At 38.2% G+C, this 116,927-nt stretch overlaps 2 protein-coding genes and 1 long non-coding RNA gene across 8 annotated transcripts; all 3 read right to left on the bottom strand.

Moving 5' to 3' along the window:
* Positions 1-6,385: 6,385 nt before the first annotated feature.
* LOC111560602 (transmembrane protein 230-like) lies at positions 6,386-8,204 on the bottom strand. Its single transcript, XM_045057938.1, has one exon. It carries the CDS (start codon positions 7,548-7,550, stop codon positions 6,942-6,944), a length of 609 nt encoding a protein of 202 aa, XP_044913873.1. The 5' UTR covers positions 7,551-8,204; the 3' UTR covers positions 6,386-6,941.
* Positions 8,205-19,124: 10,920 nt separating this feature from the next.
* LOC109499861 lies at positions 19,125-29,881 on the bottom strand. 2 transcript variants are annotated; one of them, XR_006598206.1, is made up of 3 exons: positions 29,638-29,881; positions 28,237-28,388; positions 19,125-19,471 (listed from the first exon to the last, which is right to left on the bottom strand). It is a non-coding gene; the product is annotated as an uncharacterized LOC109499861 (long non-coding RNA). The 2 variants fall into 2 exon arrangements; XR_002742423.2 differs by lacking the exon at positions 19,125-19,471 and adding an exon at positions 24,514-25,889.
* Positions 29,882-51,339: 21,458 nt separating this feature from the next.
* Positions 51,340-113,287, bottom strand: LOC101091370 (amine sulfotransferase-like). Of its 5 annotated transcripts, none has more exons than XM_019831118.3 (8): positions 113,137-113,287; positions 105,636-105,705; positions 75,085-75,240; positions 64,541-64,749; positions 63,532-63,655; positions 62,189-62,283; positions 60,007-60,190; positions 51,340-51,600 (listed from the first exon to the last, which is right to left on the bottom strand). In XM_019831118.3, the coding sequence occupies exons 3-8, from the start codon at positions 75,224-75,226 to the stop codon at positions 51,479-51,481; spliced, it is 876 nt and encodes a 291-aa protein (XP_019686677.1). In that variant the 5' UTR covers positions 75,227-75,240; positions 105,636-105,705; positions 113,137-113,287; the 3' UTR covers positions 51,340-51,478. The 5 variants fall into 5 exon arrangements, with proteins under 5 accessions (XP_019686677.1, XP_044913872.1, XP_011280944.1 ...); XM_045057937.1 differs by having other exon boundaries at positions 75,085-75,237; XM_011282642.4 differs by lacking the exon at positions 113,137-113,287 and adding an exon at positions 107,393-107,414 and having other exon boundaries at positions 75,085-75,237.
* Between the last annotated feature and the right edge of the window lie 3,640 nt (positions 113,288-116,927).

Below are 116,927 nucleotides of genomic sequence, written 5' to 3'. Positions count from 1 at the left end.
GTGGCGAGAATGAACTCTCTGTCGTGTTCCTGACCTTAGGGGGAAGCTCTCAATTTTTCACCTTTGAGGATGATATTAGTGGTGGGTCTTTCACATACGGCTTTTCTAATCTTAAGGTATGATCCTTCTATCCCTACTTTCCTAAGGGTTTTTATCAAGGAGGGATGCTATCTTTTGTCAAATGCTTTCTCTGCATCTATTTAGAGGATCATGTGGTTCTTGTCCTTTCTTTTATTAATATGATGTATCACATTGATTTGTATGTATTGAACCAGCCTTGCATCCCAGGTGTAAATCCCACTTGATCGTGGTAACTCTTTTAATGTATTGTTGGATTGGTTGGCTAATGTATGTTGAAAATTTTTGCATTCATATTCATCAGGGAAATTGGTCTATAATTCTCCTTTTTAGTGGGGGCTTTGTCTGGTTTTGGAATCAAGGTAATGCTGGCCTCATAGAATGAGTTTGGAAGTTTCCTTCCATTTCTACTTTTTGGAACAGATTCAAAAGAATAGGTGTTGACTCTTCCTTAAATGTTTGGTAGAATTCCCCTGTAAAGCCTTCTGGCCCTGGACCCTTGTTTTTTGGGAGATTTTTCATTAATAATTCAATTTATTTACTGGCTGTGGGTCTGTTCAAATTTTGTATTTCTTCCTGTTTTAGTTCTGGTAGTTTATATGTTTCTAGGAATTTGTCCATTTCTTCCAGGTTGCTGGATTTATTGCCATATAATTGCCTATAATATTCTCTTAATATTGTTTGTATTTCTGCAGTGTTGGTTGTGATCTCTCCTCTTTCATTCTTGATTTTATTTATTTGGATCCTTTCCTTTTTCTTCTTGATCAGACTAGCTAGAGGTTTATCAATTTTGTTAATTTTTTCAAAGAACCGGCTCCTGGTTTCATTGATCTGTTCTACTGTTTGTTTGTTTGTTTGTTTTTTATTTCAATAGCATTGATTTCTGCGCTAATCTTTATTATTTCCTGTGTTCTGCTGGTTTTGGGTTTTATTTGCTCTTCTTTTTCCAGCCCTTAAAGGTGTAAGGTTAGGTTGCGTGTCTGAGACCTTTCTTCCTTCTTTAGAAAGGCCTGGATTGCTTTATACTTCCCTCTTATGACCGCCTTTGCTGCATCCCAGAGGTTTTGGGGTGTGGTGTTATCATTTTCATTGCCTTCCATGTACTTTTTAATTTCCTCTTTAATTTCTTGGTTAACCCATTCATCTTTTTAATAAGATGTTCTTCAATCTCCAAGTGTTTGTTTTCTTTTCGAATTTTTTCTTGTGGTTGATTTCGAGTTTCATAGCATTGTGGTCTGAAAATATGCATAGTGTGATCTCCGTCTTTTTGTACTTGTTGAGGGCTGATTTGTGTCCCAGTATGTTATCTATTCTGGAGAATGTTCCCTGTGCACTCCTGAAAAATGTTTATGCTGCTGCTTTAGGATGAAATGTTCTGAATATATCTGTTAAGTCCATCCAGTCCTGTCTGTCATTCAAAGACATTGTTTCCTGGTTGATTTTCTGCTTAGATGATCTGTCCATTGTTGTAAGTGGGGTGTTGTAGTCCCCTATTATTATGGTATTATTGTCAATGAACTTCTTTATGTTTGTGATTAATTGCTTTATATATTTGGGTACTTCCACATCGTGGGCATAAATGTTTACAATTGTTAGGTGTTCTTGGTGGAAAGACCCTTTAAGTATGATATAATGCCCTTCTTCATCTCTTGTTACAGTCTTTATTTTAAAATCTAGATTGTCTGATATAAGTATGGCTACTCTTTTTTCTTTTGGCAACCATTAGCATGATAGATGACTCTACATCATCTTAGTTTCTAAAATACTTTTTAATGTTTATTTTTAAGAGAGAGAGAGAGAGCATGAGAAGGGGAGGGCATAGAGAGAGGGAGACACAGAATCTGAAGTAAGCTCCAGGCTCTGAGCTGTCAGCACAGAGCCTCACACAGGGCTTGAACTCACACACCATGAGATCATGACCTGAGCTCAAGTCTGAAGCTCAACCAGCTGAGCCACTCAGGTGCCCCAGCATCCCCTTACTTTTAATCTGAAGGTGACTTTAGGTCTAAAATGGGTCTCTTGATAAGACACTCTTAAAAACTGAGAACAAACGAAGGGTTGATGGGGGGGGTGGGAGGGAGGGGAGGGTGGTGATGGGTATTGAGGAGGGCACCTTTTGGGATGAGCACTGGGTGTTGTATGGAAACCAATTTGACAATAAATTTCATATATTGAAAAAAAAATAAAATAAAATGGGTCTCTTGTAAACAGAACATAGATAGATCTTGTTTTCTTATACATTCCGTTACCCCATGTCTTTTGATTGTTTAGTCCATTGATATTTAGAGTGAGTACTAAAAGATATGAACTTACTGCCATTGTGTTACCTGTAGGGTTGGAGTCTGGTGGTGTTCTCTGGTCCTTTCTTGTCTTTGTTGCTTTTGGTCTTTTTTGTTTGTTTCATCTTCTCTCCCCTCAACTAGTGCCAGACTTTACTGCACTCTGGTGTCTTTGTTTCAAAATCAGCAAACGTGGCTGTTCTCCAGGGTCTGCTGGGACCTTTGCCTGTGGGGAAGCCATAGGGCCTCTACCAAATGCCCTCCTAACAGGGGAACTGCTACTCTTTGCATGGCCTGTGGACCCCCTGGACTTTGCTGTCTGCTTCTGGGGATTCGCTCTTCCCACAAGAGCACTGCCAGGTATTGAGCTGAGAAATTTCCACCTGTGCTCTCCCCTATTTACAGCGTCCTAATGGTATTGAAACCCTCTTCTTACTCTCTTTCTTGTTCGGTTACTTGTGGGTGTCCCCACTCTTTCTCTTTGTCTCCATCCACTTTTGGGGGGAGTGCTTTTCCTACACTCTCCCCCCTCTCTCTGTCCTCTCTCCACAAAAACAGCTCCATACCCTCCGTGGCTTCTCCCTCCCCCTGTTCACCTCTGTGTGATGGGTACCTGCTTGAGTTCTGCGGCTAATGTTATGCAGATTGTTGTGTTAATCTTCAGATCAATTTTCTAGGTGTGCAAAATGATTTGGTGCTGTTCCAGCTGCATTTCAGAGATGAGAGAAGTAGAGAACTTCCATGCTGCTCTGCCATCTTGGCCCCTCACTTCTTAGTGCATACTTTTTAAAGTACTTTCCTAAGGCCTTTTCTTTAAAGTTTTATTTGTTTATTTATTTATTTATTTATTTATTTATTTATTTATTTATATACAGTGGGGGAGGGTCAGAATACACACACACACACACACACACACACATATATATATATATAGAGAGAGAGAGAGAGAGAGAGAGGGAAAGAGAGAGAGAGGATCCCAAGCAGATTTCATACTGTCAGTGCAGAACCCGAGGCAGGGTTCCATTTCATAAACCATGAGATCATGACCTGAGCTGAGAGAGTTGGACTCTCAGTCAACTAAGCCACCCAGGTGCCCTGCCTAAGGCCTTCTTAATTTAAAAAATTTTAGGTTATCAATGAGTGAAACTTGAAGTTTCAAAAATGCATGGGCTTAATTTATTCTTAGGGCTTCATACTTCCTTATATTTAAGTTAGGCAATAGTAGTTTCTCCATTTATTCTTTCGTCCAACAAACTTATCCAGTACTTACTACATTCTGGGTGCCATTCTTAGAACTGAGCAAAACAGACAAAAATCCCTATTTTCCTACAGCTAACCTACTAGGGGGGAAAGACAGACACCAAATAATAAATATAAAAAGTAAGGAAATTGTTTAGTATATTGGAAGGAGAGAAATGCTCTGGAAAATAAAACGGTAAATGTAGCAAACTGGTGATCCAAAGTGCAGGGAGGGGGCATTGGCAGGGTGCATTATTAAATAAGATAGGGTAGGCTCGTGAACATGTAGGGAGGTAGAAATGAATGAGATGTATAATAGAGTTTTTTTCTCGTATTTCTGCTGATTCCCTAACATTTTCCCCAGTTTAAACTATAATCAGGATCACTCATATATCTTTGACCTAGAGCTACCTATATCTTATTTGCACATCTAGTTACATTGACAATCCTTAGTCACACATCTTCCTCATGGGGCTCATGTGTGATCAACTTAAACCCATTTCAGGACCTCAGAATCACTGTGCTAAAAGTCAGAAGATTCTTGAAAAGCAGTTGACTCATGAGGATGTAGAATCCATAGTGAAACAGGCTACTTTCAAAAACATAAAAGAAGACCCCAGAACAAATTATGACACTGAGGCCCACTCTTGGAAGGGCAGAGTACAAGACCTTTTTCGAAAAGCTAGTAATAAAGCGATGTGCTTTGTTTCTAAATTAGGGACAATGTCCTGCTCTGACAATGCTCTCTGCAATACTTTTCTGTCTATAGATGGGTGTTGCTGAAGTCTTCTCTCTCCCAGCACCTCTTGTGCCTAATGACTTGGCTTGCTGACTCAGTTAACTGGGATTAGACAGCTGTCCATCACTGCTGGAAATCCAATCATTTCAAAAGAATGTCGTTCTAGAAAATTGGTCTAAACTTTGAACAACGAAAAGAAGAGCCAAACATGTATAATTTATACTTCAGCAAGAGTTGTTAGCTATGTGACCTGATTAACTACAATTTTAAAGTTCCAGCACACGCTATGCATACAATGTCTGGAATTAAAACAATGCTCAGATTTCTAATACCATCTTCTGCACTATGATTATACTCTAATGCTCCTCTTGTCCTTATTTGCCTGTTTCCTTTGTGATAAGGTCATCTGTGGGTTGAAGTTTACACTATCGACCTATGTGGATCTTTCGTTTCTAAATTGACATTCCTTGACTAACATTTCATAGATTAACTGTTCTCTATATTCAAAAGGTACTTTCTTCACATGACTGAGTCCCTTTTAATATTAATTATTCATACTGAAATTGTGGCGGACTTTTTACGAGTTACATTTCAATGGACTTTTCTGTGTATTCTGTGGCTTCTAATAAGAGGGAGGATTATGAAGATGCTATCAAAGCCCCCCAGAATTACAGCTCATATTTCCCTGTTTATTTAGGACAATCTCAAACTAATATTTAGAAATGTATCATTTCTTCCATTTGTTATGTGCCTGGGTACATAATATAGTACCAATGAAAGACTTCTAAACTCTTTTTTTTTTTAACTTGGGTATGTTTTGTGTATCCTGAAGTTAGCACTCTTGAGAGTATCTTTCTTCTCCTTTATGAAGTGCCAATATTCTTTGTCCAGAAAATACACTCTTTTATCTTCCGTAAATCTCAGTCTATACAGGCACACCTCACTTTATTGTGCTTTGCAGATATTGCTTGTTTTACACACTGAAGGTTTGTGGCAACCTTGCATCAAACAAGTCTATTGGCACCATTTCTTCACCAACATTTGCTCACTTCACACCTATTCTCACCATATTTCAAACTTTTTCATTATCATATCAGTGATTACGACTCACTGAAAGCTCAGGTGATGATTAGCATTTTTTAGCAACAAAGTATTTTTTAAGTGTTTACATTTTCTAGATGTGATGCTTTGCACACTTAATGGCCTACAGTATAGTTTAAACATAACTGTTATGTGCACTGGGAACCCCCAAAATTCATTTGACTCACTTTATTGCAGTATTTGCTTCATTGAGGTGGTCTGGGACAAAATGAACCCATGGTATCGCCAACGTATGCCTGTGTTCTTTATCTACAACACTTCAGAAAGTATTTCTTTTTATAGGATGATATCCTTTATTCTAAAACATACTACTGCTAACTCAGTTGTCTTTAATCTGGGACCGTCGCCTTAGCTGCAGACATATCCCCACGTTCAGTCCTTTTCTATAGGTCCTTTATTTACCTTCTCTATGAGTGCCAGGTTTACCATGAAGTTGATGATACTTAATATAGGCCCTTTGTTATGCCCTGCACTTAATTTCTAATTCATATTTTTGAATTCTCTTTTCTTAAGAGAGCCCTTCAAATTGCATAAGCCTTAGGTGACACAAATCCTTGATCTGCCCTATTCCTACATAGGACTCAAGAGGAAAAGGTTCATATAGAAAGCAACCCAGTGCCCTGATTTAAACCAAGATTACAGATTAGCAGTCTCATTCTCTTGGGTGGCCAACTTTCCTAGGTTAGCCTGAAGTGGATGGAAGCACTTCACCTATGGCTTTAGTTAATTTCATGTGCCGTCTTCTATAAAACCCTATTTGACAGTGAGGAATTAACACTTTGGGGAACACTTATGTGCCATGTTGATATAAATACTATATTTGGCCCATACGGACACCCAGAGCAGTAGGAATTATGGTCCCAAACTCTGAGTATTAAGATAATTTGTCCAAGGTCATACAGTTAAAAACGTTGGCATCTGGGATTTAAAACCACTTCTGACTCTAAAGTTGCACACAACACAACTGTATTGCTCTTTATTTTTCCTAAGTTGATACTTGGTTTTACCAAGGTATCCATAGGTTACAGAGGTGGAGATAAGCATGGGGGATAAAATACTCAGAAATTTTCCAAGTAAATTACTTAGTAATATGAAATCAGACATACTGCATTTTTCCATTTGCCACAAGATAAAATTACCAATGAGGACTGCTTAAAAGAAACGTTCGGCTCTAAATAGGGTGGTGGCAACATTTTGCCCTACAAAATAACTTTTCACTTCCCCATACAATTACCATTGCTGTTCTTCCACTATACATGTGGAAAAATTTGTCGGGAGTTTTAGCCAGGGCCAGGAACATAAAAATGGAGCATTTCCCAGCTTCCTACTTGGCTAATTGTAAACATTTTGGGGACGAATTGATAAAATCTGGCCATAGTTTTGCTAAGTATCTACAAAGCTTCAGAATTCCTTAATCCTTAGGCATAGAGTTCCACAGCCTTTGCCAAACGCCTTAAAGCTCCGCTCAGCCCCATCTGTGACTCTTCTCCTGGCTGTAGGGGGCGCTAGTCATCACAGTCCGGAAGGTCACTGTAGGAGCAGCCCTGGCAGCCTCGGTGCGCTCTGTAAGCGATGAGCAAGTGGTAAAACCCAGGCAGAAACACCAGGATGCCAACAATCAGAACGGCAACAGCCCGGTTGGCGCCCACTTTGCTGATGTAGCCTACCAGCAGGAGGCAACCCGTGACAACGAGAAAGGCGCCAATCAAAAACTGCGCGGTGGCACAGGCAATGGCCTTATAAGGAATCCTCGTAGAGTTTTTCTTAAACTTCACTAAGTGAGATCTCACTGGACATCTTTTCGACTTAAAGCTAGCTTCAGTAGGCGAAGTTTCCTTCTGACGGTTAATGTGCCCAGTGTCAGTGCTGGAGAGCTTTGAGTATTTCACTTTGCTGCTGGGGATCCCAGCAGCCACGTTGGTGCGAGTGGGAAGCATAACCGCAGGGGGCGTGCGGAGCTGTCCTGCTGCCACACAGTGAGCAGGGGCGTCAGGACCCACGCGCCCACCCAACGGCTGCCTGGACCCGCGTAGAGGCTCGCCTCGGCATCTCATACACCTAACTCCTGTTTCTACAAGACCGCTGCGTTTGTGATCGAATTCCTCTTTCATCATGCAAAGTTGCGATTACGTTGATAGTCTGATGTTATATGGGCTCTGTGATTTTCTTAGGGCAGTTCTAGTAAACTCCCAGATTCCTTTGACACTGCAACTGTTTAGATTGAGCAGATTAGTTTACATTCATTAGATTTCATTCAGTCACTTTCATAGAATTTCCATTTTCTCTAAGTGTTCGTAAGCACATCCCGCGTTTGCCTCTCTTGCGTCGGTCTAACATGCAGCATACTTGGTTAATCTGATCAGCCTCTGAGGGCCAATTAGGGGAGAGGAGAGATGTGAAAGTTGGAATCAAACCCGGCTGAAATCCTGGCTCTGCCTTTTATTAACTGTGTAAGCTTAGTCATAGTGCATATCCAAGGACCTAGTTCCTTCTGTAAAAGGGGAATTGTGACATGCAGTGCAGATTATTGTGAGTACTTACTGAATGAAGGATGCAGACTGCCTTCCTCCACAGAGGAAGTCCTATCTCCACAGAATTCAAGTCCTGACATGATCAAGGGCAAGGCGTGTCCAAAGACTTTAAGACATCTCACTCCTGAGTTTTGGCTGATTTTGTAGATGACAGCTTTCCTGCATCTCATGTTGCCTGATTGAATTGGCTGCCTTGTAGGAGGGTATGACCTCTGGAATGGTAGGACTTATTTAGAAGTGGTGTGGTCTTCTGATAGGCTGTTGCGGACGGGGTTCCTTCTCCGTGAGGGGTTGAATTGGAGACCTCTAAATTCTCTCTCAGCTTCTGGAATTTGTACCCGAGCTGCAGCCTCTGCTTAAACCTTTTTTTTTTTTAATCAAACAATTGTAGTATTTCTCCCACTTCTGTGTTCTATGCCTACCTTTACTAACCTATGCCTTCTTACTAGTTTATAATTCATCTTAAAATTTATCACCTACTACATCCATTATCCTATTTAATTCATTTTAACCCCACTCCTTGGAATGTGCATTTTAAATTCTACCAGTGAGTTTTATTTGTTTAAGCGGATTCTTTTACATTTGGGATTACCTCATTACCCAAACTAGAATATAAAACTTCCCTATGGAAGCAATGATATATCTTCAACATCCTCTCAACCATAGAGAGCTTAGCATTGAACATTTTGCTTTTTGTAAACCCAGTGTGTGTTGGTTAAATTTACTACAAATAGAATATACAGTAGCTAAGGTAGTTCTTCCTATAACTATTTAAATTATAATCTTACCTTTATTTACATGGCATTTTATAATGTACAATCTCTTCTCTCTAACGTGTCTCAGAAATACAAAGTTTGATTTGCATTTTTGACCCCCAGGTCACACAGCTAGTTAATATCAAAGAATGGATTATATGTAGACAATCACCTTACTAGAGGCAAGTCATTTATAATGGAGTTGAGATTTGACTTCATTCCAGCTTGTGTTATATATCTATGATCAAATTTCGTATGAACTAGATGACAGAAACATGTCTCAAACATGTCAGTTATGGGTTGTAGAGACCAGGCCTATGCATTATAAAAGAGAAGAGCAGTCGTGAGAGATCTGTTTGAGAAAAGAGACTTAGGCTGAGGCAGAAGAAAGCAGTCTTTTTCCAAATGGCCAATGTTAGGGATACTACCCGACTTCAGTGGGATTTTATTGGCGCAACGGAGACTTGTACCTGAGTTTGTGATTGTGCTCTTGGGAAACAAGAGGAAAAGATACTAACACAAGGCATAAAATGTAGAACAATACTGGCCTTCCAGAGTAGAGGAGGAGCTGATAATTCATTGCAGAAATGAATTTTAGTGGCTCAACATTAATATATTACTTTATTATATTTATCAACTGGCATGGTCCACATCGTGTTACTATTTGCTTAAATAATGCAGTTAGTTTATTTTATTTATATGTAAGTAATCAATTTTTAAGTTTAAAACTATAAGCAGAAGTAATCTCAGTACTCATTTAAAATAGCTTAGAGTCCAGGCTTTCCCTGAGATTATTTGACCATTTAGCCAATTGTTAGTTAGGATAATTGAAGGAAGAACTGACCTTTGTAGACTTAACCCAGGAACTACCTCACACTTCCCTAATTTCAAAGTGGCAGAGATATAGTAAAATTATTCAGATACCTGAAGGCTCTCAACAGAGTATACTTTATCTGAGCAAAACTCACTTGCTTTTCTCCCATCTGTACCCATCACTAAAACGTACAATTATTGGCAGCTAAAAGCAACAAAATCATGTTTTACTATAGTGTCCCCCCTCCCCTTAGCATATATAAAAGGTACATTAGAGGCAACTAAAATATTTTAAAAGAACTATGCTTTACCCTGTGTCAATAATGTGTGTGTGCATGTGTGTGTGTTACTCTAATTCACATGATAATACACTGATAAGTCCATTTGCCTTATCTCTTTCTAAGGACAATTGGAGATTGGAAAAATCATATGACTATCACAGAATTAGAGATTTGACAACTCTTTTTAAAAAGAAAAGATTAAAATCTTCCTATTAAATTTATCTGGGATATTAATAAAGGACTTTACATTCAGGGCAGCAGAAAATCACCTACAACATTTGGGCATTAGAGTTACACAAATATATAAAATGATATAGGTGCTTTTTTGGTTCTTTGATTTTTTGCCCTGCATCTGCTTCTTTTTTTCTTTCTTTAAATGTTTATTTATTTGGGAGAGAGAGAGAGAGAGAGAGAGAGAGAGAGAGAGAGAGAGAGACCAAGTGCGATAGGGGGAGGGGCACAGAGAGGGAGACACAGAATTGGAAGCAGGTTCCAGGCTCTGAGCTGTCAGCACAGAGCCTGACGTGGTGCCCGAACTCATGAACCATGAGATCATGACCTGAGCTGATTGGATACTTCACTGACTGAGCCACCCAGGCGCCCCACGTTTGCTTCCTTTAAACTTTGAATTAAATCTTAGGCATGTATTTCCCCTTGACTTGATGGTGTAAACTTGGGACTTAGCTATTTGGAGGTGACAGATTTCCTATTTCTTAACTTACAAACTATTTTTAAACTCCTGTGTCTCTATTTAACAAGATAGTAAAAACATACAAATATGGGACTAATAGAAAGACTGTTTCCATAGCATCATTTCATGAACATAGTCCCTCAAGTTATAGTTCCCTCTGTCCCTGTAGAATGTGTCACAATGGTTCTCTTTTTTCCTTTGAAAACCAAGTAACATATCTGTCAGCCATTTATGTTTACCATCATTCCAAAGGCCTTGAATACCAGCATCTGTCTTTGTTTCCTTATAACCTTTTTTTTTTTTGCTTCCCTTTTATTGTAATAGCTCCTTAATAGCTTACCATTACCATACAATAGCTACTTTGGTTATTTCTTACCCGTGGAAAAACTTAAATTAAATGACCATATTACTGAATCATCTGAATTGGATTTGTTTTGGTTATTCATCCATGTATAATTCTGTTAGATTAGTAGAATTAAGCTGTTGGCAATAGTTATCCTCCTTTGCCTCACTCAGCATACATCACACACACACACACACACACACACACACACACATTAGTGAACCTACTACAGGCTACAATACAAATTGTTCTGCAGAGAATGAGATCAGAAAGAGTTAACAGATTTTTCTTTGTCCAAGATTTTTCAGAAATTGTTTATTAAGATACTTGCCATTTAGGAATATTGTAATGATAAATGATTTTGTACATCTGTAATTATTTGGATTTAAAATATTTTAACACTACTCTTCATTCATATACACATATAGTCTTCATAGTTTGCTGTTCATTTGGAAATCCATTTATAATTTAAAAAATAATAGTGACAATATTAGTATTTTCTTCTCATTAAAAAAATTAGTTGTACTACCTGACAGGCTTATGTGTTTATTCAGTCCTGGTTTTATTAGAAGTTTATTCACTAGTGTTTGCTTCCTTTTACCCTAGAGTCCTTAGGTGATTTTCCTGGGACCTGTCCTCAAATCTACCTTTTCTCTTGGTTATCTATCCTTTACTGTGTGCATACTGATCTCTGGCCACAATGAACTCTTTGGTGATTCACAAAAGTAACAAGCTCTCCTCATCTTGTAAGCTTTTATAATTCCTACTTTTTCTCCCCGGAATAATGTCTCTCCCTTGTCTGCGTAGTTACTTTTATTTCTCCTTCAACCATTAGCTCATCAAATATTTGGTTCATGTCTACTATGTATCAGGCACTGTGGTATAATAGTCAATAGTCGAAATTCCTTTTCTCATAGACTGTTTAGTCTCGGCATGAATGTGGAGGGAGGAGAGTTGCCAAATAAAAAACACAAGTACATATAAAACTATGGACTGCACTAAATGTAATATAAAAAGGTAAATGAAACAATAACACTGTAACTGGGTGACTGTAATAAATCAGAGAAAATTTCTTGCAGAGAATACAGACCTGGGTGAAAGGCGTATTGGTCAGAAGGAGTGTGGTACCGTAGAAATTGACAGGAGACGAAGTGGCTGTAGAACAGAGAATGAAAAGGACCGCAGTGTAGAAGGAGCCTGCAGTCAGACCTGGGTCAGCCACACACATAAGCCAGACCAATGGTCAGTTATTTTAGGCCATAGCAGGTCCTGAGTTGAAGGAGATGTAGCACTGTGAATCCATTCCGTAACAAAGAGTGACTTTTAATGGATGCAAATTTAAAAATCGGCCATGATGTCAAAGGAATCTGAGATGGGATTGAGCTTGACAAATTAATCTATTAGAGATGTGTGACATAACACCACTGAGTGGGATGGGGAAAAAGGCTCTGATCTAAATAACTTTAGAAGCCAATATTTTGTCTAAGTACTGTAAGACTAAAGACAAAAAGAATGCCAAAAAAAAATTGTACTCCAGTTGGTAAATTTTTTCTCATAGATGTATGATATAATAATTCTTAAACTATTTTATGTGTATACTAGAATTGAACAAATAAGCAAGTGAATTATAGGTATGGGTTTCTTACTCTGAGAAAAAGAAGAAATATTGGAACTCTTTGTACTATCTTTGAAAAATTTCTGTAGGTGTCTTATTTAAAAACAAAAAGTTTACTGGGGCACCTGGATGGCTCAGTCGGTTAAGTGTCTGACTTTGGCTCAGGTCGTGATCTCACAATTCTTGAGTCTGAGCCCCGCGTTGGGCTCTGTGCTGACAGTTCAGCCTGGAGCCTGGAGGCTGCTTCAGATTCTGTGTCTCCCTCTCTCTCTGCCCCTCCTTCGTTCATTCTCTGTCTCTCTTTCTCTCAGAAATGAAATAAACATTAAAGTTTTTTTCAATAAAAAGTTTATTGACATCTGTGGATAACAGGCTATCTATAACAACATTGTAATCATCAACAACTGAACTTGGTCTGAACGATGGTAACTAAAGCTCATGTTCTTTAACTTGTAAGTTGTGCTACTGGACTAAATTTCCTTTCCTCTGACATCCAGAATGTGTATTTTCCAGGGGAAAGGGTATTCCTACACCTAACAACAACAGAAAGCAGGCCCTCTAAAGAGAAAAACAAAACCAAACAAAGCCAGAAATCCTAAGAGACATCACCTACTTTAAGCATAGAAACAATTTTCTTTAACATTAATTAAATGTTAAAGAATGAGGATGAAACAAACAAGAAAGCCCAATGAAGTAATTGGGAGCTTGAACTGAGGAAGAATCAAATGCCTATCACATCTTCCTAAACACAAGAATAGGATATATTTGCACAATTACCAGGTTTTTAAAGCTATAATGTAAATTAGTATTATAATCTCCCTAATATTTCTATAATTCCTCTCTATTCTTATTACCACTCTGTCATAATATCTGTCAGTTACTATATTACAGTTTATTCACGTAAGTATCTGAACTTGTTAGCATGATTCTGCTTTATTTAACAAAAGCTACAGGAATATGGCTGACTTAAAGAAAAATTATTACCTCAGGCTTGGCTACCATTACTGAGTTTTTTACTATATTTATACTCTTCTATTTTCTTTCAACCAAAGATTCTCAAACATTATATAACCCCTTATGCTTTAAAAAACATGATAAACAGAAAATAAATGTTACTTGACTATACAACCACATAGAAATAAAAATTCACTCAGACTGAAAAAAATTAAAATAAAAAGTTTATTTAAGAAACAAAGCAAGTGAACAAAGGAAAAAAGAGACAAATGATAAAACAGACTCTTACCTGTAGGAAACAAACTGATGGTTACCAGAGGGGAGGTTGGTGGGGAAAGGGGGAAAATAGGCGAAGAGAATTAAAGAGTACACTTATTTGAACACTGAGTAATGTGTAGAATTATTGAAACACTATATTGTACACCTGCAACTAATATAACACTATACATTAATTATACTGGAATTTAAAAGATAATTAATTTTAAAAATTCCCATAAAGAAAAACAGAGTGTGCTGATTATGATAAGCACTGAGTAATGTATAGAATTGTTTTGTTTTGCTTCTGGAATTATTATTTTTTAAAGTTTATTTATTTTGAGACAGAGAGAGAGAGAGAGGGAGTGTGTGTGTGTGTGTGTGTGTGTGTGTGTGTTTGTGTGTGCAGGAGGGGCAGAGAGAGGGAGAGAGACAGAATCCCAAGCAGGCTCTGCACTGTCAGCATGGAGCTCTATGCCAGGCTCGAACTCATGAACCCTGAGGCACACAAGGGGGGAGGGACAGAGAGAGAAGGAGAATCCCAAGCAGGGTCCATGCTGTCAGTGCAGAGCTTGACTTGGGGCTCGAACCCATGAAACTGGGAGATCATGACCTGAGCTGAAATCAAGAGTCAGACACTTAATCGACTGAGCCACCTAGGCACCCCTTGTTTTTGGAATTATTGCATCACTGTATTGTACGCCTGAATCTAACACTGTATGTTAAAATAAAAAAGTATTCACGATAAAAAATAACAAAATAAAAATAAGTAAAAATAAAAAGCTTAAAAATAGATCTTGATAACTAGCTAGGATGAATTCTCCAGCTTTGTTCTTCTTGTTGGCTATTCTATAATATTTATAATTTTTATTTGGAAATAGTTTAATACTCACAAAAAGGTGCAAAAAAAATACAAAGAATTCTGGTGCTCCCTGCAACAAGTTTCCCCAATGATGATGATATCTTACCTAACCATAGTACATAATCAAAAGAGGAAGTTGATATTAGTATAATACTATTAACTCAAATGCAGACATTATTTGAATTTTACCAGTTTTTACACATACTCATTTTGAGGAGAGTGAGGTGACTATAATTCTATGAAACTTTATCATATGTAGATTAATTTAACCATCAGCACAATCAAGATATAAAACTGTCCCATTGCCACAAAGTAACTTTTTTGTGTTGCCTCTTAGTATTCACATCCACCTCCCAACTTTTAACACCTGGATAAGACTGGTCTGTTCTTTATCATTATAATTTCATCATTTTAAGAAAGTCATAAAAATAGAATCCTAATGTGTGTAATCTTTTGAATTTGGCTTTCTTCACTTCGTATAATAACTTTGAAATCCATCCAAGTTATTGTGCTTTGTTCATGCTTTTTTATTCCTGAGTGGAATTCCATTGTATGGATATATTATGTTATTTTTTTAATCTATTCACCTGTTTAAGGACATTTGGGATACATCCAGTTTGGCTTTTCTTTCATCTCTCTCTCTTTTTAAATATATATTTATTTATTTTGAGAAAGAGAGACCCCACACGAGAGAGACAGGGGCAGAGAAAGGGAGAGAGAGAATCCCAAGCAAGCTCTGTGCTGTCGGCATGGAGCCCAATGCTGGGCTTGAAGCCATGAACTGTTAGATTGTGACCTGAGCTGAAATCAAGAGTCAGACACTCAACTAACTGAGCCACACAAGTGCCCCTCTTTTCATCTCTTAACAAGGTCTTTTGTAGTGCAAAAGCGTGTGTGTGTGTGTGTGTGTGTGTGTGTGTGTGTGTGTGTGTTTTAATTTTGCTAAGTTTAATTTAGCATACCTTTCTTTTATGGATCATGGCTTTGGTGTCATGTCTAAAAACTCTTTGCATACATTTAGGTAGTGAATATTTTTTCCTATGCTTTCTTCTAAAAGTATTATAGGTGTATGTTTTATATTTAGATCCACTATGCATTTTGGGTTTTTTTTTGGGGGGGGGAGGGAGGAGTGGATTGTTAGATTTAGGTGTCATTGTTTTTGTTCATGAATGCCCAATTATTACCATGCCATCTGTTGGAAAAATCTATCCTTCTTCCATGGAATTGCTTTTGTGCCTTTGTCAAAATTCAGCTGTGTACTTACGTAGCTCTCTCTATGGAATCTCTATTCTGTTCCACTTGTCTTTGTGTCTATTCTTTTGCCAATACCATGCTGTCCTGATTAGCTGTTGCTATACAGTAAGTTTGAAATGGAGACTTTGCTTTTGTTTGGCTACAAAGAATCCTATTTGGATTTTTGGTGGGAGAAACCTATAGTTTAATTTGGCGAGAACGGACATCATTGATGAGTCTTACTATCAATAAAAATGGTGTGTCGCCCATTTAATTTGGTTTTCTTTTGTTTCTGTCATTATAATTTTTGAGTCATCAGCATGTAGACCCTGTACACATTTTGTTAGACGTGCACCTAAATATTTTCTTCTTTGGGAGTAATTATATATGGCATTATGTTTTTAATTTGTTTTCAATTTTTCATTATCAGCCTATAAAAATATGATTGATTTTGCTGTCTTGGTAACTTTCGTTTTGCAACTTGGCTAAACTCCTTTATTAGTTCTGGTAGGTTTTTTTTTGGTTAATATTTTATGATTGGTTAATATCTTATGATTTTCTACACAAACCATCATGCCATTTGCAAATGAGTATGATTTTGTTTCTGAATTTCCTATGCCTTTTATTTCTTTTCCTCGCTTCATTGTACTTGGTAGGCTTTTCAGCACTATTTTGAGTGGGAGTGGTGAGAATGGACTTACATCTCCAGTTATTATTACAGTGATTGGTGACGTGTATTTGGATGTTTATCCCATGTGTCAGAGGTAATCAGCACGATGCCAACCTACTGACTTCTTTGGTTTGGTTTCAGAACCTGCCTGATGGCTGTGGTATAAAGTAGCAATGATTTATTTGAGTTATAGAGTGTTATACTAGATTCCTAGAGCTGCTGTCACAAAATACCAACATGCAGGTGGCTTAAAACAACTGAAATTTATTGCCTCACAGTTCTGGAGGCCTTAAGTACAAAATCAAGATTTTCCTCTGAAACCCATAGAAGAGAATACTTTCTTGCTTCTCCTGGGTTCTATTTTTTGCCAACAACCTTCGGCATTCTTTAGCTTATCGATACACCATTCCAAACCCTGCCTCTGTTATCACATGGTCGTCTTCACCCTGTGTTTCTCCTCTTTTTATAAGGCCACCAATTTTATTGGATTAAGGACTCATCCTATTCCAGTATCTGAATATAACTAATTACATCTACAATTTCCCTATTTCCAAATAATGTCACATTTTGAGGTAATGGAGATTAGGACTTCAACATATCTTTTTTTTTGGGAGGGGGACATAATTCAAGCCATAATGTGTGTGTGTGTGCATGTGTGCGTGTGTGTGTGTGTGTGTGTGTGTGTATTTTTCTATCTTATCTGCTGAAGGATGCTACAGAATTCTAGGTGCTATGTTTGTACTCTGTCAGTATTTTGCCTTGACCACAGGTTGACTCCTAAGGGAAGTTAAGTGACATACACCATTCAGTTTTTCTTCCTGAATTTTTAGTTTGAAGTCAACAACACTAACATATCTTTGTTGTTTGAACTGAGGTCATTTGAACATAGAGTATGACTGCTGTCACACTGAAGCAAAACCAATCTGCAGAGATGGAAGAAGAGAAAAATGTGTCCTTTAAATGAAGAATGCAGAGATGAGAGACCATGAAACTCTAAGGCAGAAAGAATTTTTTAAAAAGTTGGAAAGATATATGAATCCTTGACTGCTTCATGCTTCTTGGAAGTTTCTTCATGAAATTCAAGAAAACTCTTTTTCTGTATTCTATGAATCGTTGTAATGAATTACCCTATTTTCCATAAACTTGTTAGACGTAGATTATTCTTATTTGCAACAAAGTGCTTGACCAAAATGCCAAGAGAAAGAGTTTCAAAAAGGAGAGAAAACCTCAGTTATATGTTCACCACAAAGATGTAAATAGATATTCTTTCCAGGAAAAAAAGTCAATTGCATGAACGTGGAAAAATATGTTGGTTGAAAAAAGAAAAAAAAATGCAGTGAAGGTAAAATGTAAAGTATAGAAAATTGAGTTAATTGAATAGGAGTTCAGAAGTTTCCTAGAAATGAAATAAGAGGATCATCTGGTTTGACTAGTTTTAATACTTTCAATTCTGTTTTAAAATTGCTATAGAGAAGTTTTGAACTCATTTGTGTTTCCATGAAAATATATGAGAATGTCTATTCCACTCTGCTGTAACATTGAGCATTTGCTGATTTTTTTTTTAACGTTTATTTTTGAGACAGAGAGAGACAGAGCATGAACGGGGGAGGGTCAGAGAGAGGGAGACACAGAATCTGAAACAGGCTCCAGGCTCTGAGCTGTCAGCACAGAGCCTGACGCGGGGCTGGAACTCACGGACTTTGAGATCATGACCTGAGCCGAAGTTGGCCGCCCAACTGACTGAGCCACCCAGGCGCCCCAAGCATTTGCTGATTTTTAAATTTTTGCTAATCATGAATTAATATTTTCTGTTTTCAATCAATTGCAAGCTTTTTTTGATTGTATCTAACAGAAATGTCTAATATATGTGAATTGGTTCACAAATTTCACTAAAATATGACAGAAACACGGAAACGTTTATAAATTATACATTCACAGCCCAATGAATATTTACCCAATGACCACATCTAGGGAACCAGCACTAAGACCAGGACACAGGATATTCCCAACATCCAAAGTATTCTCTTATTTACCTGTCCAGCTAATATATCATCCCACATAGAAAACCACTCTTTAAAACCATAGATTAATTTTACCTGTTTTAAAATCTTACATAATCAATCATTCAATGAGTGTTTTTCCACTGAATATTATTATATTTCTGAGAGTCATATATATTTTTCATGTAGTTTAATTCATATATCCTTATTGAAGTATAGTATTTCTTTATATGAAGTGCCACAATTTACTTACATATTTTATTGTACATAGACAGTGGGTTGTTTCCCTTTGTTGATTGTTGTGGTGGTGCCTTGAAATGTTTATGAATGTAAATTTACTGAATTTTTATTTAAATTTCTTCCACTGCTTTTATGCTTCAAAAGTTTTTCTCCATTTAAGAATTATAAACAGGTTCACCTATATTTTTTTAGTAAAATGATTTTATCTTACATATTTAGTTTAGTGAGTGAGATGTTATGAATACAATTATTGTTTTATCCAAATAGTTAAATGATTGAACCATTTGATGATTAATCCACTTTTGATTCTTGGATCCTTAGTGCAAATTTTGTGATCTAATAAATTATTAAAATGATGCAAGCATTTATATGTGAGTTTGCTGACCCTAAATGTAACTGTAGATAAAGAAAAAATACACACTACAGGAAACTCAAGACACTTGCAATCCATGTTGCATGCATTCTGTTTTTTCCTTTTTTCCCAAGTCATTTTAATTTCTGAAATTTCAAAGTGTTCATCAAAATCACAGTAACCAATCTCAGCACAATTTACTCATATTTTTTTAGCAACAAAGTTTTATAATTAACATTTGCATGAGAAGCACAAATTAATGTGTCTTAAAATATCCTTCTAGTTAGTAGATTTTTATATGATTATTTTGCACTGATTCTACTCCTCAGTTATCTCCCAGATGCACTTCAAGGGAAAATCCTTCATTTTGCTTTGGAATATTCTGTAAGATTTTTCATTTTGTTCCACGGTCAAGTGGTATTTCCAGTCTCCAATGGTTCCTAGTGGGATAAGAACATGAACAGCACTTAGGTGAAGAAGTAACACTCTCAGGATCAAAATTTTCTCCAACCCACTTTAATTCCTTCTCCAAGGCAACTTAACTATCTGTTAGTTCTCTGGGGTGGAGGCAGGGGGTGGAGGGGTGGGGAGGGCTGACACTTCACTTTTCCTTATACAAGGTTGAGCTAAGAAACAAACTTGGGAATGTAATTATAGTTTTATATAGTCTACTTCCTTAACTGTTAAACTCCCACCAGTCACTATCATCAAATTATAACTGTTCTTTAGTTTTGGAAAACCAAAACTAAAATACATAAAAAGATTAGAATTTTTAAATATATTTTACTAAATGCCAGATGCCATCTTGGCGAAGTACATCCATCATGATATAATTCTTCATATAACCTTGCAAGGTTACTGGTTCTTCATTTTCAAAATTGAAAAAAATGAGATCCAAAGATTTTCGAATAATGAAGTCAAAACCACAGAGGGTTCTCAGAAAAACCATTGATACAGTTTTGGTTCATGAAAGTCTGAAATGGTCTGAAGCCAATTTTTAAATGAAGATTAATAATTTGACATCTTCAGCGTTCAGATTTTCTTTTGTAAACATTATTATTGACATTAGAGACAGCAAACTATTAAGAACATGAGAATTGCTTTATATCTGATCTAGTTGAGCAATGAGAAATTGCAGAAGATAATAAATGGTACAAATGAAGAAACAATATTTTAAAAGTAGTAAACTCTATAGAAATTTCAATAATATCTTTACATAATTAAGAATTAACTGGGGCTCCTGGGTGGCTCAGTTGGTTGAGCGTCCGACTTTGGCTCAGGTCATGATCTCACAGTCTGTGAGTTCGAGCCCCGCGTCGGGCTCTGTGCTGATGGCTCAGAGCCTGGAGCCTGCTTCCGATTCTGTGTCTCCCTCTCTCTCTGCCCCTCCCCTGCTCATGCTCTGTCTCTCTCTCTCTCTCAGAAATAAATAAATATTTAAAAAAATTTAAACAGATTATTAGAATTTAAATATGAAAGTAAAACTTTAACATCTAAAAAAATAAAGAATATATTTCTGGTCTTATAAAACAGAAAGATTTCCTAAATGGGAAAAAAATATATTTAAAATAAAAATTGATGAATTGGACTGCATTAAACTTAAGAATGCTGTTAAAATACACCATAAAGTGGCAAAAGCAACAAAATATGAGAGAAGCAACACATATAACCTATAATAGATTAGTGTCCAGAATATATATAAAACCAATCAATAAGGGGCGCCTGGGTGGCTCAATTGGTTAAGTGTCCAATTTCAACTCAGGTCATGATCTCATGGTTCATGAGTTCAAGCCCCAAGTCATGCTCTGTGCTGACAGCTCAGAGCCTGGAGCCAGCTTCAGATTCTGGGTTTTGTGTCTCCCTCTCTCTCTGCCCCTCCCCCACTCGCATTTTGTCTTTCTCTCAAAAAAATAAATATTAAAAAAAGTTTTAAACCAATCGACGAGAAAAAGATAAACAATGAATTACAAGCTGGGCAAATGTCACAACTGTTTCACAGAATAAGAAATTATAGTCAACAAACCTATCAAAAAGTGCTTAATCACATCACTGATTAGGGAAATGCAAATTAAGATCAGTTTGGGAAACCATTTTATAATTACCGTATTGATAAAAATCAAAGTCTGATAGAAAAGTTTCCTAGGAGGAAAATAAGAACTCACCAGTTACAATTACTAGCTTTGTCATAAGCTGGTATAACAGCTTTGTATTAAAAAAAAATAGCAGCATCTTATGAAGTTGAACATTTTTGAACTTTATGGGTTTGCAATTCTATTCTTGGGTGTATACTCTGGGAAAGCGTGTGCAGATTTGCACCAGGGAACATGATTAAGAATGTTCATAGCAGCATGTGCTAGAATAACAAAATATTTCAATAACCTAATTATAAAATGAAGAGAAGACATAGATCTAATAGAATTACTTACACAACTTGTAAAATTATATAGCTTTGAAATATAATATTGAAAATTAAGAACAAACAAAGGCACATGGGCAAAACTCCAGGGAAAAAGAACACAAGTGACAAGATAAAGTTAAGTAAAATTTAAAGCAAAATGATTTAACAGGACAACATATAACTTGTTTGCAATGAACGACAGAACAGAAATGTTTGTATAGAATAATGTTATGGAATAGAACAACTTAAATGGCACAGATTTAGCAACAATTATAGTGGGAGATTTATACACGCTTATCTTTGGACAAAAAGATAAAATGATTAACAAAATCAATTTACAAAATTATCTAACAAAATTTATTTTATACGTGTGTATGTTAGCGCCCCACCTGGAGAATACACACCATTTTCTCATATAGTCATGGGACATATTGAAAAATTGATCATATAATTCGCCATAAATTTCAAAAATTAGAAATCTTATGGTACCACCACCTATTAATAAAGCCATAATATTAACAATCAACAATGAAGAAGTTAAAAAAGAAAATTATATAAACACTTAGGGGAAAAAGTCTTCAAAACCACTTGGACCAATTAGAAAATTAAAATTAAAATGATAGACTATATATTAACAAGATTTTATTTCTAGCTATATTAAAAAGATATCCATCATTTTTAAATGCCAATATTTGAAAAAATAAACATTGGATATAGATAATGCTATTCATTTAAGTAAAGAAGAAAGAAAAATATGAATGAAATATGAGGAAATAATTAAAATGAAAGCAGAAATCAAAAAGTAGAAAACAGTAAGTTATATCTTAACAAAGAGCTAGTTCTTTGGAGGAAAACCACAATAAAATAGAAAATCACTGGTACCTTGAAAAATGTGAAAAAAGCAATATATAAATTTTTCCATCCTTACTAATGAATGAAAAAGATGTAATCACAGAATTGGAAAAAATTCATCAGATCATGGCAGAATATACTGTAATTTTTTTCCATGTTTTGAAATCTAGAAAACGGTGGATAATTTGCTTTGAAAACAAAATTATAATTCCGGTTTGGGGGAAGGCACCTAATTTAAATAAAATGATAACATGGGGCACCTGGGTGGCTCAGTTGGTTAAGTGTCCAGCTTCAGCTCAGGTCATGATCTCAGGGTTTGTGAGTTCAAGCCCTGCACTGGGCTCCGTACTGACAGCTCAGAGCCTGGAATCTGCTTCAGATTCTGTGTTTCCCTCTCTGCTCCTTCCCCACTTGCTCTCTCTCTCTCTCTCTCTCTCTCTCTGTCAAAAATAAATAAACATTAAAAAAATTAAATAAACTGATAAGAAAAAGGAAAATGTAGAACTATAAAGCTGACAAGATTGATATATTTATAATGGGCTTTACTCAAATCTTTTAAACATTCAGTTAATTTATATCTTTTAAACTATTTGATAACTTCCCAAAAATACAAAAACTTTCAAATATATTTTGCAAGACTAGAATTTCAGTGGTACTAAAATCAAATAAAGATAGAGCAAACATGGAAAGTTAAAGCCTTTTTTAAAAATAATTACAAATAAAAATTCCTGAGTAAAGATTAACAAAACTGTTCTAGCAGTATGTTTAAACAAGTATTATAATATAAGCAAGTAAGATTTATTCCAGAAACAAGACGTCATTAAATTACTCGTGGATTTTGGGGTGCCTGGGTGGCTCAGTCAGTTAAGTATCTGACTTTTGATTTCTGCTCAGGTCATGCTCTCACAATGGTCACGATTCTCTCCCACTCACGGTAGAATTCTCTCACTCTCCCCTTCTCTCTCTGCCTCTCTCCTTGCACACGTGCTTTCTCTCTCTCACAAAATAAATAAATAAACATTAAAAAAAGTATTGGTGGATTTCAATTCACTATAAACTAAAATGGAGGAGCATGAAATCTTCAGAATTTCCCAAAAAAGGCATTTTATGTGAAAAGAGCTTTTCTGCATAAAGCAAAAACAAAGATAAAACTCCCAAGTAAAGTAAGAATTAAAAAAAAATTCTCGGCATTATATGCCCCCTCAAATCAATGGCAAAACAAAACAAGACAAGATAATAAAAATGCTGAACAATTAAGGACAAGAGAAGATTTCTTATCACCTCTATTATTCTGGCTTGTACTGCAGATATTAACTATTGAAATAGAAAAAAAAGTGTAAATATTGGAAAATAGAAATAAAATGGATTATTATTTTAAAATGAATTATATTCAGAGTATAAAGGGAAAATTCATAAAACTAGTTACAGAGATTAAGGGAGCCAAATACAACAGAGTGGCAAAACCAAAGCCTCTTTCTTTATAATAGCAATAAACAAATAGAAAAGACACTAGTAAGAAAAACTTTCAGTTCATGATAGTTATAAAAAAGTAAACAAAAAACCCTGCTAATTCAGAGAAAAAAATGCCTAAGAAGCATACAAAGAACAACATAGCACATTTGGTGGATGGTAAACTTGGTAGGATTTGCTTTATCAGTTACAAGATTTAAAACAATGAAGAACTGTGACATTAAACAGATGTATCAATTTTTGGAATAAACAACACAGAATCAGAGAGAGAGACTATGGAATCTTAGTATATAAAAGTGTAGACTTCAAAACAGCAGGGAAAGAGTAAATGCTTAAACAAATTATGTTGGGTCAATTGGCAAATAACCATGCAATAGTTATATTTCAAATCACATTCAGTATTAGATATAATTTACAATTAAATGTAAAAAATAAAAGCATAAAATTAGAAAAACTTGGAGAGTATATATATAATCTTTGTGGTGGGGAAGTGTTCTTTTAAGCAAGACACAAGAGCCAGAGCTATGAAGGAACTATGAATAGATAACACAAAATTAAAAGCATTTAACAATTTTTAAAGGTAAACTATTAATTGCTAAAATATTTGTCCCCCCAAAATGCTTCTACAAAGCAGTAAATAAAAGACAAGCTAAAGACAAATGGATAGATGTCGACCTGATTGGGCTGTAGACCTGGGGAGGCCAAGGAACTGAGAGAAAGACGACAGTATAGCGAGGCACAGGGGACCCCTGAGCCAACAGCCCGAGTTACTGAGGTTTATTGAGCGTCTTCTTATATACGTTTTCAGGAAAAACAGATTAGCAATGGTTAACAACCGAAACTTAGCAAAACATGTCAACAATGTACATCTGATTCAGCTATCGTACATATCTTGCTACGAGAGCAGTCTTGCAGATACATATGTTTTGATAAGAATCTTTATGATAGAAGGAAAGACAAGGAAGAGAGTGAATGCACTGTGCTATATACAGCTGGCTTCCTTTAAGCAGAACATCCCTATCTGCCCACTAAAGAACAGACCACATTTCCCAAGGTAATTCACTCAAGTCCTTTCAGGTAATTAATTTTTAACTTCAGTATCTTGAGTTCTCTCAAAGATCTTGGAGCCTGAGCGAATATATGCACCTGCGGTCATTGTGGTGTTCTGTTCCCACAGGTAGGGAATATAAAGACTATTTCAAAGCCTAGAAATATTTAAAAGATGTTTCAGTTTATTAAAATCAAAAGGACTGCAAATTAGACAGGAATGAGGGGTTTTTTTGGTTTGTTTGTTTTGGGGGGTTTTGTTTTTGTCTTTTTTTTTTTAATCTAGCACATTAGCAAAGATCGGTAATTTCAATCACTGGTGAGCATGTGAAGAAAAATCATTCTTACATACTATTTGATGAAGTATAAATTGACAGATTATAGAAGGCAAGTAGATAATATCTAAATATTTGGTAATCACTTAAAATATTGAAACACTTTAATCTGAAAACTCCATTTTTAGGGAAACATTTTACCAGATCAAAAAAGTGCAAAAAAAAAAGATCTCCAAGAATGTTTATTTCAATGTAATACACATTTGCTGCAAACTACCTGTCCACCAATACACATTCAGGATTATATAGCTATAAAATAAAATCCTACTAGGCCACTAAAAAAGAATAGAATTTTATGTGCTGACATAAAACAATTTTGCTATACATTATATAGTTACACTGAAAACAATGTGTGTTGTGATCCAATTTATGTATATACCTATAATTCTATATATTTTTAATGTGCAAAAAAGATCGTAAAGTTTATAATAATCACATTTGAAAGGATATGAATGAGTGGGGCTGGACAACAACATTTGAAGAAATATTTAAACAATATTTGAAGAAAGTATTTGTGCAAAAGGTCCTTAACTATTTCTGTGACATATGTTGCCTTTTTGTTCTTGAGACCTTTTGGTGCTAAATAATATGGGATGTGGGAAATGAAGAGGCAAAGGGATGGTCTCTTGACAAAGTCATCTGGCTTCATTCTGTATTCAAAGAAGGGGACTCTCTCAATTGTGGACACAATTTCAGTTTTGTTACGATGTCCTTCAAAATAAATTAAGCTTAATATTTGCTGAGTCCAGATGGAACCTGTAAAAATAAATAATCCTGTTTTCAACTCTGAATTGATTTGTAAAAATAAATGTTAATAGTAACGCTATCCATCTAAAAATTATTTGGTGCTTTTTATTTCTATTAACCACTTTTAATAGACCAAGAAATTTGTTCAAGTTTTATGGGTTTTCTGTATTTTGTATTAAAATTAATAAAGATAAAACCAAGGGCTCTTAGTTCCTTTTCCATACTCTGAAGAACTGTGGTTGTTCTGATTCCATGATAGTGGTGATCAGATTAATCCTTCAGCTACTTCTCTGTTTTCTTTGTTTTTTTTTTTTTTTTTTTTAATTTTTAAGCTTCATTTGTTTTTGAGAGAGACAGAGTATGAGCAGGGGAGGGGCGGAGAGAGACAGAGACTTAGAATTGGAAGCAGGCTCCAGGCTCTGAGCTGTCAGCAGAGCTGGAACCCAGGAGCCATGAGACCATGACCTGAGCCGAAGTTGGAGGCTGAACTGACTCAGACACCCAGGCACTCCTCTGTTTTCTGTATTTCATGTAAATTCCCTTTTTTCAGTTTTCTGTGGCTCCCTCTGTGGCTCCCTCCCTCTGTGGCTTCCTTAGTCTCCTTTCTTAGAACTTCATCTTCTAGAAATGTAGACAAATGAAGAGCCCAAGTCCCCTTTCACTTTTTTTTTCTTATTGAGCAATACAGGTCTTCCCGTACAATATTGAAGAAAAGTAGTAACAGCAGACATTTTTGTCTTGTTCCTGATTTTAAATGCAATATTTTAATTTTCACTATTGCATATGATGTTTGTGGTGCATTTGTGGAGCTTTTGGTGCATTGTTTATCAAGTTAAATAAGTTCCCTTTTCGCCCCTGTTTGCTAATAGTTTCCATTGCGAATGGATGCTGAAATATTTTGAGTGAATGTCCTGCATTTATTGAAATGATAATTCAAGCTTTCTCCTGTACTCTAGTAATGTGAATGAACTACATTAATACATTTTTAGAACAATCTTGGCTCTTGAGAAAAACCCATTTTGGTCACAGTGTATTTTTTTTAACATCGTTGAATTTGTTTTGCTTGTATTTGGTTTAGGGATTTTGCAACTATGTTCCTGAATCTAACATCAATGTTCTAAAAAAAGGGTCTGAGATACCAAGAATCTTGCAAATGTCACTACTCAACTGATTTGTCTGCATGACAGATTTGATATAATTTATGGTGGATCCTGGGAAGGCTCACTAATCTCTCCTCGAAAATGAGTAAGAACCTAACAGTCTGGACTGAGGATTGGTGTGAGGTGTCCCAAACACTTGGGCTGCATTAAATATAAGGGGAAAACTCTTATGGATGGCAGGGCTTGACCTATAACTAAGCAAACTGAAATGGCACCAATGTCTAATGGAGGGAAAAAAAAAAAACACAAAACATCAGTTGTGTGTTTTGCAGAGTGGAAGGATCCAGGGATGAGGCATGTGCTTACTCATTTAGAGAAAGTAAACAAGGTCATGAATTTCAAAGTAGATAGCAAAAAGGAGAAACTGAAGCATTTTCATGAAAATCAGGAACAATTACTTTTTTTGTATTGACTTTAGACTCCAACATATCTTTGAGCAACATTAACCACCAACATTGCTTCAAGGACAACAATTATCCTATATTCAAAAAAGCCCAACTTAAAAAAATAAGCTTTTTTTGGAATAAAAGATTTTAAAACTATTTTAGCTTCAAATTATTTCATTATTGTAGAGAAATACAAAGCAATTAGAGTAACTGAAAAGTATACTAGGGATTAGTTTTGCATGAGATATGCTGCTAACAAAAATCCTACAAGATTTTTAAAATCCATTTTCTTCCATTCTCAGACCAAGCCGACAGGTCAGCATTTACCAATCTGCTGTTGGCTCAATATTTGCTTTCTCCGTATGTGCCATCCAGAAGTGACAAAATATGTGGGGCACCTGGGTGGCTCAACTGGTTAAGCTTGTGACTTCAGCTCAGGTCATGATCTTACAGTTCGTGGGTTTGAGCCCTGCCTCAGGCTCTGTGCTGACAGCTCAAAGCCTGGAGCTTGCTTCGGATTCTGTGTCTCCTTCTCTCTCTGCCCCTCCCCTGCTCGTGCTCTGTGTCTCTCTCTCTCAAAAATAAAGACTGAAAAGAATTTTTAGTCTTTAAATAAATAAATAAATAAAAAAGAAATGAGAATATATGTATCCCAAATAACCCAGCATCAGAGAGATTTTAGATTTATCTTCTTTTCTGATCCTAAAAGCAGGTTGGGCTTCTGTCAATGTCTGGAAAAGGGGACAGTTGTACATGTGTATTACCAAACCAGAATGAAGATTTAACAGGTGGCCCTCTCCTCAAACTTACCAGATTTTGGATATGCAACTACGAAAACATTGTCGTCTCTAATTCCAAAATCTTCTAGAGTTTCTAGTATGTTAATATTAGTTGCAGAACGTGCAGAATAACAGTTTTTAAGTTTTGATAAATATTTTTCTGTGCCGTCCATAATTAGTCACCTACAAGTAAAAACAGATAAAACTCTTTTCAGCTCCTTAGTATTTTAAAATAATGACTAACCCTTACTGAGTGTTCAATATGTGCCAAGTACTACTTAAATGTCACATGTGTAGCAACTCATTGACCGTATTAAAAACCTTAAATGTGTTTGGGGCGCCTGGGTGGTGCAGTCAGTTAAGCGTCCGACTTCAGCCAGGTCACAATCTCGCGGTCCGTGAGTTCGAGCCCCGCGTCAGGCTCTGGGCTGATGGCTCAGAGCCTGGAGCCTGTTTCCGTTTCTGTGTCTCCCTCTCTCTCTGCCCCTCCCCCGTTCATGCTCTGTCTCTCTCTGTCCCAAAAATAAATAAACGTTCAAAAAAAAGAAAATTAAAAAAAAAAACCTTAAATGTGTTAAATTATTCAATCTTCACAGCAATCTAACTTTGCTAGAGGTATTGTTATTATCCCTATCTTAAAGATGAAGTAACAAATACTAAGAGGTTAAACATCTTTTCCTAAAACAAAATGATGGAGACCTTATCATAATTCCAAGCGTACAGATGTGGAAAATAAGACACAAAGCTGGTCATCGAACAGCTCCGGGCTGCCCAGCTATCAGAACTGGTAAGATTTGGTGCCAGAAAAGTTGGCCACAGAGTTCATACCTTGAATCACCTTACCATGCAGTTTCTTAGTATTTTCTATTTTTATCCTTTACAGTTCTAAAATTGTTACAGCAATAGAGAATGTTTTAATGAATGTACTTTTCATTTTTGTTTTTTTTTCCCCCTGGAACGTAAAGAAGCTCCTAAGGCTTTGAGATCGGATATGCTGTTTCAAAAGAGTTGTGGCAAATGCTCCGCATGAGTAATTGGAATTGGTTTTACTTTGAAAATGTTACCTTCATACAGTTGTAAGATACTGCATGGCAATTACATTTTCCAATGGATGTTTTTTCAAAAATCTGAAATAAATCTAAGTAAGAAAGTAAAAATTAAAATAGGAAGCAAATAGTCTCAAGAATATGTATGCAAAAATTGAGCCAGCCAAGCTTTTCATTAGCTCTGCCTGAGAAATCTATTCTTGAATTTAAATAGATGAGAGAATCTCAGAAGTTCTAATAATATTAGGTTAGAACCAGCATATATTTCAGTTAGATAGTTTTTAAAAATCTTTGTGCCACCAAGAAAGTGAACTTGTTAAATATGGATTTTCTAAGTTGCGTGTCAGGCAACAACATTTACTTTCTTCATAAACAATATAACTCACCTGATTAATAGGGGGAAGTCAGAGGTTAGAGTTTTGCTGAGGAAGAGTAGAAAATAACTCGTGTTAGAATCATGTGGGTTCTGGGTAAATGTTTATCGTTGTAGGCCCTACACCAGCCTGGTAGAATCAGAATTTGGGAGTGTGTTGTGACCGGTGCAACAAACACCGAGATCAGGGTCCTGAGGGTAGGGGAATGCAAGAAAAAAAGAGGGAAGAGAAAGTTTGGGAACAGGAGGGTCCCCTGGGCTCATGGCCCAAGTGACGGCCTTATTGTTGCTGTACACAATCTTTTATAATATAAGACTCTTATGGATCAGGTCATTCTAAGAATAAACAGTTTTCACATGATCACTGCCAGCCAAAACATTTAGTTCTGTGTACCTTGCGAACTTTCTGAACAGGTCACAAGACCTTGTTGATAGATTGCTAGCAAAACACAGTTCCCATGTTTGTTTCTATCTGACTCGGGGTAGAAAAAGGGAGGTAGCATTACTGCCAACACCTGCAGACCACAGGCTTCAGGAATTAACTTTCTCAGCCTTGACAAGGCTTTCGTATGCCCTTGAAAGTGGGGGAATGGGAAGGGGAACTGCCGGGTTGGCTGAGTCAACAGGGAACATTGCTAGACCCGGTCTCAGCCTGGCACCGGGGCCTGGCCCCCCACAGAGTGTGACCTAGAAATATTCATTCTAACAACCCCTCCATTACCACCAAAAAGTGAGAATCAAAATAGTGATAAAGCACTGTTTTGGTTTTAATGGATGTTTTACCTCAACCTCTGTAGAAGCCTTTGTGGGATGTTACTTGACTACTTAAAAGATCCAGTTAAGTCCCTACTGACTTGCCAGAGGTCCCTCACTTTAGTTGAAGTTCAAGTAACCTCAACTAAAGAGAATCAAGGATAGAATAGACTAGCTATAAATCACAAAGAATAATTTCTGGGGTGCCTGGGTGGCTAAGTCGGTTAAGCGTCTAACTTCGGCTCAGGTCATGATCTCACGGTCCGTGAGTTTGAGCCCCGCCTCGGGCTCTGTGCTGACTGCTCAGAGCCTGGAGCCTGCTTCAGATTCTGTGTCTCCCTCTCTCTCTGCCCCTCCCCTGCTCATTCTCTCTCTCTTTTTCTCTCTCAAAATAAATAAACATTAAAAAATAATAATTTCAATAGAGGTAGATAGAGAGCTCTTTTGACGTTGGCTTCACAAATTTTCCAGGAAAAACCTTGGAGAACTCAGCTTTTGTTGTGTGGTAGGGAGAATTTGTATCTATAAAATGGACAAATGGGGAAGTCCATACGTAGGAAATATAGTTGAAGTGAAAGGCAAAGATGAAATTGTGAGTCCCTATTCACGCTCCTCTTGGCACCCCATAATGCTATACACACACTCCCCCCCACCAAAAAAAAAAAAAATGCAGAAACTCGAGGTTGAAAAAGAGGAAAAAGTGTCAGGCAGCCTGCACAAACACTCTAAATGGGACTTCTCTTAAGCTATTTATTTTCTGTGTTTTGTCTGTCTTGCACAGTCTCAGGAGACAGAAAACATTATAAGAGCTGCTGTGTCACAGAAACAAGAGAAAAAGAGTGGGGTGGGTTCATGTAGGATCTCAGGTTTGTCAGTCATATATTGTTTGCATCTTCTTGATTAATATGAAGAAAGTGATTGTTTAAAGAATAGGGACACTTGTGTCTCCCTCTTATTCTTGCTTTGAAGTTCAAAAGAAAAGGAGGAAAACAGAAAAGTTAGGAGAAAAAAATACATTTGTATGCTGAAAAGAGGGTGAGGAAGAGGCTTAAAGTCTACCCTTTTACTGCTCACTGTTACAGATCAACTGATGAAGCAAAATCTACCGCTGATATAATTTTAAGGATGATAGGGATTAATGTGTTGTTGAGAAAGAAATACTCCCTACAGAATTTGTCTTGGTCAATGAACCATGTTCTATGGAGTCAGAGGGTAGCTCAACTTGGATAAATAAATTGGGTAAGATTTTGTTGACATTAGGAAAAGCATATCTATCTATTCTAGAAACAACAAGGGAGTCAAAACTGTTGGCAATACTAAAAAGAACTACAGATAAACAGTAGTCAAATTTACTTAACAAATACTATTTTTTTTAAAGCAACAACTTTCTTGGGCATGGAGGTGAAATCTTTTAGAAATTAGTGAAATTGGTGAAATTTAGAAATTAGTGAAATCTCTCAGATCTATCTCATGTGTATTCTTCAGGTCTTTATTTGCACCATCCTATGTAAAACTGGCTATGGCTAAGGAAGTTTCCAAGGGCCTCATAAATTTACTACTTGACTTCGTTTTCCAAAACGCCCAGTGTTGCCCATCCTAAATACACCCTTCCAGTTATTTTTTTTTTTAGCAGACATTACAGAATGTTCAGCCCATATTTTCTGTATTCCATGATAACTGGCATTTGTATCAGACCTTTTACTCATTGTTCAGTCATCCTGCCTATGCAAGCTGCTTTTTTTTTAATGTTTATTTGTTTTTGACAGAGAGAGAGAGAGAGAGAGAGAGAGAGTGAGAGAGAGACAGAGCATGAGTGGGGGAGGGGCAGAGAGAGAGGGAGACACAGAATCCGAAGTAGGCTCAGGCTCTGAGCTGTCAGCACAGAGCCCAACGCAGGGCTCGAACCCACGGACCGCGAGATCATGACCTGAGCCGAAGTTGGATGCTCAATCGACTGAGCCACCCAGGCGTCCCAACAAGCTGCTTTTTGATAATCATTCTCAGGCTTCCACTAATCACAGAATTTGATCCCAGGGGAGAATTTTAATCCTTTCAGTGTCTAAATCTTCACCGTAAGGAAATAGGGTTCAACTTGTGGATAGCTTAAGCTTGTAAATGTTCAGCTAATCTCATATTTCACACAATGTTTTGTAAATTAAGACAATCCATTTTGTGAGAATGACATAGCCTTGAGAAGTAGAATCAATGGGAGTAAACTGCTTATTAAAGTGAATAGCTCAGCCAAGAATTTCTGATTTTGTAACATGAGTTTTCATTGAACTGAATGCTGTAGGGGCCTTTTGAGATGTTTGAGATGTTTAGTTCTTTCTCTCTAGACCATTCTGTAATGGCACCAGAGTAAAATGGACAGTACCTCATCTGTGAGCAAAGGAATTATTTGTTTCATTTCCATACTGAACAATGATATGGTACATCTAACAACTAAGAATATTACCAATCTTTTTGTTTTCATGGAACTTTCCAATGCTTAGTGAACTCATAGTTTTCTGAGACTTCTCAGGGGGTACTGTATTCTAATAATAGTCTGTTTGATGTATTAACTAAAGGCAAAAATGGAAGAAAAGATTTGGAAATCCCTGCCCAATAGCCTTTTCCTTATCTTTACTCCAAATAATCAATTCATCTTGTCTTTTTACATCTTTCAAGAGCTCAAGGAATTGGAAGCACATCATATCATATGACATCAAATTATTTCGTGTCATATTTCCTACCTCTTTCTGCTGGGGGACCAAAAAGCAATGAGAAGTCAGAGCAATTAGCACACCTAAAAACAAGATCTTGTTTCTAAATACCATTCTCTATTTAGAGGAATCTGGAGATATGGTTGATGAGCATTTGCCATGTGTTATGCATTTGTCTTAAAACATGCATAATGTGGTAAGCAAAATTACAACCCCCTCCCCAGAAATTTCCATGGCCTATTCACCACAACTGTGTATGTGTGGCCTTAACATGGCAAAAAGGACTTTGAAGATGTAATTAATGTTAACTAATCAGTTGACCTTAAAATTGGAAAACTAGATAATCCTGGATTTTCCAGGTGGGCCCAATGTAATCCAATAAACCTGTAAGGCCAAAGACCAAGGCATAGGGAAAAAGTCAGAGAGATTTGAAGCACAAGAAGAAATCAACAGGCCATTGCTGGCTTGAAGGTGGAAGGGACCATGTGTCAAGGAAACAGGAATCCCAGTCTTACAATCACAAGGATCTAAATTTTTCTGAAAACCTGAATGAGTTTGGAAGTGGATTCTTCCTCAGAGCCTTCGAAAAAGAACACAGTCCTGCCAACATCTTGATTTCAGCCCTGGAGACCCTCAGCAAAGAACTAAGCCATGCTATGCTGGACCTCTGATCTGTAGAACTCTAAGATAATAGGTGAGTGATGGTTTAAACTGTAAATGTGGTCATTTGTTATGCAGCAATAGGAAACTAATACTCATTATATTTTGATTTGAAAACAACCCGATGAGTTAGATCTTGTAACACCATTAAAACTGAGACATACAGAGATTAATTAATCAGTCAGACAACTGGTAAGTGGTGAGCTTGTTTAGCAACTAGATGTGTCTGTGGAAACCAAACTCTTTAATACTGCTTCTTCTAGAATTACTAATATCACAGCAGCTTTCCTCGACCTATTCTCAAATTTTAAAAGGCTCAAATCTTCATCTTTTGATGTCCATTTATATCTGAATTTTGAATATATATATATGTACATATACGTGTGTGTGTATATATATATATATATATATATATACACATATATATATCTTTTAGGCCATTAATTCCAGTTTCAACTGGGATGATCAATTTTTCTTCCGATGAATGTAAAACATTCATTAATTGGATGGTCATATTTTAAGCTTAAGAGGGACTTAAGAATACATATATGCTTTGTATCTTTTAAAGTGATCTTAATTTTTTTTTCTTCAAATTTTTCTCATTTTTTTCTCTCACTGGCTCCTGGGGTTTCTTGTATAGAGCTGGGATCTGGATGCTGGAATGTGGTATATTACCTCTGTGGGTTAATGGCATATAATTTTGTGTTAGTTATGATATCTTTCTGTGTACATAAATTTTACATTTTAGATAATCATATCTATCAATCTTTTCATTTATGGCATCTGGATTTGCTGTCTTGCTTAGAAAAGCCTAACTTAACCCTAAGACCAAAAAACAGCGTATTTAATTTCCTTACCTTTGCTGCTGTGTTTTTTCAAGTGTAGATTGAATTTTAGATTTTAGTTTATCAGGAATATTAGTTTCATAATTGATAATAATAATACAGTTTAATTTTCTTTCACAACATCAAGTATTCAATCATTTTATGAATAACCCTCCTATGAGTTGAAATCACATATTATTTTTACATATGTCCTAAGACTCATTTTTACACTTTCACCTATTTATGTATTAGTGCTACATTAAATTATACTTGTTTTATAGTATTTTAAATATGTAGTAGGATAGTTGCCTATTCTCTGCATACACTCATAATCACTATTTTTGAAAATGTCCTTGAATAGCCTCATACACATTTTTTTAAAGTTTACTTTAAATTTAGTTTCCTAAAAAGCTTATTGGGCTTTTGATTGTCATTAAGTGAAATGTATATATAAAAAAAATTAACATCCTCTTTAAAAATGTATTTATTTAAGTAATCTCTGCACCCAACGTGGGGCTTGAACTCATGACCCCTAGATCGAGAGTCACATGCTCTTCCAACTGATCCAGCCAGGCACCCCAACATCCTTTTTTATCTTATTTCTCTCTACACAAGAAGTACTTCTCACCATTTTTAGTTATGTTTTTCTTTTTTCCAATTCTCTGAGCTTTTTTATAGGGAAGATGGAGACCTAGGAGGATGCTGGGCTCACCTCGTCCTGCTGATCGCTTAGATTCCACCCACATCTGCCTAAATAACCCAGAAAGCCGCCAGAAGACTACCAGTGCTCTTCATAATGTTTTCATATGATTATTGTTAAACTTCGTATGTAGGTATCTTACAATTTTCACATGTTTTGTAAGTTTTTGCTTTTTCCTCCCCTTTTCTATTTCTGACTGGTATTGCTCTCTCTCCCTGGAAGTGCACCTCTCCAGTTCTTCAAGAGAACCTACTGTGAAGATTGTACTCAGCTGAAGGCCTTCAATTTCTACAGCTTTGGATCTGCCACACTTCCATCCTAAGGTCAGGCTTTCCCCTGGTTGCTTCAAGCAAATGACTACATCTCGAAGTGCTATTCATCCCAGGCCATTTCTTCCTGAGATAGAGTTTGTTTCATAGAAAATCTTGTCTCTGGCTCTCCCTTTGGCTTTGTCAAGAATTTCTCAGAGCTGCATAAAAGATTAAGGCCCTTCCTAGCCTTCTTTTCCTTTCTCTTTGCACGGGTACCAGAATTGCATCACTATCTGAAGGGACTCCTCACCTGCTCCTGCTCTCTCTCCTCTTATCCTTCACAGATATATCCCCAGCAGATCTCTTGAGTGTCTAATTCTGTCCAATTTTTAGGGGCCACTGCTTAGACAACCCAAACTGACATATGCCCATGTAAAGTAATCAATTAATTTTGCATATTTTATTTTTAGCCATCTTACTAAAACTTCTCATTAGTTATATTACTATTTTAGCTAAATCTAAATGTTTTTGTATAAAGGCATATTAAAATGCAAAGAAGATTTGGAGGTGCTACCTTTCTTCCCATCTATCAGCAGGTCAGGAAGAAGTGGGTGTAAGACAAAGAAAGAAGTAGAACTTGAGGGTATTGGGTTTAAAGTTCTCCCTGTCATCTGTGTGTGTCCAGAACTAGGGATTATGTAGTAGATAAGGACCACTTAAGCTTAATGTGGAGAACAGCCCTGCTTTAATCTCAGTTCTATTAATTACTAATTGTATGGCAGGTTATCTAAGCTATCTAAATTTTAATTTTCAAAATGATAATATGCTGAGAATTAAAGTATACTGTAGGACCAAGTACACAATTCTAAAGCTGGCTGCTCTTGGAATCAGTTCTCAGTACTATCCCAAAACCCGTATGTCCAAATTTTCTAACAAGAAAGTGGAACAACTCCACAACTTGATACCTTAGTTATTAGCAGACATAGTTTTTTTCACTTGTTCTCTTTTACTTACTTACCTAATTCATATTCATTTCAATGGTTACAAAATTATTTTGGGTGCAGGTTCTAGTTTCTGTCAAGGCAGAGACTAGTTTCATGTTCCCAAATAATCTCAGGGTCTAGCACACAATGATCAACCAGCAAATACTTGTTCATCAGAAATAAACAAACAATTCAGTTGTTGCAATCATTGTCTTCTAATCAAGATTACAAATCTATAAAACATCTTTCCACAAAGATTCTATATCAGTCCACGTCTCTTGAAAAGCTTAAGAATTATTACAGTTTATGTAATCCATCATATATTCTTCAGCTCTGTTTCCAACGTGTTCTATACTGCTCCAGGATGATGGTTAAGCACTAGGGCTGTGTTTGAATTGCAGTTCTGCAAGTCACTAGACCTTGGGCCACATTTATGCCTATTCTTAGCCCCAAGTTCTTCAAACAATTATAAATAATGCCCCTTTAAAATTGAATCATAATAGCATATATTATTCTTTCCCCCATAGGAACTAGATGGCACACTCAAATTGAATAATGTTTAATGAAGAGACTTTCATGCTGATGTGAGCTGCCATCAGGGAAATTTCAAGGGTGCCCCACAGCTAAGTGGGACAATAGGAAATATCTGTAAACAGAACCCAGACAGCTGTGTGTAGAGGGCTTCCTGACAGGGCCTAGGGCCACAGCAGGCTGAGATATTCTCAGAAGGGAGTCAAGAATAAGCACTACATCTGTCAAACCTTCATTCAAAGACCATTGATAGAATCAAACCAGAAGCCAGAAGGCAAGGCCGCCCATTGATATAGTTGATATAATGCCTAGCTCCAAGTAAATAACAGAGTAGAGAATGGGAGAAAATCAATTTGAAGCACCAAATGGAAACAATCCAGCCATCTCATGGCATTGTTGAGCAGATACACTTAGAAAATTATCTAGTTCTGCACATGTGAAGCACTTAATAAACTTTAGACCTTGTTAGATATCATTACTAGATAACATTAGATATTACTTCCATTGTTCTTTCCCCCATATTTCTGATGCAACAGTTATATGATGGACCCAAATTCTTAAAAGAGTTAAAATTTTATTTTTATTTAAAAAGATTTTAACATTTATTTATTTTTGACAGAGTGAGACAGAGCACAAGCAGGGGAGGGGCAAAGGGGGGGGGGGGACACAGAATCCGAAGCAGCCTCCAGGCTTTGAGCTGTCAGCACAGAGCCTGATGTGGGGCTCGAATCCACGAACAGTGAGATCATGACCTGGACCGAAGTTGGATGCTTAACTGACTGAGGCACCCAGGCACCCCCAAAATTTATTTATATTTTAAAATTAAAACATAAAAATTATGTTTAAAATTATTATATTTTTAAGCAGAGGCACTATAAGGAAGTGTTAAGCATGTAATTGGAATCTGCTATCTTAAATTCACTTCTCATCTTAACCAGCAATATATAATATACAAAGGATACTAAGAATATCACCATATCATATGGTAGATATTGAAAAATTAAATGAGAAAACACAACTGAACATTTGGAACAGTGTCTAGAATTTGGTAAGGTGGCATTAAATGTTGGCTATTTTATTTTATTTTATTTTATTTATTTTATTAAATGTGGGAAAGATGTTATTTCAAATTTATTTATTTATTTTGAGAGAGAAAGAGAGAGCATGAGCAGGGGAGGGACAGAGAGAGAGGGAGAATCCCAAGCAGGCTCTGCACTGTTAGCATAGAGCACAACATGGGGCTTGAACTAACGGAACTGTGAGAGCATGACCTGAGCCGAAATCAAGAGTCAGACAGTTAACTGATTGAGCCACCCAGGTGCCCCAAATGTTAGCTATTTTAAAACATTCAATATTCTTTTGTGTTTCACTATTTTTAATTTCCACATATACCAGTTTCTTTTTCCAACTGTGTCCGTTAACAGTCTAAATAAATTATAAACAAAATACGTTGGAGTGCTGATTCTCAGTACCTCAGAATGTGACTATGTTTGGAAATAGGGCCTTTCAAGAGCTAATTAAATTAAAATGAGGTTATTCCAGTGGGCCCTAATTTCGTATGACTGGTGTCTGTACAAGAAGAAGAGATTAGGACAGAGAAGCACACAGAGAGAAGGGCATGTGAAGAAAAATACGAGAAGATGACCATCCATAAGACCAAAGAGAGAGACCTTGCAAGAAACCAAAACTGCCAACACCTTGATCTTAGACTTCTAACCTCCAGAATGGTGAGAAAATAAATTTCTATTGCTTAAGCCACCAAGTCTGTGGTACTTTGTCATGACAGCCTTAGCAAACTAATGCAATAAGTATGTAGGTGGAAGTCATGGATTATTTATTTGGGTTTCAGGCTCCTTGTGTTCATAATCACTGGAATGGTGGGCTTAACAGGATTAATGCAAAAGTACTTGCTGATTTTTTACTCTCTCCTTTGTTAAATCTGTTGGATATAGCATATCACCACCTCTTTTTCTGAACATTCCAGCAATACTTCTGTTAATCCATTTTTTCTACCTCATATACTGGACCACTTGACATGTCACCATCCCTCCCTCATTCAGGTAACAGAAGACTTGATATCTACCTCTTTGAGGTCTTGGACTCTCAAAATTTGGCCAGTCCACAAATTAACTGTAGATGAACCCTGATTTGTCCACATCTCATAAGATGTTGTACAGTGAGGTGAAGAGCAGGCCAGGGGAAGAAACTAATGGTGTCTTCATCATTTGAAATTGGGCTCACAAGGAAATGAGGAACATGTTATTGGAAACAACCTAAGTGTCCATTAGCAGATGAATGGATCTAGAAAATGTGGTATATGTATATTTGTTATGAAATATTATCCAGCCATATAAAAGAAGGAAATCCTACCTTTTTCAGAAACATGGATGAAACTAGAAGGCATTATGCTAAGTGAAATAAGCTAGGCAATGAAAGACAAATACTGTATGGTATCACAAATATGTGGAATGGAGTGTAACTCATAGAGACAAAGAGAAGAATAGCGGTTGCCAGAGGCTGAGGGGTGGGAGAAATGAGTCACTGGTCAAAGGGAACAAATTTTCAGTTATAAGATGAATAAGTTCTGAGGATCTAATATGCATCATGGGTTACTGTAGTTAATAACACTGTATTGCATACTTACGGAAATGCATAGTGCCCGGGTAGCCAAAAGGGTTTCAAAAATAACAACAAAATGGGAAGATTTACCCTTCTTTATGTCAAGACTTAACATAAAGGTACAATAATGAAGACAGTATATAGTACTGGTATAAAGGTAGACATACAGGTAAATGGAATAGAATTGAGACTCCAGAAACAAACTTTTTGTTTTGTTTTGTTTTTGTTTTTGTTTTTAATTTTTTTTAATTTACATACAAATTAGTTAGCATATAGTGAAACAATGATTTCAGGAGTAGATTCCTTAATGCCCCTTACCCATTGAGCCCATCCCCCCTCCCACAACCCTTCCAGCAACCCTCAGTTTGTTCTCCATATTTATGAGTCTCTTCTGTTTTGTTCCCCTTCCTGTTTTTATATTATTTTTGTTTCCCTTCCCTTATGTTCATCTGTTTTGTCTCTTAAGTCCTCATATGAATGAAGTCATATGATTTTTGTCTTTCTTGGACTAATTTCACTTAGCATAACATCCTCCCATTCCATCCATGTAGTTGCAAATGGCAAGATTTCATTCTTTTTGATTGCCAAGTAATACTCCATTGTATAGATATACCACATCTTCTTTATCCATTCAACCATCAATAGACATTTGGGCTCTTTGCATACTTTGGCTATTGTTGATAGTGCTGCTATAAACATGGGGGTGCATGTGTCCCTTCAAAAGAGCACACCTGTATCCCATGGATAAATGCCTAATAGTGCAATTGCTGGGTCATAGGGTAGTTCTATTTTTAGTTTTTTGAGGAACCTCCATACTGTTTTCCAGACCAGCTTGCATTGCCACCAATAATGCAAAAGAGATCCTCTTTCTCCGCATCCTCGCCAACATCTGTTGTTGCCTGAGTTGTTAATGTTAGCCATTCTGACTGGTGTGAGGTGGTATCTCATTGTGGTTTAGATTTGTATTTCCCTGATGATGAGTGATATTGAGCATTTTTTCATGTGTCAGTTGGCCATCTGGATGTCTTCCCTGGAGAAGTGTCTGTTCATGTCTTTCACCCATTTCTTCACTGGATTATTTGTTTTTTTGGGTGTTGAGTTTGATAACTTCTTTATAGATTTTGGATACTAACCCTTTATCTGATATGTCATTTGCAAATATCTTCTCCCATTCTGTCAGTTGCCTTTTAGTTTTGCTGATTGTTTCCTTCTCTGTGCAGAAGCTTTTTATTTTGATGAGGTCCCAGTAGTTCATTTTTGCTTTTGTTTCCCTTGCCTCCGGAGATGTGTTGAGTAAGAAGTTGCTGCGGCCAAGATCAAAGAGGTTTTTGCCTGCTTTCTCCTCGAGGGTTTTGATGGCTTCCTGTCTTACCTCTTCCTGAGGTCTTTCATCCATTTTGAGTTTATTTTTGTGTCTGGTGTAAGAAAGTGGTCCCGGTTCATTCTTCTGCATGTCACTGTCCAGTTTTCCCAGCACCACTTACTGGAGAGACTGTCTTTATTCCACTGGATATTCTTTCCTGCTTTGTCAAACGTTAGTTGGCCATATGTTTATGGGTCCATTTCTGGGTTCTCTATTCTGTTCCATTGATCTGAGTGTCTGTTCTTGTGCCTGTACCATAGTGTCTTAATGATTAAAGCTTTGTAGTATAGCTTGAAGTCTGGAATTGTGATGCTTCCTGCTTTGGTTTTGTTTTTCAAGATTGCTTTGGCTATTCAGGTTCCATACAAAAAGTCTTTGGCTTTTCTGGTTCCATACAAATTTTAGGATTATTTGTTCTAGCTCTGTGAAGAATGCTGGTATTACTTTGATAGGGGTTGCATTGAATATGTAGATTGCTTTGGGTATCAACATTTTAGCAATATTTGTTTTTCCTATCCAGGAGCATGGCATCTTTTTCCATTTTTTTTGTCTTCTTCAATTTCTTTCATAAGCTTTCTATAGTTTTCAGTGTATAGATTTTTCACCTTTTGGTTAGATTTATTCCTAGGTATTTTATGGTTTTTTGTGTACCTGTAAATGGGATCGATTACTTGATTCCTCTTTCTGTTGCTTCATTGTTGGTGTATAGGAATGCCACCAATTTCTGTGCATTGATTTTATATCCTGCGACTTTGCTGAATTCATGAATCAGTCCTAGCAGTTTTTTGGTGGAATCTTTTGGGTTTTCCATATATTTTTATATTTTCCATTTATATATTTTATATATATATATAAATATATATTTATTTTTATTTATATTAATAAAAATAATTATATATATAACATATAATTATAATATATAAATATTTATATATTATATATATACATAATATATATATATTTCCATTTATATATTCCATTTTATATTTTCCATATAGAGTATCATGTCATCTGCGAAGAGTGAAATTTTGACATCCTCCTTGCCGATTTGGATGCCTTTTATTTCTTTGCATTGTCTGATTGCAGAGGCTAAGACTTCCAATACTATATTTGAATAACAGTGGCAAGAGCGCACATCCCTGTCTTGTTCCTGACCTTAGGGGGAAAGCTCTCAGTTTTTCCCCACTGAGGATGATATTAGCATTGGGTCATTCATATATGGCTTTTACGATCTCAAGGTATGATCCTTCTATCTCTACTTCCTTGAGGGTTTTTATGAAGAAAGCATGCTGTATTTTGTCAAATGATTTCTCTGCATCTATTGAGAGGATCATATGGTTCTTGTCTTTTCTTTTATTGATGTGATGAATCACGTTAATTGTGTTGCAGATATTGAACCAGCCCTGCATCCCAGGTATAAATCCCACTTGGTCATGGTGAATATTTTTTTTAATGTATTGTTGGATCCTGTTGGCTAATATCTTGTTGAGGATTTTTGCATCCATGCTCATCAGGGAAATTGGTCTATAGTTCTCCTTTTTAGTGGGGTCTCTGTCTGGTTTTGGAATCAAGGTAATGCTGGCTTCATAGAAAGAGTTTGGAAGTTTTCCTTCCATTTCTATTCTTTGGAACAGCTTCAAGAGAATAGGTGTTAATTCTTCCTTAAATGTTTGGTAGAATTCCCCGGGAAAGCCATCTGGCCCTGGACTCTTGTTTTTTGGCAGATTTTTGATTACTAATTTGATTTCCTTACTGGTTATGGGTCTGTTCAAATTTTCTATTTCTTCCTGTTTCAGTTTTGGTAGTGTATATGTTTCTAGGAATTTGTCTATTTCTTCCAGATTACCCATTTTATTGGCATATAATTGCTCATAATATTCTCTTATTATTGTTTTTATTTCTGTTGTGTTGGTTGTGATATCTCCCCTTTCATTCTTCATTTTATTTATTTGGGTCCCTTCCTTTTTCTTCTTGATCAGACTAGCTAGAAGTTTATCAATTTTGTTAATTTTTTCAAAGAATCGGCTCCTGGTTCCATTGATCTGTTTTACTGTTTGTTTTTTTTTATTTCAATAGCATTGATTTCTGTGTGTAATCTTTATTATTTACTGTCTTCTGCTGTTTGGGGTTTTATTTGCTATCCTTTTTCCAGCTCCTTAAGGCGTAAGGTTAGGTTGTGTCTCTGAGATTTTTCTTCCTTCTCTAGGAAGGCCTGGATTGCTATATACCTTCCTCTTATGACCGCCTTTGCTGCGTCCCAGAGGTTTTGGGTTGTGGTGTTATCATTTTTGTTGACTTCCATATACTTTTTAATTTCCCCTTTAACTGCTTGGTTAGCCCATACATTCCTTAGTAGGATGTTCTTCAGTCTCCAAGTAGTTGTTACCTTTCCAAATTTTTTCTTGTGGTGGATTTCGAGTTTCATAGCATTGTGGTCTGAAAATATGCATGGTATGATCTCTATCTTTTTGAACTTACTTAGGGCTGATTTGTGTCCCAGTATATGGTCTATTCTGGAGAATGTTCCATGTGCACTGAAGAAGAATGTATATTCTGCTGCTTTAGGATGAAATGTTGTGAATATATCTGTTAAGTCTATCTGGTCCAGTGTGTCATTCAAAGCCATTGTTTCCTTGTTGATTTTTTGATTAGATGATCTGTCCATTGCTGTGAGTGGGGTGTTGAAGTCTCCTACTATTATGGTATTACTATTGATGAGTTTCTTTAAGTTTGTGATTAATTGATTTATATATAAATATATAATATTTATACTATTTATAAATATTTATAATTGTTAGGTCTTCTTGGTCTATAGACCCCTTAATTATGATATAATGACCTTTTGCATCTCTTGATATAGTCTTTATTTTAAAGTCTAAATTGTCTGATGTAAGTATGGCTACTCCGGCTTTCTTTTGTTGACCATTAGCATGATAGATTGTTCTCCATCTCCTTATTTTCAATCTGAAGGTGTCTTTAGGTCTAAAGTGGGTCTCTTGTAAACAGCATATAGATGGATCTTGTTTTCTTATCCATTCTGTTACCCTATGTCTTTTGATTGGAACATTGAGTTCATTGACGTTTAGAGTGAGTACTGAAAGATATGAATTTATGGCCATTATGATGCTTGTGGAGTTGGCGTTTCTGGTGGTGTTCTCTGGTCCTTTCTAATCTTTTGTTGCTTTTGGTGTGTATATATATATATATATATACACATATATACATATATATACACATATATATGTATATATATGTATATATGTATATACACATACATACATATAAATATGAATCTATTTCATATAAAGATGAAAAAATATATATACATACATATACATATATGTATGTATATACATACATATATGTATATACATACATATTCTCCCCTCAAAAAGTTCCCCTTAAAATTTCTTGCAGGGCTGGTTTAGTGGTCACAAACTCCTTTAATTTTTGTTTTTCTGGGAAACTTTTTATCTCTCCTTCTATTTTGAATGACAGCCTTATTGGATAAAGAATTCTTGTCTGCATATTTTTCTGATTCAGCACACTGAATATATCCTGCCACTCCTTTCTGGCCTGCCAAGTTTTCTGTGGATAGGTGCGCTGCAAACCTGATCTGTCTTCCTTTGTAGGTTAGGGACTTTTTTTTCTCTTGCTGATTTCATGATTCTCTCCTTGCCTGAGTATTTTGTGAATTTGACTATGATATGCCTTGTTTGATGGTCGGTTTTTGTTGAATCTAATGGGTGTCCTCTGTGCTTCCTGGATTTTGGTATCTGTGTCTTTCCCCAGGTTAGGGAAGTTTTCCGCTATGATTTGCTCACATAACCCTTCTACCTCTATTTCTCTCTATTCCTCTTCTGGAACCCCTATGATTCTGATGCTGTTCTTTTTTAATGAGTCACTGATTTCTCTAATTCTTAAATCGTGCTCTTTTGCCTTAATCTCCCTCTTTTTTCTACTTTATTATTCTCGATAAGTTTGTCCTCTATTTCGCTGATTCTCTGTTCTGCCTCATCCATCCTTGCCGCCACTGCATCCATCTGTGATTGCAGCTCACTTACAGCATTTTTAATTTCATTCTGGCTATTTTTTACTTCTTTTATCTCTGCAGAAAGGGATTCTAATCTATTTTCAACTCCAGCTAGTATTCTTATTATCATGATCCTAAATTCTGGTTCAGACATCTTGCTTGTATCTGTGTTGGTTAAGTCCCTGGCTGTCGTTCCTTCGTGCTCTTTCTTTTGGGGTGAATTCCTTCGTTTTGTCATTTTGAAGGGAGAAAAGGAATTAATGAGGTAGAAGAATTGAAATTAAAACAATTAAAATTAAAAAAAATTAAAATTAAAAATTAAAAACACACACACACAAATAGAATAGATGATGCTAGATCCTAGGTGTGTTTTGGTCTGGGTGTTGAAAGTGGTTTGACAGATTAAAGAAAAAAAAGGGGGGGAGGGAGGAAATCGTTTGAGAATTTGAAAAAATGAATACACTGAAGTAGACTAAAATGAGATGACTGGGGTAAAATAGAATTTGAAAAAATATACACAAAAGTAAAGAATATAGTAGAAAAAATTAAAAAAAATATTTTTAATAAAAATTAAAAATAAATATGATTTTTTAAATTTTCTGTACTTAAGAAAAAAGAAAAGAAATAAAAAAGAGAAAAAAGATAAAAAGAAAAAAGAAAGAAAAAAGAAATCGTTTGAAAATTTGGAAAAGTGAATAGACTATAGTAGACTAAAATAAAATGATGGGAGTAAGATAGAATTTGAAGAAATTTACATAAAAGCAAAAACTATAGTAATAAAAATTAAATAAAAATATTTTTAAAGGAGATTGAAGGTAAAAATGAAGTTTTTCTCTTTCTGCATTCAAGAAAAAGAAAAGAAATGAAAAAGAGACAAAAAGAAAGAGAAAGAAAAAAAGGAAATTGTTTGAAAATTTGAAAAGGTGAGTACACTGAAGTAGACTAAAATAAAATGATGGAAGTAAAGTAGAATTTGAAAAAATTTACACAAAAGTAAAAAATATGGTAATAAAAATTAAAGAGATATTTTTAATAAAAATTGAAAATAAAAATGAATTTTTTTCCCTTTCTGTATTCAAGAAAAAGAATTATAAAAGAGAAAAAGGAAAAAAAAAAGAAAAACATTGAATAGATGAACTTGCTAACAGATTGAAGTAGGACTGAAATTGCTTCGTTTTCCCCTAGAAGTCAGTCTATGTAGCTCTTTATACTCCATAAATTAAGTCAGCAGTGAGGCTTGTGTTCTTGAAGAGCAAAGTTGGCCCAGTTGGGCGGGGCTCAGTGTAACAGCTCTGCTCTCCACTAGATGGCGCTGCTAGCCTACTGGGGTGGATTGTTGCGGTGTTCATAGGTGTGTATGCACAGGCGTGGGAGCGGTTAAAAATGGCACCACCCAGCCACCCAGTCTGTTCTCCTGGATCAGCAATCGCGCGCCGGTCCTCTGTCTTCAGCTCCTGTCCACTCCCTGCTTTTTCACTCTCCGTGACCAGGCTCCAGGCAGTACCTCTCTCCCAAGTTTTGTCTCAGATGCGGCTGTTTTCCCGGCCCCTTACTTCTGAAGGGCTGCGGCTTTGACCCATTCCGCCCCTCTGCGGGAGGGTCTCACTGAGCAATGGCCGAATGAGCAATGGCCGAATATCGGAATATCGGCTGCACCCAGGAACGCTTGCTTGACCCTGCTGCTGCCAGTGCCCCGAGACTGAGGCCACGTGCCAGCCCGTCCCAGAAAATGTTCGCGAGACAGTGTAGCAGCAGCGTCTCAGGGATTATGGAAAATCACAAAACACATCTGGCACCAGGCTTCACCCTCAACCATCTTGCCCCAGCACCAGCGAATGTGGCTGCCTTTCCGGGTCTGCTGGGACCAGGTGGCTTCAACAGTCTCTACCAAATGTCCTTCCAGCAGTGGAACTGCTTTTCCCCGTGTGGCCCGAGGACCTCCCAGACCCCACTCTGTTCCTGGGGATTCGCCCTTCCCACCAGAGCACCGCCAGGTATTGAGCTGCAGGGTTGCAGCCCTTGCACTCCCCTTGTTTACAGTCTTAATGGAATTTAAACCCTCTCCTTTCTTCCTTCTCCCTTTTTAGTTGAGTCCCTGTGGCTGTTTCCAAGTTTCCACTTTCTCTCCAGCTGCTTTTGGGGAAGTGTGCTTTTCTTGTATTCTCCCCACCCCACCCCCATCTCTGTTCTCTCTCCGCCCGCAAAAGCACCTCCCTTTCCGCGGCTTCTCGCTCCCCAAGTTCAGCTCTCCGTGCTGCGTACCTGCTGAATTCTGTGGTTCAGGTTGTGCAGATTGTTGTGTTAATCCTCCAATCAGTTTTCTAGGTGTGTAGGATGGTTTAGTGTTGGTCTGGCTATATTTCATGGACGGGAGACACACAAAAAGCTTCCATGCTGTTCCACGATCTTGGCTCCTCCCCCTCCAGAAACAAACTTTTAAAAAATGTTTGTTTGTTTGTTTGTTTATGAGAGTGGGGGGGGGAGAGAGAGAGAGAGAGGAGAGCGAGAGCACAAACAAGGGAAGGGCAAAAGGAGAGGGAGACAGAGAATACCAAGCAGGCTCTGTGCTGTGATGTGGGGCTTGAATTCACAAACCATGAAATCATGACCTGAGGCAAAATGAAGATTTGCATGCTTAACCAATTTAGCCATCAGGCATCCCTCTAGAAACAAACTTTTTATTTGTGGTCAATTTATTTTCCACTAAGGTGCCAAGGTAAGTCAGTGAGAAAAAGGATGGTCTTTTCAATAAATTATCTGGGATATTTAGATATCTACATCAAAAAGATGAATTTCAACCTTTTCCACAAACACAGGAATTACTTCAGAATAGATTGAAGACCCTAATTCAAGAGCTCACATGAGAAAACTAGTAAAAGAAACGTTGGAAATAATTTTCTTGACCTTGTTAGGAAGGCAAGAATTTCTGACGACAGAAAAGGCAGTCATAAAATGAAAAAATTGATAATTTGGACTTCATCAAATTTCAAAACTTTACCACTTCAAAAGACATCATTTTAAAATCGAAAGATAAGGTGCAGACTAAGAAAATACTTGTGAATTACCAATAAAAGTATCCAGACTATGTAAAGAACTCTTACACTTGATAGTAAGGAGATAAGCAACACTTTTTTAAAAATGGGAAAAATGGGGCCCCCTGGGTGGCTCAGTGTGTTAAGTGTCCAACTTGATTTTGGCTCAGGTCATAATCTCACAGTTGGTCATGACATTGAGCCCCACCTCAGGCTTCATCCTGGGCATGGAGCCTGCTTAAGATTCTCTTTGTCCCTCACTCTCTGTCCCTTCCCTGCTCAAGCTCTCCAAAACAAACAAACAAACAAACAAATAAAATGGGCAAAATGTTGAATAGATATTTTGGCAAGATATACTTGCCAAGTGACTAATAAGCATATGAGAAGATGATCAACAGCATTTTGTTATTACGGAAATGAAAAGTAAAACAACAATGATATACTACTTCATACACCCTAGAATAGCTGTAATAAAAAAGCCAGATAACAACAAGCATTAGCAAGAGTATAGAGAAATAGGGATCCTCACAAATGGTGGAGATGTAAGGGTAGTCTCCTTGAAAAGCAGTTTGGCATTTCACCTCTAGGAATCGACCCAAAAGAAATACAAACATATGTCTTCTCAAAGACTTGTACATAAATGTTCATAGCAGTATTATTCATTACAGCCCCAAATGGAAACAAGTGGGCTGCCCTTCAGAATTGTTTTAACTTGAAGGGCACCTGGATGGCTCAGTTGGTTAAGCTTCCGACCGGCTCAGGTCATGATTTCACCGTTCGTGAGTTTGAGCCCCATGTCAGGTTCTGTGCTGACAGCTCAGAGCCTGGAGCCTGCTCAGATTCTGTGTCTCCCTCTCTCTCTCTGCCCCTCTCCCACTCGTACTCTGTCTCTCTCTCTTAAAAATGAATAAAATCAAAAAATTTTTAAACTTGAAAAAAAAGAATTGTTTTAACTTGAAGCAATTTTGCTTGCTACAGATGTAAATGCAGGCAACATTTGTGCAGCTGTTGCTGAAGGGGGTCCATCCAAATTGTATCAAGAAGTTCTTTTAGAAAACATTATCCAAAAGGTACAGCTGTCTAGAACATCTGAAAACGTTCCAGATCCATACTATCTAGACAGTCTGAGTTCCATAAGAATCAACCTATTAAAGATACCACCAATTTGTAGTGTAATTCATTTTATTTTACTGATTATATCACATTTAGACATGTTTGAACTGGTATGGTCCAACCAATAACCTGTTGATTAATGTCTTGAGCATGTGGAAGTAGCTCACAGTGTAGTAATTTCCAGGTCTCTAATTGTCTGCTTGGGGCAATAATATGGCTTCATTCTGCTTGTCCCCTGAGCACCTTCATTTACGCAAAGAAGCCCCCCTTACCTTTTCTTTCCAAGTGGCTTTCCCAACAAACATGACTTGAACAAAAGCCTATAAACTTCACAGCATACCTTTTTGGCAGTATTCTGTCTGTTACCTTGACACAGGTCCTAGAGCAGCAAACAAGCTGACATTATACCCATGTACATATTTATATGAACTTGTACTCCTTATGTCATTTATGAAAAACTTTTCCCATCACTTTAGAACTCATTGGTCTCCTTGAAGTCACTTCCTACTAGAAGTGTGACTCATTTTGATATATCATTATAAAATGCCTACCTTTGCTGCCTAACACGTATATTCTCTGAAAGACAAACACGGTAAGCTACTTGAAGTAGTTTACCTACTTCCTGTCTGCACCTCCATAACACAAATAATGTGCTAGCACATAGATATTGAAAGTCCACGATCTCTTTTCTCCTGGAATGCATCCTTTTGCTTCTCGGTACATATATCTTTGGAGTTTGTGACAGTACAATCAAGAACTCATCCTTGTCATTCATAAGAGATATTATTGATTACTCTTGCTGGTTTCCCCTTAACTAGGAAATGTTCATGTAACCTTTTAATTGAATTTGCCTTACATCAGCATTTATACACTTTTTTCTTAAGGCATTATTGGTGGCACAAAATTATGAAGTAATGCAGACTCTGGAAGCATTATTAAAAGCTCCAGATGGCAAATACCTAATGTTTTGGGGAATGGAGGCCAAGAAACTCTGAAAGCATTATGGAACTCCTAAGGACTATGATAAGGTGATTAAGACACCTACATCTGGTGCAAAATTTAAAGAGGTTCCCTGGGGCAGCTGGGTGGCTCAGTCCATTGAAAATCTGACTCTTGATTTTCGCTCAGGTCATGATTCCAGATTTGTGAGATTGAGCTCTGCATCAGGCTCCCTGCTGAGCATGGAGCCTGCTTAAGATTCTCTCTCTCTCTCTGTCTCTCTCTCTTCCCCTCTCTCTCCCTCCCTCTCCCTCTCTTGCCCCACCCCCACCCCTCTCCCCTCCTCTTGCTCTCTCTTTCTCTAAAAAGAAAAAAGAAAAAAAATCCTCCTCCCAATAGCTACAAATACCATCTATACCTGATTAGGATAAACTTTATAAGAAACGAGCAAGGTTTATTTAAGGACCATGAACCTTCACTAAATGACCAGAAAAAAAAAACACAAATAAATGGTGAGTGTATAAAATCTCTGAATGGGAAGACTCAATTAGTGTCGATGTCGGTTTTCAAATGATTTTTTTAAGAGTAAAGCAATACTTAACAAAATTCTAACAAAGCTCATCATGACAGTTTATGTTAGAAATTATGGCATGGTTATGAAAAAGAAAAGTATATCAACAGAAAATACCTCATTTTATGTAAATCAACTCATGGGCAGAAAATTCTTTAGAACAAGATAATGTCTATTTTAATCAGTAGGGAAATGATGGCTATTCATTAAATGATTTGGGGCCAATTTTTTTTCTGTTAGAAAAAAAAAATAGGTGTCTTACAACACAAGATAAATGTTCAGATTAAATAAAGATAGGATTTATGAATACATGAAAATACTTGTGACAGGAACACTCTGTTAGAAACAAAACATAGAAACCATAAAATGAAATGTTGACTCATCTGATCACCTAAAAATTAAATTCTAACATATGAAGAAAAACCATAGATAGTTTTTTTATAAGTGACAAGGCTTCTATTTTATGATTTCAAATCAATCATACATTAAGACCTCCTTTGTTGCTCAAGAGCTTTGGAATTGCTGAATGTAGAATAAAATCAACTCCATAATTATACACCAAAACAAAGAGAGGAATCCTCTCCTGATCACAAACTGAGGAATTCAGCAAATGGAAAACAGGCCACAGATGGCAAATGATGTAAAGACAACATATTAATATTTATTAATCATTGAGAGTTTTCAGTAATAAGCCCATGACAGTCAAAGATGAAAATGTAAAATTCAATATATTTCCTTCTGAAGGTGATTTCTGAAAATAGTTGTGCATCACCTAGAATTCTATTCCTCATTCATATCCCAGACGAACTTCAAGGGAAAATCTTTCATATTCTTTTGGAAAATCTTGTCAAACCTTTCATTCTGCTCAACAGTCATGTAATTTTTCCAGTCTCCAATGGTACCTGGAGGAAAAGCAAACAAATTGTTTCAACGAAGACTCTGGGATGAGGGGGCATGATGCCCTAGTGTTGGGAGAAACACCATTGTTTACACTTCCATTTTTCTCCCCGCTAAGGCCCAGTTGCTCCTGCACATGAGCATGCCCTTCCTCTCCCACCTGATGGCAAGAGGACACACAAACTCATCACAGTAAATATGATGTGATTTAAGATAACTAGCCCAACTCCTTAGCTGTCAGCCACCTGGAAAAGAAGAAAACTCATGCAACTACTTTACTGTTTTGTTCCAGGCTAGCATGGGCTATTAGAGTTCACAAGAGTCCTTTAAAAGTTTCAAAAATCAGATGTCCCTGGGCAAATATTTACTGATAAGGACATGGATGCTCAGAGAATTTTTAAAATATAGCCCAAGTTCTTACAGTTTTGAATGGCTCACCTGCAACTCTTCCATCTGTACCCACAGAAGGTTTATTACAGTTTTACATTAAACTTATAGACACAGGAGGAGTCAAGATGGCAGAGAAGTAGGGGGACCCGAAGTTCCCTCCTCCCTCAAACATGGCAGTATTGAGGCCAGAAGACTGGGAATCCCAGGAATCCAGGCTACAGAGTGACAGAAGCATCTCCAGAGGCCCACGGGGACAACTTGGCAGGCCATAGGTGTGTGATTGCAAATTGGGAGAGATAAAATGGGGGGGGGGCATAGACACAGAGGGAGGGGTCCCCTTCAGTGGAGAGACAAAAGGAAGAGAAAGAGAAACTGTGGAAGTGTAGGAATGAATTTGGACAAGAGAAAAACCACAGACCGGGGGCCCCTGGGTGGCTCAGTCGGTTAAGCGTCTGACTTCGGCTCAGGTCATGATCTCGCTGTTGTGAATTCGAGCCCCGCGTCCGTCTCTGTGCTGACAGCTCAGAGCCTGGAGCCTGCTTCGGATTCTGTGTCTCCCTCTCTCTCTGCCCTTCCTCCACTCACACTCTGTCTCTCTCTCCTTCAAAAATAAACATTAAAAAAATATTTAAAAAACCCCAAAACCACAGACCAGGGAATGGAAAAAAAGGAAAAAGAACCAATTTCTACCTCATTCTAGGGTTGCGGAGCTTTGTCTGGACTGGAGCCTGCTGTCCTGCTCGTGCACCTGAGGAGAAGTGGAGCCAGCCCCAGCTCTCGAGCTGACAGGTGCAGTCGGAGAGAGCTATCCTCTCCCTATAGTGCTGTGGGAAGAAGTCATATAGCCTCCAAGGACAAAAGAGCCTGCAGGTGCCTGCCGGTCAGAGACCCTTTGTCAGCTGGCTGGTGGAGTGACCCTACCCTGGGACCAGGACGCAGGAAGTGAGATCCTTTAAGACATGGGGGTTTGAATCCCAGTCTAGCACCTGGGAGGCACAGGAGACTGTGGAGCAGGGCAAACCAGTGGCTTGTGCCCATGTGGCACTGTGAGGAGTCAGAAGCCCTTTGTTGGCTGGCTTGACGGAGTGGCACTTCCCCGGAACCAGGCTATGCAGAGAAGGATCCTTTAAGACATTGAACGAACTGGCCCACTTGCACCGGCAGGGCACTGTGAGGATAGCCTGAAAAGAGTGGTTTGGGACTCCCAGTCTGGTGGGGAGAGGCTGGGGTGTCCCATTTATCTCCCCATCACCAACAAGGTGGGGCTTCGGGAAACGGACAAGGAGCCCACAGTGGAGGCAGGACCTGCCTATAGGAAACCATGCCCCTCTACACCTGGTAACTATGTATCTACTGGAGCAAGATTGACACTGGAGGGAATCATACCCCCCATCCTCCAGACCAGCACAGCCACCAGCCCCAAGGCACTGGCAGATATAGGTCCAGCGTTTTTGCATTTTCTGAATTGGTTCTTGGTCAATTCTTATTTTATGTGTGTGTGTGTGTGTGTGTGTGTGTGTGTGTGTGTGTGTGTAATTTTTTTTCTTATTCCTTTTCTTTCTCTTATTCCTTCCCTTGTCTATTCTGGTTATTCTGGTTGTTGGTTTGTTTAATCAGAAATTCTTTTTAAAAATTTTTAACATTTATTTATTGTTGAGAGACAGAGAGAGACAGAGCACAAGCAGGGGAGGGGCAAAGAGGGAGGGAGACACAGAATCTGAGGCAGGCTCCAGGCTCTGAGCTGTCGGCACAGAGTTCGACATGGGGCTCGAAACCAAAAACCCCGAGATCATGACCGGAGCCATTGTAGGATGCTTAACTGACTGAGCCACCCAGACGCCTCATGCAGACATTTTTAATCTATTCTTTTTATACATCTTCTGTATCTCCTTCTTCATTATTTTCCTCTCTCTCTGTCTCTCTCTCTGGGTTAGGCTGTATAGTTTCTCTGATTCTCTGCCCAGTCAATTTTTTTTTCCTTTCCTTTTTCCCCACCCCTGTCATTTCTCTCTTTGTATGGGATAAGGTTTCTTCCACCACCTCCACCCTTTTTAAAATTTTTTCCAGAGTTACTTCAATGAACAAATCAAAGCACACCTGGTGGAGGGTCCAAAACATCACTACAAGTAGGGAGATAAAGCAACCAAAGTGACAACAGAGAGCAAGAAACATACCCCAAAAAACACCTCCTGAAAGGCCTGGACAGTGTATGACCCCTTTTTAATATAAAAGTGCTCACAAGTGCAGGACATACTATTAAAACACATATGGGACAGAAAACTAGCCAAAATGACAAACAGAAGAATTCTCCTCAAAAGAAATTCCAGGAAGAAATGACACTAGAGAATTGCTAAATGGATGCAAACAATATATCTGAGCAAGAATTTAGAATAATAGTCATAAGATTATTGCTGGACTTGTAAAAAGCATAAAAGACAGCAGAGAATCTATTGCTGCAGAGATCAAAGAACTAAGGAATAGTCATGATGAATTAAGAAATGCTGTAAATGAAGTGCAAAATAAATTAGATGCAGTGAAATCAAGGAGGGAGGAAGTAGAGGGCAGATTAAGTGAAATAGAAGATAAAATTATGGGAAACAATGAAGCTGGGGAAAGAGAGATAAGAAAATACTAGACCACAAGGGAGAATTAGAGAACTAAGGGATTCAATGAAACATAAAAATAATATCCATATCATAAGAGTTCTGGAAGAGGAAAAGAGAGAGAAAGGGGCAGAAGGTTTACTTGAACAAATTATAGCTGTGTACTTCCCTCATTTGGGTAAGGAGGCAGACATCCAAATTCAGGAAGCACAGAACTCCCTTCAGATTTAACAAGAATTGGTTTTCTGCAAGGCATATCATAGTGAAACTGGCAAAATACAAAGATAAAGAGAATTCTGAAAGCAGCTAGGGACAAATGGGCCTTCATCTACAAGGGTAGAAACATAAGGATAGTAGCAGACCTAACCACTGAAACTTGGCAGGCCAGAAGGGAGTGGCAGGAAATATTCAATGTGCTTAATACAAAAAGTATGCAGTCAAGAATGTTTATGCGATAAAGCCTTTCCCATACAAACAAAAACTGAAGGAGCTCATGAACTAAACCAGCCCTGCAAGAAATCCTAAGGGGGACTCTGTGAGTGAAATGCTGTGAAGACTACAAAGGACCAGAGACATCACCACAAGCACGAAACCTACAGACAACACAATGACACTAAATCCATATCTTTCAATAATAAGTCTGAATGAAAATGGACTAAATGCTCCACTCAGAAGACATAAGGTATCAGAATGGACAAAAAACCCAAGATCCATCTGTATGTCACCTACAAGAGACTCATTTTAGAACTGAGGACACTTTCAGATTGAAAGTGAGGGGTTAGAGAACCATCTATCATGCTACTGGAAGTCCAGAGAAAGATGGAGTAGCCATACTTATATCAGACAAACTAGATTTTAAACTAAACGTTGTGACGTGAGTTGAAGAAGGACATTATATCATAATTATGGGTCTATCCATCAAGAAGAGCTAACAATTGTAAATGTTTATGCCCCCAACTTGATACACCCAAATACATAAATTAATTAATACCAAACAAAAGCAATCTTATTGGTAAGAATATGGTAATTGCAGAGGACTTTAACACTCCACTTACAACAATAGACAGATCATCTAGGCAGAAAATCAATAAAGATACAATTGCCTTGAATGACACACTGGACTGGATGGACTTGACAGATATATTCAGAACTTTTCATCCAAAAGCAGCAATATACACATTCTTTTCGAGTGCACATGGAATGTTCTTCAAGGTAGATCACATACTGGGTCACAAAAGAGCTCTCAATAAATATATAAGAATTGAGATCATACCATGCATATTTTCAGATCCCAATGCTATTAAACTTGAAATCAACCACAAAAAAATTTAGAAAGCTTCCAAATGCATGGAGGTTAAAGAACATCCTACTAAAGAATGAATGGATCAACCGGGCAATTAGAGAAGAAATTAAAAAAATATATGGAAGCAAATTAAAATGAAAACATGACAGTCCAAACCCTTTGGGATGCAGCAAAGGCAGTCCTAAGGGGAAAATACATTGCAACCCAGGCCTATCTCAAGAAGCAAGAAAGGTCCTAAATACATAACCTAATTGCACACTTAAAGGAACTAGAAGCAGAAGAGCAAAGAAACCCCAAAACCAGCATAAGAAGAGAAATAATAAAGATTAGAGCAGAAATAAAAAGTATAGAATCCAAAAAAGGAATAGAACAGATCAATGAATCTAAGAGCTGTTTGTTTTTGAAAAAATGAACAAAATTGATAACCGCCTAGCCAGACTTCTAATTAGAAAAGAGAGAGAACCCAAATAGATAAAATCATGAATGAAAGAAGAGAGATCACAACCAACACCATAGAAATAAAACAATTCGAGAATACTATGAAAAATTATATGCCAAAAAACTGGACAACCTGGAAGAAATGGACAATTTTCTAGACACCCACACACTACCAATACTCAAATGGGAAGATATAGAAAATTTGAACAGACCCTTAACTAGCAAAGTTAGTTAATTTCTGAGATCAGGAACATGACAGGGCTATCCACTCTCACCACTGTTGTTTAACATAGTGTTGGAAGTCCTAGCCTCAGCAATCAGACAACAAAATGAAATAAAAGGCATCAAAATTGGCAAAGAAGAAGTCAAACTTTCACTTTTTACAGACGATATGATACTGTACATGGAAAACACGAAAGATTCCACCAAAAAGTTGCTAGAACTGATACATGAATTCAGCAAAGTCGCAGGATACAAAATCAATGTATATTAATTGGTTGCGTTTTTATACACCAATAAACAAGTAACAGAAAGAGAAATCAAGAAATTGATCCCATTTACAACTGCACTGAGAACCATAAAATATCTAGGAGTAAACCTAACCAAAGATGTAAACGAGCTGTATGATGAAAACTATAGAAAACTTATGAAAGAAATTGAAGAAGACACAAAGAAATGGAAAAACATTCCTTGCTTATGGATTAGAAGAACAAATATTGTTAAAATGACAACACTACCCAAAACAATTTACACATTCAATGCAATCCCAATCAAAATTGCACTGGCATTTTTCTGAAATCTAGAACAAACAATCCTGAAATTTATATGGACCCACAAAAGACCCAGAATAGCCAAAGGAATGTTGAAAAAGAAAACCAAAGCGAGAAGCATCAAAACCCCTGACTCTCCAACAAAGCTGTAATCAACAGGACAGTATGGTACTGGCACAAAAACAGACACGTAGATCAATGGAATAGAATAGAGAACCCAGAATTGGACCCACAAATGTATGGCCAACTAATGTTTAACAAAGCAGGAACGTGTATCCAATGGAAAAAAGATAGTCTCTTTAGCAAATGGTGCTGGGAGAACTGGACAGCAACATGCCAAAGAATGAACTGGACCACTTTCTTACACCATACACAAAAATAAACTCCAAATGGATGAAAGACCTGAATGTGAGACAGGAAAACCATCAAAACCCTGGAGGAGAAAACAGGCAACAACCTCTTTGACCTCACCTGCAGCTATTTCTTGTTTGACACGTCTCCAAAGGCAAGAGAAATAAAAGCAAAAATGAACGATTGGGACCTCATCAAGATAAAAAGCTTCTGCACTGCAAAGGAAACAATCAACAAAACAAAACTAAAAGGCATCTGACGGAATGGAAGAAGATATTTGCAAATGACATATCTGATAAAGGGTTAGTATCCAAAGTCTATAAAGAACTTAGCAAACTCAAAACCTGAAAAACAAATAATCCAGTGAAGAAATGGGCAGAAGACATGAATAGACACTTTTCCAGTGTCTATTCAAAAAATACATCCAGATGGCCAACAGACACATGAAAAGATGCTCCATGTCACTCATCATCAGGGAAATACAAATCAAACCACATTGAGATACCCACCTCACACCAGAGTGGCTAAAATTAACAATTCAGGAAACAACATATATTGGTGAGGATGTGGAGAAACAGGAACCCACTTGAACTGTTGGTGGGAATGCAAACTTGTGCAGTCGCTCTGGAAAATAGTGTGGAGGTTCCTCAAAGAATTAAAAATAGAACTACCCTATGACCCAGCAATAGCACTACTAGGTATTTATCCAAAGGATATAAGTATGCTGTTTGAAAGGGTCAATGTTTATAGCAGTGCCTTCAACAATAGCCAAATTATGGAAAGAGCTGAAATGTCCATCAACTGATGAATGGATAAAGAAGATGTGGTTTATATATATAATGGAATACTACTTGGCAATGAGAAAGAATGAAATCTGGTCATTTGTAACAACGTGGATGGAACTGGAGGGAATTATGCTAAGTGAAATAAGTCAGTCAGAGAAAGACATATCATATGTTTTCACTCATATGTGGAACTTGAGAGAAACTTAACAGAAGACCGTGGGGGAAGGCAATGGGAAAAAATAACTTCAAACACAGAGGGAGGCAAACCCATAAGAGACTCTTAAATACAGAGACAAAGGTGAGAGTTGATGGGTGGGTGGGGGGGGCGCAGGGGAGAGGGGAAAATAGGTGATGGGCATCTCACCTGTTGGAATGAACACTGGGTGTTGTATGTAAGCGAAGAATCATGGGAATCTATCACCGAAACAAAAAGTACACTGTATACAATGTATGTTAGCTGACTTGATAATAAATTATATTTTAAAAAGTTATAGACACAGAGATGTGATGACAAATGTGGTGATAGAAGGAAAGGCAAGACAAGAAACACTGATTGTAAAAGCACTCTGAAATAAACAAATGACTGAAACAAACTGAAATACTAACAAAACTGAAGACACAAAGGAAAACCATGTAGGAGTGGTAAAGTTAGTGCAAATGATGTTCCTTTAGATAAAATGTAAGAGAAAAGTGCATGTCTATGTAGAAGAAACATATGGGAATGTGCTTTACTTCCACAAGGAAAATTGGCTCCTCCTCCTTGTCTTCTTAGCTATTTGAGTCTCTCATTTTCAGGTAAGTTAAAGATGTATAAACACAGAAAAATTTATTTTTTCAAGGGAAAACAAACTTCAAGTGCAATGATGATGGCAGCTGAGAAAAGATGTGGTCTACTACAAGACAGGGTGTTCTGAGCATAACAGGAAGGGAATGTCTCCACTTTAGGTTGGCTCCGAGTTACCAGTGCTTCACATTTTTTAATTGAGCAGGTAAAGATATATGAAGAGACCAGGTGACGGAAATACTGAGAGAAATCAAAGCCAATATTTATTACTACTTGAAAAAGAGGCATGGAACCCTATGATTAAGTGCAAAATTTATGTCTATAGTTCTGTATTATAGATGTTCCATGTACTAAGATAGAAGATCATAAGTATAACTTAGAATGATTATACAAGTAACAAATATTAAAACATGGTGAAATTTATCAGTTACAGGAAGGAGTCATTCACTTAAAAACTCACTCATCAGAGGTATGAGATATTATAATAAATGAGAGAAACTTACACATTTTTATGAGGTTTACTAGAGGACACATGATAGTCCTGTGCAATAACAAAAGATCAGTGAATGCATGTTGTTAATTCAGCCCTGGGGAGACTCAGGGATAAATCACAGAAATGGAAGGGCAGTCATTGTTGGCCAACAGCCCCAGCATTGCCTCATCATCATGTGCCGATCCCATGCTAATGGAAGGAAACAATCTAACAGTAAATGAACAACCATTTTGTGGCAGACATTGTACTGGCATTGGTAGACTTCCAGGGGCCATGGAGAAGGCCTTTTGATTTTAGGCTATTCATCAGATACATTCACTTACATTATATAGTCTCTTGAAGAGCAACAAGAAGAAATCATGGAAAATCATTTGTCTAGTGATGGGAACTGGGCCATAAGGGTCCATGTTAGAAAAGTGAGCCAGGAAGCTTAGAAGTTACACTTGGTTCATTTGTGACACAGTACAATACAGACATTCACTGTTCAACCTCACCTTTGCGAAGGAAATAACCTTTTTCTTGTATCCCAAATTGGTCCTTTAGTATATTGTCATAATTTGCCCGTGGGTCTAACTTCATGTTCTCAAACATGGCCTGGCTCACCACAGTATCCATGTCCTCATCACTTAATTCTTTCCCCAGAAATTTGCAGACTTTTAACATAGAACCTCTGAGATCCTGAAATAAATCACAGTATGATAAATTATGCATGTTATCACAAAGAAGACTTATACAAGTGTCATAGATAAATATCATTATGGGAGTGAACATCGTAGGTGCTTAGGTTGCTTAGAAAGTGGAGCTGTTCCTTCAGATGTGACTTGCTTATTCCTTCTTGATAAATTAATCCATCACTTGTCCACTGTTTGAGAGCACATTTGGGTTCATTTTGAGAACACTCGTATTTTGTTTTATCTGTGTTACCGGCAAGTATTTGGGGAGTAGCTACTAAATGACAGACACTGCCCTGTGAGATGGTGCGAGTGAACAGAGACACAACTGGGGATGAATCCTAGGAATTCAGTACAAGGACCTTTGGGAAAGACTAATTGTGTAACAGAACTCAGAATATTTCAACAAAGACAAGAAATTTGTTCTGGGAATTAAAGCAAAAATGGGAATTTTCTAGGTAGACAAACTAAAGATATGGAGTCTAGAGAAATGAAAGAATATCTGCAACATTGTGGTTGCGTAGAAGTTGTGAGATAACAGGTCACAGGACAGTTAGAAGTTCAATTTCCATAGAGCCAGTGGAAACTGGCTTTGGATGAGAATATTGGAGATGAGGGTGGAAGCAATAGCGGGATCATATCGTGAGGAAGGTTTCAAGGCGAGCCAGACACTGAATCTCTATTTGGTAGGTGATATGGACTCAACAAGAAAGTCTAGGCTTAGTATCATGCTCTGGGGCAGGTGTAACAGACCAGTGACAAATACTCAGGATGGAGACATCCTTAGGAGAACTTGCCTCTCAGCTCTTTCTCTTCTTCCCTGCTAAGAGTTCACCTGGTGATGTTCTGGTATTAGTGCCCAGTCCTGATTCAGTAATGATTCTAATTGATCCATGATCCTCAAAGCAATTCTATTGTCTCTACAAGAGATTATTCTCATTGGTCATATGACCCAATTTTGGCATTGAAACAGAAGGAGGAAGTCAAGGGGCTCCTGGGTGGCTCAGTTGGTTATGTGCCTGACTCTTGATTTCAGCTCAAGTCATGATCTCATGGGTCATGGAATTGAGCCCTGCCTCTGGCTCTACACTGACTGATCTGAGCCTCCTTGGGATTCTGTCTCTCTCTTTCCCTCCCTCCCTCTCTCTATGCCCCTGCACTGTTTATGCTCTCTTACTCTCTTTCTCAAAATAAACTTTTTTAAAAAAGAAAGAGGAAGTCAAAGAGAAGTTACTATGATTTTCCTCCTACAGAAAAAGTAGAAATAGAGCAGGGCAAGAAGGCCCCTTTATCCCAGTTCCCTCTCTTTCTGCCTTACATGTTATCATCTGAGGACACAACTACAACTGTCTTGCTACCATGATGGGAGACATCCTTGCCACACCAAATATGATACAAAAGAAAGACAGATAATGCTGGAACATTCTTGACTGCTTAGCGGTAACACTCAGCATAAGGGTAGCCTTCCTCTGGGATTCAGTCAATAAACAACAGAAGTTCCTACATTTTAAGCCAATTAGAGTTGACTGTACTGGGTGCTGAATTATGTCTAATCATATGGAGGCATTTTCATTTAATTTTTCTGGGAATTTTTAATCATACACAATGCAGACAAGATTAAAGTTTCCCAAGAGATGCACCCAAGAATGATGAACATAACATTTAGAATGTTATTAGAATGAATAGTGCAGAAAATAGATTTCACAATCCATGAAAGAGAGACCAATAGTCTGACTCTAAATAATCAAATGTATGCATATCATATACATACACAGATAATTCCTCACACACAGACGATTTTTGAAAAGAAACTTCCAGTATTAGCTGTAAATGAAAACCTGGCAAACAAAGTACAGAAGTGATACTGGAAAAATGTCTCCTGGTCCACTTCGTCTGGGATCTCAAATTTGATATCACCCTTTGGGTGTTCTGGGCATGAGCAATCAATACGTTCAGCCAGGCTGCCTTACAGATTCTATGAAGTCACTAATGTCACTTTTCTCACCTTTATAAACTCCTCATACATCATGAACTCGATGTTGAAGAGGCTTTTGTGCTCATGCCAACCTTTGATGTGGTCAAACCAAAGGCTTCCCAGCACTGCGAGAAGAATAGATAGTCATTAAGTAAATGTGTTGAACACACTGAAAATGAGTTATAGTCTTAGGAGATGCAGGAGTCTTTAGTAACAAAGAAGGAAAAGGAAGTGTGCTGCTAGAGTCCTGATTTCCCCTAGCACCTGGTTATGGGAGAACCATCAAGCTTCTACCAGAAAACAATTACATGAACTCGAGGAGAAATTAGTCTCTTAAAATAGACACAAAATCAACATAGCATGTGGTTAGAAAAACCAAGGAGGAAAATGGAGGAAAGAATCCTCTCCTTCTGACTCCTCCTGGTCTTCCCAAGCACATAGAACTTTTTCCTGGCTACATGGAACATGTGGGTTCCCTGAGGAGTCACTTCTGCTCTGCACAGTACATTTGACACTAAACATAGCTCTCCTGTTCCAGATCATCACCTCTACTTCAGAGGACTGGCTCCTGCTCAACCAGCTACAGTGGTGCCTCCTCACAAAAGGAAGTGCGGGGGGTGGGGTCCTGGCTTGCTTAGTGGATAGAGTATACAACTCTTGATTTCAGGGTTGTGAGTTGGAGTCCCATGTTGGGTGTAGAGATTACTTTAAAAATAAATAAAAGTGGCGCCTGAGTGGCTCAGTTGGTTAAGCATCTGACTTTGGTTCAGGTCATGATCTCATGGTTTTTGAGTTGGAGCCCCGCATAGGGCTCTCTGCTGTTAGCACAGAGCAGACTTCAGATCCTCTGTCTCCCTCTCTCTGCCCCTCCCCCACTAGTGTGCACTTCCTTTCTCTCTCACTCTCTCTCTCTCAAAAATAAACATTTACAGATAAATAAATATATAAAAATTTAATAAAAAAGAAAGAAATATGGAATAGAACTTTATCAAATAGAAGCTCCTGGCAGCAGCCATTTGCAATATGCAGTGCAAAGCTCCAAACCTGTGATCTGAACTGAGATTCTTCTCACTGAGCTAGAACAGAAACCCCTGTGCTTATGAACCACTGTTTTCATAGCTAAATGTAAATATTCCTTTGTGATACGACTTTGTAATCTTGACAGTCTACTGAGAGAAGCCAGGGGCAGCATAATTTGTAACAATGGCAGGGCATGGTCATCTAGGACAACCCTACCAATGGCTTAATACATTGATTACTCACCCTCATTCAGCTCTACTTCAGCTTCTTTTTTACCCTCTGTCATATTCACTAAGCTTAAACCTCACTGCAGGACAGCAAACTTATTACTTGCTTTATATAAGTTTATTTACCTTTTCCTTCTAGAAATAGTTTCATGAATTCCTCAATGGTACTTGTAGCAGGTAATGGCATCTTCTTTGAAAAGTGAAAATATGAGCACATAACATCCTTAGGGTTTCTGTATACATAAATAATCTGCAAAGAAAGGAAGTATTCATTATTTCTGTTGCTTTCATTACATCATATTTTTACCCGAATACCTTCCAATTGGGTGAAGTATATTTTTTCTTTTAACTTTATAGTTTCCTAACTATGTCTTGTAGACATTCAGTGTTCTTTGTATTTTGGGTTTCCCCTTCTCTACATTGCGTCTCCCTCCATGATTGGCCTGTGGCTCTCAATTACTCCGCCAGACACACCTCTATCCATGGTACCCAACCAAAATAGGTGGAAGTATGAAAAGGTAGTGGTGAGCATCCTGAGAGCAGTGAAGGAATTGCTAGTATTGTAAGCGCACCTAGTAAGTAAGCTAATTAAAAAAATGAAAGGAGGGGCGCCTGGGTGGCTCAGTCGGTTAAGCGTCCAACTTCAGCTCAGGTCAGGATCTCACGGTCTGTGAGTCCGTGAGTTCGAGCCCCACCTCGGGCTCTGGGCTGATGGCTCAGAGCCTGGAGCCTGCTTCCGATTCTGTGTCTCCCTCTCTCTCTGCCCCTACCCCATTCATGCTCTATCTCTCTCTGTCTCAAAAATAAATCAACGTTAAAAAAAAATCAAAAAAAAAAAAATGAAAGGATATATAATCTAAAATGTGTATTATATTATAATTTACATTATAAAGTTAATTAAATGCACAGATATACACTCTTTCATTTTTAATGGCTGTATTACATATGTGATCAGGAAAAGGGTACAAGATAAAAATCAGATTCTCCACGATAAGAACAAAATGGCTATTGAAAATAAAAGCATGTCAAATGCCACATTTGCTTCAGCTTGATGAATGCAGTGTCAGTGTAATGAAAGGAAATGAAATAAAGAAAAAGAGCAGTTATCTTTCAACAGCCATAGTCTCTTTCTTACTTTGGCTTTTTTGTTCTTCAGGCCACTTGGAACCAAATAGTATGGGAGGTGGGTAGTGAAGAGACGAGGAGATGGTCTTTTAACAAAATCCGTGTTTTGATTGGGGTACTCAAAATAGGGAACTCGCAAAACCGTCTCCAGATTCCCAGTGCTTTTTCGATGTTCATCAAAATAAATCAAGTTTAATATCTGCTGAAACCAGATGGTTCCTGTAAAACAATTATTTTTGTTTTCAATGATGTACAAATGTCTCCAAAATGCAGATAGAATTGCCATCAGTATTTTAATAAGAGTTTGTTCTTATAACATGTATAATGGTAATTTGGTCAGAATGGAATTTTTAATATATTAAAAATGCAGTATGAGTAAAAGAAAACAAACATTTTCTTTATTTTTCCTTTTAAGGAGATGCTACATTTGAAACTGTGGGCATTTGCCGCACTAATTGATTCTTTGAATCTTCTGTGCTTTCTTCTGCTTCATATATGGGACTTTTAAATTACCTTCTATGTCTGTCTCTAGATTTCCTTCCACAAGCCCACTCATAGGACTTTAGGTAATATAAACAAAAAGAAAAAAAAAGGAATTTCACTGAAGGAGTCACTTTCCATTTTTCCCCCCTTCCCCATGTTTCCTACTGTGCACATGATGTCCACCTAAGGAAATAGTGTTTATTATAAATCCCTAAGGAAAGCCCTGTGACCCACATGGAGACAGGAAGGGAAGGATGATGCCTAAAGTTGGGCCTTTCACTGTATGTAGGATGTGACACATTTTTCTGATGACTACTTCTCTTAATTCTAATTAAAGAGGACATTTGTCTCAGGATATTTGGGTGTAATTGCCTGCTTTAGATTTCTTACACTTAATTTACATGATTCATATAAAGATTAAGATTAAAGGTATAAGATTAAAACATACCCTCTATAAAGGTCATGGTTCAGATATATCCAGGCAATGTTCTAAAAAAAAAAAACTTACCCAACTAAAAATCGTAAGTCCCAGAAAGGTTCCAATCAACTTCTGAAATGAGAAAACCCACTGGCCCCTCATCAATTCCCATCCTAGCCTTCCTTCCTAAGACCATCCAATCACCCATGCTAAGCAGCAGCAGCTGGTGAGCTAGATCATTTTTGGGTGCAGAAGCCTTGCTAGCAGGTGCAGGTGGGGTGCAACTTATCTGGTCATCTCATTATCTTAATATTGGTGGTTTTAGTCCTCCAGTGTTGCACAGGGAAGACCACGACCACGTGTGCCTGCATGTTACCTCAGCTGGTAACTCAATGAGTTCAAATTCATGAAAACTTGTTATAAGGCTCTGGAAGGTTTCTTTCATCCTTTTGCTTTCCCAGATAAAAGATACTGCTTCTGCAGGAGGAATCACAGATTCAGGAGGGCTGACAGGTTTTCAATCATGGCACAGTTCTGCAGAGATTCAAACAATATGATGTAAAAATCTCTGCAGAGATTCAAAAATTCAAATATCTGTTTTCAGCTTCTTCTGCCACTCCCCCTTTTACATTTTTTCCAATCCCCCCCTCTCTCTTTCTCTCTCCCTCCCTCTCTCTCTGTCTCTCTCTCTCCCTCCACTTCCCTCCTTTCCTTCCTTTCTTTATTTTTCTTGGCCTATTTGATAGTCAGGCATTAGTGTAATGGGATACGAATTATTTTCTTCAGTTCATGCTATATTAATAACACTGATTCACCAAAGGCCCTCCCTCTCTGTTTGTCCATTTATTCTCTTTTGCTGTTTCAATTCCTACTACTACCCCCACCACAGAAAAGCAGGTGTTGGGGTTTAAAGTGCATTCCTCATTGGAAAGTGTTCTTGTGGAACGTGTATTGTTGTATGTGTTTCTATTTCCTATCCATGTGCATCATTTCTTTCTGTTTGCCACTGTGTGCTGTGGTTTGATGTTCATTTACATGCTACATCTGATCCAATGTGCCTAATAGATGCTGTCTATGTTTCTGGGTGTGCATTCCTGCACTGACCTATCCATTTTCCACCAATGGACACCCCAACCCAAACAACACTGCCATGTATATCCTCATTCGTGTTCACTATGTACCTGTATGAGATTTTCATAGGGACAAATATTCAGGAGAGGAATTGCCTGTTATAGGTGTATTTTAGTTGTCCAGGTAGTGCCATACTGCTTTCCAAAGAATGGCTGCTTTAAACTATTCTCCCAGGGGTAAAATGCTTATGCATATACATCTCTCTGCACTCCTTGCCATGTTCAGATCTACTCATTTTCTAATTTTTGTCAGTCTAGTAGATGTAAAGTAATATATCATTGTCTACCAACTTGGGGTTTTTTTGGTATTGGCGGAGGGTGGTTTTCTTCTGTAAATTTTCCGATTATTTCTTTGACTCTTTTTATTCTCAGATTGCTGCCCCACACTTGATTTGTAGTTCTAATATATGGTAGATAAAAAATATTTTTTCATTGTAGACATAGCATGTATATTCTTTGTCACCTATTAACTTTGCCCAAATGATTCTTAGTGAAGCAAAACCCAAACTGCTTAACTTTGATGTAACTGAATTTATTAAAGTTTAAAGTTTTGCCTGTATTTTATTTTTTGTTTCAAGTTTTTTATTTCAATTCTAATCTTTTAACATAGAGTAATATTGGTTTCAGGAGTAGAAGTTATTGATTTATCAATTACAAATAACAGCCAGAGTTCATCACCACAAGTGCCCTTTTTAATGCCCATCACCCATCTACCCCATTTCCCACACACCTCCCTCCATAAATCCTCAGTTTGTTCTCTATCATTAAGTGTCTCTTGTGGTTCGTTTCCCTCTATTCTCACCCCCGCCATGTGCTCATCTGTTTTATTTACTAAATTCCATGTGTGAATGAAATCATATGGTATTTGTCTCTCTCTGACTGGCTTATTTCACTTAGCATAATACACTCTAGCTCCAACCACATTGTGGCAAATGGCAAGATTTCATTCTTTTTGATGGTTGAGTAATACTCCATTGTATGTATAAAACACATCTTCTTTATCCGTTCATCAGTCTATGGGCATTTGGCTCTTTCCATAATTTGGCTATTGTTGAAAATGCTAGTATAAACATTGGCATGCATGTGCCCCTTTGAATCACTATTTTTGTATCCTTTGGGTAAATACTAGTAGTACAATTGCTGGGTCATAGGGTAGTTCTATTTTTAACTTTTTCAGGAATCTCCATATTGTTTCCACAGTGGCTACACCAGTTTGCATACCCACCAACAGTGTAAGAGGGTTCCTCTTTCTCTTCATCTTTGTCCATCATCTATTGTTTCCTGCACTGTGAATTTTAGCCAGTCTAGCAGGTGTCAGGTGGTATCTCACTGTGGTTTTGATTTGTATTTCACTGATGATGATTAATATTGAGTATCTTTTCATGTGTCTGTTAGCCATCTGGATGTTTTTGGAAAAAAATATATTCCTGTCTTCTGCTACTTTCCTCACTGGATTATTTGGTTTTTTTTTTAAGTGTTGAGTTTGATAAGTTCTTTATAGATTTTGGATACTAACACTTTATCAGATGTGTCATTTGCAAATACCTTCTCCCATTCCATAGGCTGCCTTTTAGTTTTGTTGTTTGTTTCCTTCACTATGCAGAAGTTTTTATTTTGATGAAGTCCCAATAGTTCACGTTTGCTTTTGTTTTCCTTGCCTCTGCCGATGTGTGTGGTAGGAAGTTGCTACTGCTGAGGTCAAAGAGGTTGTTGCCTGTGTTGTCCTCTAGGATTTTGATGGTCCTGTCTCATATTTAAGTCTTTGATGCATTTTGAATTCATTTTTGTGTATGGTATAAGAAAGTGGTCCAGTTTCATTTATCTGCTTGTTCCTTTCCAGTTTTCCCAAAACCATTTGATAAAGAGTCAGTATTTTTTTTTTACACTGGATATTCTTTCCTGCTTTGTCAAAGATTGACCATATAGTTGTGGGTCCATTTCTGGGTTTTCTATTCTGCTTCACTGATCTCTCTGTGTGTTCTTCTGCCAGTACCATACTACCTTGATCATTACAGCTTTGTAATATAACTTGATGTCTGTAACTGTGATGTCTTCAGCTTTGTTTCTCTTTTTCAAAATTGCTTTGACTCTTCAGGAAATTTTGTGGTTCCATACAAATTTTTTGTATCTTTTTAAGTTTGCTGTAGCTCTGTGAAAAATGCTGGTGTTATTTTGAGAGGAATTGAAGTAGTAAAGTAAATTGGGTAGTAAAGACATTTTAACAATATTTGTTCTTTCAATCCATGAGCATGGAATATTTTTCCATTTCTTTATGTTGTCTTAAATTTCTTTCAGAAGTGTTCTAAAATTTTTAGAATATAGATATTTGGTTAGGTTATTCCTAGGTATCTTATGAGTTTTTATGCCTTTGTAAGTGTAATGCTGATTTCTCTTTCTGCTGATTCATTTTTGTTGTAAAGAAGTGAAACTTTTTTCTATGTTGATTTTGTATCTTGTGACTTTCCTGAATTTATGTATCAGTTCTAGAAAATTTTTGGTGAAGAGTTTTGTGTTTTCTACATACAGTATCATGCCATTGGTGAATAGTGAAAGTTTGACCACTCTCTTGGCAAGTTGAATATATTTTATTTCTTTCTGCTGTCTGATTGCTGAGGCTAGGACTTCTAGTACTATGGCACATAACAAGTGTGACAGTGGGCATCCCTGTCTTCTTCTTGACCATAGCAGTAAAGCTCTCAGTTTCTTCCCATTGAGGATGTTGTTAGCTCTGGGTCTTTTATATATGCCCTTTATGATGTTGAGTATGTTCCCTCGATCCCTACTTTGTTGTGGGTTTTTATCATGAATGGATGTTGTACTTGGTAAAATACTTTTTCCTGCATCTACTGAGAGGATCATATTGTTCTTATTTTTTATTTTATTTTGTGTAGTATATCACATTCATTGAATTTCAAATATTTGTTTCTTTCTATATCATATATTTCTACTCTAATCTTTATTATTTCCCCTCTTCTGATAGTTTTAGGCTTTATTTCTTGTCCTTTTTCCAGCTCTGTTAGGTATAAACTTAGGTTGAATATTTGAGATTTTTCATGGTTGCTGGATGTATTTATATATTGAGGTTCTTGTTATATATCCCTTCTTATGTATGCTTTTGCTGCACCCCAAATTTAGTCCTTTGTGTTTTCATTTTCATTGGCTTCCATGTATTTTTTTTCCAATTTCTTCTTTAATGTACTGGCTGACCCATTAATGCTTTAGTAGAATTACCTTTAACCTCAATGAATTTGAGGTCTTTCCAAATTTTTTTCTTGTGGTTGGCCTCAAGTTTCATAGTATTGTCTGATATTATGCATATTATGATCTCAATCTTTTTGTACTTGTTGAAGACTGATTTGTGATCTAGTATGTGATCTATTCTGGAGATTGTCCCACTTGCACTTGAAAAGAATGTGTACTCTACTTCTTTAGGATGAAATGTTCTGAATATATCTGTTAAATCCATCCAGCCCAGTATGTCATTCAAAGCCATTGTTTCCTTCTTGATTTTCTGCATAGATGATATGTCCATTGATATAAGTAGGGTATTAAAACCCCCTACCATTATTGTATTATTATCAATGAGTTCCTTTACGCTTGTTATTCATTGTTTTGTATACTTGGGTGCTCTCAAGTTGGAGGCATCAATATTTAAAATTGTTAGATGTCCTCATTGGATAGGCTTCTTAATTGGGACCTAGAACCCTTCTTCATCTCTTGTTACAGTCTTGGTTGAAAATCTAGTTTTTCTGATATAAATATTGCTACTCTGGCTTTTTTTTTACATTGGCTTGCGTGATAAATGGTTTTCCTTCCCCCCACTTTCATCTGCAGATGTCTCTAGGTCTTAAATGAGTCTCTTGTAGGCAGCATATAGATAAGTCTTGTTTGTTTTGTTTTGTTTTGTTTTGTTTTGTTTTTACCCATTCGAACACCCTATTTCTTTTGATTGAAGGACTTAGTCAATTTAAATTTAGAGTGATTATTAATAGATATGAATTTCATCCATTTTATTACTTGTTTTTTCTGGAGATTTTCTCTGTTCCTTTCAGTCTTTGTTGTTTTTGGTCTTTCTTAATTATTCAAAGAGTCACCTTTAATATTTCTTGCAGAGCTGGTTTAGTGGTCATGAACTCTTTGAGATTTTGTTGGGAAACTCTTTATCTCTCTTTCTATTCTGAATGATAACCTTGCTGAATAGAGTATTCTTGGCTGCATATTTTTTCCCATTCAGCACTTTGACTATATCATGCCACTCCCTTCTGGCCTGCCAACTTTCTGTGGATAAGTCTGCTACTATCCTTATTTATCTTTGTAAGATAGGGATTTCTTTTCCCTTGTTTCTTTTAGGATTGCTTTCTTATCATTGTATTTTGCAAATTTTAGTGTGATATGTCTTGGTGTTGGGCTGCTTTTGTTGATTTTTCTGGAAGTTCTCTATGCCTCCTGGATTTGGATGTCTGTTTCCTTGTCTAGATTAGGGAAGTTTCAGCTATAATTTGCTCAAATAAAACTTCTTCCCCCTTTTCTCTCTTCTTCTTCTTCTTCTTCTTCTTCTTCTTCTTCTTCTTCTTCTTCTTCTTCTTTGACTCCTTACACATTGTAGAGTCCCTGGGTTTCTTATGTCTACATTTATAATCCAATATTTTCCTTTTCCTCTTCTTCTCAGCTTCATTATTTTCCATAATTATCTTCTATATCACATATTAATTCCTCTGCTTCTTCCTTCCTATGGTCATTACATCCAATCAGTTTCACATCTTGGTTATAGCAGTTTATATTTCAGCTTGACCAGTTTGTAGGTCTTTTATCTCTGCAGTAAGGGACTCCCTGGTGCTTTCTATGCTTTTCTCAAGCCCAGTGTTCTTATGATTATTGTTTTAAATTCTGGATCAGCCATATTATTTATATATGTTTCGATTAGATCTTTGGCCACCATGACTTTCACTTGTTCTTTCTTTTGAGATGAATTCCTCTGTCTTGGCATTTTGTCTAGGTATCTGTCTTCTGTAACTTAGAAAAGCCAGTTATCTTTCTTGCTCCTGAGAGTAATTGTTTTGTAAATAAGAGGTCATATAGTGACCAAGGACTGGCATTTCAAGAAATGTTTCTGCTGTATACTGTGCGCACTCTGCTATTGTATTTTGACTGCTCTTTCCCTTAGGTCATTCATCTGCAGAATTTCAGTTTACCTGAAGTGTGAGTGTTTCGATCTTGTCCAGTGTGTAGAGAGTTTTAAGTAGATATGTTTTGGTCTGCTTGTTAAAAGAGGCTAGCTCCAATTTCCACTAGATCTGAAACTTTGCAGCACTCTATAATGGGTAGATTTGGTGCATATGGAGATTTGTGCTGGTCTTCTGCTGCCACTCTGGCTCTCAGGCACACTTGCCCTCATACAGAAGCACCTGCAGGCTTCAGGCAGTTGGTCTTTGTGTAAGCAGCTCAAGCTTCCACTGCAGGTGCTGTGCTGCTCATTGTAGTCTGTCTGTGCTGATGAGTGGGGATAAAAATTGAGTCAGCTAGCTCTATCCTCCCTGGAGAGGGAAATTCATGCCCAAAGCTGTTCCAGAAGCCCTCACAGAAGAGCAAGCTATCTCCCTTCATTGTTCTAGACATCCCTCAAATCTCTGCCTTCATCCTGTCTATGTCTCAGCCATCTGCCCACCCAGCAGTGCAGTGCTCTCTGTTTTATTTCATGCAGGGACTGGGTTTTAAAGCTCTAAATTTTAGGTACCAGGTGCAGTGTGGATCCCTGCTGATCCTCTGGGTGAGGGTCTCACACGGGGCTGGTGCTGGTTTGTTCCAGAAGGGCAGTTTCACAAAGCCACAGGGGCTTGGAGTGTATGGTAAAGCACATCAAAAAGCCATCCTCAACAACTGTCCCTGCTTACATTTTGGTGAAAGAGCAATGCAATCACACCTGCAGGCTCTTTTGTCTCCTGAAAGGCAGCACCGCCTCTCAAATGTACTCCATTAAGGGTAACTGTCTCTCCCAGTAAAATCTGGGGGATCCTCACACCAAGCTTTCCCTCTTCTGGGCCTCTGCCTTTCTTCTCCACAGGAGTACTTCTACACCTACCAGGATCCACCCTGGTGATGATGAGGACTTCTGCAACTTTAGACTTTGAGCTTCGCACCTTATAAAAACTTGTGATAATCAGCTCATCTCATTTTGCCTGTCAGTGGCTTTGGGGAAGTGTTTTCTTGTGCAATGCCCTGCACCCTGCCCTTCTCCCTCCTCTCTCTCTCTCTCTCTCTCTCTCTCTCTCTCTCTCTCTCTCTCTCTCTCTCTCTCTCTCCCCCTGATCAGGGTTCCCTCCCCTCTGCAGTAGCAGCAGTACTTTTCTTGCCAAAATCGTGTCTCCACATCTCCTACCTTACATGATGTGGTCTCTTTTCTCCCCCTTTTGTGCAATTTGTTCACTCAGTCCTCAGAACAATTTCCTGGGTATTCAGAATAATTTGATATTTATCTAGCTGTGTTCAAAAAATGAGGCAACCATGGGTCCTCCTACTATTCCAGGACCTTAACCCCAGAAAGAAACCTGTATTTTCTTCTTTGGACATTTGTTTAATAAGTTTTTTTTTTACCATTCCTAAGTCACAGTGATTTTCTTCTGTTTTTATAATATAAATCATTATATAGTCTTATCTTTAATATTACTGTCTTAGTACACTTGGGGTTCACTCTTTTATGTGGTGTTAGGGATACAGCTGTATTTTCTGCATATAGTGATCCATATTTCCCAACATTACTTTTTAAAATATTTTTATTTATTTAATTTACATCCAAGTTAGTTAGCTTATAGTGCAACAATGATTTCAGGGGTGGGCTCCTTAATGCCCCTTACCCATTTCGCCTATCCCTCCTCCAACAACCCCTCCAGCAATCCTCTGTTTGTTCTCCATATTTAAGAGTCTCTTATGGACTCTTAAAAACTGAAAACAAACTGAGGGTTGATGGGGGGGGAGGGAGGGGAGGGTAGGTGATGGGCATTGAAGAGGGCATCTTTTGGGATGAGCACTGGGTGTTGTATGGAAACCAATTTGACAATAAATTTCATATATTAAAAAAAGAAAAAGAAATAAGTGTTTAAAAAATTTAAAAAAAAGTCTCTTATGGTTTGTCCCCCATCCTATTTTTATATTACTTTTGCTTCCCTTCCCTTGTGTTCATCTGTTCTGTGTGTTTAAGTCCTCATATGAGTGAAATCACATGATATTTGTCTTTCTCTGACTAATTTCTCTTAGCATAATACCCTCTAGTTCCACCCACATAGTTGCAAATGGCAAGATTTCATTCTTTTTAAAAATTTTTTTTAATGTTTATTTATTTTTGAGACAGAGAGAGACAGAGCATGAACGGGGGAGGGGCAGAGAGAGAGGGAGACACAAAATCGGAAGCAGGCTCCAGGCTCTGAGCCATCAGCCCAGAGCCCGACGCGGGGCTTGAACTCACGGACCGCGAGATCGTGACCTGAGCTGAAGTCGGACGCTTAACCGACTGAGCCACCCAGGCGCCCTAAGATTTCATTCTTTTTGATTGCCGAGTAATACTCCATTGTATATATATACCACATCTTCTTTATCCATTTATCCATCAGTGGACATTTGGGCTCTTTCCATACTTTGGCTATTGTTGATGGTGCTGCTATAAACATGGGGGTGCATGTGCCCCTTCGAAACAGCATACCTGTATCCCTTGGATAAATACCTAGTAGTGCTATTGCTGGGTCATAGGGTAGTTCTATTTTCAATTTTTTGAGGATCCTCCATACTGTTTTCCAGAGTGGCTGCACCAGTTTGCATTCCTACCAGCAGTGCAAAAGAGATCCTCTTTCTCCGCATCCTTGCCAGCAACTGTTGTTGTCTGAGTTGTTAATGTTAGCCATTTTGACCGGTGTGAGGTGGTACCTCATTGTGGTTTTGATTTGTATTTCCCTGATGATGAGTGATATTGAGCATCTTATCATGTGTCAGTTGGCCATCTGGATGTCTTCTTTGGAGAAGTATCTATTCATGTCTTTTGCCCATCTCTTCACTAGATTATTTGGTTTTTTTGGGTGTTGAGTTTGATAAATTCTTTATAGATTTTGGATACTAACCCTTTATCTGATATGTCATTTGCAAATATCTTCTCCCATTCTGTTGGTTGCCTTTTAGTTTTGCTGATTGTTTCCTTCACTGTGCAGAAGTTTTTTTTTATCTTGATGATGTCTGAAGCAGCTACCTAAATGGTAAATATTCCTACATTGTTTTCCAGCCCACTTCAGCATTTAGTGTTTGACAGGCCATCTTCAATTTATCTACTTCAACATTTTTTCCATTTCCTTGACAAAAAAAAAAGTTATAGCTACACTATAAAAGACATTATTTCATAGGATACAAAATTCATTTAACTCTATACTATCTAATAGATTAAGTGTATATGTCTCTATATAATATTGGTAAAAAGACTGAGTTACCATATTATAAAAAGTTATCATTTTATTCTTACATTAGCTATCAGATTACAGAACTCACCAGATTTGGGGTATGTGACTATGAAGACATCATCTTCTCTGATTTCAAAATCATTTAATGTTTCTAGAAAGCCTATATCAAGTCCTGGGCGGCTAAAATAATATCCTTTAAAGTTGAATAAAAATGAGTCTATGTCTTCCATATTTCAGTTGCCTGCTAAGACAGAAAAAAATATTTGAAAGAAATTTAGTAAAATTTTATGTTATCTTCCCTTCTGTATCTTCAGTTGTTGGTCATATACTAAGAGAAGAAATTGATTTCTTGTTTTCTCCACAAACACTGATAACCAGCAGGCTCTCAAAGCTACTATCCTGGATTTGAGATGTGTGGAGTTTGGTCCAATGCCAGGAGCCAGTTGTTCATGGGATGGGTCTTAGTTTTATGTGTGTGTGCTCCATTTTTGTAACCACAGGAAAAATAATTAAAAACTAATTATGTAATTGCAAAAAAAATGCTCTTAATCAGAAATCATACATAATATATATGTATAGCTATATAAACAGTAAAAATGAATATACAAACTTGACTTGAATAGGCTTTAGAAACATTTGTCTCTTGCCACTCCATATACAGCTGGGTTTTTCATCCCTGGAACTGAAGTACAATATTTTAGCTTTTAGCATGTTTATAGAAGTTTTCTTTATATACTTTCTGGGTATGAGTTATCTATTCATAAGGTTTTTGGTAACTTGTAATTTAAACTTTGTTTTATTTCCTAACTTGCAACTTGTTTAGAGTAATTGAGAAGGTACAAGTATGAGCTAACAGACATGAATGTATTCCAGGATACTTGATAAATTGCGTGTGAGCAGTTAAATTGTCAATAATGACCATGTGAACAACGGCACAAAGTATGAAAGAAAACATTCAAATTATGGATCATATGTAGATAGTGAAAATTAAACTTTGTGACTCATCATTGATGGATATATTTTGCCTTTCATTATTATCAGTCAGTAGCCTTATGAGAAAATCTTATTTTGATACTTATGAACTCTGAGGTTTTAGTTGACTTGGGGGTTCTTCCAGATGACTCTGAAGTGTACTTTTTTTCTATTTCCCATAATAGTTGGTCACTGGAAGGCTGACAAAAGAAGACCTTCAGACTCACACAATTCAAAAGCAATTCCAGGAAGCCTGGGCCAAGAGTCATTAAAGGAAAAAGGGAAATAAGTGATTGTTTAGAAATATATTTTTATAGTCACACTGTTACTGGAAAAACTGGGATTGATAGTGTCTATTTACAAAGGAGACTTATGAAAGCTGCAAGTTAGTTGCAATCATCAACATGAATTCACATCCAAGGAAGGAAGTCGGGGACCAGACAGGCAAGGATGGAGGAACAGAGAGGAGATAAGTTATTCTGTCTCTAGAGTTATTTAAGGCATCTCTTCTTTGCCCTCTTGTGTTTAAAGAAACAACCCAATTTATACCTCCATACCCATTGGTTCTAATATTAACCCCCAGTGTTAAGAAGCAGTGGCTCCCTAAGAGTAGTCAATTCCATATCTTGGGACCAAAACTAGAACTATGAGCCTGTAACATCTTGATCATTTCATAAAATAAATATAATTATATCATCTTATATTCTACTTTTATTAGATCCTAGTATAATTACTATCATGGCGAATTATATCTTTCTTTTAGTATATGTTCCTAAATCTCTAAATAAATATTTAAAATAATATAATGGTTCAGTTTATTGAAAGTCTAAGCAAAGAGTTGCAGTATATTTTTGTTTCATACATAAGAACTGATAGCTTACATACAATTAGCCTAGTGTTTAGAACATTGCCAAATATCTGAAACTGCATAAATAGTACAGTTCAGGGGCGCCTGGGTGGCTCAGTCAGCTAAGCATCCAACTTCAGCCCAGGTCATGATCTGATAGTTCGTGGGTCCGAGCCCCGTGTTGGGCTCTGGGTTGACAGCTCAGAGCCTGGAGCCTGCTTCAGATTCTGTGTCTCCCTCTCTCTCTGCCCCTCCCCCACTCATCCTCTGTCTCTCTCTCTCTCTCTCTCTCTCTCTCTCTCTCTCAAAAATAAATAAATAAACATTAGAAAAAAATTTTTTTTGATTTGTACAGTTCAGACAGGAGAAAGGAAGCATACTATGGTCACCTCTAAAAGTACCAATTTTGCATATGAATTTTTTTAGCTGAAGGCAATTAAGAATGAGCAGATACAGAATCTTTTTTATATTTTCCTAAGTTCTTAAAAGAATCTAGATGAGGGTGCCTTTACCATGAAGAGAGCTACTCCCACATATAACTTTTTATTTCTGAAAAACTCCAACCACATGGCAGGACAAACATCTGTTAACCAAAAGTGAGCTCTTCTCAACTTCCTGTGAATTGTCTTCCCCCTTTTTGAATACCCTACCCTTTTACCTCATTCTTCTTAGGATGGTATATAAGCCTCAATTGTCATATTGTTTTGGACTCTGTATGCCTTTGTGGGGCTCCCATACGTATATAATTAAATTTGTCTCCTGTTAATCTGTTTTATGTCATTTTATCTATTAGACCATCCAAAGAACATAGAATGGAGAAAGGAAAAGATTTTCACTCTCAGTAAAGAATAAATAAATTCACTATACTAGTTCTTCGAAATGAAGAGTTAACTTCTGAAATAAAAGCTAGTGGGAGGAATAATTCTGTTGCTGCTGATGGAGAAGGACACAGATAAAGACTAAATTTTCCAGGAGGAGATTTAATGATTCAACAGTTAGCAGAGCTCCCATAATCAGGAACTCATTGAGAGGGAGGGATTAGGCTGATATTGAGCAGTAGATCATCCAATAATCTAGTAAAAATCATCGATACATTTCCCACAAATAATGGATGGTAAATGGTTCAAGAAGCTGGGTGCTATTCAGAGCTATTGGGCAGGGATCAAAGTCTCTGCTTTTGAATTATACCAGAAAATAGGGATGTATTTATTTGTTGTCCCACTCATGATTCTCTAATGCCCGTAGATAAGGAGTATAATTATTAGGTTGTTTCTACATCAATGGCACTACTATTGGTGTCTTAAGTCTTTGTGTTGTTTCTTATCAAACAGGAATGAGAATACGTGTATGTGAACAACTGAGAAGTTGAGAGGAGAAATCCATATCTACAAGGAGTAAATACAAAGCTTTGAAGGATTAGGCACTTTCCCCAATTCTTTTTATTTTATTTTTTTTTATTTTTTAAATATTTATTTTTGGGAAAGAGACAGAGTGTGAGTGGGGGAGGAGCAGAGAGAGAGGGAGACAGAATCTGAAGCAGGCTCCAGGTTCTGAGCTGTCAGCACAGAGGCCAGTGTGGGGCTCAGACTCACGAACCACCACGAGATCATAACCTGAGCTGAAGTCGGGGGCTTAACCGACTGAGCCACCTACGCGCCCCACACTTTCTCCAATTCTACTATATGCTTGACACAAGTGTAATACTCATGATAAGCACCAATCACCATTTATCTGCCATTATCCCCCTCAGTTTAGTCACTGTTGGCAAGGACTTCATAGCACTGTATCAGGGGGAATGATGGGTCCTGGGGTTCGCTCTTCAAGTACAGTTTTGTGACCTGTTTTTCATGGGCTCCGCACTCTGTCCAGTAAGTTTGTGGTTTAAACAGAATAGACATAAAAGATAAACATTCTAATTCATAAGAATTCACTCTAGTAAATCACTATACAAAATAAATAAATAAATAAATAAATAAATAAATAAATAAATAAATAAAACAATGCAAAAAAGCAGAACAACCACTTCTTGAACAAGATCAAAATCCAGAGAATGTATTATCAAAAAATTTCCATTTTCCACAAAAAGTACCATGTTCCAAAAAATAGGAAAGTGTAACACATATTCAGTAAAAAAAAGAGCAATTAATAAAAACTGTCTCTGAATGGACCCACATGCTGGATTAGCAAAGAAAACAGCTATAAAAAAAATACATTCATTTGTGAGTCACTAGATCTAAACTACAAGTTTGACCTGACAGATAAAAAAAAGAATCATGGAACATGAGGACAGATCAATAGAGAAAAGAATGAAATGAACAGAGAAACAAAGAATGAAGAAAACTGAACATAGCCTCAGGGAACTGTAGAATATATCAAACATATCAACATATGTAACAGAAGGAGAGAAAAAGAGCAGAAAAAAATCTTCGGAGTAATTGTGGCCAAGAACTTCTCAAGTTTGATGAAAAATAGTAATTTACACATCCATGAAGCTCGACTAATAAGTAAGATAAACATGAATAGGTCTAAACTATACATATCACAGTTAAACATTGAAACATAAATTTTAGGATTGTTTATTTCTGTAACACATGTTTTTGCTATTTTGATGAATATTACATTGAAAATGTAGCTGCCTGTGGGTAGTATGGACCTTTAATGAAATTAATTCTTATCCAGAAACACAAGATGTCTTTCCATTTGTTTATGTCTTCTTTGATTTCTTTCAGCAAAGTCTTGTACTTTTCATTGTACAGGTCTTTTATTTCCCTGGTTAAATTTACTAAGATTTTATTGTTTTTGATACTATTATGAATGAGATATTTTTCCTTATTTCTTTATTTTTCAAATGTTTTATTTTTACTGTAAAGGAATTAAACTGATTTCTGTATATTGATTTTGTATCCTGTAATTTTACTGATTGTTGATTAGTCTCAACACTTTTATGATTGATTCTTTAGGATGTTCTCTTTATAAAATCCTATCTTCTGCAAAGAGTGACTATTTAACTTCTGCTTTTATGACTTGGATGCCTTTTATTTCTACATCTTGACTAATGACTCTAGTTAAGACTTCTGGTACCACAGGAGAGGTGAGAGTGAGCATCTGTGTGTTGCTTTTGATCTTACAGGAAACAGACTGAGATTTGCATGCAGACCAGGAAGTGCCTTCAGGGATAACACATGATGGAGTGAAGGCAAGTGTTCTGGGCAGAGGGAGAAGTTGAACTGGAGTGCAATAGCTTTGGGTAGTATGGATATTTAATGAAATTAATTCTTCGAATCCACAAACATGAGCTGTCTTTCTGTTTGCTTATGTCTTTGATTTCTTTCAGCAAAGTCTTGTAGTTTTCACTGTAAAGGTCTTTCGCTTCCCTAGTGAAAGTTACTAAGATTTTTTGTTTGTTTTTGATGCCTAGTATGAATGAAATACTTTTCTTTATTTCTTTTTCAGATGTTTCATTATTTCTATGTAGAAATGAAATTGATTTCTATATATTGATTTGTATCCTGCAGTTTTACTCAGATTGTTGACTAGTGTCAACAATTTTATAATTGACTCTTTGGGATTTTCTATATATAAAATCATATCTTCTGCAAAGAGTGACTATTTTATGCCTTTCTGATTTGGATGCCTTTTATTTCCATGCTTTCCCTAATTACTTGAGGTGGGATGTCTAGTATCACTGGCGAGGTGAAAGTGGGCATTCATGTCTTGCCCCTGATGTTAGAGGAAAAACTTTCAACCTTTCACTATTGAATACGATATTAGCTGTGGCTGTCATGTATATAGTTCTTAGTATTCTAGATACAACCCTTTTCTACTTAATCTATTAAGGGCTTTTATCATGAAAGGATGCTGTGTGTTAGCAGTTGCATTTTCTGTGTCTAGTGAGATAATCATGGTGTTATCTTTGATTTTACTGACATATTACCTTTATTGAGTTATGTGTGTTGAAGAAAACTTGCATCCCAGAGATAAATCCCACTTGGTCCAAGTGTATAATATGTTAATGTGTTCTTGAATTTGGTTTGCTTTTTTGTTGAGAATTTTTCCATTAGAGATATTGGTTTATAGTTTTCTCTTCTTGAAGTGTCCTTATCTGGTTTTGGTATGAGGGTGACACGGGCTTCACATAATTAGACAGGAAGAATGCCCTCTTCTTTGATATTATGCAAGAGTTTATGGCAAATCGCTGTTGTTGCTTAACATGTTTGGTGGAATTTACTTGTATAGCCATCTGCTCCTGTTTTTTTATTATTATTATTATTATTATTATTATTGGGTTGATTACTGATTCAATGTCGTTACTCTTCATTTGTCTGTTCATATTTTTATTTTTTCTTGATTCAGTCTTGGTAGGTGATGTGTGTCTAGAAATGCATCCATTCCTTCTAGGCTTTGTAATTTGCAGGCATACAATTGTTTATAGTAGTCTCTTATACTCCTATCTATTGCTGTAGTGTCAACTGAAATGTCTTCTTCTCATCATTAATTTTATTTGATGCATCTCTCTTTTGTTCTCAGCTAGTCTAGCTAAAGTTTTGAAATTTGGTTGATCTTTTAAGAACCAGAGCTTAGTGTTGTTTTTTTCTTTTTATTGTTTTCCTTATACACATTTTATTTATCTCTGCTCTGGTCTCTGGTCTTTATTATTTCCTTCCTTCTTCTAACTTTGGGCTTAACTTCTTGTTCTCCAAGCTGTAAAATTAGTCTATTTGATGTCTTACTAATTTTTTGATATGTGTTGTTATTAAATTTCCATTCAGAACAGTTTTTTCTGCATCCCATAAGATTTGATATGTTGTTTAAAAAGAAGTTTCATGTGTTTTATTTCCATTTAATATGTTTTGAGGTAATGTTTTACTTTCCTTTTGGTTTATTTTTGGTTCATTCATTACTCAGAAGTGTGCTGTTCAGTTTCCACATATTTGTGGATCTTTTAACTTTCTTATTGTCAGTTTCATACATAGAGAAGATAGTCTGAAATTTTCTATGATTTTTTTGTCCTATTTTATAACCTACGCTGTAGAATAATGAAATGAATGTGTACTTTGCAGATATTGGATGGAATGTTCCATAGATGTCTCTTAAGTTCATTTCTTCTAAGGTATGGTTCCATTTCAATGTTTCCTTTTGATTTTCTGTCTGGATAAGGTATCTACTGCTGATAGTGGAGTAATGAAGTTTCCTACTACTACTGGATTGCTGTACAATTCTCCCTTAATATCTGTAAGTATTTGCTTATTAGATTCAGTGCTTAAAAGTTGGTAGTACAAATACTTGTGGTTTTTATATCTTCTTGATGTACTGACCTCTTTACCAGTATATAATGACCTTCTTGTCTCTTGTTACTACCACATTTAAAAAATATGTATTTATTTATTTTGAGAGAGAGAGAGAGAGAGTCCCTGGCAGGCTCAGTGCCACAAATGCAGAGCATGGCATGGGCCTAAACCTTGTATGATTATGATCTGAGCTGAAACTAAGGGTCTGACATTTAACTGACTGAGACACTCAGGCTTCCCCGCTACTACTTTTTTTTTAATGTTGATTTATTTATTTTGAGAAAGAGAATGAGTGCACTAGTGGGGAAGGGGCAGAGAGAGAGAGAGAGAGAGAGAGAGAGAGAGAGAGAGAGAGAGAATCCTAAGCAGGTTTCACACTGTCAGCATGGAGCCTGATGAGGGGCTTGATCTCAAGATCAAGAGATCATGACCTGAGCCAACATCAAGAGTGGGACATGTAACTGACTGAGCTACCCAGGTGCCCCAGCCACTTTCAACTTGAAATCCATTTCTTTTGATATATAAGATATAAGATATATGTATTGTACCTACTTTCTTTTTTTTTGTTTTTTGTTTTTTGTTTTTGTTTTTGTGTTTTGCTTGGCAAATCATCTTCCATCCTTTCATTTTGAAATTATGTATGTCTTTAGAGCTGATATATAAAGCTCCTTTAGGCAACATGTCATTGGGTTTGTTTTTCATCCAACCAGCCACTGTATGCTGTATGATTAGTAAGTTCATCCATTTACATTTAGGGTAATTATTAATATGTAAGGATTAGTAGTGTTCTTTTACCTTTTGCTTTCTGGTTATTTTCTATCTATATTGGTTCTTTTTTATTCTCTTTCTATCTACCTTTGTACCTTGGTGGTTTTTCTCATTACTTGCTTAGTCTTCCTTTTTTTCTTTTTAAAATTTCTTTATTTAATTTGAGAGAGGGAGAGAGAGAGAGGGAAAGAGAGAGAGAGAGAGAGAGAGAGAACGAGCACAGGAGGGAGCAGAGAGACAACTAGAGAATCCCAACCAAGCTCCAGTGCTATCAGTGCAGAATCTAATGAGGGGCTTGAACTCAAAAACTGTGAGTCAAAACCGAGTCAGATGCTTAACCTGCTGAACCACCCAGGCACCCCTTAGCTTTTCTTCCTTTCTTTTTTTTAATGTTTTCTGCATGCTCTAGATTTTTGCTTCATGATTGTCTTGAGCCTTACATAAAACTCACTAGTTTTTTTTTCTTTTGCTAACAATTCATATTTATTTACCTATGATGGTTCCACTCTTTCCCTCCTCCTCTTTAACGTCTTTGATGTCACAAATTGCCTCTTATGATGCAATGAATTCACTAAACAATTGTAGTGTCTATCATTATTTCGAATGCTCTCTCCTTTTAACTTTTATTCTATAATTGTTTTACAAATTATTCTTAAACAAAGTTAATCTTCCAATTTTTTACTGTCTGTATCACTTTTATCAGAGTTTTGTGTGATTTCATTTTTTGTGTGTCACTAGTGCCTTTGCATTTCAGCTGGAAGAGTTCTTTCTGCATTTCTTGCAAGGTAGGTCTATAGGTGGTGAACTTCCCCAGCTTCTGTTTGTCTGGGAAATCCCTTATTTTCCTTCATATCTGAACACCTTTGATGGATAGAGTATTCATGACTGGCTTGTTTATTTTATAATACTTTGAAAATGTCACTCCATTATTTCCTGGCTTTCAGACTTCCTGCTGAGAAATCTGCTGATAGCCTGAGGGGGAGATATCCATTGTGGGCTAATTGTTTTTTCCCATTGCCCCTAAAGTTCTTTATCTTATTAAAGATATTCATTATAATGTGTCTTTGAGACTGTCATTTTGCACTAAGATAACAAAGTGTTCCATTAGCTCTGTGAACTTGTATATTACTCCCTCCCCAGGATTGGAAAACTCCCAGCAAATTATTTCTTTAAATAAACTCTGCCCCTTTAGTCTCTTCTCCTTCTGATATATGCATTATTCTTCTATTGGCTTTTCTAATACATCACATAGGGTTTCTTCTTTTGTTTGAAATCTTAGTTCTCTCTCCTCTTCCACTTTAATCATTTCTAAATTCATATGCTCCAGATAACTTATTTTCTCTTCCATCTCACCTGTTATATTTCCAATACTTCCTGATGGATTTTCATCTCATTTACTGAGTCCCTCAACTCCAGAAATTGTTTGGTTCTTTTTTTATAGTTTCAGTCTCTTTGGTAAAGTACCTCAGTTCATTAATTTTATGCCTGAGTTCACTTAACTGCCTTCTAAGTTTTCTTGTAGCTCATTGATTTATTCATTAAAAAAAGTTTCAAATTATATATCAATAAGATCACAATATTCTTTGTTTTTGAATTTGGTTGCTGGAGAATTGTCCTTTTTTTCTGTGTGATACCCGATTAGTATATTTTTCATAGTGGGTGAAATATGCCTTTGCCATCTCACCTGAAGTTTGAACACCATTCTTATGTAGGAAGGGCTTTGTTTACTTTGATTGTAACAGTTAAACAGATTGGCAATGAGAAACTTTACTTCTGTTTCCAAGGGAATTGTGGGCTTAGCCCTTGGGTCTTTGGGTGTGCCCAAGGACACTGGGATGGGTGGAAGGTATCTCAGAGGTCCCAAACTTCTTCCTGAAATACCAAGGCAGACAGCAGAACACATCTTCTGTCAATTCTCTTTCTCTGCCTTCTTCCCTTTCCATCCTTTGTCCCAGTCGCAGAGTTCTCTTCCGGGAAACCCAGGTGCTGCTGAAGAGCAACAGGCCCCTCCAGCTGCACCTGAGCAGTCGGGAGGACTTCACCTACCACCTGTGCTTTCCACCTCCTCTGCCTCCTCTGCCTCCTCTGCCTCCTCTGCCTCCTCTGCCGGTACCAGCACTGCCGCTCCTGCTGCTGCACCTCCGTTGGCCCCATAGCCTCTCTGGTTCTCAATCCACCCACTTTGGATGCACATGGATGGATCTCTCAGTCTCCTTGTATGCTGGGTAGAGGCACTTTCATTTATTCATGGTTGTCCAATTAGACATAATTGAAGGGGAGAGAAAAAGAACAACTTCCACTGCCAAGATACTGATGCCACCCCTACTACTCTAATTTCAATATGGTTGAATGAAAGATGTTAAACAAGGAGGATTTTCTTTCTGGAATTTTACCTAAAGGGGGACTGATATGAGGTTTATTAATTATTTATTTATTCATTTATTTTTAACATTTATTTATTTTGAGAGAGAAAACACACCTGGGGGAGAGGCAGACAGATGGGAACAGAGAGAGAGAGAGAGAAGGAGAGGGAGGGAGAGAGAGAACCTCAAGCAGGTTCCACACTGTCAGCTCAGAGCCCCATGCAGGGCTTGAACTCGCGAACAGTAAGATCATGACCTGAGCCAAAGTCCACTGCTCAACTGACTGAGCCACCCAGGCATCCTTGAGGTAGAGATGAGGTAGGAAAAAGCAGGCATAAAGGAAAAGGTAGGCAAAGAACCTAAGAATGGCCAGATTCCAAAGGACAATTATAGGTGCTTATTTATAGCTACAAAAATATTACTCATACCGGAACAGTGATAACTTTACAAGGAGTCCATGATTTATCTGAGATCAATTCATTCTAGAAGAGCTTAAAGGATATGATAGTTGCCCAAACCCCATTTAATATCCTAGGATCAAAACTCTATCACTCTACTTCTGGTTCCAGGATGATGGCATAAACCCCCTTCAGCCCATCTTTCACACATCTATAAATTTGGGACAAATACAAAAACCCCACAAGTGAAGGTACAATGCACCACTCTGTCCCCCTTTCTCTTCCTCTGTCCTTTCTGTGTGAAAATGGCTCCCTCTCTCTATGGCTCTTCTCTCCCCCATTTCAACTCACTGCACCTGGTACCTGCCAAGTTCCATGGCTCAAGTTATGAAGATTGTTGTGTTATTCCTCAGATAAATTTCCTAGGTGCTCAAAGTGGTTTGGTGCTGATCTTGCTGCCTTTCAGGGAGGAGACAACCTAAGGGTCTCCATACTACTCCACTATCTTAAATCCTTCCTCAGAGTGTTTTAATTGAAATCGTTTCATAAAATGTTTTACTTTGAGTTATCTCAGGAAACAGACTGAGATTTGCATGCAGAATGGGAAGTGCCCTCAGGAACACCACCTGTGAGGCAGTGAAGGCAGGTGCTCTGGGCCCAGGTAGAATTTGAACTGCAATGCAATAGCAAGAAAATCCACAAGTGATCAAACAGGGAATAAGGAGCTGGGATGCCCTTCAAAGTGTTTTAACTTGAGGCAGTTTTGCTACCACAGATATAAACGCAAGCAACATTTTTGCAATGGCAGCTGAAAGGGATGTCACCTGCACTGCTAAATGTTTTGTTTCCTCATGGATTCAATGGCACAAGGAAGTGGAGCAGTATTTGTCTTAGTCCAATCAGGCTGCTATCACAAGACTGCACAGACTGGGTGGCTTATAACAAGAGACAATTATTTCTCACAGTTCTGAGGCTGGGAAGTCCAAGATAATTACACTGGCCGATTCGTACCTAGAGAGAATCCCCTTCCTTCGTGGTCTTCTCACTGTGACCTCACATGGCAGAAGCAGCAAGGGAGCTCAAGTCTGCTTTTATAAGAGCCCTAATCCCAATCATCACCTCCCCATAGCTCACCTCCTAGCATCATCACCTTGGGGGTTAGGATTTCATCGTACGAGTTTCCGGGGGACACAAATATTCAGCCCATGGCAGTACACTTGTCCTGTATAATTTCATTGTGTGTGTGTGGCGGTGGGGATGTCAAGCAGGAAAGAAGGGGAAATTTGTAGACAAAGCCTTGTGAGTAAGTTCAGTGGTAACTCACCAACTTGACTGTGTTTATTAATTTTCCTTTTGAATAAATTTTCATGTTCAGGAAGTATTCTGATCCCCACCTTACAGATGAGAAAATTGAGGATCAGAGATTAAGTGAATGATTGAAAGCTCCCAGTTAGTAGGAGAGCCAATTATGGTGCTGATGTAAAGGTACAGTCCTTGGAAAGCAGTTTTGCATTTACACTTTTAGGTGTTTACTGAAAAACAATGAAAACCTATGTTCCCTCAAAGACTTATCCATGAATGTTCATAGCAGTATTATTCACAGTAGCCAAAAGTGAAGACAATTCAAATGTCCAACAACTGGTGAATAAGCAAAATGAGGTCTAACCACACAATGAATTACTATTCAGGAATAAAAATGAACCACATTTAATACATGCCACAATAAAAATTAACCTCTATGTTCAGAAAAAGAAAAATGAGTAAAGGTTGAATACAGCTTAGTGTGTGACTGGGTCTGGAGCACGGGAATAGAAATTAAGTGGCAAAGGGCACAAGGGACCTTAGAAAGTTGATTGACTTGTTCTAAAACTGAATTCTGTTGATGGTTGCAGAACTTTAAATTACTAAGTATTTGTAGGTCATACACCTAAAATGGGTTAATTTTATGGTATATAAATAATTCCTCAACAAAGCTGTCAAAAAAAGAGCTTATGGAAAGCTTATTTGATATGCTATTCAGAACGTTAAAGCCATTGGTTACTGCTCCTATAGTCTCTATATCAGATCATGATATGGAATAAATTACTTTAACTCTTGTCTTTTACCCCAAATCCATGTCAAGTAGAATGATAAGAGACTACTTCAGCTCAAGATTCTGACTAACTGAGAAAATTGCATGATAAGCTGCAGATCTATTACAAACATTTGGCTTCATAATAGACGCTCCTTTTCTTATATATGTCCCTCTCATATGCTTCAAAGGAAGTTAAAAATAATTAATTGAATACAGTGATTGAGAATAAGTAACAATTTCATGAAAAGAAGAAAACTTTAATTGGCTCTATTCTCAAGTGCAATGACCACTTCCATCTAAAAGTTGCCACCGAGTATCAATAGAGAAATCAGAGCCTTTCTTTGTTAAAACACAAAGACAGGTGGAGTCAGAGCTGTCCTATTTACTAGATTGAGATGAAGAATGTAAATTTTTCCATGAAAATATCTCTGAATAAAATTGTTTTTTTCATTACACAATCTACGGGATTCAGTTGATGATAATCTACCAAAGAAATCTTTGCAAGAAACTTGGACTTTACAATTCATGGGAAAGCTTAATGTAAAACAGGAGAATATTCATTGAGCATATCGCAAGGAAGTTATGGATTTAGATACAAGCAAGACAGAGCTTGTGGAAAGTAGTGCTTGAGCCTGTCATGTATTGACTATGTAGTTAGAAACAGCTAGCTCTTAATTAATATGTCTAAAGAAATCTTAAAGTGAATTTCTGTCACTCTAGTTTTTTTAATGATAAGTCAAGGAATTTGTTGAGAAAAAGGTTTTAGCACTGCACACATTAAAAGAGTCAGGGATGCTCGGCTCAAGGCCTGGAGCCTGCTTCAGATTTTGTGTCTCCCTCTCTCTCTGCCCCTCCCCCGCTCATGCTCTGTCTCTCAAAAATAAACATTTAAAAAAAGAAGAAGAAGAAGAAGAAGAAAGAGAGTCAAGGATGCCTGGGTGACTCAGTCGGTTAAGCAACCAATTTTTAATTCAGCTCAGGTCATGATCTTGCTGTTCTTTGAATTGAGCCCTTCATTGGGCTCTGCACTGACAACCTTCATCCTGCTTGGGATTCTCTCTCTCTTTCTGTCTGCCCCTCCCCTGCTTGCTCATTCTCTCTCAAAAGAAATAAACATTTTTAAAAAATTAAGAGAGTCAACTCTTGGTAAATTAAGAAAAATTCTGTAGGAAACAACTAATTGGCCCTTTACCACAATATCCTCAGATGATCTGACAGTGTCAGAAGGCAAGAGCTGAATCTTTTGTTCATTTATTCTTCCCAATAGGTATGAACATTCTGGGCACTGGTAGATTCTCTGAATCTTATTAACCCAAAGTGATGCTTGGCTTCCCATCAGAATGTCTCAGGATCCCAATACAGCTTGTCTCACTTAGGAACTCATGAAAGCAAACAGTGGAGAATGGACTTGCTCCGTTTCCTGAAAGGCAGGCAGAAAACCCTGGTGCAGAAATGCCACAGACCCTGGCAGCATAGATGGACAGAGAGTTTCAGGATTTTACTGCTGAACCTCAAGTATATGAGAAAAATCCACCTTTGTCACTCTACATGTTCTCTCTTGTCTTTAAAATTAATTTGATTATTTTCAAGTGAAATAAATTATCCATGTTCATGAACAATATATGTACATCACAATTAATCTATAAAGCAGTTGCCCTTGAAACCATTAATATTTAAAAACAATAATTTTTGGCATTCTGGATTTATTTGGCAAATTTTGATTTATTTCACCTAGAGAGTCCCACTGATTTTCTTTTAAAATTGTAAATATTTAGCTGTTTAGATACTGATATACCAATTATATTTCAACACAAATGTTTCTTATAGCCAGAAATATAATCACATTCTGGAAATAAGTATCAATATACAGAACACATATGCCTTAAAAACAACCATTTTTAAATTAAACTTTCTAAGACTCCTCCATTATCTGGAGCTATCAAAAACTATTTCAGAGTATTCAAGATTAAAAGATCAGAATGTTCTAGTGAAGTTAATTTCAGAAACTGTTGACCAGATCATTGGCTACCTTTTTCAAACTGTGAGAATGATTTTATAGAAAGATAGAGACATAGTCACACACACACACACACACACACACACACACACACACACACCAATTACTACTAAAATCAATACATAGAACCCATCAATGAATATAACTTAAAGTTTGGTTACAGACTACCCACAAATTTCAGATCTCTGGATCTTCCTGAAAGCCTGCAAAATCTAAATTTCTATGGAGTGGTGCCTGAAATCTAAATTTTCACACACAAACTAGGGTATTTGTATACAGTGAAGGTCCAAAAAACACTGTCATCAGGAATGTGTCTCGTGTTTGAAATACATCCTGTGCCTCACCTCAGGGATGATCATTTGGGTAAGGTAAATCAGATAGATCTATGTAAAAGGCAGTAGAAATACTTTCTTCATGTAGACAGAAGCATTTATGTATATTGTGAAATAATTAAACCTGTTAATTCACTGAGATACTATGAAAATTGTTTGCAGATTACCTATCAAAGATCTCAGGTTTCCCATTGATGAATTGTAGTTGATAAGTTCATCTCTGTTCCTAGAACACATGATAGTTCAATAACAAAAAGTATAAAGGAGTTTTTATGTTAATAGGATAAATGGATCACATCCACAGTAAGTGTTTCAGAAGAATGAATTATTATACACCATATGCCCAAGCCATTGGGAATCACTGGTACAACACCTGTGTCATCAACGAAGTCTTTAACAAGGACTACTTAATTTATTTTGGATTCATATTGACCTGCAGATGTATTTGAGGGTAAAAGTACAAAGAGATTATGAAAGCATTATTATCTCTAATTTCAAAATCATCTAAAAAGCCAATTTCAAGGTCTAAAAGTCCAAAAGAATGGGGAGGAGTTAACATAGCAGAGCAGCATGGAGACCCTGAGCTTGTCTCATCCCTGAAACACAGCTAGATCACCACCAAACCATTTTGAACACCTAGGAAATTTATATGAGAATTAACACAACAATCTGCATAACATGAGCCACAGACATTGGCAGATACATGGTGCAGAGAGGTGAACTGGGGGAGAGAAAGTCACAAGGGCAGGGAGCTATTTTTGTGAAGAGGGGGCAGAGAAAGAGAACGGAGGAGAGTGTAGCACATCAGGATCACGCAAGAAAAGCACTCACTCGAAAGTAGCTGGACAGAAAGAGAGAGAAAGAGTGAAAACAGTCGCAGGGGAATGAACAAGAAACCTGTTCCCTAAAACCATTGAAAGGGAGAGAGGGTTTCAATACCACCAGGATTTTTTAAACAGTGGAGCACAGTCTGAAGTGCCAGAGCTCAGTGCCTGATGGTGCTCTGGTGAGGAAGTACAGCAAATCCCCGGGGGCAAGCAGTGCAGTCTGTGGGGTCCAAGTGCCACATGAGAAGTTGTTCCCCTGCTTGGAGTTCATTTGGTAGAGGCCATACAGCCTCCCCACAGGCAAAGGTCCAGCAGACCCTTGAGAGCAGCCACGTTTGCTGGTATTGGGACAAAGATGCCAGAGTGCAGTGAAACCTGGCACTGACTGTGTGTTGTGATTTTCCATAATCTCTGAACCTCTGCCACTGCGTGATTGCATGAGCATTTTCTGGGGCAAGCTGGCACGTGCCATTGCTCAGTGAGACCCTCCTCCAGAGGGTCATTGCAGGTCCAAGCTGCAGGAGTCTCTGAAGTGTGAGGTTCTGAAACACAACCACATCTGAGATAAAACTCTGGAGGGAGGTGCCACCTGGCAGGTGGACAGATTGGACACAGACAGGAAAGAGGTGGAGAGTGGATGCAGGCCTGAGACAAAGGAGGGGTCCTTGATCACAGGCCAGTGAGAGCGTGAAGATCCTGTGCCAGAGACTAGAGAGCTGGGTGAAGTCATTTCCACCTCTCCCATGCACATGCATGTGCACACGTTCATTGAGCCACACTGATCTACCCCAATAAGCTAAATAGCACCACCTACTGGAGAATGGAGTCATTACACCAGGCCCCGTCCAGCTGTGTTTAAAATCACATCCCCTAGAAGACCAGCAGAAGTCACTCCACCTGCTTGGCTTAAGGACAATAGAGTGCTTCATAGTTTCCATTCTAGGGGAAACTGGATGTAACTTCATTTGGGTTTCATCTGTTAACTGGTTCATTTATTTGTGCATTCTCTTTGCTACTGTTTTGCTTAAATTATTTTCTTTCTTTTTTTTCTTTTCTTCCTCTTTCTCAGATACAGAAAAAGAAAATTTTATTTTCATTGTTTTTATTTTATTTTTTTTTAATTTTTTATCCTATATTTTCGTTATTTCATTTTATTCTATTTTATTATATAAATATTTTTTAATTTTTAAATTTTTTCTTACCTTTTTGTCTTTATTTTCTTTTTTTTTTCTTTATTTTATCAAGCTTCTTTCAACATTCAGACCAAAACACACCTAGGATCTACCTTCCTTTATTTGAATTTTGTTTGTTTTTAATTTTTAATGTTTCTTTTATTAATTTTTTTCTTCCTCCAAAATGGCAAGAATTCTCCCCAAAAGAAAGAACAGGAAGAAATGATGGCTAGAGATTAAATCAACACATATATAAGTAAGATATCTGAACTAGAATTTAAAACCATGATTATAAGGATACTAGCTGGAGTTGAAAAAACCATAAAATCCTTTTATGCAGAGAAAAAAAGAAATAAAATCTAGTCAGGATGAAATTACAAAGGTATAACAGAGATTCAGTCTTGAATGGTTGCCACAACGGCAGGGATGGATGAATCAGAGCAGTGAATCAGTGATATAGAAGACAAAATTATGGAGAATAATGAAGTAGAAAAAAGGAGGGAAACAAAGGCAAAAAAATCACAATACAAGACTTAGAGAACTCAGTGATTTATTAAAAAGAACAATAGGAGTCCCAAAAGATAAAGTGAGAAAAAGGGGCTGAAGGTTATGTAAGCAAATTATATCAGAAAACTTTACTAATCTAGGGAAGGACACAGACTTCAAAATCCAAGAAACATGAAGAACTCTCATTAGATTCAACAAAAAATGACCATCACCAAGGCATATCATAGTCAAATTCACAAAATACAGAGACAAGGAAAGACTTATGAAAGCAGAAAGGGGGGAAAAAAAGTCCTTAACCAATAATGGAAGACAGATCGGGTTCACAGCATATCTAACCAGAGAAACTTTATAGGCTATAAAGGAGTGGCAGAATATATTCAACGTGTTAAATCAGAAAAATATGCAGACAAGAATTCTTCATTCAGAAGGCTGTTATTCAAAAGAGAGGGAGAGAGAAAGAATGTCCCAGACAAACAAAAACTAAAGGAGTTTGTTACTACTAAACCAGCCCAGCAAGAAATTTTAAAGGGGAGTCTTTGAGTAAAGAAAAGACAAAACAAAACAAAAAAGAACAAAAGGAACATAGACTAGAAAGAACCAGAAAACATCACCAGACATAGGGTATCAGAATGGATAAGAAAACAAGACCCATATATATGCTGTTTACAAGAGACTCATTTTAGGTCTAAAGACACCTACAGATTGAAGGTTAGGGGATGCAGAGCCACCTATCATGCTAATGGTCATCAAAAGAAATCTGAAGTGGTCATACTTATATCAGGCAAACTAGATTTTAAAATAAAGACTATAAAAAGAGATGAGCAAAGCATTATATTGTAATTAAGAGATCCATCAATGAAGAAAATCTAACAATTGTACATATTTATGTGCCCAACATGAAACCACCCAAATATATAAATCAGTTATCACAAGCACAAAGAAACTCATTGATAATAATACCATAATAGTAGGAGACTTTAACACCCCTTATAGCAATGGACAGATCATCCAAGCAGAAATTCAACAAGGAAACAATGACTTTGAATGACACACTGGACCGGATGGACTTAACATATATTCAGAACATTTCCTACTAAAGCAGAAGAATACATATTCCTCTTGAGTACACATGGAACATTCTCCAGAATCACGTACTGAGACACAAATAAGCCCTCAAAAAGTAAAAAACGATTGAGATGATACCTTGAATATTTTCAGACCATAATGCTATGAAACTTGAAATGAACCACAAGACAACATATGGAAAGACCATGAATACTTTGAGATTAAAGAATATCCTACTGAAGAATGAATAGGTTAACAAAGAAGTTAAAACAGTACATGTATGTCAATGAAAAGGAAAAACTGACAGCCCAAAACCTTTGGGAAGTAGAAGAGGTAGTCATAAGAGGGAAGTATATAGCAATCTAAGCCTTCCTAAGGAAGGAAGAAAGGTCCCAAATACACAACCTAACTTCACACCTAAAGAGCTGGAAAAAGAATAGCAAATTAAGCCCCAAACCAGCAGAAGAAGGGAAAAAATAAAGATTAGAACAGAAATAAACAATACCAAACAACAACAACAACAGCAACCACAACAGCAATAGAATAGATGAACAAAATCAGGAGCTAGTTCTTTGAAAGAATTCACAAAATTGATAAACCCTTAGTAAGATCAATCAAAAAGAAAAGGAAAATACCCAAATAAATAAAATCACAAAAGACAGAGGAGAGATGACAACCAACACTACAGAAGTAGAAACAATAATAAGAGAATATTATGAGCAATTATATGCCAACAAATTGGGCAATCTGGAAGAAATGGAGATATTCCTAGAAACATATAAACTAAAAAACTGAAATAGGAAGAAATAAGAGAACATGAAAAGACCCATAACCAATAAGGAAATTGAATCAGTAATCAAAAATCTCCCAAAAACAAGAGTCCAGGGCAGGATGACTTTCCAGGGGAATTCTATGAAATAAGTAAAGAACAGTTAACACTATTCTTTGAAGCTGTTCCAAAAATAAAAATGGAAGAAAAACTTCCAAACTCATTCTATGAGGTCAGCATTACCTTGATTCCAAAACCAGACAAAGACCCCACTAAAAAAGAGAACTATAGACCAATTTCCCTTGTGATCATAGATGCAAAAAGTCTCAACAAGATACTAGCAAAGCAGATCCAACGATACTTTAGAAGAATTAATCACCATGACCACCTGGTATTTATTCCTGTGATGCAGGGCTGGCTCACTATCCACAAATCAATCAATGTAATACATCACATTAATAAAAAAAAAAAGATAAAGACAGCGTGATCTTCTCAATAGATGCAGAAAAAGCATTTAATAAAATATAGCAACCTCTCCTGATAAAAACACTCAAGAAACTAGGGATAGGATAATAATACCTGAAAATCATAAAAACCATATATGAAATACCCACCACTAATATCATCCTCAACCAGAAAAAACTGAGAGCTTTCTGCCTAACATCAGCAACACGACAAGGATGCCTACTCTCACCCCTGTTTGTCAACATAGAGTTGGAAGTCCTAGATTCAGCAATAAGACAACACAAAAAAATAAAAGACATCAAAATTGACAAGGAGGAAGTCAAACTTTCACTCTTTGCAGACACCATGATACTCAATGTGGAAAACCCAAAAGACTCCACCAAAAAACAGCTAGAATTGATACATGAATTCTGCAAAGTCACAGGATATAAAATCAATGTACAGAAGTGGATTGAATTTCTATACACCAATAATGAAGCAGCAGAAAGAGAAATAAAGGAATCAATCTCATTTACAAGTGCACCAAAAACCATAAAGTACCTAGGAATAAAATTGGCAAAGAGATGAAAAATTTATACATTGAAAAGTATAGAAAGTTAATGAAAGAAATTGAAGAAGACACAAAAGATGGAAAAATGTTCCATACTCATGGATTGGAAGAACAAATATTGTTGAAATGTCAATACTACCCAAAGCAATCTACATATTCAATGAAACCTCTATCAAAATATCACCACTGTTCTTCACAGAGCCAGCAAAAACAATTCTAAGATTTGTATGGAACCAGAAAAGATCCTGAATAGCCAAAGTAATGTTGAAAAAGAAAACCAAAGCTGGAGGCATCACAATTCCAGACTTCAAGCTGTATTACAAAGCTGTAGTCATCAAAACAGTATGGTAATGGCACAAAAACAGACACATAGATCAATGGAACAGAAGAGAGAAATGTATCCAAAAATGTATGGTCAACTAACGTTTGACTAGCAGGAAAGAATATCTAATGGAAAAAATACAGCCTTTTCAGCTAATGGTGTTGAGAAAACTGGACAGCAACATGAATAAGAACCAACCTGGACACTTTCTTACACCATACACATAAATAAACTCAAAACGGGTGAAAGACCTAAACATTAGACAGGAAGCCATCAAAATCCTAGAGGAGAAAACAGGCAACAACCTCTTTAACTTTGGCCACAGAAACTTCTTACTTGATGTGTCTCCAGAGGCAAGGGACACAAAAGCAAAAATGAATGACTGGAACCTCATCAAGATAAAAAAGCTTCTGCAGAGCAAAGGAAACAATCAGCAAAACTAAAAGGCAAGAATAGGAGAAGGCATTTTCAAATGACATCAGATAAAGGATTAGTATCCAAAATCTATAAAGAACTCATCAAACTCAAGACCCCTAAAAAATAAAACCAGTGACGAAATGGGCAGAAGACATGAATAAACACTTTTCCAAGGAAGACATCCAGATGGCTAACAGACACATGAGAAGATGCTCAACATCATTCACCATCATGGTACTACATATCAAAACCATAATGGCACCAGTCAGAATGGCTAAAATTCACTACTCTGGAAACAACAGATGTTGGTGAGGATGTGGAGAAAGGGTTTTCCCTTTCATACTGCCAGTGACTATGCAAACTGGTGCAGCCACTCTGGAAAACAGCGTGGAGTTTCCTCAAACAATTCAAAATAGAACTACCTTTTGACCCAGCAATTGCACTACAAGGTATTTATCCAAAAGATAAAGTGATTCGAAGGGGCACATGCACCTGATAGGCACAGTACTATCAATAGTTAAATTATGGAAAGAGCCCAATGTCAATTTACCGATGAATGGATAAAGAAGTGGTATGGGGGTCATCGGAAGATGGCAGCCTAGGAGGACGCTGGGCTCACCGCGCGTCCTGCTGATCACTTAGATTCCACGTACACCTGCCTAAATAACCCAGAAAACTGCCAGAGGATTAGCAGAATGGAGTCTCCGGAGCCAAGCGCAGACGAGAGGCCCACAGAAGAGGGTAGGAAGGGTGGCGAGGCGGTGCGTGCTCCATGGACTGGCGGGAGGGAGCTGGGGCGGAGGGGCGGCCCGCCGGCCAAGCAGAGCCCCCCAGTTTGGCTTGCAAAAGTGGAGGGGACGGACGGAGTGTGTTCCGACAGCAAGCAGGACTCAGCATCTGGGAGGTCATAAGTTAGCAGCTCTGCTCAGAAAGTGGGAAGGCTGGAGGACGAAGGGAGGGAGGGTTGCTGAGTCGCGGGACGACAGAGCTCAGTTTGGCAGGAACAAAGGCGCTCGCCAGCGCCATCTCCCTTGCCCATCCCCCAGCCAAAATCCCAAAGGGAACCAGTTCCTGCCAGGGAACTTGCTTGCTCCGTGCAAACACCCAACGCTGTGCTTCTGTGGAGCCACCCCTCTGGCAGCGGGTCTGACTCCCTCCCGCTACCACAGGGCCCCTCTGAAAGGGCGGGCCTACGCCAGCCGACTCCATCTTGTTCTGTGTCCTCCACCTTGAGTGACTATGTCCCCGACATGACCCCTTTTCCGGGAAAATCGCAGAAACCTCAGACCGCGCCTCCTCCCCTTGAGTAACCTCCCGCTCACCCGTTCAAACTTCCTGATCAAAACACACCCAGCGACTTGTGTAACAGGACTCCGATCCTTCCCCAGCCAATCGGCTGAGGCCACGACCCTTCCCCAGCCAATCGGCTGAGGCCACAGCCATTACCTCACCAACTGCCCCTAGACCCCTATAAAACCTTTGTGCTTTTGAAACTCGCTCTCTCCCTGGTATCTCACCGCTGCGTCAGTGCAGGTAGGGGATTGAGCTCAAGCTAGCTCGAATAAGGGCTCTTTTGCTTTTGCATCGGACTCGATTCGCTAGTGGTCTTTGGGGATCACGAATTCTGGGCATAACATTTGGGGGCTCATCCGGGATCCCCAAGACCCCTGAGGGACCCCCGACCCGGAGAGCCTGACTGGCCACAGTTAGTGTCTGTTTGTTCTGTCTTTTCTGTGTGAGCTCATTTCTGGAATTCTGGTAGTGCCCGACGCGGTCTAAGTGGATGCACAGGAGGACCACGGGCCGGGAGTTTCGGAAGACGTTCTGATTCTCCCTTCTGGAGGGACGTGGAATCCCCTCAAAGGTCTGAGATGAGGTGGGTCGCTCCCACTGGTCGGCGTGAGGCCGTCGTCTTTGGAGGGATGTGGAATCCCCTCATCGGTTTTGGAGGGACATGGAATCCCCTCAAAGGTCTAAGCTAGCTTTCAGTTTTGCTTCCATGGAGTTGGAACACTTTCTAGGGGCCCTCTGTTTGTCTGTTTCTGTGTTTCTCTGTTTTGTTTGGTGGACTTACTGGATGGACGTTATGGGACAGACACAGACTACCCCTCTACCCACCCTCTTGGCTTAAGCCCTTCCTAGCCCTGCTCCCTCCGGACCAAACCCATTCTTGCTTTGCAGGGGACAAAGAAGGAAAACAAGAAAAGTCTTACCCAGCCTTCGGCACCCCTCTACCCTGTCCTACAGGGGGGTACTGAAGAAGAATTAATTTTTCCTCCCCCGTATAACCCCTCTAGGATGCCGGAAGAACACCATCCTCCCCCTCCGAGGGAGGCAGACGCTGTTCCGAGAGCGGGAGGTGGAAATGTTCCAGTGGGAAGCCCGCCCTTTACCAGACAAAGGGCTCAGAGGGAGCAATCCGCCTCTGCCACCAACTCCACTATTCTGCCCCTGCGAGCCACCGGACTCCCAGACGCGGAGGGGAATCAGCCCCATCACTATTGGCCTTTTGCCACTAGTGACCTCTACAATTGGAAAGCTCAGAATCCTAAGTTTTCTGAGAAACCGGCAGGGCTTATTGATTTATTAGACTCTGTTCTTTTTACCCATCAGCCTACATGGGACGATTGCCAGCAGCTTTTGCAGGTCCTGTTCACGACTGAAGAAAGAGAAAGAATCCTCAATGGGGCCCGAAAACTAGTTCCGGGCACAGACGGGAATCCCACCACCAACCAGGCTCAGATAGATGCCTCCTTCCCCTTAACTTGGCCCCAGTGGGATTTCAACACGGCAGAAGGTAAGGAGAGGCTCCGGGTCTACCGCCAGACTCTAGTGGGGGGTCTCCAAATGGCTGCTAGAAAGCCAACCAATTTGGCCAAGGTAAGAAATGTACAACAGGGAAAAGATGAATCTCTGGCTGTCTTTTTAGAACGGATCATGGAGGCATTCTGTACCTATACCCCCATGGATCCAGAGGCTCCGGAAAGCAAGGCAGCTGTTATCATGGCCTTTGTAAACCAATCGGCCATAGACATTAGGAGAAAATTACAGAAAATAGATAGACTAGGAGAAAAAAGTCTGCAGGACTTACTGGTGGTAGCCGAAAAGGTATATAACAACCGGGAGCCTCCTGAGGACAAGCAGGCTCGCGCCATGGCAGCTGCCAGCAGTAAGCAGACTCGAGACCTGGCCAGAATACTACTAGCTACCACTGCTGACTTCCCCGAGGAACGAGACCGCCGTCTCCGGCAGCTGGCAGACGATGCAAGAAAAGGTAAAGGAACCACCAAGGGGGGGGGGGGGGAGCAGAGACTGCAGAAGGATCAGTGCGCATACTGCAAGGAGATAGGGCATTGGGCCCGAGATTGTCCAAAAAGGGCCGGCGGGAAGGGAAGCAAGACTGATCGAGTAAAAGTCCTAGAGCTAGATGAACTAAGTGATTAGGGGAGTCAGGGTTCAGACCCTCTCCCTGAACCCAGGGTAACTCTTAAAGTGGAGGGGACCCCTGTTGACTTCCTTGTTGACACCAGAGCACAACATTCGGTCCTCCGCACCCCACAAGGAAAACTAGCCAGCAAGAAGTCCTGGGTACAAGGGGCAACTGGTATGAGCCAGTATTCATGGACTACCCGAAGAACAGTAGATTTGGGAATGGGCCAGGTATCCCACTCCTTTATGGTAATACCAGAATGCCCCTACCCGCTGTTAGGACGGGACTTACTGACCAAGATTGGAGCTCAGATAACTTTCAGTAAGGGGGGCCTCAGGTCACCAATGGCAAGGGCCATCCCATCCAGGTCCTGACCATGAAACTAGAGGATGAATACCGCCTCCACCAGGAGGCGCTCCCGAGAGAGGATAATATAGACAGATGGCTACAAGAATTCCCCTCGGTTTGGGCAGAGACGGGGGAGATGGGACTAGCCGCTCACAGGACCCCAGTCCTGGTAGAGCTCAAGCCAGGAGAGAGTCTGGTAAGGATCAAACAATACCCCATGTCTCAGGAGGCCCAGAAGGGGATCCAGCCACACATCGAGAGACTACGAAGCCTAGGGGGTACTAGTTCCTTCCCAGTCTGCCTGGAACACCCCCCTACTGCCGGTCAAAAAGCCTCACACAAATGACTACCGACCGGTACAAGACCTCCGGGAAGTAAATAAGAGGGTCGCGGACATACACCCAACTGTTCCCAACCCATATACTCTCTTGAGCTCCTTGGCGCCCTCCAGGGTCTGGTATACTGTACTAGATTTAAAGGATGCCGTCTTCAGTCTGCCGCTGGCACCCCAGAGCCAACCCTTGTTCGCCTTCGAGTGGCATGATCCGGAGGAGGGCTACAGTGGGCAACTCACCTGGACACGGCTACCTCAGGGATTCAAAAATTCACCCACCATCTTCGACGAGGCACTACACGAGGACCTGGGTGAGTACAGAAGGGAGCACTATGGCCTCACCCTTCTACAGTACGTAGATGACATCCTGATTGCTGCCGACACGGCCAAAGACTGTGAGTGAGGGACCCAGGACCTGCTGGCTACCCTGGGGGCCTTAGGCTACCGGGCATCCGCGAAGAAGGCTCAGATATTCAGGGAGAGAGTTAAGTTACCTGGGATATATCCTGGAGGGCGGACAGCAGCGGTTATCAGATGCCAGAAAAGAAACTGTCCTAAAGATCCCTACTCCCACCTCCCAAAGAGAAGTGAGGGAATTCCTAGGATCAGCCGGCTACTGCCGCCTCTGGGTTCCAGGTTTTGCTGAGATCGCCAGGCCCCTATATGAAGCTACCAAAGAGGGGAAAACATTTAAATGGGCTGAAAAAGAAGAAACTGCCTTTAATCAGTTAAAAAAGGCCCTCCTAAGTGCCCCAGCCCTTTTTCTTTCCTTGAGAGGGCTCCAGAGGGTGCATGAGGACATTTGGCCACACCTCCCTGCCATCTATGAGGCTAGCCCAACCCCGACACCTCATCAGTACAGGCCGGGAGACTGGGTCTATGTCAAGAGGCACCACCAAGAGACCCTCGAGCCATGCTGGAAGGGACACTACATCGTGGTGTTGACAACCCCCACCGCTCTCAAAGTAGACGGCATCGCGACCTGGGCCCACCATGACCATACAACTACTGGACCCGGCAGACCCAGTTTTACCAGATCAGCCCAAATACTCCCAGGAGAAGTTACAGCGAATCAAGAAACTCCCCATGGCCCAGGAGATAAAGGGATGGTGATATACACCTAACAAGGAGCTCATGCTGCCAGACCGGCTCGGAGTCTCAATATTAGAGCACATGCATCGGTCTACTCACATGGGGGCCCGAAAATTAAAAGACTTAATCCGACATGCCGGAATCAACATTCACCAACAGGACACCAAAATAGAGCAAGTTGTATCTGCCTGCAAGACCTGCCAACTCACCAATGCGAGAGCCACATCAAATAAAAAAGGAACCAGGCTCAGAGGCACCAGACTGGGAGCCCAATGGGAAGTCGACTTCACTGAAGTCAAACCAGGAAAGTATTTACAGACACCTTCTCTGGCTGGGTGGAGGCATACCCAACCAAGCATGAAATGGCTCAGACAGTGGCTAAGAAGCTACTAGAAGACATCTTACCTAGGTATGGTTTTCCTGCCATGGTAGGATCAGACAGTGGACCAGCTTTTATCTCACAGGTAACACAGGCAGTAGCCAAGGAGGTGGGGGCAAACTGGAAATTACATTGTGCTTATAGGCCCCAGAGCTCAGGACAGGTAGAAAGAATGAATAGAACCCTAAAAGAGACCCTTACCAAATTAACCATGGAGACTGGCGGGGACTGGGTGACTCTCCTATCGTACGCCATTTACCAGGTTAGAAACACTCCTTACACTCTGGGTTTTACTCCCTACGAGATCATGTTTGGCAGCCCACCCCCTGTTATTCCCAGCCTTCGAGCTGAACTTATTGCTTAGAGAACTAAGTGATACACTAAAAAAAAATAATAATATATGCATAATTGGTATCCCAGAGGAGGGAGAAAGAGGGAAAGGTGCTGAAGGTGTACTTGAAGAAATAATAGCTGAGAACTTCCCTAAACTGGGGAAGGAAAAAGGCATTGAAATCCAAGAGGCACAGAAAACTCCCTTCAGATGTAACTTGAATCGATCTTCTACACGACATAGCATAGTGAAACTGGCAAAATACAAGGATAAAGAGAAAATTCTGAAAGCAGCAAGGGATAAACATGCCCTCACATATACAGGGAGACCTATAAGACTTGTGACTGATCTCTCTTTTGAAACTTGGCAGGCCAGAAAGGCATGGCAGGAGATCTTCAATGTGATCAACAGAAAAAATTTGCTGTCGAGAATCCTTTATCCAGCAAGTCTGTCATTTAGAATAGAAGGAGAGATAAAGGTCTTCCCAAACAAACAAAAACTGAAGGAATTTGTCACCACTAAACCAGCCCTACAAGACATCCTAAGGGGAATCCTGTGAGACAAAGTACCAGAGACATCGCTACAAGCATAAAACATACAGACATCACAATGACTCTAAACCCGTATCTTTCTATAGTAACACTGAATGTAAATGGACTAAATGCGCCAACCAAAAGACATAAGGTATCAGAATGGATAAAAAAAAACAAGACCCATCTATTTGCTGTCTACAAGAGACTCATTTTAGACCTGAGGACACCTTTAGATTGAGAGTGAGGGGATGGAGAACTATTTATCATGCGACTGGAAGCCAAAGAAAGCTGGAGTAGCCATACTTCTATCAGACAAACTAGACATTAAATTAAAGGCTGTAACAAGAGATGAAGAAAGGCATTATATAATAATTACAGGGTCTATCCATCAGGAAGAGCTAACAGTTATAAATGTCCATGTGCTGAATATGGGAGCCCCCAAATATATAAAACAATTACTCATAAACATAAGCAACCTTATTGATAAGAATGTGGTAATTGCAGGGGACTTTAACACTCCACTTACAGAAATAGATAGATCATCTAGACACATGGTCAATAAAGAAACAAGGGCCCTGAATGATACATTGGATCAGATGAACTTGAAAGATATATTTAGAACTCTGCATCCCAAAGCAACAGAATATACTTTCTTCTCGAGTGCACATGGAACATTCTCCAAGATAGATCACATAGTGGGTCACAAAACAGCCCTTCATAAGTTTACCAGATTTGAAATTATACCATGCATACTTTCAGACCACAATGCTATGAAGCTTGAAGTCAACCACAGGAAAAAGTCTGGAAAACCTCCAAAAGCATGGAGGTTAAAGAACACCCTACTAACGAATGAGTGGGTCAACCAGGCAATTAGAGAAGAAATTTAAAAATATATGGAAACAAACGAAAATGAAAATACAACAATCCAAACGCTTTGGGATGCAGAGAAGGCAGCCCTGAGAGGAAAATACATTGCAATCCAGGCCTATCTCAAGAAACAAGAAAAATCCCCAATACAAAATCTAACAGCACACCTAAAGGAACTAGGAGCAGAACAGCAAAGGCAGCCTAAACCCAGCATAAGAAGAGAAATAATAAAGATCAGAGCAGAAATAAACAATATAGAATCTAAAAAAACTGTAGAGCAGATCAACGAAACCAAGAGTTGGTTTTTTGAAAAAATAAACAAAATTGACAAACCTCTAGCCAGGCTTCTCAAAAAGAAAAGGGAAATGACCCAAATAGATAAAATCATGAATGAAAATGGAATTATTACAACCAATCCCTCAGAGATACAAACAATTATCAGGGAATACTATGAAAAATTATATGCCAACAAATTGGACAACCTGGAAGAAATGGACAAATTCCTAAACGCCCACACCCTTCCAAAACTCAATCAGGAGGAAAGAGAAAGCTTAAACAGACCCATAACCAGCGAAGAAATTGAATCGGTTATCAAAAATCTCCCAACAAATAAGAGTCCAGGACCAGATGGCTTCCCTGGGGAGTTCTACCAGATGTTTAAAGCAGAGATAATACCTATCCTTCTCAAGCTATTCCAAGAAATAGAAAGGGAAGGAGAACTTCCAGACTCATTCTATGAAGCCAGTATTACTTTGATTCCTAAACCAGACAGAGACCCAGTAAAAAAAGAGAACTACAGGCCAATATCCCTGATGATTATGGATGCAAAAATTCTCAATAAGATACTAGCAAATCGAATTCAACAGCATATAAAAAGAATTATTCACCATGATCAAGTGGGATTTATTCCTGGGATGCAGAGCTGGTTCAACATTCGCAAATCAATCAACGTGATACATCACATTAATAAAAGAAAAGATAAGAACCATATGATCCTGTCAATCGATGCAGAAAAGGCCTTTGACAAAATCCAGCACCCTTTCTTAATAAAAACCCTTGAGAAATTCAGGATAGAAGGAACATACTTAAACATCATAAAAGCCATTTATGAAAAGCCCACAGCTAACATCATCCTCAATGGGGAAAAACTGAGAGCTTTTTCCCTGAGATCAGGAACACGACAGGGATGCCCACTCTCACCGCTGTTGTTTAACATAGTGTTGGAAGTTCTAGCATCAGCAATCAGACAACAAAAGGAAATCAAAGGCATCAAAATTGGCAAAGATGAAGTCAAGCTTTCACTTTTTGCAGATGACATATTATACATGGAAAATCCGATAGACTCCACCAAAAGTCTGCTAGAACTGATACATGAATTAAGCAAAGTTGCAGGATACAAAATCAATGTACAGAAATCAGTTGCATTCTTATACACTAACAATGAAGCAACAGAAAGACAAACAAAGAAACTGATCCCATTCACAATTGCACCAAGAAGCATAAAATACCTAGGAATAAATCTAACCAAAGATGTAAAAGATCTGTATGCAGACAGAGACACAGAATATTTTTGTTTCATGTATATGAGCTGGTATCTTTATATATGTAGCATAGTGTTTAGAAAAATCACCAAAACCTGCGACTGCATAATTGAATACAGTTCAGAGACATGAAGGGGAGCAGAGTACATCACCCCTAAATGTATTGCTCTAGCAGGTAGTTGTTTTGAGCAGGAAGTAACACAGACATAGGAAACTCAGAAAGCGTTTCATCTTTTCCTTAACAGCTTAAAACAATTTTCATAGGGAGTCTGTACCAGGAAGAAAGTTATTACCAGAGATATATTTTTATGTCAGTAAGACTCAACTGCATGGCAGGACACACATCTGTTTACCCAGTATGTGCTCCTCACATGTTCCTGTGAATTGTCTTCCTCCTTTGAATTCCTGACCCTTTTATCCCTTCTCTTTAGGGGTATACAAGGCTCAATTGTATTCCCCTTGCAGGACTGTCTCTGACTTTACCTGTCTTATGGTGCTGCCATACGCAGGTAATTAAACTTGTTTTCACCTATTAATCTGTTTTATGCCAATTTAATTACTATATCAGCCAAAGAACCCAGAAAGAGAATCCAAACAATGTCCACCCCCAATCAAGATTGAAACTACTCACCAAAAGGAGTTCGTTAAAAAGAAGAGTTAACTTCTGGTATCAATGTCAGTGAGAAGAATAATTGTTGCTGCTGGATGGAGAGATAAACAGTTCAAAGGTAAGTTTCCATGAACAGATCCAACGTTTCACCAATTAGCAGAGTTGCCATAATCAATAACTCACTCAGAATCAGTAACTGACCAGTATATCATACAACAAACTGGTGATAAGCCCTGAGGTTTTTACCACAAAAAAATGGGTGTTAGATTCTAAAGAGTTACAGTGCTACTCAGTGCTGCTGAGTAGAGTTCAAAGTCTACAGTAACATCAGAAAACAAAGATGAATTTGCTTGCTGCCCCACTCATGATACTCTTAAGACTATAGATCACTAACACAATGGCCTCAGTTGCTTCTACTTCATTAGTACTACTCTTGGGGTCTTTAAATATTGCTGTTGTTTCTTAAGAAATGGTATTGAGAATAGGTTTAGTGTGAACAGTTGAGAAGTGGAGGGAAGAAATCCACATCTGTAAGTAGTAAATAGATTTACTTTGCAACATTAGACACTTTCCCAAATTCTACCATCATATGCTTGACACAAATCTGATACATATCCAAATATCATTCAACACTTCCTGTTATTATTCCCCTGAAATAGGCCACCATTTGCAAACTTTTCATACCACTATATCACAGAGGGAGAGCAAGGTCCTGGGGTTGGCTCTTCAGAATCAGTTTTGTGTTCTCTTTTTCAGGGGTTCACACTCTATCCAGTCAGTTTGTGGTTAAATAGAATGGCCATAAAGGATAAATATCTAAGTTCTATTCAAATTCCCTCTATATATACTTGTGTTATTGATCTTAAATGCTGCTACTCTTCTATTGTTAATGCTTCCTCAATAACAGAAATGATTGCTGAAAGTTCCATAACATCTTAGAGTCTAAACTCTCATTTATCACCAGATGATGTATGGAAGTGTTGAATTATTATATTGTACACCTGAAACTAATATAGCACTATATGTTATCTAACTGGAATTAAAATAAAAACTTAAAAAAAAATAAGTAAAAATTTAAAAGATAAATAAATCAACTCTCATTCAATTTGTGTTTCCAGTATGGTGGCATTAAACACTTTAAGCCCATATTTAAAGCATTTAAAACACTGGACAAAAAAAAAAAGCCTCAAAACTAGCTGAGGATACCAAAGAGTAAGCAAATCAGGCATTTTGTGTAGAGGAGACAAAAGTTGAGGAAGTGGTCAGGAAGAGGGGGGATAAATTTTTATGTTTTTTGTTTGTTTTTGTTTTTGCCCCATTTGTCCCCAGAGACAGCCACAATTGCAGAACAGTAATGGTGGCTAAAAGTGAAGTAGATTTTTCATTTCCAGATGGCATTAGTAAGCGCAGCTTAATTTACTCAATTAGGTTGAAAAAGGGCTGTAGTGTTCTTTCATGATCAAAAGAAATATTTAAATTTAACATAATGCATACTCACTAGAACAGTCTGAGGAATACACACTGTGCTTGACAAAAGGGACTACATTTAAAAAAATGGTAATAATATATGTGTATCATATGATAATTCAGAATAAAATTCATATCAATATCACTCCTCCCTTTCACAACCCTTTCAGATAAGTAGGGAATGTGCTTCTTTTCCCTTGTTTTTCATCATAAAATATATGGAACAATTTAAAGAAAAGAAATTCCTCTTGATGTGAGGAAGCTGAAGGGATTCCATAAAGAAAGGTGCCATCATGAAGAAGGATCCATACATGCTTCTAGAATGGTATGCCATCACTGGATCTGGATCCCTGGGTTTAGCCTCACAGCTAGGCTCCTTTATAAAGACATGCAGGGGAACAATTTGGCTTCATTAGAATGGGATGACAGCTGCCACCAAGCCTTCAAAGAAATCAAAGAAAAATTAAGTACTGCTCTTGTTCTAGAACTTTGTTTTTTCCAAGTTTTTATATAAATTCCAGTTGGTTCACATACAGTGTATGTGAGTTTCACATGTAAAATTTAGTATTTCATCAGTTACATACAACACCCTGTGCTCTCACTACTAGTGCACCCTTTAATACCCATCACCCATTTAACACATTCCCTTGCACACCTCCCCTCCAGTAAACATCAGTTTGTTCTCTATACTTAAGAGTCTGTGTCCTAGTTGGCCTCTCTCTTTTCATCCCTCTATTTTCATCTATTTTGTTTCTTAAATTCTACATATGTAGGGCACTTGGGTGGTTCAGCCAGTTAGGTGTCCAACTCTTGTTTTCAGCTCAGATCATGATCTCACTGTTTATGAGTTCAAGCCTCATGTCTGGCTCTGCACTGAGAGTGCAGAAAAATAACTAAACACAAAAAATTAAGCTCTACATATGTGTGAAATCATTTGGTATTTGTCTTTCTCTGATGGACTTATGTGGCTTAGCATTATGCTCTTTAGCTGTATTTACATGGTTGCAAATGGCAAAATTTCATTCGTTATTATGGCTGAGTAGTATTCTATTGTATGTCTATACATACATTCTTTATCCATTCCTCAGTCAATGGACAATTGGACTATTTTCATAGATGGTTATTGTTGATAATGCTGCTATAAATAGCAGGGTGCATTTGTCCCTTCCAATCAGTACTTTTGTCTCCTTTGTATAAATACCTAGTAGTGTGATAGATCTATCATAGGGTAGTACTATTTTTAACTTTCTCCTGAACCTCCGCACTGATTTCCACAGTGGTTTTGCCACTTTTCGTTCCAACCAACAGTGGAAAAGGGTTTCCCTCTCTCCTCATCCTCACAACATGTGTTGATTCCTGTGTTGTTATTTTTAGTCATTCTGACTGATGTGAGGTGATATGTCATTGTAGTTTTGATCTGCATTACCCTGATGATGAGTGATGTTGAACAACTCTTCATGTGTCAGTAGGTCATCTGTGAGGTTTAGAAAAAAGTCTATGCCTGTCTTCTGCCCTTTTTCTAACTGGATTATTTGTGGTTTTGAGCGTTGAGTTGTGTAAATTCTTTACATATTTTGGATACTAACCATTTATCAGTTATGTCATTTGCAAATATCTTCTCTCATTGTGAAGGTTACCTTTGAATTTTGTTGATTATTTCCTTGGCTGTTCAGAAGAATTTTATCTTGATGAAGTCCCAATAGTTTATTTTTGCTCTCTTTTTTTCCTTGCCTCAGGAAAAGATAATGTATCTAGTAAGAAGTTGCCTTGGTCAATGTTACTTTACCCTATATATAGGGCATAGAACATGAATCACTTGGGTGTCCTAGCCCAAAAGCTGGGCTCTGTTCTCAGTCAAGTAGTCTCCTTCTCCAAACAGCTAGACCCAGTAGCAGAGGGTGGGTGGCCAGGATGTTTGCAAGTAAAAGCTACAACTGCCTTGCTAGTTGAAGAAGCTAATACACTTATTCTAGGACACCATCTGGATATAATGACCCCACATGAAGTTCAATGAGTTTTAGAGGCCAAGGGACATAAATGGCTAACTGGAGGGAGATTGTGAAAATATCAGGCCATCCTCCTTGACACCCCTGATGTAACCCTTGGGGTGTGGCAAGACTTGAACCAAGCTACTCTACTGCTTGATAAAGACAATAAAGACCTTTTAGTTCACTCTCTAAGAACATTATAAAACAAGTCTACTCAAGTAGGCCTCTTTGAAAGAATAAACCTCTGTATAATCCAGAGGCTGAATGATTTACAGATAGAAGCAGTTGTATGCATGAAGAAATAAGGAAAGCTTGATATGCTCTTGTCAGTCTGTAGGATGTGATCAAGGTCAAACTGCCTCCCCATACTTTGTCACAAGAGGCTGGGCTGCTTTAATTTAAGCACTATAATTAGGCAGAGTTAATGTTCAATATATATATACTGATTCTAAATATGGCCTCTTAATATTCCATGCCCATTAGCCTTCTGGAAATATTGTCTTTGTTTCTGTTCCTACTCCAACTGGCTTGTTTTTTACAAATAATAATTACAACAGGAATCTTCCTTTGCTGTGGATGCTATTGTTGCTGTGCGGCTTCCAAATCTAAATATCCTATTCATGTGAGGAGGCCTCATATATTCTTCCAAGACAGACAACTTATAAATAGGAGACTTTCATTTAATCAGATGGGTCGGGATTTTTATGCCTCCAATAGACAGAGTCTACAACCCCTTTCAGCTTGAAGAAGTTACAGAAGATGAGGCCTTCACCTCCAACCCCCTCTATAAGAATGAGGAGGATAAAAATCTCATAGCAGGGAGATGAAGTAGGGAAATGAAGGGTCTTCAGTTTAGAAAGCCTCCATCTCTATTTTTTTTCTGTTAGACCCCATTTATTCTTCTTCTGTATTTTGCTCTGAATATGCCAAACAAGCCATGTTCCCACTTCCAGGGGGAAGCAAAAAAGTTTGTCATTCTCTGAGTTTTGTACTAGGCCCCAAACACCTAATAACACCCAAGAAGAGCCAGATCTTGAACACGTTCCAGTACATCAACTTCAAACAAACCTCAGCTGACACTGGCCGCAACATTCCTGCCTTTGGTACTTTATGCAACAATACCTACGGTTCACCTGACACTCGCCTTCGATTGATTGAATTCCTGAAAGAACGTGAGCCCTATGTCCTTTTCTAATATAAACTCCTAACCCCAAAGAAAGAGGAGACTCATTCTCCTCTCCTTTCTGAGTCCCCCAGGCACTCCAACTGTTTTCTCCGTCTGTAACTCATGCTACTCAGGAAATTCTGTTTCCACATTCTCTAGTTCACATTGGAATTCAATCCTGCATGAAGCCAAGGGCTGGTTCTGTGGGACCTTCCACTGGGTTCTCTGACCCTGCCTGCATCAACCTCACTTATTCCAGCACAGACCCTGATGTCCGTTGGATATCGCTAACATTTAATATTTCTAAAGTATGATTGTAGGAAAAGTCATTAATTACATTATCATACTTTATTCTCCTACCACTCAGTAAAAGGCTTCCACTCCATGACCCTGCCATATGTGCCAAAAAGAAAAAAAAGGATTATTTTCTGTTTTCTATAACCAGTCTCTTCTTATCCTTCAATCCTCCTTTTCACTATCAAAATACATAAATAAATAAACATATGGATTAAAATTCACTTGTCTCCTCCAGTGTGAAATCACTAACTTGAGGTAAAAATAATTTAAAATCACTGTTAGAGCTATTACTTTCCTCCCACAGATCTTCCCTCTTATTCCTCTTTCTCAAAAGGGCATCTGACACAGAAGCTAAGTGTCCACATGTTGGTGGAGGAAGATTCTCCCAGTCTAGCCCATGATCAGCTTTCTTGGGCATTGCAGGCCTCCACTAACACGTCTCTCATAACAGTGTAGTGTGCAGTACAGGTGTCTGTTGCCTGACATTGGCCGCTCCTGCTCGTGACCATGAATCTCCTTCTGCCTAAGGTCTCAGGTTTCTGTGACCCAGAAGCCTCCTTATTGTCACCCCAGGTCTCTTCTTGTCAGTAGATTCCTTTAGTGCTTCTTCATCCTTTACAGGACATTGCGGAGCTTCCTTTATCTTAGGAAAACAGTTCTCAGCTCCATAATTTCCCTCCCCTGTTTGGTTCTTTATTTCCCCTCTTTTTTCACAACACTCCTTCTTCAAATTGAGGAGTAATTTGCATACTAAAGATTCATGCATGTTAAGTGTGTAGATGATGGATTTTGTGAAATTTATATATTTTCCTCAATCCAGAAAGTTTGCAAGTTACCTGTCAAGTAAATCTCCCATCCATCAGAGGCAAGTATTGCTTTGATTTTCTTACTCAAATTATCTACAGTTAAACATAGTAGGTTGAGATTCATTCATATTTTCTGTGTACCAGTGGTTCATTCCTTTTTAATACTGACTAGTATTTTTTTTCTATAAGCATAATACAATTTGTCCTTTTACCAGTTGATGGACACTTAAGTGGTTTCCTATTTGGGACAATTACAAAAAAAGATGCTATGAGTATTCTTGTACAAGATTATTTTTGGATATACATGTTTTTAATCTCTTGCATAATACCTGGGAATAAAAGAACTAGGTCGTAGAGTAAATGCATCATTCACTTCATTGTTTACATTTCTTGAGTCTTACTTTACAAGAAATTTGAGTTCTCCAAAGTACTCAAACCATTTTACACTCCCAGGAGCAGTGTGAAAGATTTCCATTTGCTCCACATGCTTACCAACACTGAGACATTTTGGTGCATTTTTAAAAAAATTTTAGACATTCTAGTGCATTTAAGGTACTGCCTTGTGATTTCCTTTTTACTTAAGATAATTGTAATACCTTTATATTCCTGAGATAAAAATCTTAGACAACATGAAAAAAACTACACGTGATTAAAAAAACTAATATATTTCCCTAATTATAAAGAATTATATGTAACAAAATAAAATACTGTGTATGTAAATATTAAACAAACAGGTATTATACCACTACAAAGCATAATAAGTAGCCAAATCTTGCCTCTCTGAGCAGAATCACCACAAATGCAACTACTATGTATGCATACAGGAGACACATTGCCTTTGTAATTCATGTATATAAAGCATTGTTATCAGCAATGTTATTTTTTTTTTATTGTAAGTGTCTTGATAAATTTCTTAACACAACAGAATAGGATAGAATCATTTTTCAAGGACATGGTAAATGCATGTAAGTGGTTATTAAAATGGATAAAAATTTTTGAGTTGTTACACCACATGGAATCAAGGAAACAATAAGATACTTATCCCAAATTTTCAGAGCTATGAATATCTACAGTAACATCAGAAATCTGTGCAGGATTCAGAAATGTTCTCGGGTTGGGGAACTATCATTACAACAGAAAATGTCTAGGATCCTTGGTGCCTTCCCACCCTGATATATTGTGACAAAGAAGAATGTTCCTGCATATTTCCAGACACCACCCAGAACCAGTTCCCTGGCACCACTTGGGGTCGGTGGGCAGCCAGGGGCCCCAGCTGCACACATATTCCACCAAACTCTGCCCTCAGCCAGTTCTGCCCTAGTGCTGTTCTTTCATTGGATCCCCAAGCTGCTTTACTTGAAAGCATTTCATAAATATTTTACTTTGGGTTCTGCCAGGACACAGACTAAGATTTGCATGCGGGCTGAGAACTGCCCTCAGAAACAATGCCTGTGAGAGAGTGAAAACAGGTGCTCTGGGCAGAGGGAGAAGTTGAACTGCAATGCAATAGCAACAAAACCCACAAGTGATCACACAGGGAGCAAAGGAGCTGGACTGCCCTTCAAATTGTTGTAACTTGAAGCAGTTTTGCTGCTACAGATGCAAATGCAAATAAAATTTGTGCAACTGCAGATGAAGGAGGTGTAATCTGCACTGAAAACTGCTTTGTTTTTTTCATGGGTCAATATATTTGATGAAAGAATGGCAGAAGGAAGATGGAGGAGTATTTGTCTTTGTCCAGTCAGGCTGTTAACACAAGGCTGCACAGACTGGGTGGGTTATAAACAGCAGACACTTACTTCTCATAGTTCTGAGGCTGAGAAGTCCAAGATAATGACACCAGCAGATCCGTGTCTGGAAAGAATCCCTTTCCTTCATGGTCTTCTCACTTTGACTTCATGTGGCTGAAGTGGCAAGGGAGCTCAAGGCCATTTTTGTAAGGGCACTAATCCCGATTATCACCTCTCAAAAGCCCACCTCCTAGCATCATCACCTTGGGGGTTAGGAAATCAGTGTATAAATTTCTGGGGGGAGACAAACATTCAGGCCATGGAATACACTTGCTCCTATAATTTCATAGTGTGCGGCAGGGGAAAAGGTAGAGTGGGAAACATGGGGAGATTAGTAGACAAAGCCCTGTGAACAACTTCAGTGGTAATGCATCAATTTGACCATGTTTATTGTCCTTTTTGAATACATTTGTCACGTTCACAACGTTTTGTATTCCCTACCATATAGATGAGGAAATTCACAATCAGAGATTAACTGAATGATTGGAAACATTTAGTAAGAGAGCCTATTATTCCAAATCTCACCCTTACTGCCAGAACCTTCTCATATATTTTCATATTACACAAGATATTAATATTCAGTGGTAAACCAAAATATTAAGTATCGATTATTAAATGTTCACTTTTCCACTTGTGTTCAAGCTCTGGGGCTGCCTCCACATGTGCTGTTTCATTATCAAAGGAGCAGCAATGTCAGAGAGAAATCCCAAGCTGCTTTCATAAAAACCACATGGGAATAGGGATACTTTCTATCTCAAAAGAATCTCATGAGATTAGTTGATGACAGCAAGGGAAAGGATGGAAAGTAATGTATATCTTTGAGAATGTGCCTAACACTTTCCTTGAATGTTATGTTCAGGGCCTTAGCATCAATATTTACCTTTTAAAGCAAACACCTTTTGTAATAGATCCTAATGTTTTAAGGGCCTTTACACAAATAGAGACGGATTTATCTGACCTTTGAAAACAAAATTTAAATGTCAGAAGATACTTCCAAATTCATATCAAAAAGTTCTTTCAAAAACATTATCCCAAGTGTATAGGTGGAAAATATCCCAGATCCATACTTTCTAAAGAGTCAGAGTAACACAAGAATCAAAGATACCACCAAATCTGGATATTAATCATTTTATTTTAGTGATTATATAGCATTCAGATATGTTTGGGTTGGTATGGTCCAACTGGTTACCTATTATTTAACATCTTGGACATGTGGCACTAGGTCACATCCTAGTAATTTCCAGGCCTTTAATTGCTTTAGTGTAACTATCTGCTGGGGCCATAATATGACTTCTTTCTCTTTGTTCCCTGAGCACCTTCATATACACAAAGAAGCCTGCCCTTACCTAAAACTCCACATGGTTCCACTTCAAGGCCTTTCTCCCCAATATTCTTAGGATGGAGGCAGTGAACCATGAGAGCCTTTTGAAACTCAGGGACTATGGTAAGTGAGTGAGGCATTAAGCTTGGGTGCATAATTTAAGGAGGCAGCCAATTCAGTTGTTAAGAAAAATAATATTTTAGGGGCATCTGAATGACTGAGTTAAGCCTCTGGTTCTTGGTTTAGGCTCAGGTCATGATCTTGCGGTTCTTGAGTTAGAGCCCCACATCAGGCTCTGTGCTGACATCCTGCTTGGGATTCTGTCTCCCTCTCTCTTTGCTCCTCCCTCACTCTCTCTGTCTCTCTCTCAAAAATAAATAAACATTTTTTAAAATGCCATAAGAAAAAGATAAATAATATTTTAAAACCAGTAGTGAAAATTATATTAAGGTAAAATCTATGATAAGTGAAATATCCAAAATGAAAAAAGATGTTTTTAACATTTATTTATTTTTGAGAGAGAGAGACAGGGTTAGCAGGGGAGGAGCGGAGAGAGGGAGACACAGAATTGGAAGCAGGCTCCAGGCTCTGAGTTGTCAGCACAGAGCCCGGCGCGGGGATGACACCCACGAACCGTGAGATCATGACCCAAGCTCAAGCTGATAGCTTACCGGACTGAGCCACCTGAAATATCCAAATTTTAAGATACAACTGATTTTTCCTTTTTCTTTAGGTGTCAAATGGATCAGTACAGCACTGTTATTTAAAATTTTAATTTCGGAGAAGCGGCAAGATGGCGGCCTAGGAGGACGCTGGGCTCACCGCGCGTCCTGCTGATCACTTAGATTCCACCTACACCTGCCTAAATAACCCAGAAAACCGCCAGAGGATTAGCAGAACGGAGTCGCCGGAGCCAAACGCAGACGAGAGGCCCACGGAAGAGGGTAGGAAGGGCGGCGAGGCGGTGCGCGCTCCACGGACTGGCGGGAGGGAGCCGGGGCGGAGGGGCGGCTCGCCGGCCAAGCAGAGCCCCCGAGTCTGGCTGGCAAAAGCGGAGGGGCCTGACGGACTGTGTTCCCACAACAAGCGCGACTTAGCGTCTGGGAGGTCATAAGTTAACAGCTCTGCTCGGAAAGCGGGAAGGCTGGAGGACAAAGGGAGGGAGAGCTGCTGAGCCCCCTGACGACAGAGCTCAGCTTGGTGGGGAACAAAGGCGCTCGCCAGCGCCATCTCCCCCGCCCATCCCCCAGCCAAAATCCCAAAGAGAACCAGTTCCTGCCAGGGAACTTGCTCACTCCGAGCAAACACCCAACTCTGTGCTTCTGCGGAGCCAAACCCCCGGCAGCGGATCTGACTCCCTCCCGCTGCCACAGGGCCCCTCCTGAAGAGGATCACCTAAGGAGAAGCGATCTAAGCCTGCCCCTCCTGCCCCTGTGCACCTTGCCTACCCACCCCAGCTAATACGCCAGATCCCCAGCATCACAAGCCTGGCAGTGTGCAAGTAGCCCAGACGGGCCACACCACCCCACAGTGAATCCTGCCCCTAGGAGAGGGGAAGAGAAGGCACACACCAGTCTGACTGTGGCCCCAGCAGTGGGCTGGGGGCAGACATCAGGTCTGACTGCGGCCCGCCCACCAACTCCAGTTATACACCACAGCACAGGGGAAGTGCCCTGCAGGTCCTCACCACGCCAGGGAATATCCAAAATGACCAAGCGGAAGAATTCCCCTCAGAAGAATCTCCAGGAAATAACAATAGCTAATGAGCTGATCAAAAAGGATTTAAATAATATAACAGAAAGTGAATTTAGAATAATAGTCATAAAAGTAATCGCTGGGCTTGAAAACAGTATACAGGACAGCAGAGAATCTCTTGCTACAGAGATCAAGGGACTAAGGAACAGTCACGAGGAGCTGAAAAACGCTTTAAATGAAATGCATAACAAAATGGAAACCACCACAGCTCGGCTTGAAGAGGCAGAGGAGAGAATAGGTGAACTAGAAGATAAAGTTATGGAAAAAGAGGAAGCTGAGAAAAAGAGAGATAAAAAAAATCCAGGAGTATGAGGGGAAAATTAGAGAACTAAGTGATACACTAAAAAGAAATAATATAAGCATAATTGGTATCCCAGAGGAGGAAGAGAGAGGAAAAGGTGCTGAAGGGGTACTTGAAGAAATAATAGCTGAGAACTTCCCTGAACTGGGGAAGGAAAAAGGCATTGAAATCCAAGAGGCACAGAGAACTCCCTTCAGACGTAACTTGAATCGATCTTCTGCACGACATATCATAGTGAAACTGGCAAAATACAAGGATAAAGAGAAAATTCTGAAAGCAGCAAGGGGTAAACGTGCCCTCACATATAAAGGGAGACCTATAAGACTCGTGACTGATCTCTCTTTTGAAACTTGGCAGGCCAGAAAGAATTGGCACGAGATTTTCAGGGTGCTAGACAGAAAAAATATGCAGCCGAGAATCCTT

Source organism: Felis catus, chromosome B2, assembly GCF_018350175.1.
Source record: "Felis catus isolate Fca126 chromosome B2, F.catus_Fca126_mat1.0, whole genome shotgun sequence".
Taxonomy (NCBI): Eukaryota; Metazoa; Chordata; class Mammalia; order Carnivora; family Felidae; genus Felis; species Felis catus.
This window is presented reverse-complemented; position numbering and strand designations above follow the sequence as displayed.

What these genes read in the sequence shown, in the direction of transcription:
- LOC111560602 (XM_045057938.1), bottom strand. Translation starts at nt 7,550, where the DNA reads ATGATGAAAGAGGAATTCGATCACAAACGCAGCGGTCTTGTAGAAACA.
- LOC101091370 (XM_019831118.3), bottom strand. Translation starts at nt 75,226, where the DNA reads ATGGAAGACATAGACTCATTTTTATTCAACTTTAAAGGATATTATTTT. An exon ending in AGTCACATACCCCAAATCTG is followed by an intron (nt 64,750 to 75,084) that starts GTGAGTTCTGTA and finishes ATTGTTTTACAG; the next exon opens with GAACCATCTGGTTTCAGCAG. An exon ending in ACTATTTCTAGAAGGAAAAG is followed by an intron (nt 62,284 to 63,531) that starts GTAAATAAACTT and finishes TTCTTCTCGCAG; the next exon opens with TGCTGGGAAGCCTTTGGTTT.